At 31.8% G+C, this 144,179-nt stretch overlaps 6 protein-coding genes, 2 long non-coding RNA genes and 3 pseudogenes across 13 annotated transcripts in view; 6 read left to right on the top strand and 5 right to left on the bottom strand.

The window, feature by feature from the left end:
* Window positions 1-10,159, bottom strand: part of LOC137806577 (anthranilate phosphoribosyltransferase) — a 16,766-nt gene extending 6,607 nt beyond the window's left edge. Inside the window, exons 1-5 of one of the 2 annotated variants that reach the window (XR_016519438.1) lie at window positions 9,615-10,135; window positions 8,015-8,497; window positions 7,764-7,921; window positions 7,459-7,542; window positions 6,849-7,341 (exon numbers count right to left, since the gene is read on the bottom strand). Coding sequence is in view for 1 of the 2 variants with exons in the window: in XM_068606778.2 (XP_068462879.1) it covers window positions 7,289-7,341; window positions 7,459-7,542; window positions 7,764-7,921; window positions 8,015-8,497; window positions 9,615-9,987 (1,151 nt within the window). In the remaining variant the exon portion in view is untranslated. Of the gene's footprint in view, window positions 1-6,848; window positions 7,342-7,458; window positions 7,543-7,763; window positions 7,922-8,014; window positions 8,498-9,614 lie in introns of both variants that reach the window. The other variant, XM_068606778.2, reaches the window with a different exon arrangement.
* Window positions 10,160-10,988: 829 nt separating this feature from the next.
* Window positions 10,989-14,987, bottom strand: LOC137805802 (uncharacterized). 2 transcript variants are annotated; one of them, XR_011080239.2, is made up of 3 exons: window positions 14,417-14,977; window positions 14,217-14,307; window positions 10,989-13,817 (listed from the first exon to the last, which is right to left on the bottom strand). It is a non-coding gene; the product is annotated as an uncharacterized LOC137805802 (long non-coding RNA). The 2 variants fall into 2 exon arrangements; XR_016519563.1 differs by lacking the exon at window positions 10,989-13,817 and having other exon boundaries at window positions 14,087-14,307; window positions 14,417-14,987.
* Window positions 14,988-18,434: 3,447 nt separating this feature from the next.
* On the top strand, window positions 18,435-21,744 carry LOC137806576 (poor homologous synapsis 1). The gene is made up of 8 exons (XM_068606777.2): window positions 18,435-18,760; window positions 18,918-19,034; window positions 19,696-19,761; window positions 19,853-19,959; window positions 20,433-20,632; window positions 20,718-20,764; window positions 20,930-20,957; window positions 21,252-21,744. Exons 1-8 carry the CDS (start codon window positions 18,503-18,505, stop codon window positions 21,308-21,310), a joined length of 882 nt encoding a protein of 293 aa, XP_068462878.1. The 5' UTR covers window positions 18,435-18,502; the 3' UTR covers window positions 21,311-21,744.
* Window positions 21,745-39,740: 17,996 nt separating this feature from the next.
* On the top strand, window positions 39,741-44,543 carry LOC137805801 (lysM domain receptor-like kinase 3). The gene is made up of 10 exons (XM_068605723.2): window positions 39,741-40,421; window positions 40,876-41,079; window positions 41,190-41,329; window positions 41,425-41,514; window positions 41,772-41,877; window positions 42,049-42,200; window positions 42,677-42,774; window positions 42,886-43,024; window positions 43,169-43,267; window positions 44,235-44,543. Exons 1-10 carry the CDS (start codon window positions 39,767-39,769, stop codon window positions 44,397-44,399), a joined length of 1,848 nt encoding a protein of 615 aa, XP_068461824.1. The 5' UTR covers window positions 39,741-39,766; the 3' UTR covers window positions 44,400-44,543.
* Window positions 44,544-54,530: 9,987 nt separating this feature from the next.
* LOC137839064 (uncharacterized) lies at window positions 54,531-55,863 on the top strand (annotated as a pseudogene).
* Window positions 55,864-57,006: 1,143 nt separating this feature from the next.
* LOC137839063 (uncharacterized) lies at window positions 57,007-69,174 on the top strand (annotated as a pseudogene).
* On the bottom strand, window positions 61,824-65,572 carry LOC137806575 (uncharacterized; annotated as a pseudogene). The gene is made up of 7 exons (XR_016519680.1): window positions 65,287-65,572; window positions 63,633-63,894; window positions 63,424-63,550; window positions 63,055-63,333; window positions 62,874-62,975; window positions 62,321-62,794; window positions 61,824-62,105 (listed from the first exon to the last, which is right to left on the bottom strand). The product of XR_016519680.1 is annotated as an uncharacterized LOC137806575 (transcript).
* LOC137834686 (uncharacterized) lies at window positions 66,254-67,213 on the bottom strand. Its single transcript, XR_011084932.2, has 2 exons — window positions 67,096-67,213; window positions 66,254-67,028 (listed from the first exon to the last, which is right to left on the bottom strand). It is a non-coding gene; the product is annotated as an uncharacterized LOC137834686 (long non-coding RNA).
* A 3,705-nt stretch (window positions 69,175-72,879) lies between the features above and the next one.
* Window positions 72,880-83,895, top strand: LOC137806574 (AP-1 complex subunit mu-2). Its single transcript, XM_068606776.2, has 11 exons — window positions 72,880-73,479; window positions 73,716-73,862; window positions 73,958-74,020; window positions 74,114-74,290; window positions 74,363-74,466; window positions 80,994-81,101; window positions 81,236-81,332; window positions 81,451-81,548; window positions 81,683-81,824; window positions 81,932-82,054; window positions 83,348-83,895. Exons 1-11 carry the CDS (start codon window positions 73,351-73,353, stop codon window positions 83,444-83,446), a joined length of 1,287 nt encoding a protein of 428 aa, XP_068462877.1. The 5' UTR covers window positions 72,880-73,350; the 3' UTR covers window positions 83,447-83,895.
* Window positions 83,896-87,910: 4,015 nt separating this feature from the next.
* Window positions 87,911-90,717, top strand: LOC137806573 (Tetratricopeptide repeat (TPR)-like superfamily protein). Of its 2 annotated transcripts, none has more exons than XM_068606774.1 (2): window positions 87,911-88,299; window positions 89,307-90,717. In XM_068606774.1, exons 1-2 carry the CDS (start codon window positions 88,072-88,074, stop codon window positions 90,546-90,548), a joined length of 1,470 nt encoding a protein of 489 aa, XP_068462875.1. In that variant the 5' UTR covers window positions 87,911-88,071; the 3' UTR covers window positions 90,549-90,717. The 2 variants fall into 2 exon arrangements, with proteins under 2 accessions (XP_068462875.1, XP_068462876.1); XM_068606775.1 differs by having other exon boundaries at window positions 88,005-88,842.
* An 11,477-nt stretch (window positions 90,718-102,194) lies between these two features.
* Window positions 102,195-106,196, bottom strand: LOC137806572 (protein neprosin). Of its 2 annotated transcripts, XM_068606773.2 has the most exons (8): window positions 105,634-106,196; window positions 105,466-105,552; window positions 105,165-105,380; window positions 104,424-104,588; window positions 104,156-104,209; window positions 103,892-104,038; window positions 102,417-102,819; window positions 102,195-102,276 (listed from the first exon to the last, which is right to left on the bottom strand). In XM_068606773.2, the coding sequence occupies exons 1-7, from the start codon at window positions 105,985-105,987 to the stop codon at window positions 102,442-102,444; spliced, it is 1,401 nt and encodes a 466-aa protein (XP_068462874.1). In that variant the 5' UTR covers window positions 105,988-106,196; the 3' UTR covers window positions 102,195-102,276; window positions 102,417-102,441. The 2 variants fall into 2 exon arrangements, with proteins under 2 accessions (XP_068462874.1, XP_068462873.1); XM_068606772.2 differs by having other exon boundaries at window positions 102,195-102,819.
* Between the last annotated feature and the right edge of the window lie 37,983 nt (window positions 106,197-144,179).

The following is a 144,179-nucleotide window of genomic DNA, read 5'->3' as shown; positions in this document are numbered from 1 at the left end:
CTTTAAGAAGAAGTACAATCCAGATGGATCCATAGAAAAATATAAGGCAAGATTAGTTGCTAAAGGTTTTACTCAAAAACATAACATAGATTACTTTGATACTTTTGCACCTTTACTAGGATTTCCTCTATCCGTGTGTTGCTAGCATTAGCATCAATCCGTAAGTTAGTAATTCATCAAATGGATGTTAAAACAGCCTTTTTGAATGGTGAATTAGAAGAGGAAATTTATATGACTCAACCTTAAGGTTGTGTAGTCCCAGGTCAAAAGGAAAAAGTATGCAAACTTTTAAAATCTTTGTATGGTTTGAAACAAGCACCAAAACAATGGCATGAAAAACTTGATAATGTTTTACTTTGTGAAGGTTTTTCTACCAATGATACTGATAAATGTGTGTATTCTAGATCTGAAAATGGTGAATATGTCATTATATGTTTGTATGTAGATGACATGCTAATTTTTTGTACATGCAATGATATAGTTTTTCAAACAAAATTGTTTCTTGGATCTAAGTTTGAGATGAAAGACATGGGTGAAGCAAGTGTGATTCTAGGAGTTAAAATCATAAGGAAGGGAGATAGTATATTATTATCCCAAGAAAAATACACTGGGAAACTTCTTAAGAAGTTTGGTTACTATGACTTTAAGTCAGTGAGTACCCCTTATGATGCTAATTCTAAATTAAAGAAGAACCGAGGAGAATCTATTTCTCAAACTCAGTATGCCCAGATAATTGGGAGCTTATTGCATTTAATGAGCTTTTATAGACCAGATATTGCTTATGCAGTAGGTAGATTGAGTAGATACACTCAATATCCTAGTCAGGATCATTAGGATGCTCTAGCGAGACTCATGAAATACTTAAAGAGGTACAATGGATTATGCCATTGAATATAGTGGATTTCCCGTTCTGCTAGAAGGGTACAGTGATGCTAATTGGATCTCTGATTCAGATGAGACAAAATCCACTGGTGGTTATGTATTTACACTTGGGGGTGGTGCAGTTACATGGAGATCAGCCAAGCAAACTATTATTGCAAGATCAACGATGGAATCTGAGTTTGTTGCTCTAGAAATGGCTGGTAGTGAAGCTGAGTGGTTGAAAAACTTCTTAGCAAACATTCCTTTAGGAATGAAACCAACCCCATTTGTATCAATGCATTGTGATTGCCAATCGGCAATAGCTATAGCTAAAAATAAAAGCTACAATGGAAAGAATAGACATATACAATTGAGACATAATTTGGTGAAACAGCTGTTAAAGAGTGGAACGATTTCTATTGACTATGTCAAGTCAGAACGGAATCTGGCAGATCCTCTGACAAAACCCCTACGGAGAAAAATGATTTTAGAAACATCAAGGGGAATGGGACTTAAGCCACTTGCAAACAAACAAGTGATGGAAACCTAACCTTTGTGATTGGAAATCCCATGAATAAGGTTCATATGGGTAAAAACAAATCACTTGTTAGTTCTGCTAGCACTAATATTGATTTTAAATCAATTTTGTCCATTCCTATGGTGTGTGTGAAAGTGCTAGATACTGCATAATCAAGAGGATAAACTTTGTGGTTAAAATTCAGAGGTTAAAGAGTTTTAATGATTTACAAAGTTTTAATGATTTTCATATCCCTTATGGGTGGTGTATGATTTGCAGCATACACTTGATGAAATCACCTATATGAGTGTCAAGTGGGGCCGCTTGCAGGAGATCTTGGCAAGATCTCTATAGCACTCATGAATATCAGGCACGCGCATGGCCTAGTAGCGCAACACAGCGATAACAGCAAGTATTGTGGGAGTGTATTGTGATTGATAAACTTCTAACACATACTAAGTGTCTTGGTTTATATAGCTTGTTATACCAACTACACTATGTGTTAAGTTCATCAATCTAAGACTGGTTCATATAGCTTGCTATACCAGCTCTGATGCATTACATCTTAGATGAACCCAATTTTTTTTCTTCTTTTTCTTTCTTTATCTTTATCTTTTGCAATATGTGGGGGATTGTTGTAAACAGAAAGTATATATTGCAAAGAAACATAAAGCAGATATTGCAAACCCACGGTGCCTGGTCATGCAGAAGTTGTTGGAGAACGTGGATTGAAAAAAATGTCAAATAGAGTTGTGAACGTGGATTGAAAAAAATGTCAAATAGAGTTGTGAACGTGCAACAAAAACAAATTAGGTGCAACAGCAATTGAAATCAGTTATGGAGATGGAAAAAATCTTTGATTCCTCTCCCTATATAAAGAGGGGTTCCATCCTCTCCAAATTCACATCTCTCTCATTCACTCTCTTCATCTTCTTCACCCACCACCGTGAAGCTTCTTTTCTCCTCTCATTTTTTCACTTTCTCTCTCCTCACTTATTTTATTTTATTTTAAGTTTTATATTGGGTTCCATTGGGTATTACTCTTTTAAAGAGTAACTTGCTAGTTCTGATCCTCGGAAATCTCCTGGAAGTTCCTGTTGTATCCTGGGGGACTTGCGCAATACACCGCAGGTAAATCCTTACGGACAGTGATTACTCACGCCTCGGGAAACCAATTTTGTTCGTTTTAAAGCCTATTTTTGTTTAAAGTGGGGTTAGTTCCACTAGGACGAGAGAATTTTTTATTAGGTTTCTTTTTGTGATCAAATTTTTTCTCATACCTTTTTGGAGCTGGTTTGTCTTCTATCACGTTTGCTTTGGCAGACAAAGCTTTGGCCTTTGCAGCAGTGCACTCCTTCCTATTTGTGTCTTCGATGATGATGTGGGTGATCAAATCTGATAGTGACATCTGTTTGTGTCTGTGCTTCAGTTGTTGTTTGTAATCCGTCCAAGATTGCGGAAGCTTTTCGATCAAGAGTTCGGACATGAATTCATCCGGCAAGGTTATGCTTTCAGTTTTGATATCTTCAATCAGCTTGTGATATTCATTTATCTGGATTTTGATTTCTTTGCCTTCGATCATCTCCCAGCTGTAGTAGTTTGCAATTACGAACCTTTGTCTGACGATGTCTTCGGTAGTATATTTAAGGATAAGAGAATCCCAAATATCTTTCGCATTCTTATAAGAAGCATAAACATCGAACAGATCGTTAGATAACACACTGAGTAAAGTGTGACGATATACCTTATTTGCATGGGTCCAATCGTCAACTTGTTTCGCAGGCGTGGTTGAGTCGGGTTTGGAAGTTGTAAGCAACTTCGTACATGTCCAATAAGGTGGACACGCGTTCCTGCCAACGTCGGAAACTCTGACCGGTGAAGACTTCAATTTTGGAGACATCCGGAAATGGTTTCGCAAAAATGGTTTGCGTTGTGGAAACAACATTTGACGGTCCTGTAGCAATGTTGTTGTTGTCCGTATTTTCAGCCATAAGTCCTTACGATTGTAGCAAAAATAGGCTTTAAAACGAACAAAATTGGTTTCCCGAGGCGTGAGTAATCACTGTCCGTAAGGACTTATCCGCAGTGTATTGCGCAAGTCCCCCAGGATACAACAGGAACTTCCCAGAGATTTCCAAGGATCAAAACTAACAAGTTACTCTTTAAAAGAGTAATACCCAATGGAACCCAATATAAAACTTAAAATAAAATAAAATAAATGAGGAGAGAGAAAGTGGAAAAATGAGAGGAGAAAAGAAGCTTCACGGTGGTGGGTGAAGAAGATGAAAAGAGTGAATGAGAGAGATGTGATTTTGGAGAGGATGGAACCCCTCTTTATAGAGAGAGGAATCAAAGATTTTTTCCATCTCCATAACTGATTTCAATTGCTATTGCACCTAATTTGTTTTTGTTGCACGTTCACAACTCCATTTGACATTTTCTTCAATCCACGTTCGCCAACAACTTCTGCATGACCAGGCACCGTGGGTTTGCAATATCTGCTTTCTGTTTCTTTGAAATATATACTTTCTGTTTACAACAGGTTTCACGTACCACCCATTTCCAAAGCTAGATAGCAATTCTGACTGTCATTCTTGTTACCGCTTGCTTTGCCATAATCAAACTTGAGGTGGTTGTTCCAGACCTGCCCTTGTTTACCACTTTCGCCTTGGGTGCGTATCTCCTTTGAAAACGGCAATATTGTTCACTCTTTCTCTAAATAAAAAGGGGATAAGCCATCTCTCTCCTTTGAAAAGGGCACTATTGTTCACATTTCTCTGGAAGAAAAAGAGGGGTAGGGGCCTTAAGGCATCTTTATGTTTAGCATGGCAACTCATCTAAGCAATGTTGATCTTCCACATTCTTCCACATTTGTCTAATGATAGTCTATTAAGTCATTCAAGTGTGATGTATGTCAATTTGTAAAGCACCATCATGTCACATGTTTGGTTTGGTTCATGCTGATATCTACGGGTTTGCATAAACCTCTAGTATATTTGTTGCTAAACGGTTTGTCATTTTTATTGATAATTGTACTCATGCCATGGATTTTCCTCGTGAAAGGAAAATCTGAAGTTTTTACTTTATTCGTCAAATTTTTCAGTATGATAAACACACAATTTGGAAAGTCTGTTAAACGTTTGCATTCTGATAATGGAGGGGAATATGTAAATCATGACATGTCTAAATTCCTTTTGAAAAATGGTATTGTTCATAAACTCACATCAATAGATACAACCACAACAAAAATGACATCATTGAAAAGAGAAAGCAAGCATTTTCTTAAAGTGACACGAACCCTTCTCTTTGAAATATCTATCCCTAAATCTTATTAGGGAGAGACGGTCCCTACTACTACCTACTTATTAAATTATTAGCCTCTCGAGTTTTAGATGACCTTAGTTTTGTTGAGTCTACGTCTTCCTTTTTTCCATTTGTTCCCTTTCTCTCTAGCCTTCACAGTCGGATTTTTGGATGTGTTGTGTTTGTCCATATTCATAGTTAATTCCATGGAAAGTTAAATCCTAGAACTATTAAAAACATATCCATTGGTTATGCCTCTGATAAAAAGGGTTATCATTGTTACCATCATTCGAGTCAAAATATTTTTTACTTTTATGGATGTCACTTTAGATGAAACTAAATCCTTTTACATGTGCCCTCATCTTCCAGGGAAGAGATCTATAGAAATTGAGTCTCTTAAGTCATCATTTCTCCCTTTTGGTACTCCTAGTACTTTGCCTGGCACATCTCATATGGATGCTTCTAAACCTGCTTCCTAACAAGGGCAACTTTTGTCCTCGAATCATAATCAACTTAGGAAAATAGTTGTCTAGAGAATTTCTTCCATATAATATATTAGAGGAGACAAAAGCTACCCAACTTGATCCAAGAATAGGTCCAATTGTCTAAGCCAGGGGTAAGTGTTCACTCTTCTAACGCCTTAGAACCTTTGCAAAATTCTTTCAATAACCTTGATGATCTACCTATTGCTTTGAGTAAAGGAACTCGATCTTATACCGAGTATGTTATTTCTCATTTTGTGTCCACAAAACACCTTTTTGTGCAGCACTAAAGTTTCCTCTCTACCATTGATGCAATTAGAGTGCCTACTCAGCAGTTCAAGAGCACCGTGAGAGTTGTGTACATGCCATGAATGAAGATATGAGTGCCTTAAAAAGTAACCAAACTTGGGAGATTGTTAACAGACTACAAGATAAAATGGCAATAGGACGCAAGTGGATTTACAATATAAACTATAGATCTGATGGCACATTGGATCGTTACCAAGCAAGGTTAGTTGCTAAAAGGTTTAGACTTATGGTGTTGATTGTAAGGAGACACACGCTCCAGTAGCAAAGATGATTATTGTTAGAACCATTCTCTCATTAACAGCTTATTTTGATTGAGAATTGCAGCAATTTGATGCAAAAATTGTTTTCTTGCATAGACATTTAGAGGAAGAAGTTTACATGGAGATTCCACTAGGTTTTAGGTTTATTGAAGGGAATAAAGTGTGCAATTGAAGAAAGTCTTGTATGGACTCAAACGGTCACCCCATAAATGGTTTGGTAGACTCACTCAGGTTATGATCTCCATGTAGTATGGATAGGGTGAAGGTAACCATACTCAGTTCATGAAGCCTTCCTTAGAAGGGAAACTTATTCTACTTTTGATCTATGTGGATGACATGATTGTTTCAGAAGATGATGAACATGAGAAACGGAGCTTGAAAGAAAATCTTATTACTCAATTCGAGATGAAGGATCTAGGAAAATTAAAAAACATCATTAAGATAAAAGTAGCTTACTCAAAGAAAGGCATTTTTATCTCCCAAAGAAAGTATCATCTTGATCTTCTCAAAGAAATTGGTAAGATTGATTGCAAGACCACTAGAATTCCCATAGTACAAAACCATAGAATTGGGTGTGATGAAGTTTTGTTGTGAGTAAGGGCCAATATCAAAGATTTGTGGGGAAGCACATTTACTTAGCCCACACCAGACCTAACATAACTTATGTTGTGAGTGTAGTTAATCAGCTCATGAATGATCCAAAAGAACGACATTTACAGGATGTGAACATAAATTGTTGTTCAAGAGGAATGGAAAATTAATAATGGAGGTGCATGCTAATGAAGATTATGTAGAATCTACTACATAGGAGATCCACCACAGATATTACATGTTCTTGGGTGGAAATTTGGTGACTTAGAGAAGTAAAAGACAAAATATTGTTGCAAGGTCTAGTGCAGAGGATGAATTTCGAGTTATGGAACATGGGGTGTGTGAATTGTTATGGCAGAGAATTATTCTAAACAATCTTAAAGTGACATGTGAAGAGCCTATAAATCTGTATAGTAATAATAAATCAGCTTTTACCATTGCTCACAATCCAGATCAACATGATAGAACCAAGCACATAGAGATAGATCAACACTTTATTAAAGAAAAACTAGATAGTGGTCTTACGTCGCTTCTTATGCCACATCTCGCCTTCAGTTAGCACAGATCTGTCTACAAAAGGTCTTCCTACAAAATGATTTCATGAACTCATATGCAAGCTGGGAATCTTAGATATCCATTCACCAGCTTAAGGGGGACTATTGAGTCAGGAGAAAATATTTTGTGAGTTAGAAGATATTGTAAAAATTTATAAGTGTGTTGTAGTAAGATACTAGAGATCTCTTTGTAAGCATTACTTTAGGGATAGAGTTCTCTATATATGGATGCTAATGTATTGTTTCCTTCATTAATTCAATAAAATTGTTTCTCTCATTCAGCTGAATTCTTTTCCATTAGTATAATATTCCCCATGTCTATAAGTAGAAGGCTATACCATACATAACTTCTATACATAAGTTAATCTTTAAAAAATTTAGAATTCAAAATGTTTAGTGAGATGCTCATACAGAGACGGGCGAGCTTCACGCTGACTTACATAAGCAAACCCAACTTCATCATCCTGGAAAGACAAAGATCACAAATAAATTTCAACAAGATAGTGAGGATAGAAGCTAAACGAGGATAATGAGAAAAACACTATGATGGTCTAACATTATTTTCTGGAAAAAAAAAATACCTCAAGAAGTTTTTTGGCCTTGGAAGGGGATAAGTTTACATTTGCCCCCATAAATTTCAACATCTGCTCTTCAGTTACACCACCCTAAAAAATAAACAATAGTTTGTTCAAGAAATAGAACATGGTTTTGTATGAAATATCAGCAGATAAAATATCAAAGAATAGAAATTCAGAAGTAAAAATTGACTTTGAAAATGCACTTCGTCGGCTCCAAGGATAGAATTTCAGAAAACTTCATGATCAGTAAGCATCTTAGTTTCTGCTTAAAGAAACAAAACACCCAACACTTGGAAAACAATTCACACCTTAGGTGCCATCCAATCTACACCATGAAGTAAGCAAGACTCCCCATAGCAAGATCTAACCGCAGCAACAAATAATGTACTCCTGAAGAAGCGTGTATTACCATCATAAGGTTCACCGTAATGAGTCAATGATCTAACATCAGCAATAGGAGGAGGGCCTGAGAATCAACTCACAATAATATTAACAAAAAAGATTCTTATTTGCGACAATTAAAAAGAACAAAATGGAATAATCGGGTTAAAATTCATACCAATTTCATCATCAAATGCAAGGCAGTATGCTTTTAATTCGCGGTCAGTTTCACGGTTCATGCGTTGACCTATTAAAAATGCAGAAAGCAAAGCCTCACTTACTTTCTTGGGCTCTTCATCTCCCTCTTGGAAGGGAAGGACATCCTTTAACACACCTTGCACTTCCTCGAATCCAAGATGGCCACCAGCCAACACCTCCCTAAGAGCACCAACCAATCGCATCTCGCTGGTGCCATTGCCAACATATTGCGGCCCAATGGAACTTCCCATACCCATCATCAACCCTTCTGGGTCTGCAATGAATATCACCTCAGGTGGAAGCACTCTAACCAGAAGTGGCCAGAATGTCTTCATTGCACGCATTTCCCCTTCACTCCATTGTGTTGCCTCAGGAAATGCATTTCCGCGGATTGTCATCCCCGCAAAAAATGCCCCAAGTTGTGCTTTAGAAACTTCATCTTCATCTTTCATTTCTCCCCTAGCTAAGATTAAATACAAAGTAATAAAATCTCAAAACAATTTATTTTTTTATTTTCAATGACTCTAATATAGCTAGTAAAGAAAAGCATCATTTCAACAAAAACCACCTATTCGATATGATTGTAGGGCTTCATTCAAATTTGATTATGATTATTGATTACTAACACTTGACCTCTTATGCACAGATACTCCAAAATCAGTGACAGTCCATATTGTACACCTACCAAATACTGGTAAGCGTGTCATACAGAGGCTTAAGTATCAGAACCTAGATGTTTCATATTGTGATCCCTTATATTATAGAGAAAGATTTATTTTCATAACTGAATCTATCAGTTTTATTTAAATTTGACTACATAAACGCTTAATACTACTAGTAATATGATACCAATGCCAAATCAAAATAAATATTGATTATATTATATTAAGCAAAATAAATTAATTAATTGAATATCAGAAATATATAAATATAGTAATGACTTATTTAACATATATAATGTATTTTAATTCATTGAAATTTTAAATATTCAGTAATGGTATTGTTCTGGTATCAATGCAACATAGCACTTGACTAATACTAGAGTCCTATGAGCTGATATACATACTTTGGAGGACAGAGTGTAGCCATAATAATTGGGGTAAAACACCATTTTGGTTCCTAAAAAATATAAAACGATATCATATTAATTCCTCGAACTAAAGAAATTTAAATAAATCTCTAGGATCACATCAGTCCCTAAACTTAACTCTGATGCATAAAAAATGTCAATATTTTCACTTCAGTCACTTGACTTCTTTGAATTTTGAACTAAAATAATTAACAAATTGTAACTTCAAGGTTACAAACTGTCTCAGAAAATGCAATACGAGGAACGCAGTGGATTCACAAACAAACACTAAACTGATGATTTGCCCAAATAACCGATGAGAAAGTTCTCAAACATTTGAGATTGTGATAACATAAGTATGGCAAATTGTTAAATCTCAAACCGTCCATTTTCTAATAAAACAGTATCAATTTGCTCTTGTATTGTTCTCCGATTCTACTCTCACTTTAGAAAAGTAAAAACCAAAACCACGAACAATAACACATCAATGTGACGTGAAAGAAAGAGGAACCTGATCTGAGGATTGTGTCGAAGACCTTGAAGGCTTGTTGCTCGTCGAGGGGGCGAGTCTGGGTTGGGCCAGTGCAAACCCTAGCTTGGGCCTCCATCACAGTCTGGTTGGGCCTCGGGAGTGCCGAACTGCGATACGAGGAAGACAGCGCCGGGTTCCGAACGTCGAACTCCGGAATCCCGAATTGCTCGATGGTAGTGGAATCCAACGTGGCCCTCGGCTGCAGCGTCGAAGAGAGCCTTCGGCTGATCCAGCGGTGGCGATGGAGGTTTGGGAGGGGGCGAAGCTGAAAGCGAGTGTTGCATGGAGGCTTGCTGGGGAAAATGGAGTTTGGTAGGGAAAGAAACGGTTCGGGATTAATCACAACTTTCATCGCTTACAAGTATTCGTTATTAACGATGCTTTTTTTTTCTCTCTCTCTCTCTGCCTCTCTGGGCGAGGTGGTTGACAAGCTCGGAAGACCAGCCTTGTGAAGAGAATGCTGAATGATAAGCTCAAACCTCGGCGCTGATCTCAGTTTTTAATAAACAAAGAGTTCCCCACTCAAATATAAAAATAAAAATAAATAAATAAAAAATCAAAAGTCAAGATTTCATTTACAAGCCCGTGTACTTTTCCAGATTTATCCCTCTGCATAACGTTTTTTTTTGTCAGACGTGGCACGGTTCCAGTTATTATTTACCCCAATAGCACACAAAAAGCACAACATTTCTCTGACTTTAATTTTTTAGGTAGAATTTTGTATAAGGAAAATCCAATCCTAACCGTTGTTTTATTTGGCCCTTTTTGGAAAGAGTCGAGATTCTACTGAGGAATCCAATGGTCACTTGATTTCTCTTTTTTTTTTAGAAAATACAAGAAAAACATTAGAATTAAAAAATATATATTTTTATCTTAAAAATATTAATTTTAATAATTAATTTATGGAAGATATATTTTAATCAATATTTAAATTAAGGAAATAAATGTTATGATATATTTTGATGACAATTGTAACTTTAATTGTTTTTAAAATTAAAATTTTGTTAAATATAACCAATTTATTAAGTAATTATGTTGTGAGGAAATCATTAATAGCAAAAACAGAAATTTTATTATTATTTTTTCATTTCTGTCTTATGACATTTGTCTTATTCAAATTTAAAATTTAGTGTATTATCGTTAAAATAATTAAGAAGTAACTGAGGCATAACGCGTGAAGGAGTTTGTCACTCATGCGTATTAAATGAAGACATCTACTTCTTAGTTGTTACGTGTTTTAATCACTTGTTTTAATATTTTTTATATTTTCAGGTTGAATTATTTATTTGAATCATCTCCTCCAAGATGATAACATGTGCATGTGTAGAAAAGACTTTGACATTAATACGAATGATTAAATAAATGAAATAGATTTAAAATATGAACGATGTATCTCATAAAGGTTAAAGATGTTAAACGATTCAATATCTTATACGTTTAATATTTATTAGATATATCATGATAAGAAAATTTGTGAGTTTTAATTATTATAAGATGTAATCAGATTTCTAACAAAGTTGTTATAAGTCTAGAATTAAAAAAAAATATTAGACAGTTTATTAAGGTTAAATATGTTAGACGATACTGTAATATTAAAATAGTTAAACAGTATCTCAGAGTTAAACTCGTTAGGTAGTTTCTGTGTTCAAAAAGTAAAGTCAAACTATACAATATTAACACATTAGACAATTCAATTATGCATAGACTCGTTAGATGTTCTCACAATACAAGGACAATTTAGACGGTCTCACAATACAAGGACACGTTAGACAGTCTTTGGATGCTCAATATGTTAGATGATTCCAAAGGATAATATGATTTGGATGAAACAACTATCATGAACCCACTAGACATTCACTTCGTTGTCTGTATGTTAGTCAGTCACTTCATCTTCTACGCGTTAGACAGTCTAACACATCAAGGAGTATCTAAACTCGATTTTATGTTCTTAGAATGTTTTCTAACATTATTTGATTATTTCGAACATCATTTGATAACATCTGATCATACAAATCAACATTTGATTCAAAATAACTAATAAATTATTTATAGATAGTTTTCATATATTGAACATAAAAGAGAGCAATTCAGAAAGTATATATCTTGATTTGTCTTAATGATTTTTTTTTATTGAAATATTTCTTCTAAGGTGGCTAATTCTATCATTTGGGATTGGGAGTAATTAGTTTGAACTCTTATGTATTTAGGTGATATTTAAATATGATATAATATTATGTTCTTGATTAATTATTGGTATTGTTGTTTTGTTTCTACTAACTCTTGATTTAGAATCTTAAATCTGACTGAAAAGTATTTTTAGGGTTCTAACCTAAACAACAATATTTAACATATTTGAATGCTAGAAATAGACTTGAAATGTTAATTGATATCAACGTTTGAGCGCGACTCTAAGTTGTTTTTATAAATATGAGAGGAATCGATATTTAGGAAACATTCTTAATAATTTTATATGCGAGAAATCGATATAAATGAATTTTATACAGGCATCAATTTCAACCAAAGAACTTAACACATGAGAGTGAAAAGATGAAACCTAATATCTATTTTTCCAACTTGAAGCAACTAATTCTCTTCTTGTTTTCTTATTAATCATCGCCAACACAACCATTTTCAACACACTTTTAATTGTTCTGTTATATATTTAGTGAGCATTGTACTTGATAATGAAATTGTTCCTTGTGGGATCGATATCCGTCCTTAGGGACAAATTATTACTTCTGACAATGCGATGCACTTGCCGTAAAAAGTCATCAACGGTGAAGTGCAGATTGCAAGCCTCAATCGGTCATATTCGATGGGCTATATAAATACCTAGAAGACAAAGATGAAAAAGAACAAGAACAACACAAAAAAACATTTTCAAAGTGAAATAAAAGTTTGTGTGAATGAGAAAGAAAGTTTTGCATTGTACAAATTATATTTGTTATATAAAAGCGTCTAGTGAATTGGATTGTCTGCTAAACCTTGTAAATTCTTCACACAGTGAAATGTACCTAGTGACCTCTTAAGATATAGGAAATACGTGTACGTGGAGAGGTGTAAAATACTTGTACTTGGAGAGATATAGAATATTTGTATTTGGAGAGGTGTATAATGCTTGTACCTAGAGAGATGGAGAATACTTGTACTTAGATAGATGTAGAATACTTGTTCCTTGAGAGGTGTTGAAACTCATTAGTGAAAGCTCTTAAGTGGTTTGCTTATTGGATGTAGCCCAAGTGGTAGGATGAACCAATATAAATTTGTGTATATTTGCTTCTTAAATGTTGTTTGTATTGTCTTTCAATTTCGCAATTTAAGTTTAGGCTCTATTCCCCCCTCTCCTTTTGAGTCAATTGCACCTTCATTAAATAGGTATGGAGATCTTATATTTATTTTCAAGTAAGATAGCTAACATGTAATAAGATTATAGTTGTTTACTTTCTAGCCTTTTAAGGTTGGTTGTTATGGCTTGGTAGATAGTCATAAAATATGAAATTATGCAATATTCACACTCTTCTACGGTAGATTTTGGATTACATGGGAGGTTTCATTATTAAGTTTATATGGTCAAATTAAATTATTTCTTATGCAAGTTGAATTTCTCTATCCATAGAGAAGTTGGTATGTTCATATATTATTGTCAATGGACCAATACATGCTCTCAAAATTTGAGCTTGGAATAAGAGTAGGAGTCATATGAGATTTTTACTTGATTAGACTCAGATAATACTTTTAACCATAACATTTAGCTTCACGTTTTTCATTAATAGAAATTGAATTTCAAAACTAGCAAAATAGGTGTAGAATCACATGAGTCCCTCAACTATTACATATTCTTACACAAGATGTCATTGATGCAAATGGCATGACATTTCAAGTCATATAGTTCATTTAAGAACCAAAGGTTGCCTTTTTTCCCTATAAATACCATGTCTTGTCATTTTCCCATCATGTACTTCATTATTGGTGGTGGTCTCTCCTTTTCACAAAGTCTTTCCATTTCAATACAGGAGATTTTGGAAAAAATGTGACATTTTACTCTTGAACTTCTATAGGATCTTTGATTAATCCCTCGATTTTTTTTGTTAGAAAGGATGAATCCATTACAATTTCAAGTCACCTAGGACCATGAACAAGTCACCTATCTTGAGAGTAAGAACCTTGCCAACAAGGATAACACTGGTACAAAAAGATAAATTAACAACGATTAAAAAGGACCTATAAAGTCGGTTTCTGAACTGTCGTTATTCTGAGTATCGTTATAAATGAATTATAACGACACATATAACCAAACATCGTTACTTTAGCTACTAAATAACTAAATTTTAATATATATATATATATAAAAGACAATTCCTCTTGGAACCGTCGTTATAAGTTATCTCTTTAAAAAATGGATGAAAGGTAGTCATCACCAGTCTAATGAGTTAAGCGAGGAACATGGAAACTCAATAATAAAAGTTGATAAATTAGAACATAAGGGGTTTTATTAACAAAACAATAAAAGAAGTACCAAATAAGGATTTCGTTAGGTTAAGACAAAAAAACAATAAAAAATGCAGTGAAAGAGAGGAGCACCTTGAGCACCGTCTTCCTTGTCATTGTTGTCGTTTTCTTCATCGTCGTCAGCTTCGTCCTTCACGTCTTCTACAACGAGAGTGTCGTCATCCTAACAACATGCTCAGAAATTATACACCAAACGTCAATAAGAGAAAGAAGTGGAATCGCGTTTTGCGAATTAAAACAAGAAAAAAAACAGAGAATTAGTGAGGGGGAACCTGGGGTTGGGGTTTCTTCCTCTATGTTGCGTCGTCAACGAAAGGAACCATGGTTGGGTGTGTCGGAGAGGGTGGGATTGGGATTTCGCAGTTTCACTCGGTGCGTGGGTTTTGATGGGCGGTGAGGGGGAGCACTGGCGCAAGGCTCCGGAAGCAGCACCGGTGGGGTTTGAGGCGCGACACGGTTGTCCACACAGGGTTGTAGTGCGGCGCAGTGGAAGGGTCTTGAGTCGCGGTGGACGTGGGGGAGTGGGGTGCAGCAACGCGTTGGTACGGGGCGTGGTGGTTGCAGGGGCGCGAGGCAAGTGACGTAGGTAGAGGGGTGCGGTGGCAGCTTAGGGTTGTGACGGCAGTGCGGGAGATTGGTGGCGTGGGGAGGTGGTTGCGCGGCGCAGGGAAGAATAAGGGGGGGCTTTTGAGAGTGAAGAGTGGGTAGCGAAGAAGCTTAAGTGCGAGGTTTTAAAATTCTGTAAATATCCCCTACACTGACAATCAAAGACAGTTCTTTATAAAACCGTCTATACGACCCTGTTTGTTTCTGGGCGGCAAGGAAAAGCAAAGTTTTACTGTGCAAAAGAAAACTCGAAAATCAATGTAAAAAGGCACGAAAGCCCAAAAAATTCGCATTCTAAACTTTTTTCGCTGAGTTAGGAAGAAAGTTGAATATATATATATTTTAATTAATTATTTATAATTTACTATTTTACCCTTTTTATTTTAAATAAAATATTACTATTTTATTTAAAATAGAATTATAATTTAAATATAAAAAATATAATTAAGATTATAAAAAAGTAATTCTTCTAAAATAACATAATTAATACTTTTTAATAATAAAGAAATAAATTTATATAATAATTATATTAATTAAAAAAATTAAAAATTAAAATAATAATGTTATTTAATATAAAAATAAGTTTTTATCAAATATTTATAATTATAAATATTTAAATAATATTTTAAATAAAAAATAATTATAATTTATAAATAAATAAATTAAATTATTTTTAATAATTTTTAAATGTAAGGACAAATATGTAAAGTTACATTTTTATTAATTAAAAACAATACAATTTCAATCACACCCATCATCATAAACTTTCCTCACACTTTCCACTCTATTTATCTTAATCCAAACCCCTAACTTTCTTTACATTTTTTATTCAAGTCATCTCAAATCCACTCTCTAATCCAGAAAAAAGCATATAAGTGTCTAAAAGTGATTTATAAAGACGGTTCTACAGAGTGATTTGACGATGGTTTTGGTTTAACCGTCTTTTATAGTGTTGTGGTATTAATATTTTGTACTAGTGTAGAAATGAAAAATCACCAAAAAAACAAAGGTGAAAATCTTAAAGAAGGATTCTCATCTCATTATTACTCTTGAAGTTATTCTTAAGCTTGAGACAATATAGTTGACTTCTACAATAACATTATTATTAACTTGGAAAGAATGACTATCTTTGATAAGAAAGTATGACTAACTTTGATAAGAAAGTGCATAGTTTCTTCTTCTACTCTTCCAACCTTTTTATCATTAAGCCTTATGACAAAAATGAATGTGCTTGAGATTTTTTTTACTCATATATACATGCATAAATGTCTATTTCAATACATAGGTGTTATTTTCCTTTTTCTCCATAACAGTGTAACTTCAAATCATAAATTCTAAATTTCCTTGAAAGATTAATATTTTCCCTTCATAACTTCACTCTAATAACTGAAAGTTCCTTAATTTTTCTGAAGAGAAAATATATAGAGAATCCTTAATTCATCAAAGAAAAGAAATAAAATTAATTGAGTAAAGATCTAAAAGTGTCATATAAGAAAAAAAATTATTTAAGATTAAGGGTGGTCAAAAAAATATAATTGAGTCAAACTACTAAAAATTCATTTACTAAAATTTAATTTTTGTATATACATGCAAACAATAACAGTTTGTTTAATATTATATTTAAGACACATAAATTAGACTATAAATCGGTTATAGGTTACTAGCGGTTATAGTTACTATTATAAAATCCATTTATATCTCATGATAACCATTCATTCAATGTTTTTTTTAATGGTATGAGTCCAACAAGACCTATAAATAAGTGATGACTCTCTTAGTAAGAGGACATACTAAACTCTATTATATACTCTTACTCTTAGCTCTTTGTTAAGAATTTATCATCATCTTTGTGCTCCTACTGAATTAAGCATCGGAGAGCCTTTTGTAGGTGGACATCCCTCTCTCATCAGAGACGAACTGAAAGCTCATCCCCCGAGGACACACGTAGCCCTCACCGAGTTGCACTCCCAGAATTCATTTCCGGTAGAAACATTTGGCGCCCACCGTGGGGCATGTTAAAACTTTTTCTATGATCACTACAAAAATATGGACAAACACTCTCAATATGAGTATCCAACAGGAAAACACAAAGCAATTGATAGGGGATCGCCTAAAAAAAACAACGAGGAATACCTACCTAGAACTGTGAGAGACGTCCTGGGCCAAATGCAGGGGAAAATGGAACGATATTTGGCATCCCTAAGAGAGCAACAGAGGGCAGAATTGTTGGTACTACATGATCAAATAGCTCGTAGGGACAATAACAACTCGCTCAACCAAGAGCACAACAACTCACTCAACCAAGAACAAAACAAAAATACAAGTCCAATCAAGAACTAGAAATGCTCAACCAAGAGCACGACAACACGCTCAACTAAGAGCAAAGTAAAATAATGCAAGTTCAATCAAGAACTAGAAACACTCAACCAAGAGCACAACAACACGTTCAATCAAGAGCAAAGCAAAATAATGCAAGTTCAATAAAAAAAACGAAGCATGTTTAACCACGAGTATAACTAAAAACCAAATCCAAATGGGTCCAAGCTAAACTCGTTCATCCTTCAAATTGAGCCACCTTTACATCTTCTCGAATTCTGAGTTGGGGGACTTATGTACATACTCCCAATTACGACCGGTACATTTAGACTATAATTGTTTGTTTAATATTATATTTAAGACACATAAATCAGATCATAAATCAGTTATATGTTACTAGCGGTTATAGTTACTATTATAAAATTCATTTATATCCCATGATAATCATTCAATGTTTTTCTTAATAGTCTGGGTCCAACAAGACTTATAAATAGGTGATGACTCTCTCATTAAGAAGACACACTAAACTCTATTATATACTCTTAGCTCTTTGTTAAGAGAATTTATCATCATCTTTGTGCTCCTAATGACTTAAACATTAGTGAGTCTTTTGCAGATAGACCTCCCTCGCTCTTCGAGGAACATGCAATCCTCACTGAGTTGCACTCCCCGAGTTCATTTACGGTAGAAACAATTTTTATTTTGATTCATATTTTATAATTTTTCAGATAAATTTTTTTTATTTTGTTTAAGATTAAAAAAATTAAAAATATGAATTTTCAATCTTAAAATTTATAAGATGCGCACAACGATAAAAAGAGGCGTTAGTCTCTCGCGGCACCAGGCACAGTCTTTGTTGCGAGTTTCATTTTTCCAAACCATTATCTGAATTGTTTATGTTCCTTGTATTTAATAATATACACACACATTTTTTCATATTTAATTAATTAATTTGATTTTTTGTTATATCTTAAAGATATATGTTGAATCTAAAATTCAATTAAATCAAAATAAAATATATGCCAAATTGAAAACAGGACAAAATTCATTAGTTTTTTTTATATTACGAAGAAATGAAATCACTTGCAAATATAAAATATTAAAATTATAATTTAACCCTTTTTTAACATATAAATGTATGTTATCTGGCTCATTAAAGAAAAACATTTCATTAAAGATATCATTAATGCATCTTTACTGTAAATTTTAGTGTATTTGGCATGTGAATTTGATTATTTTTTTTAAGTCTAATAGTACTTTTAAGAGTCCGTTAATGAGATTTTTTTTAAATTTTATATCAGAAAGGAAGGAATAATGAATTAGCATGCAGTTTGTTAATAAGCAATAATAATACATCCTCCGAGAAGCGTATATATATAAATGAACATAAATTAAAATAAACAAAAAAATCGAGAGAGAGAATTTGAAAAGGGAAAATGGCGGGCACGGTGGCAGTGATGGAGCAATCGGTGAAGGTGAGAGACCAATGGGAGATATGCTTCGCTCGCTTCATCCCCTATCCCTCTCTCCCTTCCTCTTCCGATCTCCTTCCTCTCCCTCCTCGCCTCCGCACCCTCCCTCCTCGCGGCAGCTGGATCTCCTCCTCCTCCGTCGCCTTCCTCCGCCTCTCCTCTCGCCTCTCCTCTCACCTCTCCCACCTTCTCCTCACCATCTCCTTCAACGCCGATCTCCTCGTCAGTTCCTCCACTCCAACCTTCTTATACATCCAACTCTTCAATGTTGCCATTGCTTTTTCTTCATTAATAATAACCTTATTTGTTTCGTTCCTTTTTCGGACGACAACGCCTTCAATTTGAATTGTGAGCTCGGTGTGTTTGAATAATGTGGCAGGAAGAGCACTACGTCTCCAAGCTGCATTTCACGTGGCCTCAGGTGTCGTGCGTTTCTGGATACCCTGCCAGGGGCATCAGAACCGTGCTAGTTAGCTACAGAGATCCCCTAGGCGAGGCATGATTCTTTTTATCTTTTGCAAATTGGTTGTATATCATATTTTTATCCAACATGACAACTACTGAAATTGCTCAATTCAAAATGAGTTTTGGATTCAGAATCAATTCTTCAATGTGAGAAACGTATGAACATTTACCTAAAATCGCATGCCCCTGTTGCAGTGTAAATGACGCATGTTAGGAGTGAAGCTGCACAGAGTAGCATATAAGATTTTGTTAATTGGACGTGGAATTTAGTTGGAAACTCAAGTCAGTGATGAAAATTCAAACGCACTATTAGTTGATATTTGAACGTGATTTTGGATAACTGAATATGAAATATGCACTTAATTAAATTACGCTTGTCTGATAGAAATAGAATGCTTTTTCTTTGGATTGCATAGCAGGAGACTTGTTAATTCCCTCTGTGACTTGTGTAAACTTTGTAGATACGATAACTCAATGATGGCTCCTTCAGTATTGTTGATTTGTCATTTATGTGAGATCAGTAGCAAACTGGAGATACAATGTTGATTCTTGATCTTCTAATTGTAACATCTCGTGGTGGTTGGGTTGGTAGGGTGTGAGTGAATGTGACACTATTATGTGGAGTTTTACCTGGCTAAATTGATTAATGGACACTTGATGCAAGTTTTACACAGCTAATTTTCCTCTGGCAGATTCAAAAGTTTGCTATGCGGTTTCCATCAATCTATGAAGCAGAGTCATTTATCGATGTTTTAAAGGTAATTGACAAAAATATGCGCAACCTTGGGGCTGAACTTCTAAGACCACATTCTCCTTTGTCAATTCTTGATGATTTGTGTTGCTTCGTAGGAGATTCTGAAAGGTGACAAGAACCCAGAACCTTTGAATACCGACTTTGGTTCTGAAATTTCATCGCAGTCAGAGTTCATGTCAACAAACGAACACTCCTATAGCAGGTACAAAGGAGTTTGCGGGATTGAATAAATAGGAGGATGTAACTGAGTTCTTAGGCCTGGATAGATTGTTAAATAAGCTTCACTGATCTATTGTCTGTTTTTCCACATTTATCTAGAGTAGATATATGTTTTTATTACTCATATTGAGGTATTATAATTGACTTAACATGTTTGGAGGAAACATCTCCATAAACGCTTTTAGGAGAGAAAAATCAAAAGCTAAAATGAAATTAACTTGTTCATAAATTAAATTTAGCTTATGCATCAGTTAAAAGTCAAATTTTGAAGAAGCTAACAGAAAACAACTTTTACAAATTAACTTATTCATAAGTTAATTTTTACTTATTGAGAAACTGATTTCATTTTTTCTTTTTATTTTTTTCTCTTAGAAATAATTATGGAGACGTTTCTTCAAACAAACCCTGAATTATGTCGGAGACTTGGAATGAATACTGACTTTGTTGTATTTGTAGGGCTTGTGAAGAACTGAGCTTTATGACTCCGGTTGACAATTACATTCCACAATTGCCACTATTTGTGAATAATGAGGTGGGGCAACCTTCAGAATCCGAAGCAAAGGGAGCAACACCCAGTCACAACTTTGAAGGCATGCTCCCAGCCTTGCCACCCAGTTTTTCCTCATTACTAATGGATTGCTCTCAGAACAAGCATGGTTTGTTAGCCTTTTTCTTTTAACCTAATATTTGCTATGATTTCTATCACAACCTATTTCATTTGAATAAAATCATATGTTGCAGAACAACCAACTGTTTCAGAGGAAATTGAGCTCAAATCCCAAATTGTGGTACATATTTTTGAATTTTGGCAAAGATATCACTGGTTGATGCTTTGATTAACACAATCACATTGATATGATGCTCATTATAATATAAGTTTTCTCTAAGATGCAAATATTTTGAGAGTGCAACTTCTCTACCATTAACATAATGTTTCTTTCTCTTTGATGTAGAGGTATATGGAAGATTCTTCCTTCCAAGGTAGCAATCCTTTTTTTTATTGCATATTAGTCTCTTACATCGTATAACCAAGATGTGCCGTTTTATTTATTAAGATCATTGTTTCCCTTTCCCCAGTCCTAGGGCAGAATACTAATGGAAAATTCAGAAAGTTTTTATTTTGTTTGGTTTGAATATGAATTTATGCACCTCGTATCACCGGTAGTTTTAGTTATGCTATTAAAGCTTAGGTATTAGTAGAGGTCATGTGCTAGATCCATGTACAGTCTTCCAAATTGTGTCCAAGAGATTCCTGATCCATTTTCTTATCATTAGATATGTTGATTAAGGTGGAGAAAGTTATCAGCGAATTGGGGGGTGATATGTCCCTTTAGTTGTCCACTCCAGGGAATTGAAAATGACTAACAGGCAGCTTAGCATCTCTCCCCGCTTACTGCACCTGAAGCACGAGACCTTCACCGCATATTTCCCAACAAATGTACAGCGGACTTCTTTCTTCACTGTGAGGCTAAATTTTTTCTTGGTATCTTTTGTTGGTCAGCAAAACAGCAATGTCAGAAGAAAGGCAATGCATGATAGATCAGTGTTTCGCTAGTGAAAACATATAAAGTGGTTTCTGTTTAAGAAACCTTAGTTAAAACAATGATCTCAGAATAATTGTAATCTGGTATAGTACAAAAATATTAACAATGTGCTTCTCTCCATTTTGGCACATAATGTGGAGTCTAGCAAAATCGAGTCATTACACCCCAGTTTTCAATTATGGCCTAAATTCATTTAGAAATTCACCAGTACAAAAATTTCAAGTTATTCTCATCTTATTGTTACTCTAACCATGTGTTTGGTTGCTCATTCCATTGCTTAAAAGTTAAAACGTAGAACCAACCATGCACCAAGTGGACGAGTTGAATATTGATTTTAGGACAAAAGTAAAGGGCTACCTAACCATCTTCTGCTACAGATTTTGCTTAGGATTAGGAGACTGAAGAGGCAGAAAACTAATTACGTGGAAAGTCCAACTCGAGTAAACAGAGAATAACAGATAATTTCTTTTATTGTTTAACAGGTAACAAAAGAAGGTATTGTGACCATCAAATCAGTTAGTCCACGTAGTAAACAGATAAAATTTAGATGCAGAATCTTCCGTGGTGCTTTTTTTTATCATTAGAATCAAAGTTTTAATTCAATAAGCAATTTTCTATCATGCTAGATAGTGAAGTAAAATTATAATTTTGATTGAAAAATAGTATAAATAACGTCTAAAGTATTTTACCTAAGTTTTTTTTCATTAAAAGGTCATGTATAGACACTTTAAGTACCAATTGATACTGAGAAAGAAAAAGAATACAGATATAACAGGTGATACGAGGAAAAATTGTAAGTGTTATTTAGGTGTGTGATATACATACAAGAGGTGTTTATTATGTATAGCTACTAACACAACAATAAAAAAGTTATATGAAAAAAAGTTCATGAATGAAAGTATTATTTTAATATAGATTTTATATACATGAGTGGTTTAAATAATTTTCTTCAATTCTAAATGATTCATAGATATGAGATCAATTAAAATGAATAAATCTCTTTAATTTTAAATAATTTACTTGTTAAGATTATAAACGTTAGATTGTTAGATTTTTATCATTCAGTCAACCATAAATACATATTATTATAGAATTTAATTCAATTTTAAAATTTGATTAGTGATGAGTAGTTTGATTACTGTTATTAGTGACTAGTTATAATATTGTTTAAGTTATTTTATAAAGGATGTATAATAGTTTTTTATTATTTAATAAAGATATCACTTTTTCTTATTATATCCACTTATAAAAAAGGGCTTATGTAATATTCATATTAAAAAATATTTTTATTTACAACTTTTATTAGAAATTTTCTGTAAGGTTAAATGAAAAACTGGAGTAGGAAAAATGAAAAATGAGGAATCTGTACTAGGATTCTTTTCTTGAAATTCCTCACCTTGTTTGAATCCGCTTATGGGGAGGGAGGAGCGTCTAATGCTTTGTTTGCTTTGTTTTATAATATTTAAAATAAAAAAAATGCTTAAATGACTTTAGCTATTTTATAAGGTGATTTGTTCAATGCAATAATATAGGTGATTCATAGGAGTGTGTTTTACAGTTTCCAAGTAATAGAACAGATGAGATGCCCAAATACAACCAACAAGACCAAAACAAAATAAAACAGATAATAAGTTGCAGCATAGTATGCATCTTACGTAGCATGGGATGACTTTTTTCCACGTTGGTCTTTTCAGAGTTGATTGTGAGAGATTTTTGGTTGGGTTTGTCTGTAACTTAGGCATTTACTCCTTGTCAACAAGGCATTGCTCAAATATTATTGTCTTACTAATGACTTAGCTTGTGGTACACTTACTATGCTACATTATATATATATATATATATATATATATATATAGATATATATAAAAGAGAGGGGAAGATTAATCTTTTTCATTGTTATTAATTTTATATAAAAACTAAATTTTATTAATTGAATATAATTTTATTTTATAATGATATTTTGGTCAAATTTTGTTAACTTTTTTACATTAATGTCACGAATAATGAAAATCCACAATAAAACCTATCAATGATTAAAAGTTATTTATGAAAGGACTTAGTTAATTTGTTTAAATTTTTACAGTAAAAATAGTTTAACTGGGATAAAATATGAATTTTATTATTTAATTTAAAACGTTTATGAATATTAAAATTTCATTTAAAAAAACAATTATCTTTTAAAACATTTCACAAAACTATTATTTCTTAAAACATTTCACAAAAACTATTATTTTTTAAAACATTTCACAAAAACTATTATTTTTTAAAACATTTCACGAAAATTATTATCTCTTTAAAACATTTTTCCTTGTCTCCTACGATCATTATTACAGTAAACGAAGATGATGAAATATTCCTTGCCTGATGTGATGCTTTAATGTAGTGTACGTAATTGTACGTAGTCGTAATGAAAAAAAAAAAGGTTTTGATAAACCCTAGTTGTAGAGAAAACTAAATATAAAATAAACTTTTATTCACTTGTGTATTAAAGAGTAAAATACATGGTGTATATATAAGAGAAAGATTAAGACCTAACTAAAATAGAAAAGGAAAGTTGGGCCAAAGAAACAAAGCCCAATAATTTACAATAGAAAATTAAATATGTTAACACCCCTCAAGCTGGGGAGTAAATATTTGTTAGACCCAGCTTGGATTTGAGAGTAGAGAACTGTGCGGAAGCAAGGAGTTTGGTGAATATGTCAGCAACTTGCATTGCAGAGGTAATGGACAGCAGTTTGAGGAGACCAGAGTTAAGTTTTTCACGAACTAGGTGACAATCAATTTCGACGTGCTTGGTTCGTTCATGAAAAACTTGATTGGAAGCTATTTGAAGGGCAGATTTGTTGTCACAATACAGGGTTGCAGGCTGGGAGAGAGGAAGATGTAAATCCCGAAGGAGGTAAGACAACCATTGTAGCTCACATGTGGTGGTGGCAAGTGCTCTATACTCGGCTAGGAGCTGCGAGAGATAGTTGGCTGCTTTTTTTATTTCCATGATATTAGGGAGTCTCCTAAGTAGATGGAATATCCAGTGACAGATTTGCGTGTGGTAAGGCATGTTGCCCAGTTAGAGTCACTAAAACCACAAAGGTGAAGTGAACTAGTGTGAGAAAAATATAGTCCTTCACCAGGGGTGCCTTTGAGGTAACGCAAAAGACGGGAGACGATGAGTTGTGGGTGCAGATATGAATTGGCTTAAATTGTGGACAACGAAGGCGATGTCTGGTCGCGTGTTGGTTAAGTAAATTAGACATCCAATGAGTCTTCTGTACTGGGAAGTGGCATCAGCATCGAGAGGTGAGCCTTGGTCGGGAGAGAGACGGGAGGTGTGAGTCATAGGAGTGGCCACAAGTGCAGAGTCAAGCATGCTAGTTTCTTGAAGGAGATCAAGAGTATACTTGCGTTGACTTAAATGAAGACCAGTACTGTTGCGAGCAATTTCCAGTCCCAAAAAGTAGGTGAGATTACCTAAATTTTTTATCTTGAAGTGATGGTGAAGGGATGCAGTAATTGTATTGATTTCCTCCGTGTCATCACCAGTTAAGACCAAGTCATCAACATAAACAAGAATAACAGTGAGTTTATCATTATTATATTTAAGAAAAAGAGAGTGGTCAGCAACAGAGATAAAGTACTTATTTGATAAAAGAAAAGTATAAAGTTTTGCGTACCATTGACGACCAGCTTGACGAAGACCATACAAAGACCGTTGAAGCTTGCAGACATGCTGGGGAGAAGGAAGAGAGAGGCCAGGTGGGGGGTCATGTATACCTCTTCATGGAGATCACCGTGAAGAAAGGCATTATTGACATCAAGTTGTTTTAAAACCCAATTTTTGGTAGTGGCAACAACAAGGAGAAGGCGAACGGTAGTGAGTTTAGCAACAAGTGCAAAAGTGTCTAAGAAATCAAGTCCTTCAACTTGGGTGAACCCTTTGGCAACAACTGTAGCTTTGTGGCGCTCAACAGTGCCATCAGAATGATATTTGATTTTATATACCCATTTACAACCAATAGTTTTCTTTCCTGGAGGGAGAGGGGTAAGTTGCCAAGTATTGTTAGCAGAAAGAGCTTGAAGCTCAACTTGCATGGCAGATTGCCAAGAAGCATGTTTGGAGGCTTCGGTATAAGTGCGAGGTTTAGGATGAGAATTGATAGAGGAAATAATATTTCTAAAATTAGAAGATAAGGAATTGTAAGACAAGTAATTATGAATAGGATATCTACTACTTACAGTGTTGGTTGCTGTGTGGAAATCAACAAGATAGGCAGGTTGTCGGTGAGGACGAGTTGATCTTCTTGGAAATTGGGGTGAGGTGCTTCCTGGAGGTGCAGGAGGTGATGATGCTGGTAGAGGTGCAGTGTTGGATGCAGGAGCAGAGACATTATTTGCTGGAAGATCAAAGGATAATAAGGCTGGTGGAGGGCCAGTATTGGGTGCAGGAGTAGAGGCACACGACTCGGCAAGAGATGCAGGAGTAGAGGCACACGGCTCAGCAGGAGGTGCAGTATCAGAAAAAAAAATCAAGAGCAGAATTATATGCGTTAGAAATAGGGAGAGATAAAGTGTTGGGGTCCCTAGGCAAGCCACCATCCAATTTATATGGAAAATGGGTTTCATGAAAGATTACATGTCTTGATATCTCTATGCGATGAAACTTTAAATTTAAGACAATATAACCTTTTGTATTTTGCGGGAAACCAAGAAAAATACCTTTGATAGATCTATCATCTAATTTCTTCCTATGTGCAGTAATGGTACTAGCATAACATAGGCAACCAAACACTTTTAAAAAAGAAATGTCATACGGTTTTCCAAACAATTGTTCATGAGGAGTGATGTTATTAAGTAATGGAGTAGGAATATAATTTATTAAGAAAACAACATGATTTACAGCAAATTCCCAAAAAATAGGAGGAAGATTTGCTTGAAAAAGTAAGGCCCTGGTTACATTTAGTTTGTGTTGATGTTTACATTCCACAATGCCATTTTGTTGTGGTGTTTCAACACAAGATGTTTGATGTATAATTCCCTTTGAAGCATAAAAACTGGACATAGCAAACTCAACACCATTGTCAGTACGAATCGTTTTGATATTAGTTTGGAAATGATTTTGAACAAAAACAGTGAAGTTAATGATGTGCGAACGCACTTCAGATTTATTATGCAACAAAATAACCCAAGTATAACGCGAGTAATCATCAACAATAGTTAAGAAATAACGAAAACCTTGCATAGAAGTTATGGAACAGGGTCCCCAAATATCAAAGTGTACAAGATCAAAAATAGCAGAGGTAGCAGTAGTACTTAAAGTGAAAGGAAGTTTTCTCTGTTTTGCACGACTACAAGTGTCACATACATGATGAGTATCAATAGTAATAAAAGGGTATTGTTTACGTACGACATGTAATCTTTCATGTGAAGGGTGCCCCAGTCTATAGTGCCACAGTGTTTTGTCCGTGATATTACAATTAATAAGAAGAGCAAAGTTATGTGGTTTAGAGCGACTAGAAGCAGGCAAGGTAGTGACAGGGTACAAGCCACCAGTGGCTTCAACTGTACCAATTCTCTCTTGGGTGAGATTGTCCTGTATAATGCAGTGAGTTAAAGTGAAAGTTAAAGTGCATTTAAGTTGGTGTGTGAGTTTAGAAACAGATATTAAGTTTAATTGAAAATGAGGCACATATAACACATCAGACAAATAAAACTTGGCCGAAAAGTGTACTAAACCAGAATATGTGGCATAAACAGTTTGACCATTTGGGAGACTAATTAAGACAGGTTTGATTTTAGTCAAAGTAGTAAAAGCGCTCAAATTGTGGCAAACATGATCAGTGGCACTAGAATCAACAAGCCAAGATTCTTTTATAGCAGATAGTGAAGAGAAAAACTTACCCGTTGAAGATTGCTCAGTATTGGTGATTTTGTTCGTCGAGAAGGTTCCGACTTGATTAATTTGAGCGTGAGGGGCAGGATCCTCAAGGTTTTGCTGACGCAAAATGTTGGTTAGGAATTGACACTGTTGTGATGTAAGTTGAATCCCCTTTACATTCTGTCCTTTAGAAAAAGACTCAGAAGAAGAGTTAGTAGTAAACATATTGTTGGCTTGGGATGTCCTATTGATGGATTTGTAGCCAGGAGGAAACCCATGCTTTTTATAACAGGTGTCGACAGTGTGGCCAAGACGATTACAAAAAGTGCAATTTTTTCTAGTAGAAGAAAACTTTGAAGTTTTAGCATCACCAGAAGGAAAACCCACTTTTCGAAAACAAACAGCTTCAGTATGACCGTATTTACCACAGAAATTGCATGTAGTAGTGCAACTACTGTTAAGACTATGAAGACTAAGGGCATGAACAACAGTGGATAATTGTCTCTCTTGTTGAACAACCAAGGAAATTTTTTGGATATGGCAGGAATGGGATCCATGAGCAAAACATGAGAACAGATATTTTTATACTGATCATTTAATCCTCTTAAAAATTGCATAGCACGATCCTCACATTTTCTTTGATTTATAATAGAAATGACAGAACAAGAACATTTTACTGGGCATGTGCACACATGATTAGGTCTAAAATTCTCTAATTCGTCCCAAATAATACGCAATTTTGTAAAATACTCTGTGACAGACATATCCCTGGTTTAAAGAAATAGCTTCAAATTGCAAATCAGAAATGCGAGATAAATCCCCTTGTGAATATCTAACTTTTAAATCATTCCAGATGTCAAAGGCTATGTCCATCCAAACAATGCTTTGCCTAATAGGGATTGAAATAGAGTGTACTAACCAAGAGACAACCATGTTGTTACAGCGTGTCCAAGACGAGAAAGTGGGATCATCCCTTTGTGGGCACGGGTGTGAGCCAAGTATGAACTCCACTTTGTTCTTGGCACTAAGAGCAGTGATGAAGGACCGACTCCACGAATGGTAGTTTGTTGAATCAAGAACAGGCGACACCAACGAGGCTGCGAGATTCTCGCTTGGGTGTAAGTATAGGAAATTGTTCATCGGCTGTTCCAAAAGGGGCATCAGTGTAGGGTTTCCATTTGAAGAGGAAGTCGGTGTGGGATTTGCATTAGCCATCGTCTACAAGGATTTAAAGAAAGAAAAAAAAACAAAACAAAAAAAATAACCAAGAACAGCAAAGAGGGAAATAAAAATCAGAGAGAAGCGCAGCAGAGCTCTTGAAGAGCTCTGATACCATATTACAGTAAATGAAGATGATGAATATTCCTTGTCTGATGTGATGCTTTAATGTAGTGTACGTAATTGTACGTAATCATAATGAAAAAAAAAAGGTTTTGATAAACCCTACTTGTAGAGAAAACTAAATATAAAATAAACTTTTATTCACTTGTGTATTAAAGAGTAAAATACATGGTGTATATATAAGAGAAATATTAAGACCTAACTAAAATAGAAAAGGAAAGTTGGGCCAAAGAAACAAAGCCCAATAATTTACAATAGAAAATTAAATATGTTAACAATCATGTCTAGAGTTTTGAAATATCTAGAGTTTTGTAATATCTAGTCATTTTTTTCTTATATCAGAGTCTACTTTATAGATTTTGGTGGAGACTAAAATATTTATGTCTAATTAGAATTTATTTTTAAGTAATTTTTACTCTACCCTCTTCTTCAGTTGATTTTTGAAAAAGTTTACATGCCTAAGATTTCATGTCTTGTTTTTACGGTAAAGATGAATATTTGCTAGTTCAGAAATGTGAGTATATGTTTATATGTTTAGATTTTTAATTGAAGTCTTTTATATACGTGTTTAACTTATGAGATAGAGAAATTAGGAGCTTAATTGATTTGATAAGTCTGTATAAGGAAAATTAGCTATATTTTTTTTATAGGACTTTAGGATAAATTATTTGAATGTTAAAGTGACGTGGTCATAATATCTTGATTTTTATGCAAGAATTGTGTGTTGTTTGAATATATTCTAATCGTTTGAATCTAGATATAAATGTTATATGAAATAATGAATGTTTAGAGATATGGTGAAGAAGTTAATGTTGCAAGATGATTACTTAAAAAACAAATTGGTTAGCTATGTATGGTATGTTTGAGATATTAAAGGGCTGAAAGTGATTGAGATAAAAGTTGTATAATTTAAGTGAATAGATTTTAATGTGATATGTCATATATGTTTTAGTAGTGAAAAGTTAGAATATTTCAATTGAGTCAAATTGATTCAAGTTGTTGTTATTTTGGAACAAAATATTTCATGTTAAGTATAGGAAATGAAGAAAAAACTCAACTTGAACCAATTAGGTCACTTGTTATATTTTGTAAAATTTATGAATTAAGAAGAATGGTTGGGTGAGCAAAACTCTTACTAGAAAAAAAAATCAATTAACTGAAAGTTTGAGAGTTTTGGTCACTGGGCACACTAAAAAATCTTTAGATAGAAACAAATTTTAGGGGTAAAAAATAATTAGTTGCTATATTGATTAAATTATATATTATTTTAGAGACTAAAACAATTATTGGTATCTAAATTAGTTTCTATTATTAATAAATAGTTTATAAATTGATATTTAATTAGCTACAAATTATTTAGATTCTAAAGTTGGTAGCTAATTATATATCAATTTAGAAACTATTTATTAATAATAGAAACTAATTTAGATATCAATACTTCTTTTAGTCTCTAAAACAATATCTAATTTAGTCAATATAACAAGTAATTATTTTTTGTCTCTAAAATTGATTTCTATTTAATGATTTTCTTGTAATGACAAGTTAAATTTATTAAGTGAATTGTTTAAATAAAAACTCCAAGTGATTTGGTCGTTGAACGAGCCAACTGTCATTTGGTGAAATTCAATTAATTTAAAACTCGAGAGTTTGGTCACTAGGTGAGTAAATTCTTGTTAAACAAGTTGTTTTATGAAAACTCAATGGTGTAGTCGTTAGGTGAATACTTTGGTCACTGGGCAAGTAGAGTTTTCGTATGGACGAATTGCAACATGTGTTTAATTCGGCAAACAAACAAAGTGTTGGGTGAGTGAGAGAGTGTTTTCTAAATTTTGAAATAACATGCTTTTAAATGTTTCTAAATGATAATTGTTTGTTATCTTTCACTATATTATTTGATTAATATATTGTATTTGAATATTGTTATAATGTAATGGATGATGAGTTGCAATTTATTAGTATTTAAATTGAATTGGGTGTATATGTATGAAATAAAATCTATGATATTATGGTTGTGATATGAAATATGGTGTGTTGTGAACATAATATTTTCAAGTAGGAAATAATTTGTTAGAGATGAATTAAGCTATGTATTGAATTTGAGATTATGTATGAGATATTCCGATTCTATTTGATATTAAACTCACATAGAGAAAAAGATTAAGTGATGAGGTTTGAAGGCAGCTCCTATGATTTAATATGCACGTAAGAAAGAAATGTTTCTAGCATGCCATAGGGATTCATTTTATCATATGATTGCGTTCCTATTATGTAGCTTTGTTGTAATGACAACTTAATGAAGGTGGTATGACAAGTGTAAATTTTTTATACTAATTCAATGCATGACTTTTCATAAGTAAATTCAAGTGTTTGTGAGTAGTCCATGATATGAGATGTGACCTGTGACTTTTTTTCTGAGAAATAGATATTTGATTTTTTTTATAGAGATTTATTCAATGAACTGAGAATTATATTCCTGAGAATATATGAATGAGAAGTGGATGAAATGTATGAATTTTTCCCCTTCAATATACGTATAAGATTTAAATAAATGCATGGATATAAGTTTTGCTTTTAAACTCTAACGTATTCTGTTTTGTGTCTTTGTTTATTTTTTTATCAATTTTAATTATAGTGTGTTACACAATAGTAACATAGGATAATCTCATAAAAAATATTATATGTTTATATTTTGTTTTCTTTTTTCTGAATTTATGTATATATAATATGATTTGAGGAGGAAAATTTATTTTTGAAAGATTTATAAAATGGTAATGTAAATATTATGTGAATGGTTATTTATCTTATATTGATTAGTAGTAATGTATAGTGGGATGTTTGTAAACCCACTTAAATATATGTTAAGAATGATTTTAAAGTATTTAGAACGGTAAAAAAATCATCTATAAAACAAAATAGTATTTAAACGTGTATAGTTAAAATTATTGATTTAAAGAAGTTAAGATGTAAAAGTTGAAGTAAAATTCGAATTGTGTAGTAAAAAAAGATTATATAAAAAATGGTATAAGGCAAATCACAAATAGTAAATTTCAAAAGGTTTATAGCTCAAAACATTTATGATTAATCGTATGGATTTCGTAGATAATATAGGGACCGATCGAACAAGAAGTAGAACGTGAGAATAAATTTTTTTTTTGATAATTTTAAAGTGAAAGACCTTACTTTATAATTTTTGACGTGGAGTTCAATTTCAATAAAAAAAAATTCTCTATAAAATTATAATCTGATATAAATTTGGCATTATATAAACATTTAAAAAAAAAATACATGTTATACCATACAGGTCATTAAGTCAACTAACAAAATATTTAAAAAATAAATTAAAAATATTTATAAGATTGCACCAGAAAAAGAATATATTATTTTTAGCATTCCAACCAACTACCCAAAATGTTAATTTTTTTATATTAAAAGTAAAGAAAACAAGAATGTAAATTATTAACCACAAGAAATTATCATGAAAACATCAAGCTTTACATAATTGTGGTAGAAAACAATTATTATTACACGAATTACAAAGAGCAGTTGCCGTTATATGATATGAAACTTAGACACTTCTCTTAAATGATGTGTTGGTATCGGATACTCATATTGGACACCGATATTCGTATGACACTTGTAGGACACGTATTCGTGAAGTGTCCAATTCAAAAAGTATTTGTTGGATTTCTGACAATTCTAGTACGATTCTAACATAATTTTAAAAAGGAAAAATACATTAATTTTCTAAATGCTCAAACTTATTGTATAAATATTTATTATGATTATAAAAATAAAAAACAAATTCTTTTAAAACAGTCATGAAAAATATTTTTCTGCTAAAAAAAAAAAATCTGCAACATACTTGTGCACATAAATCTTTATCGTCAATTTATATAATTCATAATTATATAATATATAAATTTGTATTCTCGTGTCCTACATTTTAGATATTATACATGTCTTCTTGTCCATATTCGTGTTGTATCAATGTCCGTATAATGTGCCGAAAGAAATAGTCACCATTATTTGAACATGCAAAATATCATAAGATTTAATAAGTGCGATAGTTTAAAATTCCATGTAAAATTCTTCTATAAATAGAAAATTTGAAAATTTTTAGGTAGCTTAAAACATCTAAACAACTATTGGACACCTACTACGATTATTATTATGATTTTATAGAAAATTGTATGTTTTTTCATCTTATTTTTATTATATTTTCTCTAACTTTTTATACTTTCTATAACTTCTTTTATTGTTTATAATATGTTTTTCTTTCTATAACTATATTATTCATAATTCCATCCTTTTTCTATAACTCCTTCATCTTATGATCTCTTTCATTTATAGTATTTTTTATGTTATTTATAAAATTATGTCACGCATGTATTTATCATTACAAGATTTATAATAAGATATTAAATTATACATAAGAATATCATATCCAAATACACACTATAAGAAAATCATCAAATAAAAATCAATTTTTAAAGACTAAAATAATTAGTTGCAATAGTAACTAAATTAGAGACCATTTTAGAAACTAAAAAAAAATGATTTCTAAATTAGTTTCTATCATTGTGAAGTAGTTTCTAAATGGGTATCTAATTTTAACTACCAATTATTTAGAATCTAAATTTGGTAGAAAAAACTTCAGTTGCTAATTAGATACCAATTTAATAATAATAGAAACTAATTTAAAAACCAAAAATTTATTTAGTCCCTAGAATGTCTCTAATTTAATTACTATATCAACTAATTATTTTTAGTCTCTAAAATTTGTTTCTATTTCATGATTTTCTTGTAGTCACATCTACCTTCACTCAATTGAAAATATGAATATATGGTTAGTTAAGAATACAAATCTCTTAAATATTATGGCTTAGTATAATCTCATATTAAACTCTTATTTGTTAATAAAATATTTCGATTTGTGTTCGAAAAGTATTTTTTTAATTAATTGTCAAATTCCTCTATCAACAAATCACAAATAATAAAATCATAAATAATGAAAATGCTTACCGAGAGATGAATTACAACAATGTTCTCAATTATTTTATTTTCATTATTTATTTGAACGTTTTAACTGTTTCTTTTACTTTTACATACTTTTCTTTGCTGCAATAATTTCATTTCCTTTATACTTCTTATCTTTTTCATTTAGTACATTCTTGCACTTTTTTCTTTGATATTTCTTATCTTTAATTTGGACATATCTACATTATATCTCTCAAATAAGTTATGTTTGTAATAATATATTTATTCATGAAGATATTTTTATAAACATTAATTGATGAAAATTTAACGATAGATCATGACAAATGATTTGCCATAGAGAATGAAATGCCTGTAAATGAAATACATGTTCCTTTCCTCAAAATACTTATGTAATTATTGATAAAAATTATTTTTAATAAATATATTTTGAAAGATTTATATTACATTGATTTTAACATACATGAATGAAATATAAAATAATTTTGGATCAATATTTTTTTTATACAATTTATGTAAAAGTAAATCTAAATGTGGATTTAAAAATATTATTTAATTAAAATTTATTGATGATTGTTAAGGCTATTTGAATATTCAAACAACTTACAATGTTCAAACAAATAACATACCGATGCAAAATCTTATTAAAAGTAAACTTCGAATTAAAGTTGAAGTAGAATGTGAGACTATCAATATGGATAAACGACTTTAAAATAAAAGTAATTCGAAATTATTAGGTTGTGAAGTGAAATTGTTTTTTAGTTAAAATATTTATTATTAGATGATACTAGACTCAAACCAAAAAATTTAAAAAAGAAAGTCAAGATGTTATACTAATATTATTCTAAATAATTAAACAAAACAATAAAAATTATTTGGACGTGATATTGTGCAATATCCACACAAAAGAATTGTTACAAAATGCAACACACATCATAGTCTAAAGGTCATTTATATACATTGAGCATTTAGATTTTGATGTCTATCTTATATGAGCAACTCAAACTTATTAGTGGTGAATCTTCCCAATCTCTCCCCTATAGAAAATTTCCAATCGTGGTATCAAAATGGTTTGTCTTGTTAATCAACTCAAACATAGATAAATATATTCTGTTATGGTAAAAAAAATCCAGTAGTAATTAGGATTATAAGAAGTCTTTTGAGATAAATGAGTGAGACAAACAAATCTTATTATGGTAGAAACTTGTGAAAAAACTTAATTCACACTTAAGGGAACACTATTCGGAATATAAGTATTTAAAAGTTTCACATTAATTAGAAATCAAAAAATTGAGTAAGAAAGAAGACTTACAAACATTGAACCTTAAACTTTTAGATTAGAGACTTTCTCATACTATTTTATACGGGCAACTCGTATCTCATTCATGGTAAATTTTTCTAATATATCCCCTAAACATGGATACATGGGTAGTCTAGTTAGAGACTTAATGTAAAAATTTTCTTTATAGATAGACGAACTTACATTATTGGAAACATCTATAGAAAATTTGTGTATACTTTTACACTATTAATAACCAATCAAATAACTCTTAAATTTTATGAAAAACTATATATTTTTGCCCATTCTATTTCGTGCAACTTTGTATAACTCTTTCTTTTATCTACAACCATTGTTTCTATCTATGCTCATTTATGCTTTTAGTAACCCCACGAGTTACTCTAAGTTTCGAATATTGCAAATATCTTTATGTTGTTTGCTCATAAACACGTTGGGTGTATTAGTTTGGCTTTAGATTCTCAAAATAACATTAAATCACAAGTAAAAGTGGTTTGTTTGAATGCATGTTTCAATTTAAATTCACTTTATATGGCAATCTATTCAAAATATTAATCTTGATATTTTAGTTGATGATACACCCTTTTATCCCAATTAAAAATAATAATTTATTGGTAGTTAAAATTAAAAATGTCTTCAAATATTTTGACTTTGTGTGTGATTCTATAATTAAAAGTCTTAAACTGCTTGAATTAACCTTTTTTTTTAAAATAATATTGTATTTTTGAATAATTTTTCAGTTTTTTTTATCAACGATATAGCAGTCGATAAAATGTATGTCAGTGTAATTTAATCTCTCCTCAATAATATATTAAAGATAAAGGAAAGTTAATTCTCATGGTCTTCATTATTTTTTTAATCTAATATTTAAATGTGAGTTATTCGAGAGTTGATTTCTGTGATACATAAACAAGAAGATCGGCTACACATGCTTAAGGAACATCTCCACACGGTATCTTTGGTGTTAGTTTTAAATAAGGGAAGCCTTGTCCGAATTAGCTCAAACTAAGACTAAATTAAGAGCGGTTAAAAAATCTAAGTTGACAAATTCAATTCATTATTATTTAAATTAATATTATTTTTAATCTATTTAAATGAATTTATTTTAAATTTAAATCTTTATTTTTGGATTTTAACTTCAATCCATTTAATTGGATATGAACTAGATATAGATTGGATACATTTTTGGATTATCTAAATTGGATTTTGGGTTGCATTTTGACTTGGTCCAAGCCTAGGTTGAGTAGAGTCAATCCAGACTCATGTTAAGCTAAGTTGACCTAAACTCATGTCGAGTCGAGTCGACTCAAGAAGTCGAGTCGAGTCAACCGGGTCCATGTCGAGTCGAATTGACTCGAGCCAATGTCTAGCCAAGTCGGCCCTGGTCAAGTCGAGTCAGTCTGAGTCCGTGTCGAGTCGACTCCACTCGAATGATGCCGAGCCAGACCAGGTCGATGTCGAGTTGTGTCAGTATGGGCCAATTGAGATGAGACAACCCGACCCGATGTCGAGCAGAGTCGGCCCGTGACGATGTTGAGCAGAGTCGGCCAAGGCCGGTGTCGAGTCGAGTCGACCCGGGTCAATGTTGAGCCGAGTCGACCCGGGCCCATGTCGAGTCGATTTGGCCCAAACCCATGTCGTGTCGAGTCAGTTCGGGCTGATATCGAGCAAAATTGGTCCTGGCCCATGTCGAGCCGAATTGATCCAGGATGATGTCGAGTCATGTCGGCCTAGGCCCATGTTGAGTCGTGTTGACTTGGGCCCATGTCAAGCCGAGTCGAGCCTTGCCAATGTAGAGTCGAGCCGGTCTGGGATGATGCCAAGCTGAGTCGGCCCAAGCAGATTTTGAGACGAGTCTTCCTAGGTCGATTTTGAGCTGAGTCGACCCAGGCTGATATCAAGCCGAGTGAGCTCGAATTAATGGCGAGCCGAGTTGGCTCGGATTGATGGCGACCCGAGTCAACATGTGCCAATGTCCAGCCGAGTCATCCCGAGCTGACGTCGAGTGGAGTCAGCCTAGATAGATGTCGAGCGAATTTGGCCCGGGTCGATCTGGAGTTGAGTCGTTCTGGATCTATGTCCAGTGGAGTCGGCTCAAGTGGATGTCAAACGAAGTCGGCCTAAATCGATGTCAAGAGGAATAGATTTGGGCCATAGTTGAGTGGAGTCGACCTGGACCGTAGTCGAGCGAACATATTTTTTGGGACAAATTTTATAAATTTATATTTATAAAATTCTTAAGAGGTCATTTATTATAAAATATTTTACTTAAACTTAACATGAAATTAAATTCTTTAAAGTGATGCAAGTGAATGCCAAAGATAAAATTGAATATATAGTTGTTGTTATAAAATTTCTACATTACTATAAGTTATAAGCATTAGTCCATACAACCAACAATTGTAAAACTTGCTTAATATTCAATTGCGATAAGTTCACTGCTCACATTTTTTTTACATAACACATTATAATTCATAATACTATTATTTTAATATTTTTTCATATTATTTAATTTTAAATTTATTTTTTATTATATATATTTATTTTTAAATTTATCATTATTATATAAAACTCTAAATGTTCTCAAAGTATGATTTTTGTTCCGGCCGGTTGACTCGCGGATGTCTTTGTGCGCAACCTTGCCCGTCAGCTAAGGACGCCTTCCCTCTAACAATCTGTGAACACCTGCAAAGAAGGACAAATGGGCGCCCTAGCGGCCGTTTGCACTTCGACGCTCAAGTCAGCTAACAATAAACACCAAAACTCTGCACCTCCGTATCGGAACACTGTGGATGGTGCTCTGAAGGTGGTAAAAAGAACTGTGTATTGTGTATATTTTTTCCCTCTGGCAAACAACCTTTCTCTAGTCCCTTGTGCGTAAAGACTCGAGCAAGCAACTAGAGTGTATTCTGGGAAAATTTGCCAAAAGTTCCAACTCCGTTTCCAACATAACAGGTTCTATTTAAACGCCTCTAGCATTTAAAGCGTCTTAAAGCGCATTTAATTATGAAACGTTCAGCGCCTTTAAGACATTTAAACCGCCTGAAGCATTTAAAGTACCTTAAAACGCTCGAAACGTAAACTTTAATTACCTTTAAATAGCTTTAATTACCTTATACCTGACAAATGGATGTTGCTATCCTGACTTGGCTGTTATTACACGTGGAGGGCCTCACAGCACCGTGACCCCACTTGGGGGTATTTCGTCGTGTGAGTCCTCCTTCCTTGGAGTGCATCTGGCGCAAGGGGTGACTTTTTGGGTGCCAACTCATGCCCCCAACCCTCTAGTCACTCGCTTTGAGAGCGTATCTACCTTCCTCTCGTACCCTGCACCTGGTTACCCTTGGGCGTGACCCTCTCATGAGTCGTATCTATCCCAAAGGCCTCTCTGGGGTGACATGGGCACTTCGCGAGTCAGATTGCTCTCCACTGACGCTAGTACTATGGCCTTGAAGCCACCCTTCTCTTTACTTTATCATTGTTTCTGCACTTGGCGGGCCCGAAGCCTCCGTGGCGTCACTCCCTCCATGGTCTTTCCTACCCACGGGTATTGGGGAGCGACACTACCGGTGGCTTGTTTGGCGACGCCGTATCTTGGCGGCACCTTGTCTAGGCGACGCCTTATCTCGGCGACACCCTTCTTTGGCGACACCTTGTATAATTATTCTGTTGACTTCCTCTTTGACCCCTTCGCATGGTCTAACCACATGTTGACCTTGGCCCCGACGTTGACTTTGACTTTGGTCAACACCCGGAGGTGGGACGGTACAATTTTCATATTCAATTTGATGATGCATACGAATTTTTAGCCATCTCCTCCACCTAGTTGTATCAAATTTCAAACCACATATCAATTTAATTAGTTGTCACTTCTACATCGCAAACTTGTCGTCATATAAAAATAATTAAATAATAAAGTATAATACTTAGTGTTTAAAGTACTGTAATAGAAAGAAGGGACAAGGAATAACGAGAAAGAGAAGAGAGAGAAAAATGTGTATTTTAAATTTAAAGATTTAAAAGTAAGTTAAATTTAATCTTAAAGTAGAAGAAGATGAAGGAAGAAGAAAAGTTGATTAATATTAAAAAAATCACTTTAATTATATCTAAGTTTGATATATGTATAGGTGAAAAGCAAGTGAAAAAAGAAATACAGGGGTTGACATTTCACATAACATAGCATGAGCCAACAAAGTTTTTGGGAAGTAAATATAAGGACTTATATAATTTTTAATACTCACCAATATATTATTTAAAAATTGGATTTAGTAACTTTTCAGAGTTCAAACAACTGGAAATAAGTTTCATTCCGACCTAAAATCCGAGATATACATCGTTAGGATCAATCACCACATTCAAGGTATTTTCTGTTTTGAAAGTCGGTATTCTATTACAATTTTATCCTAAAAAGATATTTTGGTGGATAGAACGGATGAAGGAACAGGAATATGTAAACGATCATTGATCTCGCCTCTGAGAAGACTATACTAGTGTATTGAAACATTTTAAATTATAATTATCAATATATTAATACTCGATTAATAATTAACTTTTTGTTTGACAACTGTTTCTAAACTTACAAGAAAAAGGTCCCAGATTATATCAACATAGGGACTAAAAGGTTTATTTCTTGAAAGAATCAACAAGCATGTGATGACAAGGGCAAGCGATGCACTTTAAAACAAGTTCCATGTATTCCTCCTTCTCTCTCCTTCACCAGGGGAGTTTGTAGATCACAGCTATGGCTTCTTTCACTCCTCTGCTTGCATTTGTTTTCCCTTTGCTGACAACTTTTCCTACAGTTTTTGCCTTTGAGGTCTCAATCAAAGCTACTAATTTGTCTCCTTTATATTGCTCTGCTAAGATCACAACATGTAATGCCTCACTCTACCACACATCCCATAATCTCACCATTCACCAAATTTCCTCCTTTTACTCGGTTACTTCTTCCCATATCACACCCATAAAGCATGGCACCAAACAAGACTACCTCCTCAGAGTACCCTGTTCTTGCAAACATACAAGTGACCTTAGCGGATATTTCTATGACACCACCTACAAAGTAAGGCCACATGACACTTTTTCCAATATTTCAAACCTGGTTTTCAGTGGCCAAGCTTGGCCAGTTAATGGTACATTGCACCCAGATGAGAATTTAGCAATACACATTCCATGTGGGTGCTCAGAAAGTGACTCTCAAATAGTTGTCACCTATACAGTTCAGCCAAATGATACACCAACACTGATCGCGAATCTGCTAAATGCTTCACTGGCTGACATGCTGAGCATGAACAAGATTCTGGATCCGAACTTTAAATTCATAGATGTTGGTTGGGTGCTATTTGTTCCCAAAGGATCCAAAGGGCTATTACCTAGTACTGCTGCTGGCAATGAAGGTTGGCTCTCTGCCTCTTCCTCTGCACGATTCTTCTTATATAAATTGTTTGCAAAATTTGTGTCAGAAATTACCATTTAGCTACATGCTGCTGTTTGTAAAGAAATTAGATCAGTACTATACTTTAAGGTCAGTAACAGAATTTCATCAGGAAACAACATTTTAGATGAACTCTTACTTTATCAGCATTGATCAACCTCAATAATAGTTTTTCATTTTTTTGGATTTCATTCAACTATTTCCACTTCATATGATAATGTTTCCTCATAATTTAAATTCAATTCTGCAAAGTGCTTTAGATGGGTGGCGCACTAGTATTTTTTACCAGATGATGTTCACTGACCAAGTGAAGTTTGACAACAACACAGTTTTGATCCAAACAAACTAAATAGATACATTTTTTTTTCAGTGGCTCTTGAAAGTCAATTTCTTTTTGATTTTTACCTTGTTTGCAGAAAAGAAACTTAAGTGGGCAACAACAATAATTGGTATCTTAGCGGGAGTGACATTCCTTTCAGTTATTACAACTATCATTCTCATTGTCAGAGTAAATAAAGAGAATCAAAAGAACAGTGAAGATTCACGCCTTATCTCTAGAAGATCAATTGCCAATAGAACTATTTCCTCAAAGTATAACTTTCAAAAAGAATATATAGAAGGTAATTAAAAGACAGTTTTCGTTACTTATGATTCAAATAAAAACTTTTTAGTGATAGTATCAGTGAATGCACTGAAAGAGAAAGAGTATTCATGCTAAATGTTAGTGCAGATGTTGTTTCATTAGAATCAGAAAGACCAATAGCATATAATCTTGAGGTGATTGAAGAGGCTACGAATAACTTTGATGAAAGTCGAAGAATAGGAAGTGGTGGATATGGAACTGTTTATTATGGAGTGTTAGGGAACAAGGTATGCAAATACCAACTACATTCTTTAATGATCCTCAGCAGTGCAAGCACATCCTTTGATGTGTTGACTATAAGCAAGAGATCATTTGACTGCAGGAGGTGGCTGTGAAGAAAATGAGGTCCAATAAATCTAAAGAGTTCTATGCAGAACTCAAGGTCTTATGCAAGATCCACCATATCAACATTGTAAGTAACACTTCTGCTGATATTTTCTTTGACCTACTGTTAAGAGTTTTTATGTTTGAATATAACACTGGTATATCAAAGAGCCAAAATTGTGGTCCAAGGCTAAGTTTAACCATTTTTTTTACATTTTATCATCTCATTTTTATCAATAATTGTTTAAATTTCATGAAAACACATGAAAGCATATAAAACAGTGCAATAAATAAAAAGTATATGTTATTTGTTTCGAGAAATGCTTTTGATAATGACCATTACAGGTGGAGCTGTTGGGATATGCCAACGGAGAAGATGACCTCTATTTGGTGTATGAGTACGTTCCAAATGGATCTCTCAGTGATCATCTTCATGACCCATTACTGAAAGGTACTTTTTTTCTTTTCCTAGCCAAACTAAAAGCAAAAATTGTTTCAAAGAAAAGCCACAGAAACAGAAGAATTATAAGAGTTTGTCCTTGACAAATCTATTGATTAGTTCAGGAAAAAATGTAAACAGTTATAAGATATATTTGGTGAAATGAGCATGATACTGGAACAGGGAACCAGCCTCTTTCTTGGAGTGTTAGGGTTCAAATTGCACTGGATGCTGCAAAAGGTCTTGAATATATACATGACTATACAAAAGCACGCTATGTGCACCGTGACATAAAGAGTAGCAACATTCTACTTAATGACAAGTTCAGAGCAAAGGTACTTGTCACTACTTCTCTCTCAAAATGCTTCTCATTAATTCTTTTAGTTATTGGTACAAACAAATGAAGAAAATTGGATTTCATATAAGAAATATACCTAACCATAGATTCAGGATTAATTTGGTGAAGCAGTAAGTGTTGGAGATCTCACACCGACTAGAGATTAGAGTCTTTCATAGTATATAACTGAGTGCAAACCTCACCTCATTGAGCCGGTTTTATGGGGTTGAGTTAGACTTAAAGTCCACTTCGTAATATGGTATCAGAGTCATTTTGGGTCTATCCTAGCGAATGTTTATGTTGGGCCTATCGTGCCTATAGTCTCACGTATGAATTGACAGTTTCGATTTTATGGGATTGAGTTAGGCTTAAAGTCCATAATAGTAATTTCAGTTGTTTGTCAAATTACATCGCTACAATCAATTCTGTGTACTAAATATGGTTCTAATCATTGAGTTGACATTTGATTCAAAGGTGGGAGATTTTGGACTTGCAAAGCTAGTAGATCGAACCGATGATGAAAATTTTATAGCAACCAGGCTTGTAGGAACACCAGGCTACCTTCCACCAGAGTAAGGTTTTATGCATTTCAATCATAAAGAATGTTTCTGCTATCAAAAACCTTGAGGAAAAAATATTACTTTTATTTTATTTTCACTCACTTTCTTTTTTTACCTTCTAAGATCTCTGAAGGAACTTCAAGTGACCCCAAAAACCGATGTGTTTGCGTTTGGAGTGGTGCTTTCAGAGCTGTTAACAGGGAAACGAGCATTATTTCGAGAAAGCCAAGAAGAGATTAAAATGAAATCACTCATCAGTGTTGTAAGTGTTAAGAAAATTAAAAAAAAAAATGATTGAGTCATGTTTGAAATTTCCTTGCTGAAAGCTGAGAGTGAAAACAATTAATTTCGTTCACTGAAACTTTTTATATAACAGAAGATTGAGATCTCTTTTCGTCACATTCAGGTTAATAAAATATTCCAAGATGATGACCCAGAGATTGCCTTAGAAGATGCCATAGATAAGAATCTTGAAGCAAGCTATCGGATGGAAGATGTCTACAAGGTAATAAAATTCATCTATGATGGTAAAAGATAAAGAGATTTAATTATTATTCATCCATAAGTTACAAAAGTAAGTCTTCAACTTCCCATACTTTCCTTTTCCTTTAAAACATTAAAACAATAATAAACCATATTCATTACAAAAAATAATAATCTTTTGTCATTTTCATTAATTTCAATATTGTATATTTATTTTTGTGTATGTTTATATACTACTTGAAAATCATTAAATAGAAACTGATTTTAGAGAAAAAAAATTAATTAATTATTATATTGACTAAATTAAATATTATTTTAAAGACTAAAAAAATTATTAGTATCTTAATTAGTTTTTATTATTAATAAATAATTTTTAAATTGGTATCTAATTAACTACAAAACTTTTAGATATTAATTTTAGAATCTAAATAATTGATAGTTAAAATCTAGGTAGCTAATTAGATACCAATTTATAAATTATTTATTAATAATAAAAATTAATTTAGATATAAATAATTTTGTTAATCTTTAAAATAATATTTAATTTAGTCACTATAACAACTAATTATTTTTTAATTTTAAAATTAATTTTTATTTAATAATTTTTTCAAAAGCTTGAGAAAAAATAATCATAAATATTAAGTTATGATATATTTACAATCAAATGTTCTATGTAACAATTCTAAAAAAATAGAAGAAGAAATGATCCTTTTACTCAAATTTAGACTCATGATGAGATGAATTTTTTTTTTGAAAAGTTGTAAACTGATATTTTTAACTGTACAATTATCAAAGTAATATTTTTTAATATTTAAATATCTTGATATATGTGATATGTGTAAACATTTTATCAATATATTTTAAAAAAAATTATAAAACAAACTAGTAAGCAGTAACATACAATTAGCTTAAAAAAAATAGAATTAGCATTAGTACCACGTATATCACTTATTATAATGTATATTATTTGTGTATATATAATGTTGCAGATGGCAGAAATAGCTGAGTGGTGCTTGCAAGAAGATCCAATAGAAAGGCCTGAAATGAGGGATATAATTGGGGCACTGTCACAGATTGTGATGTCCTCAACAGAGTGGGAAGCATCCCTATGTGGAAATAGCCAGGTCTTCAGCGGGCTGTACAGTGGAAGATGAAAATTAGGGTTTGTAATAAGTCTTTGTTAATTACTAGTTAAGTGAATGTACATTTATTGACCATTTATCTTTGCTCCATATGATTTTCATTACTACTTGGACCCAAATGAGAATATATATATATATATATACATGTTTTGATTTTATAGGAAAATAAAGTTTGGTTGGATATGTTCTAAGAGAGAAAGAGACTTTTGTGTAAGTTATAAATATTAAGAGAAATGAATTCTCAAAGTGGTTGGCAAAGTATTGTAAAGACTTTTCCATGTTAAAGTTAGTGAAAACATAAATTATTTTAATAATGTAAAAACAAAGTATCAATAAAATAAAAAAATCCACACATAATAAGATGAAGATCATAAAATAAGAAATAAGAAGTGAGTGTTAGAAAGGAAAAAAAAAGTTAAACCAAACTTTTCAGAATAATTAGTCTCTTAGACATTGTATGAGAGGGCTTTAATAATTTTAGAGAAAAAGTTTATAAATATTTTCACAAATGTTTATAAAAAATGTTAAGAAAGTTTATACATGCAAAATAGAAATAATAATGAATATTTTTGTTTTTTATTAATTTATTCCTACCTAAATTAGATTTGGTTTAATATGTGCATCAATGTCAATCAAGATTTGTTTGACGAAAAATAACTCAACTTTATTTGAGTGAACTCGCTTAAGCGAGCCTTTGACGAGTTTCTCTGGAGTGATCTTACTTGAGCGAGTTTTCAATGTTCCAACTTTGTCTTTGCAACTTATCTTTAACTTTTCCATTCTCCTTTAACCCTTTTATTTCCATTTTCCCGTAGAATCATGAAACTAACACAAATTTGGAAATAAATCATCACATTCATCTTATAATCCAAAAATATGTAAAAAAAGTTCAAATTCATAAATTAGGGATTGAATTATAACTATTTTATTAATTATAATTCATAAGTGCATATATTTTTTATATGAAATATTACTGAATTATGACACTTATCAAATATGCACACACCTTTTTTGTGTCAAATTATTGATTTGATTACTCATAATTAAATTGAGCCTAAGTAAGAATTTTCATCTCGTCTTTCACTCTTGATATAATTGATATTGATAGTGGTACACTAGTGCAAATAACGCATATTACATCAGTTCTAGGAGACCTATTAAATCGGTTATACCACCGATGTATATCTCATCAATGTAAAATGTCCATCACATATTACATCAGTTGTAAACACCAATGTAAAATACCAAAATTGGTTTTTCAAAAAAATAGCATCGATAAGGGACATATTACATCGGTTATAGGTCATAACAATGTAATATGTGCTCCATAGTCACATATTTTAATGTACATATTACACCGATTGTTCACATAATCGATGTAATATGTAACCTGTTTTTTACAAATTAATGGATCCCAGTTGATTGTCTTCTTAATCCACTTTACCTTATCTGAGGTGATAATGTGTATCTCTATATAAACATAAATTTAAGGTGTGTGTGACCGAAAAATTACTGATTAAGCACATATAACTACAATTTTCACTATATGAAAAAAAGTTAATAAAATTTAGTGTTACTTGATGTTATGACAATCCATAACTATATGAAACCATTTTTCTTGTGATGTATGTTCATTTGTAGAACTATTTCATTGAGGGTTATTTACTTATCTATTGTTTTGTAAAATGCATTCCAAATAGCCTTGGAAACAACCCATCAGAGAGGCTTCATACTTGTTTATGTTTTAGTTAACTTAGGAGATTCTCACAACGATAATGTAAGTTTATTTACCTTCTAATATCTAATTTTAATGGTCTTTTATTGTTTTAACACTACAAAAAAAACGTGTATGTGGTGACGATTATTTTCGTATAACCTGGCGTTTATAACCGCCACATTTTACATTTGTGGCGATACCACATACCGCTAGCATTCTTGTCGCCACAAAGTTTAATGCGGCGGTCAAGTGAGAACCGTTGTAGCAGACGCCATATAATGCATTGTATAAAGTGGTGATTTTAAGCTTGTCATTTACGTCAGTTATAAATGTCGTAATTTTCAAACTGGTAAACTAATTCCAACATAAATTGTGACAATTATAAACGCCACTTAATACGGTATAGTATGACATTTGTGATAACCTTTATGACGGTCATAATTCAAATATTAAATATTTAATTTTATTTTTAATATTTATAATAATTTATTTAATTTTGTTTTATAATTTAATTTCATATTTTAATTAAATTTCATATTATAATTAAATTTCATATTATAATTAAATTTCATAATATTATTTAATTTCATATTATAATTAAATTTCAATACACAATTACGTTTCATAATATAATTAAATTATAATATAAATTAATTTCATAATATAATTACTTCATAATATAATTAAAATTGAGAAATATAATAATCAAAAGATGACTTCATTCATTCATTTAAAGAACAAAGTTGAAAATGTTAAACTAATCCAAACAACAAGTAAATTAAATTGTCAAAATATAAATTGTTTCACTTTCTAAACATATTACAACTAAAACTCCAATCCGAATTTGTCTTACTGCTTCCACTTGATCTTATATTCTGGTTTGGTGATGGAGCACCACTTCCAACATTCGGTGCCTGAAATAAGTTAAAATATGTTTACAAATGACAACTTTTAACAAAGAAATGAAAACAATATTAGAATAAAATTTATATAATTTATACCTCATTAATAGATGGTTGTACCAAATTTGTTGCCATTGCAGCTAAATGTTCCGACACGTCTGGTCTATAAGCAATGTAGCTTAGTAGAGTATGCATTTGGCTCTTTACAGTTGCAAGTTCAGTTGCCATCTGATCTACCTTTTCTTCAACATTTGTTGAAGACCCACCACTAAAGGAACCATGATTCATATTGCTTAACCTTGTTGTGGATTTCCTGAAAGCAAGGGTTGGATAAGCTCCATATGAAAGTCCTCTGACCCTCCCTGGATGCTCCTTTCCAAAAATGACACCAACTGGATCATTTGGAGATATATTTGATGCAGTGTATGGATTTTGCAGAATTAGCTCATCAATTTTTTCCTACATAAAAATGGAAGCAACCAACATTAACAAAGAAACACGATCCATGTAGAAAAACAATAACAATAATAAAGAAAATACTATTTATCAAATCCAAAACTCCGTGCACATATAGTCCAAGGAACTAGGAATTCTTCAAATCTTTTATAAAGAAAATATGTTCCCAAAACAGTCCAAAACAATGTCAAAAATAGTCCAAGACAGCATCCAAAATAGCCCACAACAATCCAAAATAGTCCAAAACAATATATACCCATGACAGAGACAATATGGTCCCAAAACAGTCCAAAACAATGTAAAAAATAGTTCAAGACAGTATCCAAAATAGCCCAGAACAATATATACCCATGGCAAAGACAATATGTTCCCAAAACAATGTCAAAAATAGTCCAAGATAGCATCCAAAATAGCCTAAAACAATCCAAAACAGTACAAACCCATGGCAGAGATAATATGTTCCTAAAACGGTGTCCAAAATAGTCTAAGACAGTATACAAAATAGTCCAAAACAATATATACCCATGACACAAACAAATGTTCCCAAAATAGTCCAAAACAACATCCAAAATAGCCCAAAACAATTCTTCATTTCCGTTACCATCATTTGCTCTGCCCTTTCACAAATTACACACCTTTTTCATTCTAGTAAAACTTAATGTTATTGTCATACATTTCTCCTAACCCATTAAAGCAAACACTAATCACCTTCTATTTCTTAAAAATAAATGAAAATAGTATTACAATAAAATGAGAAGCAGTGACTACAAAATGATTAAATTAGAAAACATTATACAAACAAATCATGGGAGAAGAATCCGAGAACCTGTAGGTAATAACGTGTTGAATTTGAGGTAAACTTCATAACTCAGTTCAATCTACAAAGCAAAAACACATCAAAATTCAGAACTCGGTTCACTTTACAAAACAAAAGCACAATCAATGAACAAGAATCAAAAGTTAGATTTTGAACAATTTCAACCAATAACGATTTCGAACAATAGATTTCCAAGACAGAGGTTTAGGGCGTGCGAGCACAAACCTGAAACAACCTTGCGTGGAGGCGGCAATAGCGAACAAATGAGTGAGCGTTAGAGTTTCGTGAATGTCTGAGGAAGGGTTTCGTGAAGGTCGTGTAAGGGTGTCGTGAAGGTCGCGAGTGTGTGTTGTACAATCAATGAACAAAAATCAGAAGTTAGATTCCGAAAAATTTCAACCTATAACGATTTCAAACAATAGATTTCCAAGATAGAGGTTTAAGGCACGCAAGCACAAACCTAAAACAACCTTGCGCGGAGGCGGCAATGGCAGACAGAGGAGTGGGCGTTAGGATTTTGTGAACATCGTGTGAGGGTTTCGTCAAGGTTATGTAAGGGTTTTTAAATGTCACGTTAGTAGAGAGAGGGAAGAGAGTTAGCATTGAGGGGGAAGAGAGTGGGAGGAAACACTGGTTTCCAAAGAGTGAAAGCACGTTTTCAACAAGTTTTAGAAAAAAAAATTAGAATAAAGAGGAATGGTGTAGGGAGGGAAACCAAACACGGGAATTTTATTATGAAGGACAATTGTGACAGTTAAAAATGACATATTTTAAAGAAAAATTTTGGCGGATAGTAAAATGTCGTATTATACGGCAAATTGTGGCGGATATTAGTAACCACCATATTAAAACTGTCACTTTATACATAATTTTTTGTAGTGTAATCTTATTAATAGTTATACAATAATCATTTCTTAAGTTGAACTTTGTCCATAAATTTATATTTCATAGTTTTCTATGCAAACAAATGTTACGCAGAGATACAAAAATTACTAGATAAATACTAGATTAAGTTATTATATTTGAAAACTGCAAGGATTTGTCAGCCCTTATTTATATGAAGTAAATGGATTGGAGACAACCTGCTAGAAAGCGGGGGAATACTTAATTTTGTATCAGAATGATATGAAAAAAATATGATTTTAGGGATCTAAAGAGAATGTTTTCTTTTTCAGGAAAGTTACTTGAGATACATCATGACAATGTCATATTTTGTATACTGTATTTATGCTTATGGGTTCTATTAGCATGATAATAATTTCTTACTTTTCCAAAAAACTAATATTATTATTTTCATGCATATTTATGCTTATGGATTTTCTTAGCATGATAATAATGCCTTACTTTTCTAAACAACTAATATTATTGTTTCCATGTGTAGTATTTATAATTTTTTATCTTTCACTGCATCATAACAGTGTCTGTGATTCACTAGCAATTGATTTTTTGTTAGCACTAAGTAATGTATGAATAATTAATGATTATAGAATTTAGAAACATAAAAAAAATTACGTATATAATATGTGTAATGTTACATTTCATATAATACCAAAATGTTGCACATCTCATAATTAGACAATTGCATGTATTTACTCTTCATTTAAATTTGAGAAAAATTATTTGCATTTAGGTTATATTTGTACAAACTTGTTCATAAACACATTTTTAGGAGAGAAAAAAATAAAACATACTTTTTCAAACATCATGACAATGTCATCTTTTGTATAGTGTATTTATGCTTATAGTTTCTCTTAGCATGATAATAATGTCTTACTTTTTTAAACAACTAATATTATTGTTTCCATGCATATATATATGCTAATGTGTTATCTTAGCATGATAATAATGTCTTACTTTTTTTAAACAATTAATATTATTGTTTCATGGGTAGTATTTAAAATTTTTGTCATTCACTGCATCATAACAGTGTCCGTGGTTCACTAGTTATTGATTTTTTGTTAGCACTAAGTAATGTATGAATAATTCATGAGAATAGAATTTAGTAACATAAAAAAAGTTACGTATATAATATGTGTAATGTTACATTTCATATAATACCAAAATGTTGCACATCACATAAATAGGCAATTGCATGTATTTATTCTTCATTTAAATTTGAGAAAATTTATTTGCATTTAGGTTATATTTATACAAACTTATTCATAAACAAACTTTTAGGAGAGAAAAAAATAAAACATATTTTTTCAAACATCACGATGATGTCATCTTTTATATACTATATTTATGCTTATGGGTTCTCTTAGCATGATAATAATGTCTTACTTTTCTAAACAACAAATATTATTGTTTTCCTACATAATATTTATAATTTTTGTCATTCACTCCATCATAACAGTGTCCGTGATTCACTAGCAATTCATTTTTTGTTAGCATTAAGTAATGTATGAATAATTCATGATTATAAAATTTAGTAACATAAAAAAAAATTACGTATATAATATGTGTAATGTTACATTTCATATAATATCAAAATGTTGCGGATGTCATAATTAGGCAATTGCATGTATTTATTCTTCATTTAAATCTGAGAAAAATTATTTGCATTTAAGTTATATTTGTACAAACTTCTTCATATACAAACTTGAGAGAAAAAAAATAAATATAATTTTTCAAACATCATTACAATGTCATCTTTTGTATATTGTGTTATGCTTATGGGTTCTCTTAGTATGATAATAATGTCTTACTTTTCTAAACAACTAATATTATTGTGTTCATACATAATATTTATAATTTTTGTCATTCACTGCATCATAATAGTGTTTGTGATTCACTAACAATTGATTTTTTGTTAGCATTAAGTAATGTATGAATAATTCATGATTATAGAATTTAGAAACATAAAAAAAGTTACGTATAAAATATGTGTAATGTTACATTTCATATAATACCAAAATGTTGCACATCTCATAATTAGACAAAATAAGTTCCTATACTTTTATCAAAATAATAGTTTTGTTTTTCTTTATTTTTCATTTTGTGTATTTTGTTGGTGGCACACTTCTCATTTTTACACATTCTTCAATCTTCGAACGTTCAACCCTCTCACCTTTCACGTTTTTACAGATCCTTCGGTCCTAGAAATTCCAGTTCAACTCTCTCACGTTTCAGCCCTAAAAAATCATCTGCCACCTCTTTGTTCTTCCATCTGAAGCTTCATTTCTCACTGTGATTTTGCCCTAGAAAGTCATCTTCAACTTCTTCGTTCTTCCCTCTGAATTGAATGTTAATTTCTCACTTTGCTTTTTTTATATTTGGTATTCATTTCCGTTTTCCCCTATTTGATTTTTCAAATTTGGTTTTCATCTTCTCCATTTCTCATTTTCAGAGTTGCGGTGCGTTTTGCACGTTCCTGCCTCAGGTTTCTGCTCAAGGATCTCTTGGAACACTGTCTTTGATTAGTCTCAGGTAGGCTCTTCTCTTATTGTAATGATTTTTAGTTTTTTGGTTTGATGACGTGTTCTTCATCTCCGAGCTTTATTTTTTTAGAATTGTTTTGAATATTTTTTTAAAATGTATGCATTTTGTTTTTAAGGATATAAATGGAGGGAGACTGTTTTGTGTGGTGGAGTATAGGGATACTGTTTTTTGCAAGTTGCTACACGGTTGTGTCTCCTGCACTATCACTACCTTCATCCCTTTCTTTATCTTTACAAAGTGAAAACTGTGAACAACTTCTGCTTGGACCCTATGATACTTGTTTCTCATCCCTAGTCTAATTGTTTTCTCTTATTAACTAATTTTGAATTTTTTGTTTGTTTTGTATTGTATTTAGATCTTATTACTAGTGGTTTTTCAATTTAAGTTTCTTAGAAGTTATCATTAGTTACGAAGCTATTGGTGAGCAAATGTGGTGTTCTCATTGAACACCATAAAATACTAGTTAGAATGAGAATTATGGTCTAAGGTAACCTAGAGAAACTCTCAACCATAGCTTTGGAAAAAAGAAGTTGAGTAGCCACAGTGAGGTAGCACTTTTTCAAGAGCTTGAGAGCATTGTCTGAGGCATAGTACATTATGATTTCAAGTCAACTTATATCCAACGGTTCCAATGGACCAAGTTGTACTACCTAGAAAATTGACAAAACTCCTAGACTCTAGCTAGATAAAACTCCTTGACCAAATGGTACTGGACCGCTGTATAGTTCTGCATAATTATGCAGAAAACATGTCCTAGTTTTTCACTAATGCACTCTGTTTTTTTTTCTGCTTGTTCTATCTCTGTTGCACCCTGTTTTAATGTACAGTTTTTGGCCTTAGAAAAAGTATGATGTACTCAAAATAAGGTTGGAAAAGAAAAGAAGCACATAAACTATTCACCTAATTAACTAACTTAGAATAATGTGTGTGCAGTTTTTGTGTTGCTGTTGCTATTACTATTATTATGATTAGATTGTTAGTTTTGGCCCAAAATAGTATTAATCAACTAGTTTCTAAAGTTGTAATATTGAAGCTTTTTACAACTTTTTCTAACTACTGGACTTGCAAGAAGATACGTTTGGACATACTTTAAAAATAATTATTATATAAAACTCAACAAATTTATCTTACACCGTAATTAAATAAAAATTTAATTTTTACATAACGAGGGCATACATGTACTAACGGAGTATTGATTTATCTGTATTTATTTCTTGATTGACATGTTGATTTGGTTGAGATGGTACATATTATATGTTTAAAAATTCAAGTGACATCAAAACAATATTTTTTTTATGTGGATTAATTCAAAAACTGATTTAGAATATACTTTTTTAAGTTTAGAATATATCTTTATATCTATACTATTATATAAAAAAGGATATATTATTTGATAACTTTCTTTATAGCATCTTCATCCTTTGTTATCTAACATGACACAAAATTCATCCTCACATGTTTGGTTTTGTGTTAATAAAGAATTAAGATCATTGAATATATTTTTATTGAAATAGTTAAATGATGTATCAATCGTTGTTTGAGCAGACCTCATTTCAATGGATAAATCTTGGATGGACATGCCAAGAAATACACCAAAATATATGGAATGCTTGAATAAGTTTTTGGACTTTGCATTTGCTAATAATGGTGTGAGGGGGAAGATAATATGCCCATGTCAAAAGTGCAACTTTAACAAATGGGAGTGTCGTGAAGTAGTGTATGACCACTTGATTGTTAAACCTTTTCCAAGTGGATATAGAGTCTGGCTTCTACATGGGGAGAGAACAGGAGTAAATGTGACAAATGAAGCAGATGTAATGCCGTAAGAAGATAATGAAAGAATTGTTGCTAATAATCTGATGTGTGATATGGTTAACGAGGCATTTGGGCATCATCAATATAGAAATGACATGGTGAATGATAGGGAAACGAGTGCACATTCAAGCCATACTGTTAATGATGATATTGAAGATTTTTTTGAGTTAATACAAGATGGTCAAGAGAGTCTATATGAAGGGTGTGATAAATATTCTAAACTTTCTTTCTTGATCAAGTTGTACCACATCAAATGTCTATGCAAAAAAAGTGACAAGGCAATGTCCATGATACTAGAGTTGTTAGCAGATGCCTTTGAACATGCTAAAATTACACACTCATTTTATGAGGTGAAGAAAACCATTAACAAGCTTGGTCTTCATTACACCAAAATTGATGCTTGTCCGAATGATTGCATGTTGTACTTAGGAGAAGACGTAAATAAGGATTTTCGTAAGAAATGTAAAACATCTAGATGGAAGGAAAAAAAGAGTACAATTGCTTGTGCTACAAGTAACAAACGGAAAAAGATTCCTGCAAAGGTTTTAAGGTATTTCCCTTTGAAGCCACGCTAACAAAGGATGTTTATGTCTTCTAAAATAGCCGAGCATATGTGATGGCATGCATCGGGAAGTACAGATGAAGGCATCTTAAGGCATCCAAGAGATTCTGAAGCATGGAAGTCATTTGACTTTAAACATCCTGAATTTTCCTCATACCCTCGAAATGTGCGACTTGGTTTGGCTACTGATGGGTTTAATCCATATGGAAATATAAGCACTAGTCAAAGTATTTGGCCAGTTGTACTCATACCGTACAACCTTCCTCCTTGGATGTGTATGAAACAAAGTTCATTCATTCTCTCTATGATCATTCCTGGGAAGCGAGCTCCAGGAAATGATATTGATGTATATTTACAGCCATTAATAGAAGAGTTGAAAGAGTTATGGAACACTGGTGTGAAAACTTTTGATTCATATGGAAATGAAGTGTTTGATATGCATGCAACCATATTGTGGACTATTAGTGATTTTCCAGGTCTTGGAACACTATCTGGATGGAACACACATACTGGGTTGGCATGTCCTAGATGTAATTTTGACACCATTCCTAGGAAGCTTCTTAAAGGTGGTAAATTTTGTTTCATGAGTCATCGTCATTGGTTAGATGGAAGGCATAAATTTAGACTAGCTCGCATGAGATTTGATGGAACTAGAGAAGATAGAAGTCCACCTTTGGCAATCTCAGGATATGATGTCTTACAACAAGTTCAGAATCTTAATGTTGAATTTGGGAAGAACCAATACTTGAAGAGCGGGCAAAAAGACAGCGGGGAGTTAATCATGCAAAGTTAGACACTCAACAATGGCAAAAAAAAGTATATTTTTTGAACTTCCTTATTGGGTAGACAACTTATTGCCCCACAATTTGGATGTTATGCACATTGAAAAAAAATGTATGTGATAATGTGGTGTTTACATTGTTGAATGATAGTTCAAATAAATGTAAAGACAATATAAAGGCACGAAAGGATTTACAGCTTTGGGGTATTAGACCTGATCTTTGGCCTGATGAAAATGGTAGATATCTCCCTGCTATATATACATTGACAAATGTAAATAAAGATGTCTTTCTCAAAACTTTGAAGAACATAACTGTTCCAGATGGTTACTCTAGTAACATTAGCAGATGCATTGATGTCAAACAACGTAAGCTTGGAGGATTGAAAAGTCATGACTCACATATTTTGATGGAGCAGCTTCTACCTTTGGCAATGAGAAATACACTTCCTAAGGAAGTCTGCTCTGTTTTGATTGATTTATGTTTGTTTTTTAGAAAATTGTTTAATAAAGTTTTAAAAATGGATGAACTTGACGAGCTACAAAGTAGAGTGGTCCTCACATTGTGTCACATGGAGATGTTATTTCCTCCTTCTTTTTTACAGTCATGGTTCATTTAGTTGTGCATCTAGTAAAAGATGCCAAGCTTGGAGGACCCGTCCAATATCGATGGATGCATCCCATTGAGAGGTATCTAGGAAAATTAAAGTCTTATGTTCGTAATAAAGCACAAGCAGAAGGGTCAATAGCTGAAGAGGCTTTAACTTTTTGTTCGAGATATTTAGATGGAATTGAGACTGGCTTCAATCGATTGCATCGTGTTAATGATGAGCCTGCTATTGTGCCTTCTAATGAAAATACATTGTTCCCACCAGTCGAAAAACCAGTTGGGGGTTTTACTTATTTCACTTTATCTACAAAGGAAAAGTTGCAAGCACATCGTCATCTGTTAACTAACTGCACCATAGTTGACCCATTTCTGCAGTAAGCTTATGAACCATAGTGTTTTTTTATAATTGATTTTCTCTTTCGTATTAACTTATATATTTTATATGTTTAATATAGGGAATTTAGAGATACTTTACGAAGAAAACTAAGAAGTCGCACATGATCATCCTCTGTGATAGACAAGAGGGTTCATAGAGAATTTGCAAAGTGGTTTTCACGTCGTGTATGTATATTTACACCAATAGTATTTGATTCATATATATATATTTATATTACATTTCATATGATATTTTTTTTTCTTTTAGGTAAGGAATGATCAATTGGTATCCATTCAAATGATTTAAAATTCTTAGTTATGGGTCTGATTGATTGTGCAAAGCGGTATAGTGCCTACAATGTTAATGGGTTCAAATTTCGTATATTGGAGCGTGACCTTTGGCTTAAAACACAAAACAGTGGAGTGTTTGGTACATTTGGGACAAGGAGTTATGCAAGTAGTAGTGATACTCAAATGCGGTTTGGAGGTGTACCGTATTATGGTCGATTGATAGACATAATTGAGATAAACTACCATGGTCGATTCTCAATTGTTTTATTCAAATGTATGTGGACTAATACATCTAAAGGGATTATGAGTGATGAGTATGGATTTACATTACTAAATTTTTCACACTTGATCCACACTAGTGATAACGATGATGACGAGCCATACATCCAGGCATCAGAAGCTCAAATGGTATATTATGTAGAAGATGAATTTGATAAAAATTTGTGCATACCTGTACATTTAAAGCCTAGAGACTTGTACAACATGGTTGACGATGATGTTGACAATTTTCATGAATCTGAGCCATTTGAACAACAAAACGTAGAAACATTATTTCTAGATGTGGAAGAAAATATACAACTAACAAGGTTTTTTTTACTATTTCATTTTAATTTATTATCCTACAACATTGAATTTATGTAATTATTATCCTATTGCATAAATTTATGTGTTTATCTTATTTTTTGTAGACCACCTGAAGATGAAGAAAATACCAACCAACAAGAATAATTTATCTATAGCTTATCCTTCATCTCATCCAGGTAATATGTTCAATTTAAAATTTTGAGTTTTAATTTTCATTAATACGTAATGTTACATCTTCAAGCGTTTTATTGATTGTTAGGAATCTTGAAGATGAAATTTGCAAACTCAAGTAAGTCTAAGTCAGAAAATCAAGTGAATAGTCATCCTTCAAGGCCTAATACTCACCCTTATAAACCTGGTTAGATGTCTAAACTTTCATACAATTTATTTGTTATCTATAAATTACATTCTTCAATATATTGATTCATTTGTAATTCACTTGTAATTTTGTGATTGATGCAGGACTTGAAACAAGTAATCCTAAAGGTATTCCATCTCCATTTCCCCATCCACCTCTATTTGCACCTCAACCAAGTATTAAACGTGCTCCCCTTCCACCTTCAATCGCATCTCAGCCAAGTAATTTGTGTTCACTTCTTTTTCAAATTTATTAATAATCACATCATTAATTGTTTTTTTTCATTGAGTTGATTTATTTTCAGGAACCTTGAAAGTTAGGATATGTTCAAAAAGTTAGACTAACTCTGCTCTTACATTCATTGTTCAACCACAAATAACACCTCAATCTGATTCTCAGCCACCACCACATCAATATGTACATGTACTTGTACCAACAATACCTGGTATATCAGATGTATATTCAAATAATGAAGAGGAAGAAAACGATGAAGTTGAGATGCAAGCACATCAATAAAGGCCTATAGCCTGCAAAAGAGCATGGCTCGTTGATATCATTGGTAAGTCACTATATATCAAGTTCAAAATGGAAATTTGTATAAAGCCACTATCATTTGTTAAAATCATACAATGTTATATATAGTTATGTAGTATTAATTTTTCCATTTAGTCTTATATCCCTTAAACACAGATGTTTTTATATTTCACAGATGAGCAAGGAAAGAGAAACACAAAACAGCTAAGAACCAATGATGTTTGGCATCTACGTCCTAATGAAAGGATTCTTGTGAAATGGAATAATGAGGGTCAACCTATTGCAGACGGTGGAGCATTATTGAATAGGTTCTTAGGTAGTATTGCAAGAAACCATAATTCCTTTCCTATTAGTTATTCTAGTTGGAGGAAGATTCCTAAAGTTTATAAAGAAGATATACTTAAAAACACTATTCAGGTAAATCATGTCTAAAGTTATACTATAATTAATTTTTTTTAAAATTAAATATGTTATAATTATTGTTAATTTTATTTGTTGATTGTTTTGAAGGCTAAATTTGATATCCATTCTGATGTTCATATAAATCATGTCCTTAAATCACTTAACACAAAATGGAGAGACCACCGACAAGAATTGTGGCAACAAATGAATGATGGAACACGTACTAGAGATGAATTGATTGCAATGGCTCCAAAAGGAATAAATAGAGATCATTGGGCTTCGTTTGTGGATTACCGTCTAAATTAAAAAACGAAGGTATAAATAAAACATTTTTTAGGCATTTACATTCAGATTATTAATTTTTACATGTTGATGATTAGGAAAATGCTCTAAAAAATAAAGAGAATAGGACAAAGCAAATCATTGCTCACACGGGTGGATCTAAGACCATTGCAAGGAAAAGAAATGGTGACAATAATACATATGTTCATGTCAAATTTATGTTTTAATCTCTCTTAGAATGTGTCATATAATTTTTCTTCATTTTAATAGGAAAAAGAGTGTGGCCACAAGGTTAGTAGAGGAGATATATGGATAGCTACACATAAGCATGCTAATGGAGCATTTGTGAGTGATGAAGCGAAGGAAATTGGTGTAAGTTTAATTATGATAAAGTCTATAATTGTCAATCACACTTAATGTAAGTTTAATTTATTTCTTCTTGTGTTCTTTGTAGGAAAAAATTCAAGCATATGAATTAACTTCATCACCATTCATATCTAAAGAAATATCAACAACTGATTCCTTAGCTTATGTTTTCGGAAGTCAAGAACATTGTGGACGTGTTAGGGGTTTAGGTTTGGTTCCTTGTCCATCTAATGTATTTGGCTGCAATGCTCATTCGTATAGTGGGACATCTTCCAATACAGATTTACAAAATCAGGTTCATTATTTATTACTTTTGATCATATTTTTTTATTTGGGATGTGAAGTGCAGCAGTGGAAATGTGGCAACATTTTTTTCTGTTGTATATTTGCACACTAGTTCCTTCATCTTCATTCTTAATATTAAGCTAGGCACTAACCTTTTTTAATAGATGGGAAACCTTGATTGAAATATCATATTAGAGACTTGTTCGATTTTTGGAGTTGGCCATAGGGATAGAGTTGGTCAGTAGGAATTAGGAAAACTAAAAGTTTTGATACTCAAAAAAGAGTATTGCTGGAGTCCATCACTAATGAATGTAGTTTTAATAGTGGATGGAAGCATTATTGTAGTGATTGACCTGCTAAAAAGAAAGAATTAGGTTAACAACTTTGTGAACTTGGCACGGTTTTAAATGTTGATAAACAGTTTGTCCAAAACATAGTGTATAATATATTTTCCAAAAAACTAGGAAAAATGTCAATATAATTCTATCAAAAACTTAATAAACCTAAGACCTAAATACACTTGACTTGGGCTGACGATAATTCATGGTCATTTTCATCACTTTTCACACATGCAATCTCCAAAGGACTTAGTGGTTTGTCAGCAATCAAGATGGCACAAAGCAACTACACACCTGATTAGTTTACTAGCTTTATGCATCACTGAGTATATTTTTGATTTTTAATATTTATTTGTACATAATATTTTCTTTTAATATTTATTTATAGGGTATTAATTAGTGTGGTGTTTTGGCATGACTTAAGTATGCTAGATACAATCATGAAATAAAGCCTATTAATGGTAAGTTCTGTTTTTTAGGAAGTGGTGATTTTGGATATTGGCCTAAATGATGAAATAGTGGTTAGTGCTGGAACCAGTTTGTAGCCATTTAGTTTAATTAGAGTAACATCATATTGCTTTCCTTTGTTTTTGTTGCTAACATGTACATATTACCTTTTATTACTCAATTATTTACTTTTCTTGTTCTCAATTGTACATTATTATATTATTCACTACAAAAAAAAAAATTTATTAGATTGGACCAAAGGCGGACACTAATCACAAAAAGCCCACGCAAAGATGCAATTAGCGTGGGCTTTGCCTTCACACAACTTTGAAGCTAATATCCCCATCGCAAAAAAAAAGTGTCGGGTGAGTGGCGTCGCAATAAGTTGGCTTGCGTGGGTTTTGCCTACAAGTTGGCAACAAAAAAAAATTACTAATGTTAACTTAAGTGGGGGCTTAGCCTTGGGCAGAAAGTGAGGGCTTAGGCTTAACTAGGGGGACAATAAAATTAGCGTGTGCTTAGCCTTGGATAAGGGGACAATAAAATTAAAAATAAAGCTTGGGCTTAGCCTTGGATAGTGGCACAATAAAATTAGAATAAAGCGAGGGCTTGACCTTGGTAAAGTGACAATGAAATTAGAATGGGCTTAACCTTGGATATGTGGACACATAATTTTTTTTTTGTATGCACTATTTTTAGCATTGAACTCCACTTTTGAATAAAAGTTTAGATTTTAAATATTAAATATTAATTTTTTTTAATTTTTTTTTTGCAATAGCATTAAAAAGAAAAAAAAATATCAATAAATTGATAAATTAAAAACTAAAAAACAGCAGCTATTGAACTCCACTTTTAAATAAAAGTTTAGATTTTAAATATTAAATATTAATATTTTTTAATTTGTTTTTTTTAATAAGTTAAAAACTAAAAAAACAAAAGAAGATGTTTGTATTATTTGGTGTCTTTGTATGAGATGTTATAAAGGATAATAAGAATTAAGTTTAATTAGTTATAGCATACATTTCACTGTTATCTAAATTCATAATGAATAAAGAAGATTAAAAATACAATGCACAAAATCTAAAATTGATGGTCTTTCATATAAGAATTAAAATGTAAAATTTGTTAAACTACAGGGACTACCAAGATATTTAACCAAATAATGATTTATGTAGAATTTTCATTGTCTTTTTACTGGTAGAAATTTGCAGAAATTAAGGGTTTCAAAATAAGCCCCTTTTAGTATTTTCTTCCAAACAAGCTAATATACATGTACAGTGATATCTTGGTGGCTGCAAAAGAACAGTTGTTTTTTAAGGCATTCCATTGAAAATTGTCTATGGTTTTGATGCGGTGTAGGGCCAACATAGGTAACAATTAATTTGTTACATTATTATCCTTGCAAAGGAATCGTAACACTAATGGACCATCACAGTTCAATGCTTGTCATGACATAACTAAGCACTAACCCAATCAATCGGTAGGGTCATGTATATATAAATCCATCATTGATTGTAAAGCTGTATTCCATCATGGAATTCAACCTTAACAAAACATGCATAATATAAGAGTCTATAGCACTCACAGATAAAAAAAATAATGATGAATAAATTAATAGAATGAAGTTTTCTATTCCAATTGTATTGTACTGAGAAGTTCCTCCACATGTTAGTGTTCAGAGGCAAGGCAACAAACTAACTAATGCAAGTCAGTAAAAATTATTTGTCAGATACATATGTGGCCGTGCAGTTAACTTTTCTTTGTAATATGAATTATTAAGCAAGCCATCTACTACAGGGCTCACTCATCATATAAGCCCCATAAAGATGCTGAGGAGAATAAAACAAGTTTTCGCCAAAAATAAAAGGAAAAAAGAAAAGGATAAAGGGGGTTTATAATGGCCAACAACAAATTGTAAAAGTCAATTCAAGCAAGCCACTCTTCACATTTTTCTTAGGGTGGCGTTAAGAGTTTGATCACCATAATCAAAATGCAATTATTTGGCCTTAGAAACAGTACCATTCCAGTACCATGAAATCCCATGAGTTACTCAACTCTGTACCATGATTCAAAACTGAGGAGAATCGACCCGAATTTACAGATCCATGCATAATCCAAATATAAAACAATACCATCTCTAATTTTTGGATTGATTTCCACAGTTAATCTAATTACACCAAAATGAAGAAGTTTGTGATTGAACATTGAAAGGCAATGACACTTGCCAAATGTTTTAAGCAAAGATAGATGTCACAACCCAAAACAGAAAAATGAGAGTTACTGCATGAACACACTGCCAATAAGATACTTACCCAAAATTGCAATCCTTTTTCCCTTTCTTATATCACGAACTTTTACTGCATGAACACACTCACTCATCACAACACTACCAAGAAGATAAAAACATGCTCATCACAAGACTGCCAAGAAGATAAAAACATGCAAAGAGTCATGCATGCAATGTGAGTAATACATAAATGACTCAACCTCTCCATGTCTTTCTGTAGCATTGCATAAATTCTTGTCAAGGAAACTACAAACCAAACTTAAGAAAGGTTTTAAGAAAACTTACAAAATGATGAACTCAAGGCAGGGGTTGATCATCAAGGTTCCGAGCATAGTGAGGGTGAACCTGACTTGTGCATGTTGAGGTGTCAACTTGTTGCCGCTCCATCATCATGGTTAATTTTTGCTCCATGAACTTTATTTTATCCTCTAACATTGCACACTTTTGATTTGCTTGAGCAGCTATTTGAGTTGCTTAATCGGCTCTTTCATTTGCTTGCATCACTTGTTGATGAAATTGTTCATTAAGAGAAAAGTAATCACTAGAAGGAGCAAATATTGAAGGTTGGGTTAGGAAAGACACTCCATGGCGAATGTTGGAAGCCAAGTCTGCAGTGCCATAACATCGACCTCTACTCTTGCCTCCAGCAACATCCTTCCAGCATTGAAGTTTTGTTGTTAGATTGATCGGTTGGCAGTTGGAAGATGATCCTTCAGAGTTGTCTGATTGGAGGGCTTTCAATCGCTCATGGTAGGTTTCCTAGTTCATTGTGAAAATTGTAAGTGGGGCAATACTAAGGAATATAAATCATGTATAGAAAAGTAGAGCAATAACTTATATAAGTCTGTTTGGCACGACTATCTACCCAAAGTCCATCCTTCTTAGTGTGTGTGGCCATGAATAATTCATCAGGTTCAACCGGCCGACCAAAATTTCGTTCCTGAAATAAATGAAAAGGTTACCAACATTAGATATTATCTACTAAATTTAAGCTTATGCAACGAAATATAGATACTTACTAGGCTCAATGCAATGTCGAGGTGTGATTTACGACCAGTAGAGTGCAATGCCCCACCTCGAGTTGATGACCTATTCAATTTATTTTGGATTGATTATTCTTTGAACTTTTTTGAATCCCAATAGTCCAAGAGACCAATCCATGCTTGTTCACTAATCCAGTTAGGTCTAGTCGCTTTCATCCTAGCTTTAGCAAGCATATCAGAAAGGCGCTTTCTCATCTTTGACTCGTACACTTTTCTAATTTGCCATTCATCATGAGGGGCCCAAGTCACTCGAGTCTATAAAAAGAACAACAAATTTAAATAGAAGTTGATGAATATAAATAAATACTTAAATCGAAATGATCGAAAATGCTATGTTATGATCACCTTAAATTCAGTCCACCATTTAAGTTGGACTTCCTCTGGTGTTTCGTCATAATGATAGTAAGGACCCCTAAATTGTGACCTAATTGCATGCCCAATTGCCTTAGTAGCACAATGATTAGGTGTCCATCTACAAAACATGCAAACCAAAATGTTAAACATGAAGTATAGGAAACAATTCATAATAAAGTTCAATGTGATCATAAACTTACCCTTTACCCACTGGTCGAATGATGACTCTTCCACTACCATCATGTTCTTCATCAGGGATATCATGGTGCGTAGTAGGCGTGGGTTGTACTGGCGTATCAGAGGGTTGCACTGATGCCTGAGTGGGCTGAACTGATGTATGAGTGGGCTGAACTAATGTATAAGTGGGTTGAACTAGAATTTGAGGAGTCACAAGAACGGATGGAGCACTAGAGAAATGAAATGATGAGGGAGTAGGTGTGGACTGTAATGGGGGACCCCAACCTTATCCCTCCTTCTAAAGTATAAAAAGTTTGATCCATTGCCTTTGAAACAAATTCACTCACTCCAGTAATGAATTGTTTGCTAAGTCTCCTTGAAGGATCAAGTCGTTCATACATCCAACTTCGATCCATTTTTCTGCATGGAATATATGTATATAGTAGTGATGAAATTATTAGTCAATATAACACTGTGAGAGTACATGCCAAAGAAAAGCATGCCAAGTACTAGAATATTAAATTCATTCGTTTCAGGTATAGGGTAGTTTGATTTTTTGCAAAGTGCAAAACAATTGTTAGAATAGAATAGATGAATCCAAATTTCAGGACCTCTAAACCCACAAGAACTGCCAGACTGTCAGTCACACTACAAGGTTAACAATGAATCCAACCAAAACTTAGAATCCAAAATTGAAGTTTAGTCAATCACAAATAAAGACACAAGAAATGTAAGGGTAACAAAACCTAAAGCTTCACAAATCCCCTGGCAAGTGTTTCCACATCCTACCTCACATATCAGTCTGGATATTGGTAATAAAGACAAAGAATCTAAGAAAGCATAATTTAAATTCAAATGGATATTGGTAATAAAGACAAAGAATCTAAGAAAGCATAAGATGAATTAATGAATTGAAGGAATTCAAAAACCAGAGAAATTCAAATAGCTAGCCAGTCCCAGTTAAAGACAAAAATATGTGTGAATACCAGAACCTAGAGCTTCAAAGATCTCCTGCCAGTATTCAAGCTTCAAGGATACTCACATCTGTCCTACCTAACATTTATTAGTTTCTACAAATACATATAACTATCTTTGCTTAATTAAATGTTAGAATATTTTTTCTTAACTATTTTTAATTCTAAATAAATTTCCTATCAGCTAATCATATATAATTACTTCATAAGATTAATTTGTCTAACACAACATAACACCTCGTAGGCACTGGAAAGGGCCAATACACACTTGTATGGTACTAAAGTATTTACAAACAAATCAACTAATAATAATACATATTAGACACATAAAAAAAAAGCTTATATAATTTTTATTCAAGTTCTTTCTCACATAATTACAAGAGGTAACAACTTAAATCAATCTGCAGCAGAAAGAAATTGGCAAAACACTGCTGCAAATTTGCTTGAAATTGGTATACAACACTTCTTTATCTTTTCCTTCTGTTTTTTTTTAAATCAGAAAAAAAGGGAGGAAAAAAGAACATAGATAGAACAACATAGTATAAAGTAGCAGAACATGAAAAGCTAAAGAAGCATGTAGATTGAGAATTTGGATTAAAATCATGAAGAACATCAACCTTAGCAGAGCAGGGTAGAAATGTTTGAAAGATTGAGAAGGCAGCAAAAGGAACATCCTTGGCTCTCCCTAGAACCCTATTCTTACCCTTCAGTTTTAGTTTATTACTCACACAAGCCACCCCTTCCTTTAGTTTATTGAAACACTTGAGGGTCTTCTCTGTGACACCAACTTTCTTCTTTGAGAATTTGTAGCTCCTCAGGTACATTTGCCTACAGGAGAAGCTATCAACTCCTTTTGTTTGCACATTAGAACCTACACGGATGCTAGAATCCACACTCTTCACAAATTCTACATCAGATTCTGGCCACTTGTAGAGGTTTACATAGGTTGGCCTAAGGGGAAGAGCTGTTTTGTTGACAGAATCAACCATAGGTTTTAGGAATGGTTCCACAACATAGCATTATAGCATAATAATAGTAACCTGAAGCTTATGTAGTGAAAATTTGAGTTACCCTAGAAACAACATGGTGCAATGGTTTTGTATAAGATAAGTGCGAGGGGATGTGACAGAATGAGTTTTTTAATTATCCAACCAGATATATTGTTGTTCCTTTTCAATCTCTCATTTGAAATCATCCTTTGACATTATGAATGGCTTTATATCCTATACCTTATACTCACACATTCAAGGCTTCATAATCGCTTTTCTGATTTTTAGAAACCTAATGCTCTCATCAATTCTTCACTCTTAATTTGATCCTAAAACACTCTTAATAACTAGTAAAAACGTAGTATCCATACTTAGTAGCACAGCACCAAATCAAATCCAAGTATACCAAAACTGTTTGTTCTTGAACTAGACTGTCTTCTGTACTTCACATAAATGTTGATTCTGGTAGATTATTATAAGTTATCATATTTGCATCACTTATAATAAAAATATATATCATCTCTACTTTTTGTAATTATTTGTTTAAAAAAATCTCTCTACTAATTTGCATAATTTATTTAAAAATAATAAGTTTAGAGCTTAGTTTTCGGAAAACATTTTAAGATAATTACATATATAAGAAAAGAAGAACAAAGAAATGAAAAATTGTTACAAAGAAAGATATGTTCTGGTTTATGTCTCCCTAATGTTCAACTGTTACTGTCCCTGCTGCTACTTGGTTCGACCATTTCAGTGCTTTAGTTAGTCTCTTATGTTGTCTTTTATTTTTTGTTGTTGAATCACTTTTTTTTTATATGTTCTCATGCGAATGCAGTGCTGGAATTCTGGTGTTATATTGCTGTAAAGGCATGGTAATGCTTGTAAAGCCATGTTGCTACTTGTATTGCTAATGCTGGAAATTATGCAGATTTTTACTGCATAATTATTCTATATTTTTTTATTAATAAGAGAGCCAAACTTCTTATAAACTTAGGCTTCTTAATTTATACCTTCCACACATTCAACAAAACATAACAACCTAACCTAAGTCCATTAGAGCAATCCAAATTGCATAGGTACAAAGATTCCATGACTGCAGCATCAAAAGAACACATTCTAAGCAACTGGAAGACTAACCATAAATCAAAACCATGCCATATAAAACACTGGAGGTTAGCTTAGCTTAAGCTTATGTTTGTCCCAACGCTTCTTCTTCCACTACCTTTCAAAACCATTCCACTACCTAAGCATCCACCTAGGTATTAGTGATCCAGAAGACGCTGTTATACCCATGGCTCCTCACTCTAATGAAAAAAATCAAGATAGAAACGAAGCGAGAAAACTCACAGTAGAATGAGGCACAACTCTGTTGCGGAAGCAAAAACGAGGGTTCGCCAACGCCGAAAGCGTGGTCGCGAGGCTTGTTCCTCCGCAATCCCAATCCGCCACAAAGAGCCTTGAGCCACGAAACACAAATTAGCTACTGTAGATGGATTGAAAACGAAAGGAAATGTGAAACTTACAGTATTAGGACACAATGCTTGAATGCTCTCCGTCGTCGCAATGCTTGAATGCCTCCGTCGTCGCAATGCTTGAATGCCTTTGTCAATGCTTGAATGCTTGAATGCTCTCAAATGTTGTGGGTTTAATAAGGATGTATTGTCTTTGTAAAAGTTTACATTATTAACATGAAAAGTTAATAATACTAATTTATAATTCAAAAAATGACGAAAAACAATATTATAATCTTAAAAAGGGATGATTACAAACTACATCATCCTATATCATAAATATTAAAAAACTAGAAATATACACACATATATAAAATTCATGTACCTGTAAAATTCGAAATCCAATTAGTAATCAATTTTAAAATTCAAGATAATAGTCAAATATGGTGTAGAGTAAATATTATATATTTTTAGATCTCTTATTGTAATATGATAATTATTATTATTTTACCGTGTAATGATAAAAATAAATATTTGAAACAAATATGGTTATTACTACGTAACATGTTTAAAAATAAATATCTAATTTTCATCAAATAAAAGTATTATTTTATTGTTTTAACAGTTGTTAAGTTATGATATTATTGTTTTATCATTACTTCTATCATTCATTTGACATTGATTTAATCCTCTAATTTTAATATCAAGTTTCCTAAATAGTAAAAAAATAGTCTTTAAAATATTTATTTCATATATAACAAATCTTAAAATGATAAATTTAATACCAGTTGCTAGACTGATGTTTTGTTCTGTTCTTGCACTTTCAGGGAACATCAAATGCATCAGAACATAATATGGACGAGGATTTTTCTCCAGTAGATGTGGATGTAAATTTAGTAAAAAGCTTTCTTGATTCCTTTTCTTCCCAACAAGGCCTTCCTGGTCCGGCTTCTAATTTGACTACAAGATACAAAGAAGGGCAATTGAAGATACTGAAATATATGTGAGAATGTTGCTGATGCCTAATGAGGAAAAGTGGAGTGAAGTGAGTAGGAGAGAATTCTTCAGAATTGAAAAATGAAAGAAAAATTAAAATTAATTATTTGTGTGTAATTTGTGAGGGCTTAACTTTCATATTATTTAAATTTAATTTTAAAACTTTTAGCGTGGGCTTAACCTTCAAATATTTAAATTTTAATTATTTTTATAATTTTAGTAGCTGCCCTTTCAGCAACGCAACCATTATTTTTATTTTTATTTTTTATTTTTTTTAAGTTTACGTGGGAATAACTCACGCTTTCCTCACACCTTATTTAATTTATTTTAATAATGAAGGTTTAGTGAAGGTTTAATGGACACTATTTAGTGTCCACTTATGGCCTTCAATATTTGTTTGCAGCTAAATTAAGATTTTCTTATAGTGATTGTACATTATTATATTTTAATTTTTACTGTGGTGTTGACCGATTTGATTTGGCAATAGTATTTTGATGGCAAGTGATTGATTTCATTCATTTTGTGTTATAAATTAGGTTTCTATATTGACATCACAAGTCAATGAAATGAAAGCAATGATGACTTTTTTTGTGCAAAACTATTTCGAAGAGTTGCCTCATGATTTTGCTATGTTTCATGCATCACCGGTAATCTTTATTAAATTAATATATATTTTATATTGTAATTGGAATGCTACTTATTATAACTATTTTTATATATTAGGCATCCAATCGAGGAAGTGTTCCTAATGATGAAACAAATGATCAACATCAGCAATCATAGCCAAAGAATGTAATAGGAATTGTTTTAACTTTCTAAGATTTCATATGTTTTAGTTATCTGTGGATTTTGTTTTGATTGTATCGAAGATAAAAATGGTACTTTACTTTCTCTTCCATTTTGCAGATTTCCCTAAGAGAAAAATGGGATAAAAATTTCTTGAAGGTGGAATGCAGTTATATAAAGAACTTTAAGGTTTTTTTTGGAATTGTTCCTATTTGTTTTTTTTTATTGTATTCGAATGGCGTTAGAGCTCCTAAGCTATTGGAATTATGCTTTGCAATTGCGATTTTGAATGCTGGGAATTTGAAGAATGAACAAATCAGGGAACGTGATATGGGAACGAAATTGTCTCAGGGCATTGATTTGGAGTAAAATGTAAAAAACTTGAATTATTTTTGTTTTTCTAAAATTTAACGTAATTTTGTATATCTTTTTAACTTTTAAATATTAAAAAACAACTATAAGTAAATTTTAAGATTAAATGTGATTTTATTTAGATGTATAATTAACCTTATGGGAATAAATATATTTCAGGTTTCAAAAAATACATTCCAAAATTGTTTCTATTTAAAAATATACATTTACAATTTCAAGTAGAAATATGTATTGTATGATGCAAAATACAAAATATAGATTTTAAATTATACATATTTTATATTTTGGATTATAATTTTAGAAAAAAAAAGTTTAACTTCAAACGTTTGGGAATTTAGAATACAGAGATAATTTATTTTGACGGGTAAAATTGGAATTTCAAAATATGAGAGTGGAGAAAATGCAGAATTAAATAAGGGTTTCATCTTTCACCTGCTTCTTCCTTTTTTTCAATTCCAGTTTTGAATTTAGTGGGGGTTTTCAAATCGTCGGAAATAGTGGAGGTTCCCCAAACTGTCGGGAATACGTTCAAAACCGGTAATAGCGGGGGTTTTCAAACCGTCGGAAAGTGATTATTTTCCAGGGGTTCTTAGAAACCGCCGGTAATCAGTTAGCAACGCTAGTTCCAGGAGAAAAGCAAACCGCAGGTAACACACTTAACGGAGGTTAAAATCGTCGGTAATGTCAAATATAACCCCCACTAAAAATATCTTTTTTTGTAGTGAATGTAGTGAACTTCATTTTTTTTAAGTGTATATGATAAGATGTAAAAATTTATTTGTTTATTTAAATATACAATGAATGTTATATTTATCTTTTTTGTACAATATTTATCAATTAATGGCTTTGTCTAGAAATTGTATGCAATGGATAACATTGATATGCAGTTGATCATTATTAATGAATGGCGAAAAATTGATCAAAGTAAACATTTTTAATAAAAAAACAAACTTAGTATGACAATTATTGCAATATGTCCAATTTGATTTATCATGACGGGTGGTAGAAATATTTGTCATAGAAAATCACTTACTATTACAGTTCTGATGAGAACCATCATAATAAGCCATATTTTCTAGATTGTTCTAGAGATACTAATCATAAAAAGTTTCATCCGAACATACTATGACAGATAGTTTGCATATTTTATGACAATTTATATACAACAGTTACTATGCTAGCTTTTCAACCGACATAAAAAGTGCAAATTTCTATATCACTTGAATATATATCGTCATTAAAACCATCATAAAAATTCTTGTACAACTATCTTAATAAGTCATTTTTACACTAGTGGAATCACTTATGTTCAAAGTATCCAAATGGCTAAGAATCACTCATCAACCAATGTGATAAGATTGACATTTTTCTAAAACTTGGTAATGAATGTCTCCTCGACGAGCCTGTTAAAATGAAACTCAATTTTCTCAATATTTGACAAGCTCAATCCTTATTTAATAAAAAGATGCTTACCCCTACTTAGAATGCAGATTTATCATATCATTCACATCAACATGTTTTCATTTTCTCTATGGAATGACATTGTTTCTTTATTTTTTTCTAGCTCAAGGCATTTAAAACTCATTTATTTGATCAAGTGGTTTAAACAAAGATAAAGAATTTAAAACTCATTTATTTGATCAAGTGGTTTAAACAAAGATAAAGAATTTAAAACTCATTTATTTGATCAAGTGGTTTAAACAAAGATAAAGAATTTGTTAGGGTAGCTTTCTCCTTAGTGGTTAGAATTCTCAACAAAAATGAAACAAATTACCTTGATCGCATTTATCTTCACATGTGCAATTTATGATAAAAAGAGATTTAATCAAAATCAATTGAATGCGTTCCAATGGTGATACTCAATAATATTTATGTCAGCTTGCCCTTTTTTATTTTTTTTTTTGCACTTTTTTAAAGAGGGATCTCATGCTTTTGGAATAAAAACTGACGATGGTTAATGTTTTATATATAAATTTATTTACATTAATTTCGTTATATATCATTTCATTCATTAAAGTATTATTGATATTTACTTTATTTTGTTAGATATTAGCTTTCTTTTATATTAAAATTTGATTTAATTTTACTACTCTTTCTTGTATTTTTATTGTTCAAAAAATGATATCAATTATTATAACCAAGTAAATAAATCTAAAACTAAAAAATTACAAAAAAAGTAAAAAAATTAAAATTATTGAAACGTTGTTGTCAACCCGCCAATCCAAAATTAAGACGGGACGAGTTACTATTTCTAGCCCGCACAACCTTAACGAGCCAATCCGCCCTACCCCACTTTTGATAAGTCACCAACGAATCGAGTCGAAATTGACCTGTTTTACCATACTTACGTACACTTAATGCTTAGTTTGTAAATTCTTTGCTAGCAATACTTGTTGCTTAATTCCAACTTTTAAAAAATTAATAAAAAAATTTGTCGATGAATTAACCAAAGCATAAGTTAATAAAACAAAAAGTGGATAGTTTAAAAAAAAATATTTAGTTATCATGTTCATGTTTAGAACTTTCTTTTCACTACACTTTCTTTCTTTCAAATTAATTATGTCCTTTGAATAAAATTAATAACATAAAATAGACTTATAAAAAAATGTAATACAACAAAGCAACTAAATAAATGTTTAATAATCTAATTGTTTTAGTAGATCAAGAAACATTAGGTTGTATAAGAACATTTACAATGAAAGAAGTTTTTATCAATTTAATATCTAATATGTGAACTATTGGTTCACACGATATTAAATTAATTTTTTAAGGGAGAGGATCAACTGCAATGACTTGCTACCGAGGCTTTGAAGTATTGTCCTTGTTTTGCACTACAATAAAGACTGCATCCCAGTGGAGAAAAAAGAGATTTTATAAGTCTTTTATATGAAGTTTTACTGTATTATATATCTTTTAAGACCTTCTATAATGTTTATACATTTTATATATATTTTTTAATTCACACTTCTTTACAACTTTAAATATTAATTTTATTATTATAATATTTTTTTTATTTTATTTTCAAGACTTAGGTCTCATATAATACCCATATCTTAAATTTAAGGCTCGTATAGACACATGTACATAAAATACATGATTCAAATAATTATTATAAACTTATAATAAACTTTAAACGTAATTTAAGAGAATTGAATTGTATAATAATTTTGAATGAGTTGAATTCAACTATATTATAAGTAGACAAAATACATTATTGAAATAATTATTATAAACTTATACTAAAGTTTAAAAGTAATTTAAGAGAATTGAATTATATAATAATTTTGAACGTGTTGTACAGAATTACATAAATTAAACTAAATTGAATTTTTTATATAATTGTTTAACTATATAAATTGTTTAGATTATTATATATTGATATTTTATTTTAAAATGTGTTTTTGAATATTATAAATTATAGTCCAATTCAGTTGAAATAACTTTATTTAGAATTAAGTCAATTTTTAAAAATTAAATTTATAGAACAATTTAGTGTAATTTTTTTAAATAATTCAGTTTTTTTCATGTAACTCAATTTAATATTAATTTGATTGAATTTATTTTTTAACCACCCTAATAAAAGATATTTTCACTAATAATGTCTTGCATATTATAATTAAGTGATTTAAAATTAAAATAGTGAATTTGAGATTTTGAATTGAAATAAAATGGTTTTTAACTTTTTACGAAAAAATTGATTAGAAAATTGGAAAATTCATTCTAAATTAGGCGTCACAAGTTTTTCAATTTATGTACGTAATCAATTTACTGTTTTTTTTTTCATGTTGCTGAAAATAATGCTTATAATTGTTGAAAACTTACAATAACACAAACAAATCTAAAAAGAAAAATTAATAGGAGGAAATATTTGGTGGACTAAATTGTTATTTAATTTTTATTGTTTATTGGCGGAACGTCGTCGTATGATCATACTTCGTAGTCGCGGTTTGGAGTTTCAACCCACCCCCACCTTGAATGGAATCCGACATTACATTGCAGCGATAGATAGAAGAAACAAAATCGAAAGGTTCAATTCCTACACGCAGTGTGCGAAACCCAATTACTCTACCATGGTTTAGCTTCTGACATGGCTCGCTGAACCCTAGCGTTTCTCCCTCTTTGCAACGCTTGTCCGATCCCGATCCCTTTCTGATTCCGATCTGATCCAATCCAATGTCAGGGGCAGTCTCTGCTCTGTTCCTTCTCGACATCAAAGGCCGCGTCCTCATTTGGCGCGACTACCGCGGCGATGTCACCGCCGTCGAAGCCGAACGCTTCTTCACCAAACTAATTGAAAAAGAGGTTCATTCCTTCTTTTGACCAATCTATGATATGATTATTTGTTTAACTCAGCACCAAGTAACGTATCAATTATATTCTCGTTTCAGCTCCTGTTTTGAGAAATTTGTTCTGCTGTTTCTGATGCAGTTTATAATGTTTTTGTCGAAGCTAGGCTAGATTTTATGTTAATAGGAGTGGAATTGGAATGGAGAATTTTGATTTTTGTATAGTGAAGCTTGTTTTTCAAATTGTTGCAGGGAGATCCGCAGTCTCAAGATCCGGTTGTGTATGATAATGGCGTGACCTACTTGTTTATACAGCATAGCAATATTTTCCTCATGACGGCTACCAGACAAAACTGCAATGCTGCTAGCCTTCTTTTCTTCCTACATCGTATTGTTGATGTAAGTGTGTTATTTCTAATTGTGGTTTTGAATTGAAGGCTTGGTTTTGTCATAGCGATAATGATTCATAGGAATGGTTCGTGTCTTTGAGGCAGGTGTTTAAGCATTATTTTGAAGAATTGGAAGAGGAATCTCTTAGGGACAACTTTGTTGTTGTGGTAAAATGCTAGTGTCCCTTTGAACACCAGTTTCTTTAACAGCTGAATTAGTCTTTCTGGGCAAAATGTTTATTACGGATATGTCCTTTACAGTATGAACTGCTTGATGAAATAATGGACTTTGGCTACCCCCAATATACTGAGGCAAAGATTCTTAGTGAGTTTATCAAGACGGATGCTTATAAAATGGAAGTTACACAGAGACCTCCCATGGCTGTGACAAATGCTGTATCCTGGCGCAGTGAAGGAGTGAGCTACAAGAAAAATGAGGTGGGCATTAGAATTTATCTTGACTTGTAATTTCACGGTCTAGACTACCAATTAATATTCTTCTTTTTCCAGGTTTTCTTGGATGTGGTGGAGAGTGTTAACATGCTTGTCAATAGCAATGGGCAAATAATTAGGTCTGATGTGGTTGGGGCATTGAAGATGAGAACATATCTGAGGTTTGCTTTATACTTTCTTTGAAAACTAGAGTTTCAAGCCATTATCATGGGCTATTAGTTAATTGGGTTAGCACTTAGCGCTATGGTTTTCATTTTCTTAAATCTTCAGGGGATTAGGGTAGGGTAAGATTAGATTTTATGAGTAGTGAAAGGTGAAGAAGAATGCAGCATATGAGGATCAGGAATTCCTTTAACCAGAAAAAAATGAAAAAAGAAACTCAAAAGAGCATTCTGATTTCTCTGAATATCTCAAAAGGAACTCCATTAAAAAACCACACACATGAACCAACATGTAAGCAGGGAAAACTATTGGTATGAAAGAAGATTCAATGGTGAAGAGGTTTCAAGTATTTTTTTTGGCGACCTGTTCTAGCAAGTTGTCACTGCGAGTGACCATTTTAACAAGCTTGTAGAAATTTTTTTTTGACAATGTTTTAGGCGAGCTTCAACTCCCAGTTACTTTCCCAGCAACTGCTGAAAAACTTTCGACTAGTTATTTCTGGCATCTGTCAAGCGCTGTTGAATTTCTTCAGAGAAGTTATTCTTCATTACCTCTATTGTTTGACCACTTCATGTCAATCTCCAATTGCCTATCCTTGCTTAGTTGTGTCAACTCCAGCAGTGTGGACATGTGTTTGGTGTATTTGATCTTATTCGTACCTTTGTTATCAAATTCTCTGATTCTGTTTAGATACTCTCAGCTACATTTTTCCATTTATACTAAGATCTGATTTGTTATCACCTTGAAATATTTGATGTGTTTCCAGTTTTCTGTGATTTTGGATAAGTTTTCTATTCGGTTACTTTTAACCATCTATCCATAACTATAATCACTCTAGCCATTTTGTTGTGCTGTTTCTCCAGCAATGCTCATTTTTCCATTGTTGTATCCCATGCTATATTTTATCTATTTTAAAGGGGTTTATTTGTGAGAAGCTTAAAGCTTAGTAAGCTTGAGGGGGATAGTCATTGCATTCACATGTGACTCATGTGTCTCTCACATGTTAATTGCATTTATTGTTCATAAAAAATAGTGTATAGCATGTAGCAGTCCACTTATTCATAGCCTAGGAAACAGTGCTACTTAGTCTGTATATATGGACGTTTTTCATGAAGGATATACTGCTATTCACTTAAGTTATTCCATCCTATCATCCTTTGTTTCCCTAAAAATTTACAAGCACTGCACATTTTCCATCCTATCATCCTTCAGCAAAATGCTATAATGATTTGACATCCCCTGCTTCTCCCAGCTCAATTTGCATCTTTGCATGCTTCTATTTGCAAGTTCCCATGCTTCTTACAGCCTCTTCCTTGTGACCCTTTTTGATAAATCAAAATTATATAAACAGCTACAAAGTGTTAAAGTCCTGGTGATTAGGGTACTTCAGTTTAACATCTAGCTGACTTGCTAGTTGTGGCAAACCTCTTGTACATAATTTATATATATACGACAGGGTTGAGAGGCTCTTTCATACACAAGTTTTGTGTTATATATTTGTTCCTAGTCTCTGTTTAGTAGGAGTTTCTACTGCTTTACAGTTTCACAACCCAGTCTCTTTAGCAAATCTAATACATATTTTTTGTGGTTTATGAATATACCTCATTTAGTTCTAGGAAATTCTATGCTCAAAATGTTTCAGTGGTCCCAAATCCTTAATTCAAAATGTTTCCATTGGCGAAGGTGTTTGAATTGAAGAAATTGGACTGGCCACATGAATACGTATGTAGGGAGGATATTTTAGTGGGGTCATTGCTAAGGTTGAGTTAGGCCTAAACCATTTTGTAAAACAAAAAATGAGGACAATTTTGGTAGAACAATTCTATCAGCCCAGAAAGTGGCCCCTTAAATGAGAGAAGATTTTCGGTGATCCTCTCTCTCCTCTTAGTAATTCTATCATCCGTCTTTTCTCTCCCTTGAGTCCTTATATAATTAACTAAACCTCATGTCATTTCTCTCACTCCATTGCCAATGCCAACTCAGAGCATCCCTATTCTTTTTGAAACTTTTCCTATGACATAAAGTTTAGTCCACCCTCACTATTTGGCTCTAATTGGCCCATTTCTTCCTCACTGTTCCTTTCATAATCATAACAAAAAGTATAGTTTCTGTGCATATCATAATCAGTTTTGGTTAACTCAAAACAATTATTGACTTGACTCTATGCAATAACGTGTAATTTATTGTATCCGAGTTTAACAATCAGATGCGTCATACGACTTTTTTAAAATTCAAATACTTCTTGAACTGGTAGTCGGGGGTATCAGTACTCGACACAAGTAGGATATCAATATTTTTCCATTTTTTGGAGTATCTAGGCTTCATTGGTGTGATGAATCTGGATGTTCTTCCTCCCATATTGGTTTTGATTCTCTTCTCTCGTAATTGTATCCAACATTTTTTAAAAATGTTGTAAAGGTTTGCTAAAATCTAAGAAGTGCAAATGAAAATAGTATTTTGGAGTATGTCGTTTTCTTTTGCTGATTAGACATTGGATTGCTTCACTCATTTAGTATAGTTAAAATTTTTTAAGAGTTGGTGCTAACAATACATGATTAGGGAATAGTTACTGTTAGATTAGGTATTAAATATAGGTAGTAAGTAGTTGTATTGGAAAACTGCTATATAAGTTGTTTACTTATTAACATTAATTTCTTGTACCTTTTGATTTCCTTATGTAATTTTCTTGTATAAATAGCAAAGATCAGTTGAGAGATAATCTATCTCTTAAGCTCTTTTTATCATATTTTTAGTCTAAAGTTGGTATCAGAGCGAGTCGATCCCTCTATGCTAGTTTTACGATTCTCCACCACTGTCCACCATCATCCTCCACTGGCACCATCTCTACCTAGTCATTGTTTTGTCAACGTTTTCCACCTTTTGTCACTGTGTCTACTGCTGGTGACCACCTTTTTTTCGTCAACCGTCGAATTTGGTGTCTCGTCGTGCGATGTCCAACCCAACTCGTCACACATGCCATCTCCATTTGCTGCAGATTGACACGTAAAGGTCACATGCCACCTTCCCATCACCAAATCTACTCTGCGTCTTCTCCACAAGGCTCGCTAGACCTCCTTGTTCTTGTTTTGGTCCTTGTTCCTCTAGTTTCAGCTTTGGAAGAGATGCTCCTCTCTCCTACTCTCTCATACTCTTCCTCCACAATTATTTGTAAAGTTTAATAGTTATCACTAGTTGTGGAGTGTAGATTGTTGGCAAATTCTTCCTTCAATATGCCTTCCTTTTCTCAAGTGGATACAAACATTCTCAATGTTCCTTTTTGTCCCAAATTGTCCTTTTAACCTAATTTCCTTAAGTCAATTAACTAAAAATTCAAATTTCTCTATAATTGTTGATGCAAATTCTTTTGTTATACAAGAGCGTAGTATAGGTCGACTGATTGGTGAAAGACATGAGTCTAGGGGACTCTACTATCTAAGGCACTAGATCGTCAAAATCTTGTTTAGCATCCCCATCATCTAAGCTTCTACACGATCACTTTGGTCATCCACATTTATCAAAATTAAAAAGGATAATTCCCAATTAGCAAACTCCAAGTCTTAGAATGAGTCATGTCAATTAGGAAAACATATTTGGTCTTCTTTTGCAAAAAGAACTGAATTAGGATGCAACTTTGTCTTTTCTATAATTCATTATGCTATTTGGGTCCAAGTCGAGTTTTATCCTTTGAGTTTCGTTATTTTGTCACTTTTATTGATGAATATTCTCGTTGTACTTGGGTTGGGTTTACTTAATGAATGATCGTTTTGAACTTTCGAATATCTTTGTGTCTTTCTTTAATGAAATCGAGAACCAATTTGGCCAAGTGATCAATATTTTAAGGAGTGATAATGCCAAAGATTACTTTTCATCTGGGGTTTTTTCACCCTTTTAAATTCACATGGCATTTTGCACCAGTCCACCTGTCCTCATGCACCTAAACAAAATGGTATTGTAGAGAGAAAGAATAGACACTTAGTTGATACTAGTCATACCTTGAGGCTTGGTGCCAATGTATCTGTCCATCACTAGGGTGATGCCATTCTTACTGCCTATTATCTTATTAATAAAATGCCATCTTCTTTGTACAATAAAGTTCCATATTCCATTGTGTTTCCAAATGAACCTTTGTTTCCCATTTCTCCTCAAGTCTTTAGTTGTGTGTCTTTTGTACATAATGTGCCTCTAGGTTTGGATAAACTTTCAGTATGAGTTATAAAATGCTTTTTTAGGATATTCTCGTATTCAAGAACGGTATCGATTTCACTTGTCTATAAGTGTCACCTTTTATTGAAGAAACTCCTCTCTTCTCTTCCTCCCCACAAGATGTTAACTATGTCCAATTGGTCTTACCTATGGCCTTAGTTGAGCCCTTTGTGTATCCTATTCCTAACATTTTTCCAACATCTCCCAATAATTAGCCCAGTTCACCTGGACCATCTTCTCATCTTATCACCTTCCAACAACTGTCTCCAGTGATTGCTCCAATACCACATGGTGAGTCCTCTTCATCAAGTCCTTCACCATCATTGTTCCATACTATGTCTCCTGATAGTGAAGATTCTAGTCGGCCTACATGCCATTTGAAAAGGTACTCGCTCTTCATGCAATCCCCATCCTATTTACAATTTTATAAGCTATCATTGTTTCTCCTCTTCTTATTGTTCTTTTATCTCCTCTGTATCTTCTGTTACCATTCCTAAAAGTGTGAAAGAGACACTTGATCATCCTAGATGGCAACAAGCCATGATTGATGAAATGCAAATTCTTGAATGTAATGGTACATGGGACTTAGTTTCTTTTCCACCTAGACAAAAGGTTGTTGGTTGTCGTTGGGTTTACACCATTATTTGGGCCAAATGGTGAAGTTGATGGCCTCAAAGCTAGATTGGTGGCCAAAGGATATACTCATATCTATGACCTTGATTATGGTGATACATTTTTTGCCGCAGCCAAAATGACCAATGTGTCTCTGGTTTGCCATGACAACTATACGTCATTGACCTCTCCATCAATTAGATATAAAAAAATGTTTTCCTTCGTGAGTGATCTAGAAGAGGAGATTTACATGGAGCAACCTCTTGGTTTTGTTGTGAGGGGGAGTCTGACTTGGTTTGTGAATTACATTCTGGAAAATTCATTCATATTGTTCAAACTTATAGAATGAAACGCAGTGAGGCAGATCATTCAGTTTTTTATCATCATACCTCTCCTGGAAAAGGTGTTTATTTAATTGTGTATGTTGATGACATAGTTATTACATAAAATGATGCTACTAGAATCTTGTAGCTAAAGGAACACTTATGTATTCACTTTTAGACCAAAGCCCTTTGAAAATCTTAAATACTTTCTATCTAGGCATTGCAGTGGGTCAATCAAAGGAAGGTGTTGTAGTTTCTCAAAAGAAATATGCTTTAGATATCTTGGAAGAAACATGCATGACTGACGATAGACTAGTAGATAGCCATATGGATCCAAATAAAATATTAATGGTTGATAAAGATGAACCCTTCTTTGACCCAGAGAGATTTAGAAGACTTGTTGGGAAACTTATTTATCTCACTATTACTAGACCTGATCTATCTTTTGCAGTGGGTGTTGTTAGTCAATTTATGCAAAATCCTTGTTTTGATAGTTGGAATGCTAGCATCCACATCTTAAGATACTTATAAAAAGGCTTCGGGGCAAGGTCTGTTGTACAAAGATAAAGAGAAATACCCGAATTTCGGAATATTATGATGCTGATTGAACATAATCTCCTATGGATAGATGTTCCATTACAGGTATTGTGTTCTCATTAGAGGAAACATTATTTCTTGAAAAATCAAGAAACAAAATGTGATTGCTTGATCTAGTGTTGAAGTTGAATATAGGGCAATGATGTCTCTTGTGAAATTGTATATAGGTGAAACAATTCCTTCAAGCATTAAAATTATGTGAGATCCAACAAATGAAGATGTATTGTGATAATCAAGTTGCTCTCCACATTGCTTCCATCTAGTATTCCATGAGAGGACTAAACACATAGAACTTGGCTGTCATTTTATTCGGGAAAAGTTGCTATCCAAGGAAATTTGTATTTTATTGAGACCTCAGATTGAATTTATTTGTTTCAAACTTGGTACATACAATTTGTATGCTTGAGCTTGACGGGGAGTGTCAGAATAGGTATTGAATATAGGTAGTGAGTAATTGTATTGGAAAACTACTATGAGATGTTTACTTATTAGCATTAATTTCTTGTACCTTTTGGTGTTCGTGATGTAACTTTCTTCTATAAGTAACAAAGATCAGCTGCAATATAACAAATAAATCTTTTATGCTCTTTTTATCGTATTTTCAGTCTTAAGTGTACATTGAACATAGATTCTACTACTTGGTTCATTTTAGAGTCTACTTTAACAGTTGATAGTGGTTTGGATTAAGAAGACTGTACATTTATTTTGAAGTATCTATTAGTATAATTAAATTCTGTGCTCGAGTGTTCATCTAAATCATGAATATTCAATCCATGGCTTGTATAATGCAGTGGTATGCCTGAGTGTAAACTTGGGTTAAATGATAGAGTATTATTAGAGGCACAAGGTAGAACAACCAAGGGAAAAGCAATTGACTTGGAGGACATCAAATTTCATCAGTATGTATGCATGATTCTCTTCCTTATATTCTCTGATTGATAACTGTGAGTGCAAATTTAAATATATACTTTCTACAAGATGTCTATGTCTATTCTTGACTAATTCTCAAATTATGTGCTGACACTTGACAAAGGTGTGTGCGTTTGGCCCGATTTGAGAATGACCGAACGATTTCCTTTATCCCTCCTGATGGGTCATTTGATTTAATGACATATAGGCTCAGTACACAGGTACATTTTCTCTATATGAGATAAAATTCTGACTTTGCGGTGACATAGTAAATAGTTTACACTCATACTGGAGAAAAAACTATTCCAAGTTTGTTGATTATCTGATCTCTGTTTCCAGGTTAAGCCTTTAATTTGGGTGGAAGCACAAGTTGAAAACCATTCAAAAAGTCGGATCGAGATTATGGTAAAAACTAGGAGTCAATTTAAGGAACGCAGGTATTTTCTTCCTTCATATCTCTTCCTTTTTAATCTGATTAATATTGTGTACTGACTGCACGAGTGGTTTGCTCTAGATTTATACTACTATATGTATTTACTTCCCCGGCTACTCAGATAATTGAATTTTACAGTACTGCCACAAATGTTGAGATCGAGTTGCCTGTCCCTGCTGACGCAACCAATCCAAATGTTCGGACTTCAATGGGATCTGCGTCATATGCACCTGAAAAAGATGCATTAATCTGGAAAATAAGATCATTTCCCGGAGGCAAGGTATTAATTCACTAGGAAGTTGCATTGTACCCATGAATAACGCCCATAATTGATGGCACAATTTGATTGAGAGCTAATGGATCTGGTTCTGTTGTTTGATACGTCAGGAGTACATGTTAAGGGCAGAGTTTCGTCTTCCCAGTATAATAGACGAGGAAGCAACTCCCGAGAGAAAAGCTCCCATACGCGTAAAATTTGAGATACCCTATTTTACTGTGTCTGGGATTCAGGTATTGCTACGCGTACAACACTTTTCATATATTCTGAAAATTGCTATTCCTATATGCATCTCTATATCTTATTAAAAGATGAATATTTCCTCTGTTATATATCTCCTATTCTGAATCACAGTCTCTGACAGTAATGGATACAACATTGACAAAGATAATCGAACACGGTTAAGATCCACAATATAGGATACTGGAACATTGCACACTACTTAAATAAGAGAGAGAGAAAAAACTCAAATGGAATGAAATATGAACATACTAATGGTCTAATTAATAATCTATATTTCTATATTATTACAAGTTCATCTTTTTCCTACGCTAGCAAGCCTCTCTAAAAAATATTCAGAAACATTATTTTGCAATCACTACTTGGTTTCTTTACAAAAGAATTCCAACAAATGAATGTTTTTTTTAATGGTACTAGTGACATGTCCATTCATAGGGTCTTAGCTAGTGTCTGAACTGACATTTTTTTTATCGGACGCCTAATGATTGTATAAGAGTGTCCATTATAGGAGTGTCTGGCATGTATAAGAGTTAGTGTCAGGAGCATGTTCAACACTCACTTAGAACTAGATAGGTGTCCACGCTACATCGTATTGCTCACACTTTCCCTGTCTTTATTTGTCTGTTGGTGTCTCACTTATCATTTTGATTACTTCTCGATGCATGAAGCAACGATTGTATTTTTAAGTCGATGGGTCTTCTGAAATTCATTTGTTTTCACGGTTGCATTGATATTCCGGTCAGAAAGAGTGTTTATAGATGATATTAAATTTTAAAATAACTACTAATGACTAATGGGAAGAAAGAACTTGACATCATAAATGGATGATATACTATTATACATAATTTTCCAACTTTTCTATGATTAATAGTTTTGTCTAGTAGTAATGAAACGGATGGGACTAGGTAATCTGAACGAAACATCAACATCCACATGACATTGTGTGAAAATTATGTTTAAGTTTACCATACATTTTCTTTAAATTCAAATACAAACAAAAAAAACAGGCTTAGTAAGTTTAAATACAAACAAATTTCTACTAACTCTATTTAATGTTATTGTTTCAAAAATACGTTTATGTTTACACAATTTTGAGAATGTACTTTTTGTTTTATTTTATGAAATTAAGAATATTAAATAAACTTAGCTAACATTAATATGAACTTAGGTAATTTTCCTTTATATTTGAGTCTAGAGATATTAGGTGTTTAAATTCAATTAATATAGGTAATGATTGATTAATTAATCAAGGAGTTATTCAACCGTGTAAATGTTTTGATTTGTAGGTAAGATATTTGAAGATTATTGAGAAAAGTGGGTATCAGGCTCTTCCATGGGTGAGATACATAACAATGGCTGGAGAGTATGAACTGAGGCTCATTTGAGATTTGTATCTTTGTTTTGTATTCCCGAAATATTTGTCGCATTCAATGATCGTGGATGGAAAAGGGAATCTCAGGTCAAATGAGGTTTTGGCCGACCGCATCAAATTAGAAGTTACTCATAGTCTTGAAAGCTGAAAATCATGAGTTGTCAAGTGTAAGCCAGAAACTCTTATCAAGCCCCTCGCTCAAATCTGTTGTGATTGGGAAAATGGTTGGTTCTCCCTCTTCTCTTTTTAGGCCTTTTCTGTAATCACATTCTGTCCATCTTTTTCCAACTTCTCCTTGTAATTTCATCTTCTTTTTAAAGAGAATTCTAGGGTTTTGTTTTACCAAGTAAATTACTCCTATAGACCAATTATAGACAAGGGAGATAATTGTCCCTCAGCTATGTATGAACGATAAATACAAATGCATTTTTTAAATATTTATTCACAAAGTTTTACAGATTACTTGGTCCAAACAAATGATTAATAGTTTTTACGATAGAATACTATAATTAAAAGAATTTGTACTCTACATTATATGTTCTTGTTTAATAAATCGATTCTTAATCCTACAATACATGTTTGAATTCGAAAACGTATAAGTTAATGAAGTTGCATAGCATATATAAGATTATATAGTTTGGACAAAATTTTAAATAAGTAAAAGAAAAGAAAAAAAAAATGAATTGATTTTTCTGAAACTTAAAATTTATTTATGCACAATATATTCTTTTTTATAAATTTTCTTAGTTTAACTTCTCCAAAAGTTGAAGTTCGTAGCTTTAACTTATTTACCCAAAAATATAATCATTTTCTCTATTTCTTTTCCCACAAGTTTCAATAGATTTTTTTAGAAATCGAGCCTATACAACCTTGAAATTTGGTGCCTAAACTCACTTGTAAGAATAGCTCTTATTGCATTTTTATGGCATACTAGATATGGTCAATGCATAGGTAAATAATTAAAATGTTAGAATTTATTTTATTAAAAAGGATGTGGTGATTATGTTTTTACCTACACTTAACCTTTAATCATAGTTGTTTTAGACGAAAATAATGTATAAATCTACTGTTTTAAATAATATTTTTTTAACTGAGTTTGTTTGGATTTTAATTATTATTTCTTCCAATCTTGCGTTTTAGTCATGGTAGATGCTTTAATATTTCTTAGAAGTTGATCAAACCATGTAAAAATTCAAGATGTTTCTCTGAATGAAAATAGAAAACGAGATTTGAGTTAAAGTATTAGAAAATAAAATCTATAGTATTTCATAAACATAATTGGAAGCCATGAAGCTCGGTCACTCCTCTTAAATAGCGTGTCGGTGTTCGATACGAGTATCGGACACCGACACTCGTATGACACCTGTAGGACACGTATTCGTGAAGTGTCCAATTCAAAAAATATTTTGTTAGATTTTTGACAATTCTAGTACACTTCTAACACAATTTTAAAATGGAAAAATACATTAATTTTCTAAAAATTTAAACTTTATTGTATAAATTGTTATTATGGTTATAAAAAATAAGAAACAAATCCTTGTGAATCAGTCATAAAAAACATCTTTCTGCTCCAAAAAATAATCTGGAACATACTTGGGCACATAAATCTTTATTGTCAATTTATATAATTCATAATTATATAATATATAGATTCGTGTCCTCGTGTCCTACATTTTAGAGATTTTACGTATCTCCGTGTTTGTGTTAGTGTTTGTGCTACATAGATTAAAAGTAAATCATCTGCAAAAAAAAAAAATACAAAGATGCATAATCGCGACAAAAATGGAAACATAATTTGAATTCTCTAGAAATTTGGAAATTAAGAAAATTATAAACAATATATGAGATAAAAATATATTTTTGAGATCCTTGGAACATAAAAACTTATAAAAGATACAAGATTCAAGGAGAAAGAAGAAGCTACATAGTGAGATACAAGTTTCAAGGAGAAAGAAGAAGCTAGACAATCACGTTCGAACAACAAAGCATTAACGTTTTCTTATTTTCTTCTTTGTAATTTTTTGTCTGTTTTGCCTCTACGTGAAATATTAAACTTCTTTGGGTTGATTATCTTGTGATTTTGAAATGAATTTTATAGTTTTTTAGTAAAGTTTTATTTTTTTTAAAATTCTCTGTGCCAGTTTGTGTCAGACTATATGAGTTTTTAATTCGTTTTTGTTAAGGATTTTTTTTAACGCTAGTTTAGAATTCGATTCTTTTCTTTAATTGAAGTTCTTGGTTAGTTTGCTTAATTCTAATAAATCTTTTGTTTTGCTTAATTCAAGAGGTAGAAATAAATATCTCACAAGTAGACGTTAGACGAGTGAAATACGAAATGTGTTTTAGAGTTGAAAAAAATGAAAATCTTAAGACAATCAATGACGAATTCACTTTTGAATGAACTTGAGAGTCAACCTCATTTTTTTTTACTGTTTTATAATCATTTATCTTAATTTTTTGCATAATCATCCCAACCCCCTTTTTATCTTTATTATTATTTCTAAGGCTTATCGTTTGTAAATAAGTTTTAAACTCTGGTTGACTGGATTTACTATTAGATTCGTTAAGAGATAACTTGAGGTCATCTGACCTTAGCTCTTTGATGTTAGACAATCTAGTATTGCATTAAACGATCTCCATTAAAATTACTTTAATTTTACGGTTACATAAAAGTATCAAGATGTTTAAACCAACTAAATTTTATATAACTAATAAATTGTTAAACACTTAAAAAGTACATTGATAGGAGTTTTATATTGACGATGAATACCATGGAAAATAATTTATTAAAAGAGATAATGAAATATATTGATAATACTATTATTCAAAGTATTTGGTTTCTATTTATCAGCTAGAGAAACCTTAGTACACACAAGAAAAGAAAGGAAGTTGGGGAAAAAAATTCTTCATAACTATATATGCTTTGTTTAGACTGTGAAATGCAACGTAGTTCCTATAATCTTTACATTGAAACAATATTTATAGTATCAATGAAAGAGTAAACAAATTTTATGATTAAAAAGAGAGAAATATGAGACTAATAAATATTATAATGGAGAAAGATAAACAGAAACTTTTTTTTATATACTACTGTACGAGTAATTACACAACTCTGAAATTTTTTATACCATTTAATGGAATCTTACTTTCACATGTTATTTCTAATTAAGCTTGAATAGGCAATATTTTCTTAGCACAAGAGTTAAACTCTTGTTCTTAATGTCTTGCACAGAAACCTCTGGAAGAGTCATCGTAATTTCAATTTTACTCTTTTAAAATTTGTATTTTGCATATCACAATTCAAAATACCATTTTGTATTTCAAAATATATAATATAATATACATTTTGAAATATTTTTTGATTTTGTATTTGAATTTTAGATTCTGAAATATATATTTTATTTTGTATTTCAGATTGTCTATTACTAAATATAAATTTTTGTATTTTGAGACGTGTATTCTGGAATACAAAATAAAAAATACATTCTAAAAGTTTATTACAATCTAAAAAATTTATTATCCTAATAAAAAAAATATTATAGATTTAGAAATATATATAGGAACATGAAATCTAAAATGGATTAATAAATTTAAAATATATATATATATATATATTTTGGAAGGTATTTTTAATTTCATAAAAATATACAGAATATAATCCATAATGTATTAATATATTTTGGATTGTATATTTTAGTAGGTATTTTTCAGATTAGAAATTCATACCGAAATGTAAAGTATATAATGTCTTTTTTAATAGATAGTTTAGCCCAAATAGACAAAATTTTCCTTTATGTGGAAAATTGGTTTTAACATTTTTAAAAAAATTAAATAACTCTGAATGAAACATAACTTTACATTTTAAATAACATCAGTTGTACCCTTTATACCTTTCTTTTAGTCACAACACTTTTCATTCTTCTCTAGTCACAATTTTTGAGAGAATAATTTCATCATTTGACATGTTTTAATTTGTTTCATAAGATAAATAAATCCACATTTACCTAGGGTTTTGATCTCTTATAGTTAGAAGTTGTTTCTCATACAACATTGCAAAGATTCTACAAAACAAATAACTATTGTTGCACTTCCAGTGGTTTCATGAAGCGGATTGTTATTGCAACCTGAAACAAATTGTCAATTATTGGAACCAAAAGTTTCTTCTGCACTGCAAAGATAATTATTTATTTACTTTTTGTACTCAATTTTTGCATCTTATTAGTTTTTTTTTTCCTAGGTTTATAGCTTCTGGATTGTACAAGAAGTGAATGAAAACACATCCATCACTAGTAAAAATACCACAAAATTTATCTTAACTACTAATGTTCACCACCAACCACCACAAGCAACTACCACCAATTGAAAATAAAATAAAGAAGAAGACACCATACTCAAAAAGACATTATTGAAATTAAAAAATAATATAGAAGAGGATGGGGAAGGTATGGAGGTGTAGGAAGAATTTACCTTGGAAATATGGGCAGAAAGCCCATTTAATACAATTTGGGCTTCGTATTTGTGAGCCCAATCATTTCTTCTTGTTGGTGGTGGGTTGGAGCAGTTAGGGTTTTGGGTTTGGTTTCTCCGACCGCGAACATTTCCGATCTTTGGCATCAGCAAGTATCACCAATCTGAGAAATGTCGATGATGCAACGTAACGGACGCAACAAGAGCGTGGTGAAGCGGTCGAAGAAGTACTTGGAGGAAGCACTGTACGTGAAGCTCTTCAAAGATGGCAGTTCCCAACTCAGCGTTCGTCAGAGCCTCAACAACTTTATCAAGACCGGAAAGCGCGTCTACAAATGGGAGGTTGGCGACACTCTCAAGAAGCTTCGCGATCGCAAGCTCTATCAACCTGCTCTCAAGGTCACTCGTTCATTTTCATTTTTCGCTTTTTTAGGTTCTATGTTTAAACCATTTCTACGTAATGTTAACGTTTAGAAACAGATCATGTTAGTGATTCTACTCATTTCAATATCCATTTCTTCTTATTAAACATTTTTTAGGTTGAATGTGATTTTGGTTACTTTATATACTGAATTGTTGGTTATTAGCTTCTCGAAGTGAAATTTGTCTCTTGCTAGTCCCTCGGTTATGATAATGTATTCAGCTTAGTATCTGTCTTTCGCAAAAAAATTCGTATCATTTTGTTATCTCATTTATGAAAATAGGTCTTTCACTTTGATTTCGGTGGCAACAAGGTTTTTGTGGCTGCATTTCGCTGCTGTTTCTTGCAACACCAAGGATCATGATGAGAATATACAACCTTAAGAATCACATATAACATATTTTCAGAAATGGAAAACTAAGAAGAGAGTATTTTATTTTGGGGAAAAGAAGACGTTGTCCTATTTGAAGGGAATGAAAATATAGTCAGTCCTTGTTTTCCATAGTAAGATTTCGGATCTGGTACGTAATGTTGTAGGAATTATTGTATTATTGTTGTTATTCAACTTTTAACCAATTGACATAGGTCTTGAATTTTTAATTAATATTGTTTTCTTAGTTTATGGATGTGAATGCACCAAAGGCAATCAAAGGGTTAGTAACTTAGTAGTGAATTAATGATAGTATGTGCTGTCAACTTATTAACACAGACAAAAAATGCTGATGCACAGAAGAATGGGAAATTTTGCATCCTACATACTTTTAAAGAAAAGAAGAGTATAGAATTTTCTTTAAGAAAAGAACTTGATGTTTCTCTTTTTATTAGTTCTTTCAAATTTGAGTGATGAATTGTCTTGTGTGATCACTTTTTCTTTGTGCATGCAAGTTGGGAACAAAACTATGCTATCTTTAAATCTAGAGATTGTTGTTGGCAGACTATAGTTTTTCATAACTTTTATTGATGGGAAATGTATTTTTTGTTATAGCTATCGGAAACTATGGCTAAGAGGAACATGATCAAGACAGTCAGTGACAATGCTATACATCTCGACCTGCTTGCCAAGGCTCGAGGAACTACTGCTGCTGAAAATTATTTTGTTAATCTCCCAGAATCGGCTAAGAATCATCTATGTTATGGAGCCCTTCTGAACTGCTACTGCAAGGAACTGATGACTGAAAAGGCAGAAGGTCTTATGGATAAGATGAAGGAGCTTAGCCTTCCTTTAAGTTCCATGCCTTACAACAGTCTTATGACTCTTTATACAAAAGTAGGGCAGCCAGAAAAAGTTCCATCCATCATACGAGAAATGAAGGCTAGCAATATCACGCTGGATTCTTTCACGTACAATGTCTGGATGAGGGCTCTCGCTGCTGTTAATGATATTTCTGGTGTTGAAAGGGTTCATGATGAAATGAAGAGGGATGGAGTCACTGGAGACTGGACAACATATAGCAACTTAGCATCTATTTTTGTTGATGCTGGCTTTTTAGATAAGGCGGAAGTGGCGCTTAAGGAATTGGAGAAGAGAAACGCTTTCAAAGATCTTTCTGCTTACCAGTTTCTAATTACGTTGTATGGGCGAACTGGTAACTTATATGAGGTTTATCGGGTCTGGCGATCACTTAGGCTGGCATTTCCTAAAACTGCAAACATAAGCTATTTGAATATGATTCAGGTGTTGGTTAACTTGAAAGATCTCCCAGGAGCAGAAAAATGTTTCCGGGAGTGGGAATCTGGCTCTCCTAAGTATGATATTCGAGTTGCAAATGTTCTGATTGGAGCATATGCAAAATTAGATATGCTGGAGAAGGCTGAAGAGCTCAAGGAGCGCGCTCGGAGGAGCGGTGCCAAGCCGAATGCAAAATCCTGGGAAATATTTTTGGATTACCATTTGCAGAAGGGAGACTTTAAGTTGGCAGTGGATTGTCTAGACAAAGCAATATCAATTGGTAGAGGGAATGGTGAGAAGTGGATTCCATCGTCAAAGATCATGGTTATCATGATGAGGCATTTTGAACAAGAGAAGGATGTTGATGGTGCAGAAGAATTTCTAGAGATTGTGAAGAAATCTATGGATTCTCTAGGGGCGGAGGTGTTTGAATCCTTGATCAGAACTTATGCAGCTGCTGGTAGGACCAGTTCGGCCATGCAACGGAGGTTGAAGATGGAGAATGTGGAGGTGAGTGAAGACACCCAGAAATTGCTTGAGGCAATATCTGTGGAGTGACTCACTATGCTCTAATCCTTCAAGTTTTGATTGTTGTAAATTGAGATGATGCGGTCATTCTACCCTAAATTTTGCCATTTCGATTTATACATTTTGGAATGGCGCATGCTTTAGAACATTAAGGGCCTCTTATTTGATTATTGAAAAATAAAATACATGTCATACTGAATCTTGTGTGATAGTAAACATTTATTGTGTGTTTGGTTTTATGGAAAGAGACAGAGAGGATGGAAGTAGAGAAGAAAAATAATTAGAAACTAAAATTGAATGTTTAGTGAAGAATACAAATATGTGAGAAATAAAGATAAAATATTTTAAAAATTGTGTAGTATTAGATAGAAAATAAAGAGATCTACAGAGATGAGTAGAAATAGTAGAGTTTTATTGTTCTCTAAATTAATTTTCTTCCTCTTCTCGCAAATAAATCAATTAAATTAATTGTTTGGCCCCTCCTATCTTCTCTCTGTCGAATCATCATTTTAGCATTGAAGATTGATTACATCTCTGTCGAGGAAAGGACGTAGGTAAATCAATTCTCGAAATACTTCCCCGAGTCCCAACAATATAATTTATTTTTACAGCATTCAAACTATAAAATGTTGTTACATGATATTATGGATATCCAAAAATTACTTGCGCGTGATTTTTGTAAATTATAATTGCAATGCATTTTAAGTTAAACGAAGGAAAAAATATGTTTTCACTCAAACTTTAGGACCAAACATATTGTTAAATCACATTTCTAGTTTCTATCATGCGTATGGCCGATTAAGTATTTTGGGGTTGCTTAAGGCTAATACTTAATAAACTTTTTTTTATTAAAATTAGTATCACTTCACAACTACATCAACAATTTCAGGTGAACCTGAGTCAATTATTGGACTGGGGTTCAATATTTCAATTTCAACCTACATTAAATGGAATAAAATAAATTAACATAAGTGGCAAAGTATAACTATTTATTATTAACAAAGAAAAAGAAAACTTAAGGAATGATAGTTAATGTGATTGAATTTCATCAACGTCAATAAAATGCATACGTTAACCTAACATATTTCGCGTAATACTATCTACATCAATAATGTATAATAAAATATGTGTTAACCTCACATATTTCACCTAGTATCATCTACACAATAATGTAGAAGACCTCTCAGTATAATTAAGAGAAAGATGTTCAAGAACGATCATTTTAAATTTATTATAATAAATATATTTCATCAAATTACGAGAAATAAATGTTTTTTATTTTTATTTTTACACAGATTTGAAGATTTAATGGGAATAATTTGAATTTTTAAGGTTAATTTCAAAAAATGAAGTTGTGCTCTTATGAAGATTATGGTTAAGCGGAACTTTGAACAAACTATGTGTTTCTTCAGAGCTATCCGAGATATATATGTTACTCTCGAGACTTAAAACCTCTTCTTAACAACGACCAAGTGTTCTTACCAAGTGTTCTTTCTTTTCCTCCAACAGTAAAGGTAATTAAGTGGTAATGGTCTCATTCATGTTAAGTGTAACATCACTTTTTTTAAAAACAGAAATAGAACCTCTGCATGCATTTTTCTTCCTTATCTCCATTTCTCTCTCTCCATATTCTCTTCTCTCCCTCTCTCTTAATTTTCTCTCCCAATCTTCATCTATTTTAGAATCTGATCGGACCACGTTGTAGCTAGCGAGTTAAGGAATATTTCTACCCGATCAGATTTTTAAACAGAGTAAGTTCATTTTTATTCTAAATATCCTTTGTTCTATGTTTTTCCTTAGGATTTAGTCATCAATCTTGGTGGGTCAGTTGAGAAGTTTAACCCTCTCAACTTATTCTACTATATACTGAATTTTTGTTCTGTTTGGATAATTTGCATTAGACCCGTAAATCTTGAAGCTTATCCAGACTGTAGGAAATAAAATTTTAGAAGTTGCTTGGAAAGCAAGCAATTAAGGTAAGGGAAGCTAAATTTAATTTTTAATAGAACCCTAGGCTAGAAGATCTGGACGTGGTCCCAATATTCAATTTCTATTACAGGGATGTTGAGTGTTTATATATATTGGGTTGTTTGTTTATATATTATTTAAATTTGTGGAAATATTAGGTTTTGATGATTTAGTATTAAAGTGTTATTTTTTTTATGTCAAATAGACTTTTAAATATTGTGGATCACTTTTTTGAATGATATTGTATTATGAAAATTGTATGAAATTGATGTCATACATTTGAAATAATGTATGAGTTGTTATTTGATGGTACATTAAGTATGAAAAGCCTATGTTTAACGGAGATCCTCTGGCTTCACTAATGATCTAAGTCATGTAGACTAAGATATCAGATGGTGAGAAGCTGAGAGGGAGTTCATACACACCGGGTCCCGCTGTAGACACTCGGTATTGGATGTTTGAACTTACCCTGATCCTTTCTATTGGATTCACTAGTAATCTTTGGATTAGGTGTTAGTCTCTGGTAGGGGCATAGTTAGTAAGTCTTCCGGAAGACGAAGTGGGATTGAAATGAAATCCAATGATTATGATTGAAAATAGATCCATGTGTGGTCTATATGAATGACAAAATTAGTATTGAAATTTTACATGAAATCATTTAAATAAATGTTTATAAATTATTAGTCTAAATTGGTTCTATTTTCATGAATTATGTTATGGATTTTCTTTGCACTAGCTTACCCTTGCTTTTCGTGTTGTGTTTGAACTGCGATGATTGTACTATGTACACGAGCATATGACCATACAGGTGCGGGAGAGCCTTAGAGGTTTCAGAGTTTTATTTTGAGCTATGTATATGTAAATATTTGTATTTCTATAAATCCTAATAATGTATTAGGAATGTTTTGAAAAACTCCAAGTTTGTATAGAATCTGATATAACTTTTATTGTAATAGTTATATGTAAATTATGGGATGTTACATTAAGGATCTGGTTAACACAAAAAAATTGGAGATGTCATAATAGAGGAAATACAAATGGACGGAATAGTTAAAGAAGAGGAAGAGTTCAATATTCCAACTATTATATAAATAATTGTTATTTAATTAAAAATGTGAGTAATTTTTTTCGTGCAACAAGATTTTCTTAGATGGAACATTATATGTTTTGTACAATAATAAGAGTTCTACAACATAATAGAAGGATATATATATATATATATATATATTTCTTTGTGTAGAGGCTGTGCGAACGTTGGCCTCCACTACCACAAATTTTGATGTAGACTCTGTCACTTGGAAAAACATTAAAACAACACCCCTTCCAAGTGTGATGAAGGTTATTGCTCCACGGGCATTTATAATATATTTAATATCTCTTAAGGATATCAAAACTATGTTCTCCATGAGTCAACATTCTCCAAAAAATCTCCTGAAACTTTTTTTAACAACTCTTATTAAGCAAATTTTGCTTCTACTTGTATCACATGTGTATATAAAAGAAAAATACGAAAATGAATGAGATTTTTGTAAGCCTTAATTATAAATCTTATTAAACTTAACATACAAGATAAATAATGAGGCCTAAGATTTTACCTACAACTATAAAACTCAATATCATTTTATCAAACATATGGATCCATATGATTTTGACTAAGTGTCGAAAACACCTAAGTTCAAACATGATCATGCATCGTTTGAAGAACAATTGATGTTCAACCAAGTAGATCATGTAAGACGCGAGTGTTTCGTCTAATAGGAAAAACAACATTGTGCAACCTTTCCTTACGTTTGACATAATGCTTATATGATAAGAACATACATTTATAGGATCAAACGATACACTTAAATGACACTATATCTCTTGAGTATACATATATGCGTGTGTGTACTACTTGGATGCAAGAAATATCCATCGTTTGTAAAAGAGATTCGTAAAAGATGTAAACTAAAGTCAACATCAAATGATCTTTTGGGAAAATAGCTAAAGTTGTCTTTATCACTAACCTCCTAACACCATAACATTTCAACTCTGAAAAGGATATGCTACATAGGGAGATAAGCATTGTCAATTATCAAAGACATTGTGTAAGGAAAAAATGCATTAAATACACCAAGTATCTTTAAGCTCGATAGACAAAGAAAAATCATCAAAAGAACTGAATTTCCTTAATGAATATGAATGATTTGTCAACGATTACCTTCTTCTAGTGCATATCTAAAACTTACCATCAAGAAGAATAAAACACACACACACAAAGAGAGAGAGATATCATGCCAAATTGTTACTAAGATAAAGAGCATTCCTCAAAACTTCAGAAGAATGATCCTAAAGCCAAAGCATGAACACTACTATCATCATGGATTGAAAGAGATAACAAGAAAAAGATTAAAAATGTTCATTCAAACATTTAGGAGAGAGAGTGCTTACCTATTGCACACGTTGAAAGACGCAACCCCTTCCTAGAATGAAAGAACATATGAACTAGGAGAGAAAACATAAATCTTATACTTGTCATCAAACGCAATCATTCCTAGTGATCAAACCTAATGTTTTATTGATTATTGAAAGACCCAACTTTTAGACTTTAGCCAAGAGTGGTTGTTTGTCAAACAATACTCAAAGTAGTAGTCAGTAGTGTCTAAGTACCCAAATAGTACTTGTTAAGTCATGACTGGCTAGGTGCCAAAAGAATACTAATTAAGCCATGACTGTGAAAAAAATTCTTATTAAGCTAGGAGTGATTCGGGAAAAAAATACTCGTTGAGCTAGGTGTGACTTGGGAAAGAATACTCAAGAGATTATTCAAGAGTGGTTACAAGTCCAAGGAATAATCTAATGTATTTTACAACATTAGTTTACCTAGTTGAACTTGACTTGTTGGAGAAGAATTGGATGTAGATTGTTGTGACAGATGAACCAATATAAATTTATGAGTATTTTCTCTCTTCCTTATCTTCATTATTTTGCATGTTATTACACTTGCACTAATCCAAGAAGGAGTGTTATTGTCAGAATGCGAATCTAAGTGTTTTGTTTTACCAAAGTGTGTTTAAAATTAAGTATTTGATATGCATTTATATTGATTTGTTAGAGAAAGAACTATAATATGATTACTTGGTAAAGCAAACACGCAAATGTGTTATAATCAAGTGATTTGATTGAGTTAGAAAACTCAAGTGATTTGATAAAATAACCTTTCAAATATATATATTTGACCATAATTACTATGAGATGTTGATGGTACACCTTTTGTATTTATATCAGGCAAAACTTGTTGAAAATATCTAAGAATACTTACATACACACACACACACACACACACACATATATATATATATATATATATATATATATATATATATATCTTTTCAACAAATTGGCTTAATCTAGACATTCATCAATTGTAATCTATGAGATGCTAGAATAACAACCCCATCACTAGTAAGTAAATATTACAAATAAGTAATTCAATGAAATTAACTAGTTGTGTCTGACATGATATTTTAGACAATGGGTTATATTTTGATTGTTTGATAATATAAATCATCGTCAGAATGCTCTCATTTAGACAATACTCGTGAAAAGTTTTTAAATTTAAATTAAATCACAATTTAACCATCCATTCTTGTGATTTTATTTTTTCCACAAATGACGTGTTTAAAATAATACAAATCAAATCAAATAAAAATCCTTAAATAAGTAGTTAAATATAATTCAATAAATCATAGAAAAATAAAATATAAATTAACACAAAATAATAGTGCATAACTCAAGATAAATTAAATAAACATAATCATAAATTTAATAAAGAAAAGATAAACTAATGATATAATTATAAATTTAATGAAAGGAACTAACACCTTAATTGTAGATTAAATAATATAAATATAAATTTAATAAAAAGAAATTTTTAACTGAAGCGTAACTTAATTATAAAGTAATAAACAAGTAGCTGAAGATAAATTAATATTTACTATCGATATATGAAAAACAAATTCATTCAACTTACTTTTTGACATAGTTATTATAAAAAAATAGATTAATTTTAATGTTGAGAAATCACGTTAACTAAAAATAAATAATTACTTGCAAAAAGTAAGATACTGCTTTTAGAAGAAGACTATATTTTAAAAAAAAATTATATAAAATATCACTACTAATATTTTCACAAATACATCTAATAAAACTAATTATTTCACCACATCACCCTACTTATTAATATAATATTGTTATACAATGAATTACTATAGAATATACATAAACTCTTTTTTGTTTATACTTCTTATTAATTATATATATCATTTGTTTTAAAAAATACATTAAGCTGATTAACATTATAATAATGACAAAAAACATATATTTTCAATATATTATTAATAAACTAGTAGAGTAAGTCACTCTTAAAAAAGAAAAGAAAAGCAAAGCCAACTTTAGAAAAAAAAGCCTATAATAAATAACATACTAAATTTAAATCTAAACATCTTTTAAATTAAAAAAACTTATTCAAAATTAAACCATATTGATCCCAAAACTTTTCGATCCTAATAATCTCATGTCTCCCTTTCTGTCCATGCCTATCTTCATATCCTTTATCTAGCACTCAATAAATAAATATATATATATATATATATATATATATATAAATAAAAGTCAATGACCTTTAGGTTCATGGTTCGTAATTAATAATTGTTCTTCTAGTCAATTTCTTCTTTACTCATTCTAGCTAAAATCAATTGGTAGGGTATTTTTCTTCACTATCACATAAATAATATAGAGTAAATATTTAAATTGGTTTGTGAAAGATGAGTAAGTTGATTAATAGATCTTCGATTAAAATTTTCATATAAATATAAATGAGTTATTAAAAAATATATCTATTTATATACAAGTTATTTTCATCAAATATAACAAAACATGAATTACGTATCAAAAACCTATAAATATTTTACATGCAAATTGAAAAAATCGATTTATATAAATTTATTAGGTAACATACTTTTCTTTTAGGAATTGATTTGAGTATTTCCTTTATATGATAGTGAATGATACATCTTTAAGCACGTTACACACCAAATCTTTAATGGATGGCAATGAATAAGGAGTGTTAGTGCAAGATTTAATTAAGGATACAATTGTTTATTTAAATAAAGTTAATTATGTTTTACATCCATTTTATAAAGTGAAATTAGATTTTTTTCATAGTTAAAACTAAAGATGCGAAATTAATTTTGGTTCATAATCTAAATTTAAGAGTTCTTAAACACTTAATAAGAAAAAACTATTAGAACGTATTTTGTACGTAACAAAACGAATTAATCAATATTATAATATTATAACATCTACGTTAATTATGAATTATTATAAAATATTTTAATATTTTAGTTTACAATATAAATTTGTTTCACATATAATAATTTTAACATCATAAGCCACTTAACGATTTATTTTAATAATTTTTTATTATAAATATAAGAAAAGTTTAAAATTTATACTAAAGACAAAAATCATCTTCACATAAATATCTAGGAACTGAAATTATATTTAATCATTTTAAATATTATAGTGTTGTTTTGAGTAATGGGTTGAAAGAAGATGATTGGTTGTGAGGGTGATGGGAGTGATTATGTTGAGTAAAAGGGGAGTAGTATGAAGGCACTTAAAAGGTGTTTTTCCATGAATTGTTATGAATGATAGCTGCTCCTATTCCTATTCCTATAGTAACGTAAGCTTTAAGGAGAAGATAGGTGGTAAATTAAATGCGAGAAAAGCTACATATGAAGTTGGACATATTCACGTGGAAGCATTATAATTCTACTCCCAAATACCAAGCCAGTGTGCATTAAAATGCCTTTTCTTTCTCTCACACTCGAACAATCTTAATATACTTTATATAAAAGTTATAATGACCAGAACAAATAAGTCAATTCTCATACTATAAGTTTATGAATAGGGTTTAGAAATTAACAATTTGTGGTGGTTGGTGATTAAAACAACACCTTATTGCTAGTACATATATTAATGTTTGCGTCTTCTGCTATCACAAAATAGTCAACATTTATTAATGCTACATTGTGAGATATACACTTATATGTTTTAGGATAATTAATGTTTATTTGGACACCACTCTCTACTTGTACATGTGATTCAAATTCGACAATATACGAACTGTAAACCTTTTGCCTCTAAATTTTTTGTGGTTTTGTGTTTTGAGACACTTAATATACGTACCCTTGTCTAGATTCACTACCATATTTAATTTGCAAAAGACAAATATTTTTTTGGTTGTAATATTTTATAATTGAAGGTTAACTTCAAGTTAAAAGTTTTGATTTCATTCTCTATAAAATTTGAAATAATTTTTTATTCCTTATTAACCGTGAGAATTTTGATTTTGACTCTTGTAATATTTAAAAAAAAATATAACTTTGCCTCTTGGTATCACTCCAATAAGGTGTAATCAAGTGTATCGCTTACTTAATTACTTAATTTAAAGCAGACAAATATGTCTAGCATGAAAGCTTAAAAAAAATAGATGTTATGAAAAGCTCATTTTTTTCTACTACCATTGATTTCATTATGTTCAAAGCTTATAGCTCATTCTTCATCAGGAACACCAAAACATTCTTTATCATTTTTCTTGTATATGTTGATGACATCTTATTAGCAAGAAGTTGTATAAAAGATATTGAATTTGTTAATATCACTATAAATAATACTTGTAAGATTAAAGAGCTTGATTAGGTGAAGTTCTTCTTTGGTTTAGAGATTGCTAAGTCATGAAGGTATACACATTTGTCAAAAAAAATATGTATTGGATACATGAATGTTGAATGTTAAACCAGTTGTTACACCCATAATTAAGAAGAATGAAAGCTTATTTGATTAGAATGTGGCTATTTATGATGTTTCAATGTATTGAAGAACCTTAAGGTATTTGCTATATTTGGCTAACATTAGGCTCGATATAAGATTTTTTTTTGTACAATTTCTCATTTTGTTCAAACCTCTACGAGGCATCATCATTAAGCGATACAACGTCTTCTCAACTATACATTTAAAAGCTTTAAGTGAGTCTAACTGGATCTCATATGTGATTACACATCATTCCACTATTGAATTTTGGATTTATCTTGTAGAACATTTGAAATCTTGGAGAACCAAGAAACAAAACACGATATTCAAGTCTTCATATGAAGTTGAATACCACGCCTTAGCCTCCACTTATTGCAAGATACAATTATTGGTTTACTTACTTGAATATTTATGCATCACTTCGTATAATATTGCTAACCTATTCTACGATAGTCAGTCAGCTAAACACATAACTCATAATAATAACTTTCATAAACGTACTTGATTGACATATGGTTAGAGAAAAGTTCTAGAAACATCTTTTAAATCTCATTTCAATAAACTCCTCAAAACAACTTACAAACATGTTTACCAAGCCTTTGGATTATTTCATAAGTTTGTCTCCGCTCTTAGAGTGCTAAATGTTAACACTCAAACGTTTTGTGTGCTTTTAACTTCTACTTTATGTATTTTGTTGTTTTTTTATGTGTTTGGGTCTTTATTAGCCAATCTATTATGTTTGAGTCTCTTCTATTTTTATATCTATATTAGAATATATTTTCTACATATGGATTTATATAAATAATAAATAAATATTTTTTTTTCTTGTTTTCCTCTTTCGTTTATGTGCCTACTTCTCGTTTTCTTCCTCAACATGCTAGTTGGTAAAATCTCAAGAGAGCCAATCAACATATTTCCATAAACTTTTTAAAATAACTTAAGAAAAGTACTCCCAACTTATATTGGTATATGAAAAGTGTATCATTTTAAGCTATCTAAGTAACAAACCTCCATCAAAGTTTGATTATAAAAAAATTAATCCGTATTATACTTATATATACTGTACATCTTTAGAAGCATGTATTTTTTTTTTTACAATTATTTATTAAAAAATATTTTATAACCTATTATGGTAATTTTGTTAGTGACTTATTGTAATTGATATATTCAATAAAACCACTAGAAAATGGTGTTTTATGTCAAACACCATTTGACGTGACCTGATACAGCTATTCGTATTTAAACTATAGGGGAGAGTTTGGTAGAAAGACAATTTTAGCTTTTCATGAATCTAATACGTTTGGTTTAACTTTTAAAAACTAACATTATCAGGAAACTGGACTTTTAGGAAATGATTTTTAAACATGTGTTCAACAATAGGAACGTCATATCTAATTTTTCCAATTTAAAATAAAAAAGATCATATTACTTATCATTTAATATACTAATAAATTAAAGTTTTTTTATAAAAATAATGTATACTTTTTTATTTTTAGAAAATTTATGTGAATATATTTATGAATAATTTTACTAGTAAAAAAGATTTTAGTGATTCTTAAAAATTATAAATTCCTATATTCGTGAATTTCAGATGTGAAAAAATATCTCGAGGTAAACCATCATAAGCGAAGTTTATGAAAAAATAATCAACCATAAGAAATGATATTTTACAAAATGTTTATTTAAAATTATTATGACATGTGATTATAACATGCATGTGTTCAACTACAAGTTATGCTTATGGAACTGTTAAAAGGGATGTGATTTTATTTTTGGTTCAATACGTAAGATCAATAAATAACTTGACACAATTTAGAAAAAATAAAAATAAAAACATTAAAAATAAAATATATATTTTTAAAATTTAAGCCATAATAAATTTTAATTTTAGATATATAAATTGTATGACAACTTGATATGTAAATTATAATATATATATATATATATATATTATATTTTGATAAAGTAATATTAAATTTAATTTAAAAGAATATAATTATTATTATGAAACAGGTTAACTGGATCGATCTAACCTAAACTTAGAGTTAAATCACAAACTACATAGACTAAAAAAATGGTTGAATTTAATTTATGTTACAACTTTTATAATTTTACCTATTTTATGAAATTTTAAATCAATTTTTCGGAACAAACTTATTTTTTCTCATAAAAACATATTATTTTATTTGTTGAAAATACAAATATTGATGTAATTATTTAAAGTCAAATTAGGAATAAAATTGTTTTTTGTTAAAAACTAAAATATAATTTGTTTAATTTTTTAAAAAATCTAAATACACATTCAGTTGGGACGCAAGTAATAATATAAGTAGAAGTCGTAAGAAATTTTTTCCTGCTTTATAAGTAAAAGAATACAAGAATGTAAATACTAATAAATATATTAATTTGCATAAAAAATTATTTGTCGACTATACATGAAACTTGATCTTTTCTTGATAAAAACAACTTTTTTTGTACTCAAAGTTATTAATACCACTTTTCTGCACAAATTTTTCATATTAATACTAATTTTAATATGCCATCTCCATCATTTTCTTAGTTCTTGACGTAGTAATGGCTTCCTTTATTTATGAACGAAAACAAATTTAACATTAGTTTCTCGGGTACTGATAAGTTGAAAATTCTGTACTAAATTATAGCAAGATTTTTTTTTTATTGAAATAAAATAAGTCTAAAATTATATTGATGAAATTAGTGTTATAAACGTGTATTTTAATGTGTAATTGTAACATTTTTCTAAACTTATGGCTAAATGGTGTTTGCTAGTATCATTATGAGCAATAGAAGTATATGCAGAAAAAAGGAATGTGAGAAAGAAGCATAGAAGGAAGTATATATATGTGTGTATTATTTCTCTATGAAGATATACAAAGAGTCGAGGTGCAAATGTTGTGTTTGAATGGATAAGGTGTTACTGAAAAAGAAAAGAAAATAAGAATAAATAAGAAGCATAATTTATTATAAGAACAAATGAGGCTGAGAAGAAGAAAACCTATGAGGAAAACCCAGAAATGGGAAAAAGAAATGAAAGTAAAGTAAAGGGTTTATCTCTACCTATAATTGTGTATGATTGATTCCCTTAGGGACACTTTACATTTCTTCCAGGTCCACCATAGTAAAAATAATTTCCCCATGCATTATTAACCCCTCCTTGGATGTCATAGCAATTGGGGTGATCTGCTAGAACCTTTAGATTTGACAAGGGAATCAAGTTGTTGTCCCAATCCACAACTTGCATATTCCTGAAATATGAAGCTTTTCCAAAACCCTCTTCTGCAAAATGCCCACTACCCATTTGAGTGGAAGTGTGAGACCCTGATGAGGCTGAATTCACTATTTCTCCACCAAAGTGAATCATGCTTGCATGATCCCCTAAGTGGGTGAACAAGAACGATGGCCAGTACCCAACTAGGATCCCTGCTCCAAATTCAAGCCACCAGTTCCCATGCTTTGGATCCTGCTCAATAAACCAAACCTTCAATCAACACATACACATAATCATTCATACCAACATGTTGTTGCCCAGCATCAGAACACAAATTGCTCAAAAACAGGTGCATGAAATATGCAAAAATGTTGTGATTTTTTCCTCAAATGTTAGAAAATTGAAGGAAAACCAAAAACAAAGGTGAGGTGCGTGCGCTGAAATATTTAGGCTCCTTAGTTCGAAAAGGAAAAAGAATCTTAAAGCATATGGGAGTTACAGTACATTATTCGTAGGCACTCACTGCACGCGTGTGATGTTCCAAACAATTTTCTTTCGCTTTTTCTCTGTCATTGTTTTATATTTTTCAAATATATCATTACCCTGCCAATTTTTGTAATCACCTTGTCTTTACTTATTTTACAAGTCTTTAATTTATACGCCTAATAATTACAAATTAATTTTACACACATTTAATAAAATTTAATCATTTTATCACATCATGTTGTAATACTATGATGACTTCGCGATAGAATGGAATGTTATTAAATAAAATGGTGTATGTAAATTAGATTCTTTTAAGATAAAATGTATTTTTTTTGTCGTTTTATATATTGTGAAGTTCGGCTTTAATTTTTTAAAAGCTCTTGCCCATATTTACTTTCTTTAGATTTGAAATACACAATTTTTTTCGCTCAAACTCTGTCTATGTATTTATTTTAAAGTGAAAACTGTGTATTTTAAAATTAGAGAGACTAAGAATTAATAAAATAAGTGAGTTGTGAAAATTTCAGAGAAAAATATATTTTTCGCATTTCTTTTATGAACTATGTAATGACATAATTCAAAGGTAATAAGAAACTTCCGAAATTTTTCGCATTAACCATCTTTTCAGTTTAGATTTTCTTTTAGTTTTTGGCACCTTTGACTATGAGATTTGCCTGAAAAAAAAAGTATTGAGATCCAATGGTAGACGTCACTCTTCTATCATCAAAATCCAATGCTTTATTTTACAGAAGGGACCCAAAACTGATGTTGTGCAAATTATCCATTATCTTACAGCATTAACTTAAAGTGAATTTGGGTAATATGAACAGAAAATTACCTTCCAAATGAGTAAGCTAATATCAAATTGGCCACCAGAGTATGAAGAAGTTGGAGAGATTGCTGCTCCAATTGCAATTTTACTGTTTGTTTGAACAAATCCTGAGCAGAGTAAATTGTAACACCCAGTTGCTTGATATGCATCAGTCTGCAAAAAATGACAGTTATTAGTGGTTTTGAATAAAAAATTTGTTGGTAGGTATCTTAGAATTGAAGGAAAAATAATTATACGTAGTATAGTTTTTCCTTCAATAAATTTACTTACCGTCCAATAAGTAAAGAATCTAGGGTACCTGTCCCCATATAGCCCCGGGCTGACCTGCATAGAAAATTACTTGAAATTAGCTTGATTGGCTAAAGTACAAAATTGAATACATGGATGAAAAGGAGAGGTAGGTGGTTGAATATGCTAACTGCCTTTTGAATGCGTAACCAAATGGAATGCATTTAAGAAAAAATTTGAAAGATAAAGAAAATAAATAGTACAAAGTAAATGAAGAATTCATTAAGATGAAGTAATGATAGCAACATGCCTGCCAACCAGCTTCAATGGTGTTGAGATCATCCCCAAATGAACCAGAAATGACCCACATTTGAGACAGGCTGAATTCAGATGGGTTTTCCACAAGGGGTGCCCACACGTTTATGCTAGCCTTTGCTCCATAGTACTCATCCCCTGTCACATACCCAATTGCATGCTGTGCAGTGTGAACCATCCACAAACTTTTGTCAGACCAATTTCAAGATAGCATAATTAAGGTTTCTATAACAAATTAACTTCCAACTTCATTTTTGCTTCTCAAGTTTTTACATAAGATAGAGATAGTTGTATTGTAGCTCAGACATGAATGGATGAATGAAAAGAGGCTTCAAAACACCCCCACTTACTTTGGAGCTTAACTGCTGTAGTATAAATACAAAAAATATATATTTTATATTTCAGAGCCAACCCATTTTATATGTTAATAAAAAATAGATTAGGAGAAGTTCACTGCTATGTTCAGTTCCATAGCAAGAGGACTGACAAAATGGTAAAATTGGGTGGAATACAGCCTCTGATGTGGTTTCATTTACTTAACTTTTAAAAGGGTGTGATAAAAAAGATGGAACATTCATCTTCCATATGCTTACTTCTATACCAATTACTGTAATCGGTTTCTGTTAAAACTATTAGTTTATTCTTACTTCACTTTCTTTGAGAAAAAGAGAAAAGGGAAAGACAGAAAAGAATATCAGAGTTTGTGTTGCTTTCTATGATTGCTCTCAAGTTATACCTCATGTCCATTGCCGCTGGTGTCTCTTCTGACACGGTTTAGTATTTTTTTCCTTCCAAATCTGCGAACAGAGCTTGCTCTTAAAATATCCTCCTCCCTTGTTCTTCTTATCGGAACTGTCCCTTCCGGACACGACTCACCAGACAAGCTCCACAACTGAAAGTTCTCACTCAAATCATCCATTTGGTTATGCCCTCTCGGTCTTTCTGGGGGATCCTACACACACATACAAAGATGCACAAAAATTACAATTTTTTTTAGTTAAACTGAAATTGTGAAACACAGTAACAACAATAAATACCAATGGTTTGTGTCCTTTCTGTAGAGGATGATCAAAAGCTGGTTGCTTATGAGACAAAACACAGTCTATTATATCTCCATCAGGACCCTGCACAAAAGAAACACAAAAACACATATAGCAGGGTCTAGAAAAGAAGACAAGGTGAATAGAATAATAATTTGCACAAACCTGAATTGTCTTAACAGGAGGTTTGTTGATTTGCTGAAGCCGATTTCTGATGGCGTTCAATTTGCGTAACTCTTCCTTAGGCCGAAAAGTTTGATTGGCAACTGAGTGGTTGCCAAATTGTGATGAATGAACAGGACAAAGGGTAAATACGATAAGGAGGAAATGTACAAGGAGATAAATGACCGGGGAGCGTAGACATGGGCTAAAAGCCATGTTTGGGAAACTTCCTTGGTTCGTGCGTGTTGACAAATTTGTGTGTGCTTGTCCACATTTGTGTTTTCTTGTTCCAGCAACGAAACGAGGTTGTGTTTTGCTGGGTTTTGATTTTTTCCATGGAAACACATCTACCGCCATGTCAAAATAACGTAGGACGAGGACTCTGAGAAACTTTAGTTGCACTCTTTCACTGTTTTCGAACAACCTTTTATTCTCTCACTTTGTGTGTGTGGCGCTACAAACAACTAAACCTTGGACCAAACTTGAACCCCCAGGATCCTCTTCCGGTCCTGCTTCTCTTCTGGTTTTGACCATGCGCGTTGGGACCTCTCGAGTACTATCTATTTATATGGTATGGGAAACGCTGTTTTCTTTTTCTACAATCAAGCAAATTCAGATCATTTTTTTATTTTTTTTATGTGTATAAATATAGAATTTGTTATTTTCTCAAACTTGTATATGATTGGTGATATGTTAATATCATAAATACAGTAAAAAAAAATCAATTCACAAACTAATAAAATAATATTTTAATTATTTAATTTATTTTTTAATTTTAAATATTATTATAATGTGATGGTAAATATATATTTTTACTTTATGTATGATGTAAAAAATTATTTCCTTACAAAAGATATGAGTTGACTTGCAGGTTAAGAAAATTGTTATTATATAAAATACTGCTTTGAGTTTTTTATAGACTATATAAAGAAACTTAGTGTATGTTGAAAAAAAATTAGTTACTGTTATCTCTTTGACGCTCAATTCACACATAAATGCTTGAGAACGGTTTAAATTTTAAAGTTAATACAGACATTTGAAGTATTGTATTCTCTATCTTCATTATAAAATTAAAAAAACCATCTACCACTAAGAAAAGTAATTGTATAATTTCTTTCATAGTTCATTTAAGGAATAGATCGAATCATGCTAAATTTTGAAACATTTATATATGACCAGTGAGAATTCATGGCCTATTAAGGATGTGTCGGTCGTCTAGTAGTTAGTATTTATTATTAAAGTCAATTTGATCTCATTGTATAAAAAAATATATTTGAAACTGTGAAAATATACATGAAAAGAGATTATGTAAAGTGTTAGCACTCTAAAATAATTCAACATATGTACCTTGATAAAACTGATACAATATTAATTTAATTATGTTCTCTTTTACTTGTAATAATATTTATATAGACGATGCCTTTCAAAGATGATAATTTTTCAAGTTGTACAACAGTGTATTTAAAATCGTTGTCTATAAAATCGTCATCAAAACATATACTTTATAGATGATAGTTTATAGATGACGGTTCTAGAAGATACATGTTGTCTATTTTTGTACTTATAAGTGATGTTTTCAAGAAATTTGTAGTTTATATTTTTAAACAGTTGAAATCAAAACACACAAGTAGTAGACGATGATTTTGGTACGAATTTTCGTCTAATGTGACAAAAAAAATAGGAGATTGTATAAATATAGTGATATAGACAACAATTTTTATATGAAAAAAAAATAGTTCAATTTAGTTAGTTCATTTCCTCTTTTTGTTAACCTGTAATTAATTAAACCCTAGTCAAATTCAAGAATGTGACACTAAAACATATAAATACTATAAAGTACTCATAAAACAATAAAATATTAACCGCATCAAATGAAATTATAAATTAATTATTTAAAATGAAAATTTTCATAGACTAAAAAATCAAATGAAAATGTTTATACTCTAAAAAGCAATAAACTTAAACTAACACTAAACAACCTAAGATTTAACTAATTAAATATCATCATCTATCCTAGAGTGGTAGAAGTTATAAAATATGTTCTCCAAGCGTTCCTCACATAATTCATGGATTCAGAATAGAGTGCTAATGCAACATAGAATAAGTTGATATTAGTTCATAAAGTAGACAATATTTAATATAAAGAATTAGTTAAACATGATTATTTGATCCCAATATTTGTCAATGTCTGCTTGTACATGATCATCATCAATTGCATTATATAATAGCCACACTCATACCCTCCCGATTGTTTATTGCACTATATGTTATATCCACTATATGATCTAATTAATAAAAAAACACAAGTTAAGAAACATTTAAGTAATAAAGTGATGTAAGTTGATAACTTAATTACCAATTGACTATTTGCTCGAGATATGCAGGTGACTTCTTGTGTAAAACTACGCAACAATGTGATCATTTAGGATATCACAAGTAACTGCTAGTGACGAAAGCATTGAAAAAACCATTAGTATAAATACAATTGATGAAGTACTAGTAATTAATGACTTAAAAATTGTTCTTATTAATATAAGGGACAAAATATATATGTATCTCCCTGTTACGAAGTAGTTAGTGATGTATGTATGAGTTTCAACTTTCTTATTTTCCAAAGGATGAATTAGTTGGGGATCCATGAATCTATAGACATCATGTTCCCCTCATTAATACATACTCTAGAGATATACCTATAGGTATAATTAGTATATAGACTTTTGAAATGTCAACGTTGTGGCATTAAGTTTTTTCAATCTTCATGTAGCTATTAGACGCTTGATAAGGAAACTATTACTATGATTGATCTTTGTTTTTCAAAAACTTTCTTTATCTTTCTCTAATATGAACGTTGACACTTAAATCTTCAGTACTTCGAGTATCAACTCAATCTGCCACGTTGCTCTCTTTCTTTAATGCACTAGACGTTGGATGTGGAAACTTCTGCTATGGAGTGATCTGTACATTCTGGAGTCTTCATAAACATTTCAAAATGTTTCTTTATCAATATTTGATTGGAATGTTGAACCTATAATTAATTCTAACTCAATTTCTTCATCTGCATTGTTTCACATTCTTCCACGTGCTAGATGCTCAATATAAAAATGTTGACTTTGATGGGATCTTTGCGTCTTTGACATGTATTTGATTTTCAAATACTTTTTCCATATATATGAACTTTTTCCATTGAGACTTGATCATATTTGAATTTGAATCTTTCCAATTTTGCATTGTTCATCTTCTCTTATGTATTAAACGCTAAAATAGGAAAATTTAGATGTGCATCTTTAATGTGGTTTCTTCTTTTGTAAAATCTTCAGAGTATTTTCGCTCGCTTGATGTATTCCTTCATTTAAATACTTTTGATGTTGTTTTACTCTTCATTGGTGCAAATCTTGCTTATCAGTTACATTGTTTTCCTATCAGACACTGTGAAATGAAACTTTGACTTTTGGCTCTATACGCGTCTTTAAGTCCCTTCATTAATTTTCGGGAACAAAATAAGTATCATTGAACATTATAATTTATAATTTAATTCATGGGTATCACTAAAAAATATCTTAGAATATTTGTGATTTATCAATGTTTTCTATTCTTAGATATTTCACATTTAAAACATTTTCAAATTTTTTTCAAATTAATAATAAATCAGAAAGTTGAAACATAATTATATATAACTTGGAGATTATTTCACTAAAACATATTTCGAAAAAATCTTTGATATAGAAAATATCCATGCTTTGTTTTTTGAAAACTGTTACAATGTAATATTGTTTAAATTCTTTCCAAACTCATTTAATCCCAATAATCTTATTTGGAAAATATAATTCAAGAATAACAAATATGATTTATAATTGAATAAGAATTATCATAATCATTCAAATGATAAGAAGGTTAATATGGACATTTCTTTAACACAGTGGTTCGTTTGACGCGTTGATAATGCTTGTATCTTCTTATCTGGATAATCTCTAATGTGCGTATTATGCTTGTAAATGTGTGCATATGCTCTATGTTGTCCAAGGAGTTCGAATGATATGATCTTTTATTGAGTTCATCAACACTAGGATCGTCTGATGTGATCTTTGTTAATTGTATCATCTAACTCATCATATGATGTGAGCTTTTCATATTCGTCTTATATGTCCTTTGTCTAACAAAAGTTTCATCTGATGTGAACTTTTCTGATCTGATCTTCTTATATGCACAACTTCTTTATTTTTAATGTTCTCTTTGTATATCTCAGTCATTTACACTATAAGAAAAATCATTAAATATAAACCAATTTTAGAGAAAAAAAAAACAATTAGTCACTATATTGACTAAATTAGATACTAGAAAAATTATTGACATCTAAAGTAGTTTCTATTATTAATAAAATTTATAAAGTAGTCTCTAAATTGGTATCTAATTAACTACCAAGGTTTTAGCTACCAACTAATTTATATTCTAAAGTTGGTAGTTAAAACATTGGTAGTTAATTAGATACCAATATAGAAACTAGTTTATAAATTTTATTGATAATAAAAACTATTTTAAATACCAAATTTTTTTCAAGTCTCTAAAATAGTATCTATTTTAGTCAATATAATGAATAATTATTTTTTGTCTCTAAAACTAATTTAATGATTTTCTTGTAGTATTAGAAATTTTTTGTAACATAGACACGAGGGTTGGACGATGTTGTGAGCATGTGCTATTGTTTTGTCTTATAGCTTTTTCTGTTGTGGTATCATCTAGCGAGTCTTGTTTGCTTGCTCTTCTTGTTTTTCATGTAGTGAGTCTTACTCGGCTTTATATTTTTGTCTTTACTTATATAGTATGTATAAGTAAGTTCTGTCATACCACAACACACCTTATAATATTTTATTATCATCAAAACATATAGATGCTCATATCATGAGATCATCTTGGATATTGGTTCGTCTAGTGACTTAACAATAATGTGTTGGTAGCTTTGTTTGGATAAAGATACATGATGATATCGTTCAAATTTTTACCAATTTAAGATATGTCTCCGAATTGATGAAAAACCTTATATCCATTGGGACTTTGAATATGAAGGGCTATGGGTGTGTATTGAGTATGGAGTAATACTTTGGGCACTCCTCAGTTCAAGTTCCAATTGATGAGAAATGGAGATGACTTTCTACAGCAATTCACCTAGAAACCGATGTAGAAAGTTCTTATAATAGGACACTATGTTCCCCTCACTTTTCACCTTTCTCGACTCCTCCTCCATGACAATGACAATTATTCTTCTCCTCCTCTCTTCTTTCTCCTCGCACCTTGCCACAACATTGTGAACCATTCTCCTTTCCATCACCACTGCTTGTGAACCTTTGTTGCGAGTTGTTCTCTTTCGCCAACTCACTTCTTCACGCACCTTCATAACATGGAAAATCATGTTCCTCCCTTAGCATTGTCACTTGTTTTCTTCTTGTCACTCTCCTCGTACCACGCACTTCTCTCGTTAGGTTATATATTTAATTAATTTTATATTACAATATAAGAATATATATTAGTTGACTTAGTTTTAGTAATTAAAAGTAAATTTTTAATATATATCACATTCATTCTAAATTAAAGAGCTTAGGTTTCCGAAATCATTTGATAGTATAAATTATATTATTTTACTACATTACATTTCATTGCATTATGAGCTCATATATATGTATAGCATATAAGTGATGCAAAAATAGAAATAATCAGTTTTTTTATAAAAATAGCATATACTATCTTAGTTTATAGTTCTAACCAATTTAGTATATGTAATTTTCAGTTTCTACATCACTTATATATTTATATCGATAGCACAAGTAATATAAAATGTTAAGAAAATAATTAATATTAAAAGTATTTATATCATTGATATAAATATAAATAGAGGGATCTCCTTTTTAATTTTAAATATAATAAATTGTATATTATATATACACACACATACTACTTATAATCATTCGGTTTTATCCACACTTTTAGATGTGAATTGAATATTTGGTTGAAAATGTAAAATTGAAGTTTTGATTCTTGTGAAATGCTTTTGAGAATGCAGATAGTTTCTGAACCACTCCTAGTAAGATTGCTAGATGAAAAGAAGTGGTCTAGAGTATCCTCATGTTGTCTCTTTCAAGAATATTTGAAAAACAAAAGTTGAGAAAGAGTTAACAGTCTTGGTATGCTTAGAGTTCTATATTATAATTGCTAAAAAATTGTTAAGAAGTGGGTTTTAAGCCTAACTCAACCTCATAAAATTGACTCGATAAGGTGAGGTTTGCACCCACTTATATGTGGAGATATATGTTATAGGTGGTCCGATAACGACCCGATAGCGGGTGGCCTGATAAACCCAACAAATACTCACTAGGATAGACTCGAAATGACTATGATACCATGTTAAGAAGTGAGTTTTAAGCCTAACTCAATCTCATAAAACCGGCTCGATAAGGTGAGGTTTGCACCCACTTATATACTATGAAAGGCTATAATCTCTAGTCGAGATCTCAAAAAAAATAGAAGAAAAAATATTTTTTTATTGAAATATGAATATGAGTTCACGTGAAAAAGATAAAAATTATAAACTGATATATTTTACTATATAAATATTATAGTAATATTTTTTTTCCGAAAACTGATAATAGCACTTTATAGTAATAATGGATTGACGTGGTTGATTTGATTTGAGGAAGGGCACATTAAAAGGTTGAGCTCCGAAAGCAAAAATGCTTAGACAAGGTATGATAGTTAATCATGCATGGAAGTGCTTGAGCATGACATAAACATGCATGGCAATGTGCTGGTGGCGCTCATCAATGCCTCAAAAACCATTCAAATTCATTTTCAAAGATGCATCCCCAACTCAGTCAACATTCACTCAACGCTTACGTATTCATAATTGGGGAATAAAATAAAACAAAAAACAAAAGTGAAGTACGATAAAGAGTAGAGTTCAAGATTTTTTTTTTTCTTCAATTTTACCGTCACAATTGCCTTCCCCATACACATTAAGATATGTACTACAGTACAAAGCTTATCACTTAACACTTGTCTTTTTTCTAATTTTTCCTTTTCATCATTTTATCTGTAAACATTCCTTCAAGTCTCCAAAAAAATGAGAACATTATATATATATATATAATTTCTTACTTTTTTTTTTGAAATTTTGAGTTTTAGAATACTTTATTAGTCCAAAAATGTGTTACATTTATTTTATTTGTACATAATAAAACAACTTATGCGTAAGGCCTTCAAACAAATTAATACCATAGAATAAGCAAAACATGTATTAATTTTATCTAGCATTTAGGATGTAATAAAGACCAAATTTTAATATATTATAGTGGTATGTGGTGAATTTTAATAGATAATAATAATGATAATAACGATAGGAATTCACAAATTGAGGGGAGGTAAGTGGATGAGAATGCATAGGATGAAATCCATATGAGAACATGTAAAATAGAAAACCTTGAACCTAAGGTTTAAGGAATGTGTGTTTAGAAAATTAAATGTGAGTCACACATTGAATCAACATTAAGATTCGAATTATGTTTAATAGAAGATTATCCTTTTTTATTAATTTTATCTGTAACATCCCTAAATTTTATTTTATCCATATATAATAAAATAAAAATAAAATAAACAATATGTATTAACATATGAATATGTACAACTATCTCAAAAAGATATCCCTTTCAATAGGGATTTTAAATATACTAAAAGTTTTCAAAATAAAACAAAGCAATGAAAGGTATCTCATCCTCCAGCTGTTCACCGAAGAGCTCTATTACCTGCAATCTCATTTGCTCCCGTGTAAAAATTGATCATCATAGATTAAGAAATAAACACAAACAAATAACAGGGTAAGCTAGCTATATAACTATTTCTATATAATTTCAATTTCAATTTAATAAACATAATTCATCAAGTCTCATACAATATCTCAAACCATCAAGTGTCTATTAAAATTCAAAAAATCATCTTTTCACATGTCAGGCTTCTACTGACTCACAACACATAGACACTCCACTCTACTTCCATAAGATTCATGTATTGAAATTAACATTCTGAGACCTGCACCGGTCATACTACTCGTTGTGAAATCCACACAGTCATGCACATAACATTTCAATATCTCATCATCTAGTATAACAGGGTAAATTCATATGACCTGAAAAACCTGATTATATTTCAAACCGCAGATAAAGTCATATGAACCTCTATTGACTCTCACTAACTGAATAACTTCCTCAATGTGATTCCATTATATCAGTAGAGTCAGGATGTCTCATTACGGGCCTGACAAATCAATACACCCTAACAAAATCTCCACACAGTATTCCCTCTCTTGAAAATACTATGTCTTGATCACATTGTCACACCATTCCATATCTCATGTAACACATCAATGCACCATTTAATCACATCATAGTTTAAACTTTCTAAAGAATCCAAAATCACACAATTAAATCATACCAAAGGTTAGAATTTCATTTAACTCATAATTTTATAAAACTACACATTGCATTGACCGTTCCTGTTTAGCATTATACAAGCACTCTCATTAAGTCAATTAGTTATTATGTCAATATATATACACACACACACACACATATATATATATATTTGATTTCTAAACCAAAATCATTTAAAATCAAACAACCAATTCTCATCAAACATTTCATTTGAATTAATTCAACAAACTATTCAAATACATTCAATTCCAAATTCATATACATTCTACAACATCTATTATATCTATCAGATACATTGGAACTAGATTGAGAATGAGCTCTGCATATCACCCTCAAATAGATGGGTAGTCTGAGAGAACGATACACTCCTTAGAAGATCTGTTGAGGACATGTGTATTGAATCATCTAGAAAGTTGTGATGAGATGTTATCTCTGGTGGAGTTCACTTGTAATAATAGTTATCATACTAGTATTGGTTGGGCCAGAGTTACTTCAATAGACCACTGAGAAGGTGAAGCAGATACAAGACAAAATGAAAGCTTCTCAGAGTAGGCAGAAATCATATGCAAATCAAAGGAAGAAGCCTTTGGAGTTTACAGTTGGAGACCATATGTTACCGAGAGTATCACCTACCAAGGGTGTAGGACGAACTATCAGGAAGAAGTTATTCCTGAAGTTTGTTGGACCTTATCAGATCCTAAACCTGCATAATGTATTTTTTGTGTCTAAGCTAAGGAACTATATCCAAGAACCTAGTCACGCATTGGAAATGCATAATGTGCAAATCAAGGATAACATGTTTTTTTAAAAGTAAAACCAGTTAAGATTGAAGATCGTCAGAGTACATAGCTCAGAGGCAAGACCATCAATATGGTGAAGGAAGTACGGGTTGATAGGTTTGGTGATTCAACTTGGGAAATAGAAGAAACCATGAGAGAAACCTATCACTATCTCTTTATCGCAAGTCAATTTTCGAGGACAAAAATTTTTCTTGTTGGGGAGAATGTAAGGACGGAGAAAAATAGCTTTAGAGTATAAGTGGTATAATTAAAATGACACCTGGATATTTTATTATTAAATTTAAAAGAACATATAAATAAAAATTTAGTTATTCAGGTTTCATTTTAAAAGAACCATCATCTCTCTAAAAACTCTGTTTTCTTTTCCTCTACCTTCTCTCTAAGATTCTGACCTCTTCGATCATCAGTTTGACGATGAGTATGCCATTAAACTCCTGATAGCAAAGACTACAAAATTGCCCGATCAAAATCTCAAATAGATAAAGTTCATTCTTGGTTCTTTTTCCTTTGAGTTAGTTTTGATCTGGTTTAGGTTTGTTTTTAGTTTAAGTTTGCATGTGATGTTTTTATCTTTAGAAGTAGTCTTTGTTAGTTTAGGATCCTAATGGTATAGTTAGATTTTTTATCAGGACTCTATGGTGCAGGTTAGGCTACCCTTGAGCTTTTGGTAGTTTGGAGCTCTTTGGGAGCATTTGCTCAATTTCAGGTAAGGGAAGCTAGTTTAAATTGCCAATAGAACCCTAGGCTAGAAGATCTGGATGTGGGGGTGACGTGATCACCAGTCTCAAATTTTGTTGCAGGATTTCTTGTTTTTGAGTATATTGGGATTTGTTTGAAATTGAAATGTGAAAGTGTAGATATAATAGATGTTGTAGAATGTATATGAGTTTGAAATTGAATGAGTTATTGAATGTATTTGAATAGTTTGTTGAATTAATTCAAATGAAATGTTTGATGAGAATTGGTTGTTTGATTTAAAATGATTTTGGTTTAGAAATTAGATATATATGTATAGATTGACATAATAGCTAATTGACTCAATGAGAGTGCTTGTATAATGCTTAACATGAACTATCAATGTAATTTGTAGTTTTATAAAATTATGAGTTAAAGGAAATTCTAAGCTTTGATATGATTTAATTGTGTGATTTTGGATTGTTTAGAAAGTTTAAAATATGATGTGATTAAAAGGTGCATTGATGTGTTACATGAGATGTGGAATGATGTGAAAGTGTGATCAAGACATATTATTTTCAAGAAATAAAATATTGTGTTGAGATTTTGTTAGGGTGTATTGATTTGTCGGGCCCGTAATGAGACATTCTGACTCTACTGATATAATGAAATCACATAGAGGAAGTTATTAAGTTGGTGAGAGTCGATGAAGGTTCATATGACTTAGTCTGCAGTTTGAAATATAATCAGGTCTTTCAGGTCATATGAATTTACCTTGTCATATTAGATGATGAGATGATGAGATATTGCGATGTTATGAACATGGCTGTGTGGATTTCACAATGAGTAGTATGACAGGTGCAGGTCTCAGGATACTAATTTCAATACACGAGTCTTCCGGAAGTAGAGTCAAGTGTCTATGTGTTATGAGTCAGTAGAAGTCTGACATGTGAAAGATGAATTTATGAATTTCAATAGACACTTGATGGTTTGAGAAATTGTATGAGACTTGATGAATTATGTTTATTAAATTGAAATTGAAATTATATAGAAATATTTATATAGCTAGTTTACCCCGTTTTATGTTTATGTTTGTTTCTTTACCTTGATGATCGTATTTTACATGGGAGCAGGTGAGGTGGTAGGTAATAAAGCTCCTCAGTGAACAACTGGAGGATGAGATAACTTTCATTTGAATGCTTTGTTTTGTTTTGAAAACTTTTAGTGTATATATTAAAATCCCTATAAAAAATGATATATTTTTCATATGTTAATTACATATTGCTTGTTTTACTTTTATTTTATTATATATGGGTAAAAGAAATTAGGGATGTTACATATTTGATCCATTATCATCTTTTTTTTTTATCCCATTTCATCCAAATAAACATGACATTATTATATTAATATATATATGTTATAATTTTTATATCTAAAAATAAAATTATTTTTTATTATATATGTTTATTTTCTTTAGATTTAAATAATATTTCATTAGAATAATATTTGAAAAAAATATTTGTGTTAAAAAATAAAAGTAATATTATTTTATTGAAATATATATGTATACACATCTCAGTTCATATATCTAAAATTAAAGTTAGTTAATATCTAAAATGACTTTTTAGGATTAGAATAATATTTTTATGAATAATAGTTATGTTAAAAAAAATTAAAAGTGATATATATATATATATATATATATATATATAAACTGATTTGTGATCACACTACAAGATAATACTCTAGTCAATTTGGGAAGGATTTACAAATGAACTGCGAGACAAAGTTTTGATAATTTGTGACAAGTCAATTAGTGACAAATTCCTCACTCTGCAACAAATTTAATTTGATAAATGGTATAAATTTTGGCAGGGAGTTTGCAAGGATTTAATGAACCACTAAATGTCATAGCTAAATATGGATTCACTTTTGCAAGGGATTGGCGATATAGTTGGATGATAGCTATTTAACCTTGAAATAATGAACAAAATGTTCTTCTCATATATTCTTTACTAAGATATGACAAAATAACCAAAAATATATGTCTTACGTTAATATTTCGCAAGCTAGTGACAGCATAATGATCAAAATATTCTTTCATTAAATATTATCACAAATTCACAATTTTCTTATAGTGTTATATTGTTTGCTCACTCAATTTGAGAGATACTTAAAGATATTATTTTAAAAATTATTTATAAAAAAGTATAAGATCATACATGTTACTGATTTTCAAACTCAATGTCTTACTTCGTACAATAGTTTTTAGTTTTGCAACATTTACTTTCTGAGCCAAACCTTCATGGTGAAATAAAAAGCTTAAATGTGTTTTTATATTCTCAATTTAACACACTTGAGTTTTTAGTTTTTTTTTTAATTCTACAGAAATAAATACAAAAAAATATAACTAATTTTTAGTTCTTTGAATTTTTTTTTACAGAAATTATTGTCGAAAAAAAGTGTTAATATCTTTTTATCTACTCCATTAATATTGTTGTTTAAGTGAAAAATGGAAAAAAAAAATCAAATTAATAAATCTACTGTAAAATAATAAGACATCTAAAATGGATATCTCAGTTTTTATAAATTATTATTAAATCTCTAATATTGATAGGAAAGTGAAATATTTAACTGTTTCCCCAAATCAATAAAATTGGTTGGATGGGTGGAGAGTGCAAAAATATTATTATCCCTTAATTAATTAGGTTGTATTTGTGCAGAGTCTATGAATTTTATTTCCTCATCAAACCAATTTCATTAATTCGCCATAGGTGCACTCTAGATAAATGTTTATTTTATACAACTATTTTTTAATACATAAATTATATTGCAACAAAGAGTAGTTAACTTTTCTAATTATCTTGAAATATTTTTTAATGCATTTTAAATTAAAAATACTTTCCCCTCTGGAAAACAAACGAGTGCAATTAATCAAACGGAAATTCACATATGCAAGGTTTGTTCGCATCCTTCTGCATTCCCCAATTTCCAAGTCAAACCCCAAAGATTCCAAAGTCAAACTATCAACTTCCACATTCTTCTGCATAATTATATCCGATCCCACTTGAAAAAGAAAATGCCTTTTGATTAAGGATATATAAATATAGGTTAAGAAGAGGAGTTTTGAATAAGTATCACAGATTTCAATGTAATTTTTTCTTCAATCCTTCACTTGGGCAGTAAGATTAGACCATAATATCAGCTCCTTAATTGGCACATTTTTCTCCACATTCTAACAAATCAAGAAGCCTAAAATGGAGGGTGACTTATCTTAAAGATAAGTCATAGATGTAACTCCAGATTCTATTCTATGTCCATCACCCCTTTCTAGAGAATTATATTCTATCCTGGGATAAGGCACCTAACTAGCAGAATATTTGTGTGCAAAAAGGGCCATATGAAAAAGAAGAGAATAGAATCATGAGAAGGAGTGGTAGGTACTTGGGTTCAAATGATGAACATAAATTACTTACTTTACCTTCCATCAATCTCAACTGCACCAAGTACTTCAAGTTTATCTACACATTTTTAATTTCTAATTTCAGTTCGTACCATAGTTATATAAAATAATTCAAATTACTTTTTTACTAAACTATTTGTTAAGATGCAAAAATGGTATAATATATATTAAGATGCAAAATGGGTTTTGGAAAGTGTTGAGACAGAAATACATAGCATTGAACAGTGGTTTTAAGCAATAATTTTGTCTACAGAGCCTAAGAGCCATGACCTAGTTTCCAAGTTCAAAGTGTTCATACCAGGAAGTTGAAAGGGTTTGGGAAGAGACAGCAATTAAAAGATGCAGGAAAGCATCTGATGGGTGGAAAAGATTGTTTGCATAAAACATGATTTGGGAGAGTGGGATTGTAAGAAAATAGTGTTAAAAGTTGTCCATTTCTTCACTTATGGTGCACTGCATGCTAACATCATCTCTTGGGCCTAATGCATCATCTTCATCAACAATTCAGCAGCATCATGTTGCACCAACCAAACTTTAATTTACATTTTTAAATGGGAGAGTGTTTGTGTTGTTACAGTTAAGGGGACAAACAATGATAGTCAATCATGCCCATGGATGTAAAAAACTCCTCACATAAACCTCTTTCTCTCACTTCCAACATGCTGTTGATTAAAGAGAAATGCTGGTTTCTTCTATATATCATTTTTTTTTAATATTTTTTCATACACAAAAATCAAATTGAAAAAAAGTTTTGAATCTAATTCTACTTTAGTAAATATGTTGATAATGAGAATAATATTTTTATGTTTATGAAAAAATATACCTTATATTATTAACTAATATCTCTTTCTATAAGGAGTTTGATCATTCTCAAGTAACTTTTTTAGATGAGTTTGATGATGATTTTGTTAAAGAAATAACTTTTTAGTTTTAAATTTTAAAAATTTCTTTTCAAATAAAAAAAATCATTCTATTTTAATAAATTGTGGGCTTAGTTTCAATATCCAAATAATTGATTTAAAGTTTGGGATATATCTTGTTTCATGATCATAATTTCTTTTTTCACATTTATAGGGTAGGTAAAAGATAAAAATATCCTCAGTTTTTGTTATCTTCTTTATTGTCGTGAGTCCATCTTTGTTTTCTTTCACTGCTGTCCCTTTCATCATATCTTCTTTCGAAATTATATTTTTTTATCTTTCACTATTTGTCCACGTAGAAGAAGAAAAAAAATCACATAATATTATGATAAAAGTCTTTATATTCCTCAACAATATTTTTTATTACACATTTGAAAGATTTTTTTATGAAAAAATAACTTCTTGATGGTGTAATTTGAAAAAAAAAATTTATTAAAAAAAATACTTATGAATTGTAAAATCCAAAAGCTTTTTTTAAGTAAAAAATATTTCTAAATTGTGTAAATCGAAAGTTATAGTACCTTCTTATTAGATAATTTAGGAATATTTTATGCAAAAATAATTAATTTTATATTGTGTAATCTGAAAGATACTTTTAAATCTTCAATTTCACAATCTAAAAAGTTTTTGGATTAAAAAATTTAAAAAGAAATTAAATAAAAAAAGGTTAAAAAAAAGGGATTTTTCATGTTTATGAGGCTGCAAAAGAAAAGTATGGTGTGCAAAAAGAAATCTCATAACATTTATTGTATAAGTGCAGGCAAGTCTTATATTGGATCATATGGTCTATAATAAGACTCTTTCTTCCTACACCTCCATACCTTCTTATGCCACCCCCATACTAAATATGAAAATACCATTTTATCCTTTTTTTTCACCCCCTTAGATTTGAAATAATTAGCCTATAGATTATGTAATTCGGATAGATTCCGGATTACATAATTCGGAAGTCAATTTCATATTTAGAAAAGACTTCCAGATTATGTAATCCGGAAGCTAATAACACATCTGAAAAAAAGACTTCCAGATTACATAATCCGGAAGCTAATCTTATGTATAGAAAAGACTTCCAGATTATGTAATCCGGAAGCTAATCACAAAAGACTTCCGGATTACATAATCCGGAAGCTAATTTTGAATCTAAAAAAAGACTTCCGGATTATGTAATCCAGAATATTGAAAAGGGTATTTTTGGAATAAGAAAAATTTATGGGGGTGGCACAAGAAGGTATGGAGGTGCAGGAAGAAGCAGCCCTATAATAAGAGTATGGTTAAAATTTGTTAGCCCAATAAATTATTTACTTAGGCAAATTCTCCCTCCACCCATTGGTTCTTCCTACACCTTCATAATAAATATGAAATCCCCTTTTTGTCCTTTCTTAAAAATTTAAATACCCTAATTCTCTCCTAACATTACACTGCACCCCTTCATCTCCTTCCCCTTGTAGAGTCTGTACAACTATGAGTAGTAAATGTGTATTTTTGTTACCAAAAGTGGTTTGAACTTTATTCATAAAAGTATAGTTTCTCTTTTTAGACGGGGTTGCCAACCAACATGAAGGACTTTCATTATTGTGAAAGTTAGTTTAATTTGTCTATTATGTGAATCTTCCTCAACCATTTTTGGACTTTTTTTTTACTGTTTTATCAAATTATACAATTTAATTTTCTTTTTTTTATTAACATTTTGGATTTGACTATCTATTATTTATATATACCAGATTCTACAATTCAATATATTATTAGAAAAATTAATATCGGATTGTATAATCCAGTATATATCCACAATTCGATTTTCAATATAAATAAAATGTATATACTTGATTGAACAATATAGAAATTAAAATTGGATATGAGATTGTCTATAGAATTGTACAATCCAATATATAAATTAAATTCACAAAAAACAGATTCTACAATTCGATATGCAATCTCATATATGATTTTAAGTTCTGATTGTTCAATTCGGTGTGTACATTTCAAATAGGAAGTATTATGGATTGCTCAATCCAATACAAACAAATGGGTACATTTGGAATTTTAAACTTATAAGAACCAATGGAGGTGCGGGGAGAATTTGCCTTTACTTATGAGGAAGGATGTTATATAATCCAACTACTCCCACAAAATAAATCCAACTAATAAGAAAGGTTAGGCCCAACTCATTTTTGACTACCAATCTAGCAAAATAATTGGGTCCTCACAAAAAAAAAAAAACAGAAGTGCTAAAATAGTTAACATGCATGAATAAAAGTTTATTTTTACAAAAGAATACACGAAGTTCTCAACATCTGTGATTTCAATTTCTTCCCTTTTTAAGCAGTGGAAAATAGAGAATAATAATTAAAATTATATATAGACATTATTAAATAAATATAATAATATCATAATTCTATAATACAAAATAAAAACATCATTACATTTTATTATTAGCATTCAAAAATAAATATGAAATTCTAAATCAAACTTGACATAGTAATTATATTAGGTTAATAAAATATAAGAATGTCTATTAACAATAATAAGTTTACATAAACATCGGTAAAAATATAATATGTAATTAATTTTAACTAAAATAGGCTAAAATATTTAGAACAAAACATCGTACGAGAAAGGACATTTGATAAATTGAAAATTCTAACAAGAACACCAAGTAACAAGTTAAAAAACCATCAAATAAATATGATTTATTTAAATATATAATATTTTTAGCGCATAGATTTGCCGTATATATAGTCTAAAGGTATAATTCTCTAGAATTTAAACAAAATATCATCATCATTTGATAGAAAAACCAAGTTAAAAGTATTTTGTTTTTTCTATAAATTTGTGATTTTGAATATGATTCTTAATCATTTTTCTATTTTTATCTTTTGGTCTTTGATAAAATTTTTATTTCTATTATGATCTCTATTGTTTATTGACATAGGTTAAGTGACACGCCAACACTTATTGGTTCTCAATAAAAAAATTCATTTTGCTTTTAATTCTTCAGAAAAAAAAAATTTGGGTTAATCTTGTAATTTATTGAAATTCTTTAAATAATGAGTTGTTCATTAAATGATTATGCCAGTGGTTAAATAGGATGGCTTTTAAAATTATTTTATTTAAAGAAAAAATTTAATTAATGTCACTCCATTTCATTTAAAGTTTATCCTTGCTTATATTGCATTGATTACTTTTTCTCCTTCAAACAAAATAATTTTAAAAAAATACGCATGTCAATTCCACTTATCCATTTATCAAACCACTTAATATCACTTAAAATATATTAATAAACTAAAATATAAATAAAAGATGTATGGGAGACAAAAATGAGATTTTTTTTTATTGAAGAGCAAAAGCAAAACGTGAACAATTATATTGTGTACTAACTCAATATCTAATGTGTTACTTAACAAACATGTTATCACTAGACAAATATCAACAAATGATAGAAACGAAACATACATAAAAGTTTTATTGAGGTTAAAAGGGAGAATAATTACCAAGGACCATCACTATAAAAAAAATTGTAGTGGAAGGATTTGAAAGAAACTTTAATCATTATCTCATACAAGTTTTATTATAATGGTATGAATATTATTATATTTATTAATATGATTATTAATATTAATATTATTAATATTATAAAAATTATTATTATCATTATTAATAATATAAATAATAATATTATTTATATTATTATTATTATAAATATTATTAACATTACTAAATTAATATTATTAATTCTATAATGGTAATAGTATGCGCACTTATCAACTCTAATCCTACTTCAGTTTGTAGGTAATATCACTAATTCTAGTTCTTAGGTAATATTACCAACTTCACTGTGTAGGTATTATCTACTAACTGGGTCTGTAGGTAATAACCAACAACTACCGTCCGTCAGTAAATATGAAAATAATCTTGCATATTTTTTTTTTAATTTTTTTCATTATTTTTTTTATCTTTTCTTGTTATTTACTATTATTTTCTCCTCTCTTTGTTCTTTTGTGTATAACTTGTTTTATTATCTAAACTCCTTCATCTTTCTATATTTATTTTTCTCTTCTTCTATTTTTAAGATTAAGAAGTTACACTAAAAAAATTATTAAATAAAAAATAATTTTAAAAATTTGAGAATTTGAGAGATAGATTGATTTTTTTAATTAATAAAGAATAAATATAATAAAAATAAGTATTTTAAGGATATTCTAATATTTTTTTTTAAAATAAAAAAATCTAGTGAGCCATTAGCGTATAAGAGATATTTGTCCCATGTGAAATTCATTCTAAGAAAATTTGGAACAGATTCCATACCGATTTCAAAATCACTTATTTTGTAATGGGGCATGCAATACTTTGTAGTATTTTTGGTAGTGCATTCCTTTGTTCCTCTTTTTCTTTCTTTGTTTTTTTCACGAGTAGATGCATAAAGCTTGCCCAGACACAATAGAATATGAATGATGTATTAAGTTTTACAACATACCAAAGCACTTGTGTTTGATCTCATTAATTAATTTCTTTAGATATATGTTTTTGATTTACGATGAATGCTAATGGAGGTACTATGAACAACACAAACCATTTATAATGTCTCACTTTAAAGAAGTGGGAGACAACGCAATCATTTTGTGAAGGAATAAAATCACTACTAAATATCATAATCTAATCCCAACTGTGTTCAACTATTAACGCAAAGGACCAAAAGTTAGCTACTTCCAACACCTACCAAACTTTATACAAGCATCTAACCCTAATATTTATTTTTATGGAAGTTTAAATAAATCTATATGAAATATTTTTATTAAAAATATTCACAAGCTTAATGGGACTTTGTGTTATGTGTTAGGATTAAATTGGTTAGTTTTGAATATGTCAAATTCATTGTAAGAGTGAGTTTTATAATGAATCATCAAGGTTGAAAATGAAATAATTTAACCAACTCTATTTTGCTTCTCTATTCCCATGAGAACATAAATATTAAAGGATATAAAGTCATTGAGTTTATAAAATTTTTTGAAAAAATTGAAAGAATGGATAGTGATGTAAAAATTTGTCCATGTCATAAAGATCTTTCACACTATGATTCTCACATTCCATATATTCAGTTATAATAGAGACATGCATTTATCTTGATACAAGAGAGTATGTGAACAATTTCTTCAATAATCTTTTCTCAATTTATCTCTTGGCAATTCTTTACTTATCACACTATTTTTTTATAGTCAACATTGAGACAATATTTTTTGCAAAGATAGAACCTTATCTTCTTAATGTTTTCATATCTCCATCGGATTAGGTATCATAATATATATATATATATATATATATATATATATATATATATATATACTCTCACATTAATCAATCGATTCTTTTTATATTATTAAATCATATTTAGACCCAAGATCCAAAATTTATTTCACCCGAGTCATATAATAAAATTAATTACATAATTTTCTAACATTGTTCTACTTACTCACGTGGAGTTATAATTCTTCCTGATTTAACAATTACATTAATCATAATGCGCATTAAAAGCCTCGCATAAATTGGTTTTATCATTAATCAAAATTAAGGATACATAAATAATAAGATTCATGACCATATATTACTATATTACCCTTTTTCCTTAACATGACATTTACAATGAGAAGTTCATGATGTGTTCAAATATAATGTCATTTTCACCAACAATAACATAATTCGTTTTCCACATCATAATTTGCATGCATATACATAAAGTGAAAAACATAGATTTCAGAAACGTGTATATCAATGAGCTCAGAGTGTCAAATAACGATTAATAACAATATTCAACCTACACTAGTAGACATAATGCTCATATTCTCAACATAGCTAGTAAATGTTTTCTTAAAGGATCAACAGTCATAAGTGCTAATATGTTCTATTGACACTTTATGTTTATGAAATTCTTCTTTTATAGCAAAGTATTTTAATTCCATATGCTTAGAACCTTTGGAATAATTGTCGTTCTTAGAAAAGAAAACAATTGTAGAATTATCAGAATAAATTCTTGGCAGCTTGATAATACTATCAACTAGTCCAAGTCTTGAAATAAAATTCTGCAACCAATTAGCCTGAACTGTGGCCTCAAAGTATGCCACAAATTCAGCCTCCATGGTGGATGCAACAATGACTAACTGCTTCACACTTTTCCATGAAATTGCTCCTCTAGATAAAAGATACACATAACTAAATGTAGACTTTCTTGTATCCATACAACCAACAAACTCTGAATTTGTATATCTAATCAACTCAAGATGATCAAATCTCCTATAAGAAAGCATGTGATCCTTTGTCCCTTGTAAGTCTCTTAGGACTTTCTTTCCAGCTTTTTAATGATCCAATGTAGGATTACTTTGATATCTACCAAGCATACCAACTACAAAACAAATATTTGGCCTTGTACATGTTTGGCATAGTCTAACACACCCTTTAAGGAAAACATGGTGAAAGAATTATATGTTAACCCTTATCATGAGAGGAAAACAAGAGATGTAGAGTCAGAGACACTATTGTAAATGATCTTTATTGATGAATATAATGTTCAATGTGATGCATTAATCATTAATAGATATTTGGATACTACCAAGTATCCTCTAGTATGTATATTAGAGATTATGAGTGCTCTCTTTGTCCTTGTTCAATTTTGCATTTTATGTGTGAGGTGTCTGATAAGTGTCATAATTCAGTAGCATTACAAATAAAAAGATAGACACTTATGAATTTTAATTGATAAAATAGTTATAATTCAACCCCTAATTTAGGAATTTGAACCTTTTTACATATTTTTTATTATAAGATAAATAAGAATGATTTATTCCCAAATTTGTGTTGATTTCAGGATTCTTGGGGAAAATGAATATAAAAAGGGTTAAAGGAGAATGAACAAGTTAAAGATAAAGTTGAAAATATAAAGTTAGAATATTTGAAACTCACCCAAACTCGCTTAAGCAAGATCACTTTAGAGGAACTCGCCCAAGCGAGTTCACTATAGTGAAGTTGAGCTTTTTCTCGTAAAACTTGCCTAAGCAAGTAAAATTTTGCATAAGCGAGATGTCACTTAGCCCAAGTCCAATTAGGTTAAATAAAAGGCGTGAGACATAACCGTAAAGATCATTGGGAGAATAAAGAGAGATAGAACACCCTAGAGGAGGCAACCGTAAAGGAGAAACATCTTGGATCTTCTTTTCTTGCTTTCCATGCTTGTAATGGCCAACATGAGTGGCTAATTATTCCCTTTGGGATTGAGAGTAATCTATTCAAACTCATATGTATTGAAGTGATATTTATCTATAATATTAAGTTCTTGATTCATGATTGTGTTGAACAAGATGCTTTGATGTCTCCAAATCCATGTGGAAAGCTTTAAGACCTTGTTGCTGGGTGTGTGTGTTAGTTGTTTGAAACTTGTTAATTCACTCCTTAAGATGATCAAAGTTCATCTGAATCTTTACCTTTATGAAAAGATGGGTTTTCTAAAATGGTGTGAAATTTCAACCTGTTGAAATGTCGAATCAACCTGTTATTTGACACTTAGTTTTTAAAATGGTTTGGAAAAACTTAGCTTTATTTTGTCTTTGTTGTCAAACAGAATCAATCAGTTATTTCGATAAATCAACTAGTTGTTTTTATGAAAACCTTAATAAAAACATTATTTCAATCAATTGATTTGGAAAACAACTTGTTGTTTTTATAACATAATTATGTTAAGTGTTTTAAACTGTTTTAAATGATTCCAACTGCTTTTGGTTTTTGATTTAACTGCTTTGACCACTTGATTGAGGTTATATACAAGTTGTTTAACGCTCCTTTATATTAACTAAGAAAGAGAGATTATCAAAAACGACTTTCAAGATTTCAAAAGCTTTGGATCATCTCAAGTGTGTGGAATAGGATTGAGTTTTGTATTCTTCTGAACTATAAGCTTTGTATACCCAGGTATATTCTATTCTCTTTTCCTTGAACATTGTATTTCTGTGTGTTCTTATGTAGGGCATTTTCAGAAAGGTGTTTCTGGAAACTGTTGTTTTGCCAAAGAGTGGTGTGTGTTATTGAGGGGTTCAAGATCATCACTTTTGGTGTGTGTTTTATAATCTAAGGTTGATTACAAAGTGAATTCTCAGTGGTTAGTTGAGGACTAGATGTAACCCTTGATTAAGAGTGAACCAATATAAACATCTTGTGTGATTCTCTTTATCTCTACTCTTATAATTTGTTTTAACTTGATTTCATATTTTGCTGGTATAAACAACCAATTGTTTCGTGAAAACAACAAGTTGATTTTCTGGAAATAAACTTAAAATAGAAATTTTATTGAGTTGAATAGAAAATCAATTGGTTGATTTTTCAGAGCTTTTCACTCTACCTTCATACTTTGCGAAAATCTTTCAAAAATAATTCACCCGCCCTCCCTCTTGTTTAGGCCTCTAGTTCTAACAATTGGCATCAGGAGGTGAGTTCTTGAAAGTTACTCAAGTTTCGATCCTAAAACCTTTTCTAGAATGACTGAAAAACTACCCTTTGGGGAGGGTGCTTTTATAAACAGGTCACCTTTGTTTTGTGGATTGAAGTATCAATTTTGGAATGTTAGAATGAAAGTTTTTGTTAAATCAATTGATAGAAGAATCCGGGATGCTATCACAAATGCCCCTTTTGTACCTAAGTTTGAAAAAGATGATGTTTTCATTGAAAAACTTTGGTCCCAATGGACTGAGATTGAAAATAAAAAAGGCTCAATATGATTGCATTACCAAGAACATGATGAGAATCAAAAAGATGTTATAAATAGAAGAAATGGACAAGGGCCAAAGCATTTAAAGTTCTTCTTATTAGTCTTTGCAAAAGATGAGGCCCAAGCCCAAAGCCCAAAGCCCAAGCCCAAGAAGGCCCAAGCCCAAGAAGCCCAAGTCCAAACCATGAGGGGCAAGGCCAAGCATTAAATAAAAGAGCATCATTTGAATGACTCTTGTAGGAGGTGCAGATATTAAATAAATAGGTGTGCATGTATTAGGGAGAGTCACTTTGTCCATGTGACTTAGTAGGGGGGTGTAGGTGTAGTTTTTAGGAGGTGTCATAGTAGAAAAAGGTCACACCTCCCATGTGACTTGTTTTTGGTGGGAATTTCAAATGAGTTTTATTTGAAAATTCCCACCTATTTTTCAGCACCTCTAGACTATAAATAAAGGTGCTTAGCTTGTACAATTCAGATTGGAATTTTATAGTAGAGAGACTATACTCAAATTTGGAGAGAAATTGTGAGTCTTGAGTCTTCTTCTTCCTTTGCCTTATCTTGTGAGCTATGGTGAGCTTCAAGTGGCGGCACTCCATCACTTATCTTGGATCAAGGAACCAAGTGGCGTGAAGTGTTCTTCCAATTCTCAAAATCCAGCAAACTCCTTCTATAAGTGTTCTTCCTTCATGTTCTTTCAATTCGGTAGATTAGCTTTGTTTGTTGTTTCTTTTCATTTCTACCGTTTGAATTTCTGTTTTCCAGCTTTGCTTCTAGTTTCTGTTCGGTGCAGTAGTTTATTATTTCAATTCTGTCCAGCTTTCAATTCTTGTTCTTCATTTCTTGTGTTTTGATTCCATTTGACAATATATGGACTTCCATATGAGTCTTGGTTGGTGCTAAGTTTTGGTGAGTTCTTGAATTAGAACATTGATCCAATTCTAAAGTAAAGTGCCTTTTCAAATCCAGCTCAAGTTGCTCCTAAGAATGTCAAAGAATCATGTATTCTTGTAGTTACATTCTCATCAGAACATTATCACTTATGCCTTGAATTTAAATGATTTTTTCAGGGTCTTTCAATGTGGATCTGCAAAAGAAGATGTGTGGGACATCCTTGAAGTAACCCATGAAGGGACAACGAATGTGAAGATGGCAAGGAAGCATGCCTTGACCCAAGAATATGAAATGTTTAGGATGCTGAAAGAAGAAACCATCTTGGACGTGCAGAAGAGATTTACTCATATAGTAAATCACCTTATTGGTCTTGGCAAAATCTTTGAAAGAGAGAAGTTGAACATCAAGATCCTCAAATTCTTGGATAGATCTTGGAAACCAAAGGTTACAACTATTTCAGAATCCAAGGATTTCACTACATTGACCACTGCCTCCTTGTTTGGAAAGCTAAGAGAGCATGAGCTTGAGATGAACCGACTTAAAGATCAAGAAAATGAAGAAAAACATGTGAATAACATTGCCTTTAAAGTTACTAGTCAAAAGGGTGATCAAGACTCAAGTGAGTGCAGTGATAATGAGACTCTCAACTTGCTCACAAGGAAGTTTGACAAGTTCTTGAAGAAGAACAATAGGGACAAAAACCAGCCATCAAACATGTACAATAGCAACAATGTTAATGAATTTAATTCTACAAACTACACTTATTTTGGATGTGGCAAACAGGAACACATCAAGGCTGAATGTCCAAGCAATGTGAGCAAAGAGAAAAGGGGTTATAAGTGTTGAAGATGGATGAAGTCTCTTCTCTACCTAGTGTTGTGTGTGTTTGATGTAGAAAAATAGCTAGTTTGCTTTGAAGTTTGTAATAGGTTTAGATGATCTTGTATGTAGGCTTGTAATTGTGTAAGGTTGCCTTTTGCTGTATGACCCATCCTAGATGCCTAACCAAGTCTAGATCAAGCACATGATGTGGTTAAAGGGTTTTTGAAAAGCTTTTAAAAGTGCTCTTAAAAGTTTTAAATCAGTACAAAAAATAAATCTTTTTTATGGAGAAAGAATCGGTTTATTTCTTCTCTGTTAAAAAGGCTTTTCTAAAATTTTGTTAGGGCACCACAGGTAAAGCTTAGTTAGTTATTTCAGTTAAAGCTGAGCTGGCCTGTTTGCTATATTTTAATCTGTTTCACTGTGAAAGAACAGGTTTATTCTTTGGTCAGCTGAAAGGTTTTTCACAAGTTAGTTAGGGCACCAAAGGTACAACTCAGACAGTTATTTCAGTTAGCTGAGTTGGCGATTTTCACAAAATAAATCTGTTAAGTTCAAAAATGAATATGTTGTTTTCATAACTGCTTTTCAACTGTTTTTTGAAAAGAAGTTAGAAACTGTTTTCTATATAAAGAAAAGTCTCTCTCACATGAAAAGGTGCTGAGCAACTACGTTTTTGACAGAGATCAAACAATTTCCATGTGAGAAGAAGGTTTGAAAGATTTTTTGAAAGGTTTTCCAAAGAGATTTTCAAGTGTGCTTGTTCTAGGAAACCTTTGATCTTGGTGAAGGTGCTGGTGCAGTTCTGCAGCAAATTGAACTACTGGTTTTGAGTTCTTGCATCTTCTTTTCAGGTGTAATCTTTCCTTTATTCTGGTTTGTAAAGGTGTAAGTGTTAGTCACTCCTTGATAGGGTTTCTTGGAGTGCAAGGTGTGCTGAAATAGGGTTTTTCAGCATTGATTGTGTTGTTCTTGTAGTGTTCAAGAACTGTTGTGTTTGTAAGTAATTGGTACTGTTTTTTGTGGATTCCACCTTGGGGTAAGGTGAGACTGGACGTAGCTCTGTATGAGTGAACCGGTATAAAAACTTGTGTGCCTTTTCTTTTCATCCTTGCACTCATTTCTGGTTTTGCTTAATTCTGTCAAGAACTAAATCTGTTCTTTTGAAATTGAATCTGTTAATTCTGGGTTTAAGTAAAAATTGTTCTTCCTGATTTGTTAAAGTTCTCTAATCACAAACAAGACAGTTGTATATGATGGTTTAAGTGATCTGTGAACAAACAGTCTAATCATTAAAATCTGAGAAAGAATCATTCTCCTTAAAACCTTGTGTTGAGTAAATTTGTTTGATTTCTAAGCATAGTTGTATCCTTCATCCTCATAATATTAAGCAAATCTGATTCTGGTATAATTCTCTGTTGATCACAATTTTATTTTGAACAAATTCAAATTGTGCTAGACTGCTCTGAAGAATCAATTTGTTTCATGTAAAAACAATCTGTTCTATTTTGCCTCTGGTATACTGAAAATTGTGTGTTCTTGCGAAAATTTATAAGCTCAATTCACCCCTCCCCTCTTGAACTTAGACACTAATAGACCCAACAATAAGAAGCATGAGAAAAAAGGAAAATCAAGAAGAGCATACAATGATGATTCATCCTCTAGCTCATCATCAAAGGAAGATGAAAAAGCCAATCTATTTTGATGGAAAAGGAAGAATCAAAATCAAGTAGTGTAAGTTCAAGCGCTTATTTTAATTTTGAAAATTATATCCAACTTCTTGATGCCTTCAAAGAAACTCACGAAGAAGCTAACAGGCTAGCCCTATTGAATAACCAGTTGAAAGAGTTAAACAACTGGATGGAAAATAAAGTCAAGACCTTGGAAGAAGAGTTGAGTCATTCAAAAACTGATTTTCTGGAAATGATTTATCAAAACTCTTCTTGCAAGTGTGTCAATTCTAGCTTTTTTGAAAACTATGAATCTCTTCAAAAGAAAGTTCATTATCTTTTAAAAACCGTGGACAAGTTTTCGAAAGGATAATCAAACCTTGAAATTGTTCTTTTAAAAGTTTCTCGCAGAATCAGTGTTTATCACAGTTTACACAAAATAAATCGATTTGTTTGGAAATGAACAAATTTATTTTGCACTGTTTGTGTTTGAAAAACGTTTATACAGCCAGGTTAATCACAAGATTATGCAGATTGATTTTCCAGATACACACACTGATATTAGAAAGAAAACAATGAATCACAAAACAGCAAGCTTCTATTTTAGGCAAGTGATTAAGGTTCAATTGACAGCTTGACAATTAATTGAGTAGCCTATCACAATCAATCTGGTCCAGTGGCTTTTAACAGATTATATATGTTCTTTTTAGAATCAAACAGTTTTTCCAGAAACTAAGAACATTATATAACAAGCCCATAAAGAACATATTTATTATTAATTGAACAAATTTATTTCTTGACAGTTTAACAGTTATGCAGAAATTTAAGTGCAGAGATTAAGGGAGAATGATCACAAGGCAATTATACTGGTTCACTCAACTGAGCTACATCCAGTCTTCACCTAAACCAAGGTGAAATTCACTAAAACACAATTCAAACAAACACAAATCCCACTGTTCTTGAACCCTACAAGAACTTAGGTACACTTGCTGAAAAACCCTATTTTAGCATACACACCCTTCAAGAAACCCTATCAAGAAGAGTTTACAACCACACTTTTACAGAAAATGAAATGTGAAACGAATACACCTGATAGAGGATGCATAAATCTGCCTTAAACCAGTAGAACAGATCGCTAAAACTGTAGCATCACCTCTCACCAAGCTTTGGAACCAAACAAGAACAAGCACACTTATGATTTTTGAAATCTTTCAAGAACAAATGCTAATTCTTTGTAAAACCTTAATTCTCTTATGCAAAACTTGTTTTCTCAATTGTATGATCGATGATTAAACTTAGAAACAAGTTTTCTTTTTATAGAAAACCAACTTATAAAAGATTTTTGAAAAACAGTTAAAGCTGTTATAAAAAGAACAGATTGAAAATAAAATGAACAGATTTATTTTCAAAAACAGTTAGAGAATTTGTTATGTAAGGAGACTTAGTCAGCCATTCTGGTGCAGGGACAAAACTGAAAGCCGTTTAAGATAGCCATGGCACCAGAGTAAAAAAGAATCTATTCATTTACAGATGAACAGATTTATTTTTCAAAATGATAACAGAAAAGCTTAACTATTAGAACACAGTTGTTTTGAAAGGTAGAAGACTTAGTCAAAATACTTGATGCACAAAATCTAATTTTCACAAGACTTAGCCAAGGCATCAGTTTAAAAATGAATCTGTTTATTTAGAAAAGAACAGATTTATTTTTATGCAGTAAATGTGATTTTTGTAAAACATGTGAAAAACAGTTTAAGAAATTTTGTGCTTGCTCTTATCACATGGCCAGTGGTTAAGAGGTGAGTTAGCCAGCAAAAAGCATACTCTTAAACAACCTCTAAACACAATCTATGACAAACTTAAATCAAAAGGAAATATACATGAATTGTACATAAAAGTCTTCATCAAACACATGTCTTGAAGGGGCAGCAACCGTGTTCAACAATCTCCCCCTGTTTGATGGAGACAAATCCCCATAGCTCTGTTGCTTTAAGAACCTGTACTGCACCAAATACTAAACCAGAAAGTTGAAACATTGCATAACATGTAAACCAGTTTTAAGGTGCAGAAAGTAACTTCCTGTTTCAGCTAGCTTCACCTAGCATGGTGAGCTATTTTTCTCCCCCTTTGGATTCATCAAACAGCATTTAAGCATAAGGGAAGATAAACCAGAAATATAACCATAATAGTCCAGAAAATAAAGAGAAATTGGTCAGCATTACAAAATTTAAAACTGATAAAAGAAAGCATGGAAATCAAGATACTTCTAATCCTTGTAGTATAGCTCTGCAAGCTGCGCCTGAACCCCTTCAATTTGATCATCAAGGTGCTGAAACCTTGCTTGAGTAGTCTCAAAGTACGCCCTATGATCTGCAGTCATGACATCAAGGTGATACAAAACTTGCCTTTCAATATGGACAATGGTTTACCTCAGTATTCTGGAGTTTGATAGGCAACAATGGCATTCTGATGAGTTGCAGCAACTTCTTCATGCACAGATTGGGGAGCAGGTGAGTCTCCTTTGATTTCTACAGATAGAGAACTTATCCTTTGATTTCTAGCATGTTTAGCAGATTGTTCTGCTGCTTGAATTGTGTCATCCTCCATTGGAACAACTTCATCCTCATCCTCATTGTTGAGGTTTGAGGCTCCATGTTCTGCTTGAGGGTTCTTGCCTTTGAGAACCACCCAATTTTCCTATATTTTGTGAAATCCCATCTTTGTGAGAGTTGAATTGTCAATCTCACTTACAGCCTTGATGAGGTCGTTTCTCTCATTTGAAGCATCAACACCAAAGAAATCAATCAATTTTGAAACAAGTATAGCATAAGGAAAGCGATAATCAACCAAACTTTTGGATTTTAGCATGTGTTCATTGATAATGAAAACCCAATTTACCTTAATCTGGTTCATGATGCAATATAGAAGGATTAAATCCTCTTCATGTAAAACAACATGATTTGTACCTCTTGGGATGAGCTGCCATGCTATAATGTAGGCTACAAGACGTGGTGTTAGGTTCAAATGTCCTGCATGGAACCTGCTTATGCTCTGGGTAGGGTTCCTCATACAGCTCTTGTAATATTGCAGTTTATTGAATTCTTGAATCCCACTGGTGTTTCCTTTTCCTACTTTCGGTCCAGCATACTTGATTCCAGCCACAGAATTCCAAACATCACTTGTGATCTTCATTTTGATCCCTTTCACATACGAGACAATGTTCTTTCCATCCAAGGTTAGATTAGTGTAAAATACCTTAACTAAATTAGGATATACATTACCCGTTAATTCCAACAGCTTTTTCAGTTTCTGGTGCTTCAATACAACCCTTGTTTCTGCCAATTTTTCTGATTTCAGCCAGTTGAAATCCAGCACCTTGGGTATATTAATCTGCTTTCTACTTGTCTCGTGGATGTAGGCATTGATACCTTCTTCATTTTCAGCGAACCAACCTTCTAGCACACCTTGAAAGGTGCTTTGCTTGCCCTTATTTTTCTGTTTCTATCTTGAAGAAGAAGCCATGGTTGAACCAGAATTTTCTCTTGTTTCAAATGGTGAGAACCGAAAATAGGTAGCCAATGTGGGTAGCAGATTTTCACACAGATTTATATTGAGAAATGAATAGGTTGATATGGCAGTTATGAATGGATATGCATAAAGATTTTATGCTCTGAAATTGTGCAGAGAATCTTTGAAAATATGCAGCAAATATTTAGGGTCACGATGCACACAACTCATACCTTGATTGAGCACCCAAACCATCAAATCGGTTACATAACCATGACCAAAACCGTCAAAGGTACAGAGGTTAATGCCCACTAAGTCAGTCAAGCAGTCAAAGATCATAATTTCTATTTCCTAGTCATTCAATTAAAAATAAACAGATTTAATTTTTCACTGCTAGGCACAATTGACATTTATAATACCCAATTCATTAACCAAAAAATTAAACCTATCTTTAGCCATTGGTTTTGTGAACAAATCAACAAGCTGTAAATCTGTACCAATGAACTTAATCTCACATGTTCCATTTGAAATGTTTTCTCTTAGGAAATGATGCCTAATTTCAATGTGTTTGGTTCTTGAATGCATGACAGGATTTTTGGTTAAGTTGATTGCACTTGTGTTATCACACAACAGAGGTATATGGTTAAGTAAGATACCAAAGTCATTCAATTGTTGTCTTAGCCATATGGTTTGAGCACAACAACTCCCTGCTGCAATGTACTCTGCTTCAGCAGTGGAGAGAGCAACACACGCCTGTTTTTTTGCATTGCCATGAGATCAAGTTTGATCCAAGCAAGTGACAGGTTCCACTTGTGCTCTTCCTATCAATTTTGCAACCTGCAAAATCTGAGTCAGAATATCCAGTTAAAATTAATGAGATGTTACCTGGATACCACAAGCCAACTTCTTTAGTTCCTTGCAAATACTTCAAAATCCTTTTGGCAGCATTGTAGTGTGATTCTTTAGGAGCATATTGAAACCGAGCACACATGCACACTGCAAACATTATGTCAGGCCTGCTGATGTGAGATACAGTAGTGATCCTATGAGTCCTCTGTATTTGGTTTCATCAACAACAATTCCAGCTTCATCATGATCCAAGTGACAACTAGTTGAGAAGGGTGTGCTGATTGGTTTGCACTTGTCCATTTCAAAATTTTTCAGCAGATCCTTGCAGTACTTAGCTTGATTCAAGAAAATGCCATCCTTGAGTTGTTTGACCTGCAAGCCTAGAAAATAGTTCAACCCACCCATCATTGACATTTCAAACTCACTCTTCATGACTTTCACAAAAGTTTCACAGAATTCTCCATTGTTTGATCCAAAAATGATGTCATCCACATATACTTGTACTAGAATTGTGTCATCTCCTTTCTTCTTAATGAAGAGGGTCTTATCAGATGTGCCTCTATCATAGCCTTGTGAGGTGAGGAAGTCACTTAGCCTCTCATACCATTGCCTAGGAGCTTGCTTGAGCCCATAGAGAGCCTTTTTGAGTTTGAACACGTATTCTGGATGTTGATGGTCTTCAAAACCTGGTGGTTGTGAAACAAATACCTCTTCATTTATATAACCATTCAAGAAGGCACTCTTCACATCCATTTGAAATAGCTTGAACCCTTTGATGCAGGAGAAGGCAAGTAGCAATCTGACCTCATAGTTTATTCCTTCTTCTTGATTATACCCTTTAGCCACTAGCCTAGCCTTATTTCTGGTAATCACCCCGTGCTCATCCATTTTGTTTCTGAATACCCATTTTGTTCCAATTATATTCATCTCAGATATTCTAGGAACAAGAGTCCAGACCTCATTAAGAGCAAATTGATTCAGTTCCTCTTGCATGGCTAAAATCCAGTTGTTGTCCTTGAGAGCTTCATTCAGATTCTTGGGTTCCACTTGAGATACAAAGGCCATTGCTTTACAGAAGTTGTTCAAGGATTTCCTAGTTGATACTCCTTTCTCAATGTTCCCAATGACATTATCAAGGGTTAGGTCTCTAGGGGTTTTCCACTCTTTTGGCAAATCTGCAGGCACAGTAGATTCTTGCATAACATGTGTATCAGCAGTATCAAAATGAATCGATTCATTTTGATTTAAAACAAATTTAAATTCATTACTGTCAAGGTCATCAGCAGCAGTTTTAGATATGCTATGATCAGTTTCATCAAATACAACATGCATTGATTCTTCTACTATGAGCAACCTTTTATTGAAGACTCTATATGCATGACCATTCAAAGCATAACCAATGTGCACACCTTCATCAAATTTAGCATCAAACTTACCAAGATATTCTTTGCCATTATTCAATACAAAGCATTTACACCCAAATACCCTAAGGTGGCTCACACTAGGTTTCCTGCCCTTATACAATTCATATGGAGTTTTCTTAAGAATGGGTCTAATTAAGGTTCTGTTTAACACATAAGCTACAGTATAGACTGCATCTGCCCAAAAATACTTAGAGAGCTTAGATTCATTTAACATGGTTCTAGCTAGTTCCTCTAATGATCTGTTTTTCCTTTCAACTACACCATTTTGTTGGGGTGTCCTAGGGGCTAAAAAGGTGTGTGATATCCCATGCTTCTCACAGAACCTCTCAAATCTAGCATTCTGAAACTCTCCCCCATGATCACTTTGAATTGATTTAATGCAGCAACCATTTTCATTTTGCAGAACCTTTGCCAATTTCTTAAAAGCAGTGTAAGCATCATGTTTATGTGCAAGAAACAAAGTCCATGTAAATCTAGAGTAATCATCCACAACAACTAAAGCATACAAATTTCCAGCCAAGCTAGCAACTCTAGATGGTCCAAATAAGTCCATATGTAATACATCCAATGGATTTTTTTGTAGAAACAAAATCTTTTGAATTGAAAGAGGATCTGATTTGTTTACTTTTCACACAAGCATCATAGAGCCTGTTATCCTGAAATTTAATGTTAGGTAAACCAGAAACTAGATCTTTAGATTTCAGTTTATTTAAGTGATTAGTGTGTATGTGAGCTAACCTCCTGTGCCACAACCAAGACTCATCACTTCTAGACAACAAACACTCATTTGAAGAGTTAATTTCCATGATATTCAAAAGATATATGTTATTCACTCTCTTACCAGTAAACAATACTTTACCAGATGAATCACTTGAGATTGTGCAGCCCTTTGACTTGAAGTTCACCTTGTATCCTTTGTCACAAAGTTGAATTATGATGAGAAGGCTATGTTTGAGTCCTTCTACATAAAGCACATTATCAATAGTGGTTGAATTTCCTGTTCCAACAGTGCCTCTGCCCAAAATTCTTCCTCGGTTATTATCACCATAGGTTACATGTCCCTCTGCTTTGAGCTTCAAGCTAGTGAATTTTGTAAGATCTCCAGTCATATGCTTGGAGCAGCCACTGTCCAAGTACCACTGATTTTTCTTGTTGCTCATATGCAAAACAGAATAAAAATGATACAAATGGTACCCTTTTCAGTATAGGGTCCAACACAGATTAAAACCTTCTCTTTGGTAGCCATTTTGCTAAATTCTTAGGAACAAGATGCTTTCTAGCAATGCATGACCTAGAGGTATGACTAGATTTCATGCAGTAAAAACAGGTTACATGAGAAGCCATTTTGCCACTGTTAAAAGCTGAAAAACCTGATTTTGCTTGAACAAAAAAACTTGAAAGCTTTTTGACATTGGTTACATTTCCAGGGGTATAACCAAGACCATTTTTATTGAAAACAGCATTTTGTGAGCTAAGGAGAGACTCAAGGTTCTCTCTTCCCTTGGTGAAATTGGAAAGGGTTTTTAGCAAATACTCCACTTGTTTTTCCAATTTTTTGCAATTTTCACAGGTTTTAATAGAGGCATGCAAGCATGTTAGTTCAAGGCTTACCAAATCTGTTTTGGCCTTATGCAGTTCTTCCTCAAGTGTTTTTACTTTAGGTGTAAGCACATTATTTACCTTTTGCAACTTACTGCATATTACAGCTAGCCTATTTGCTTCATCATGTGTTTCCTTGAAAGCAGCAAGCAATTGATCATAGTTATCAGAATCCACAGAAAATTCACTTACTGAATCAGAGATTGACTTCTCATCCTTCATTATGAAGCACATATTGTTTTCCTCACTCTTAGTTGAAGAGTTGCTGGTTGAAGATACTTCATTTTCTTCCCATGAGATGTAAGCTCTTCTCCCCTTGCTCCTTTCAACTTTCTTACTGGCAGATTTGTCCTTTGCTTAATTGTTTGGACAGTCCGTTTTGATGTGTCCTGTTTTGCCACAGCCAAAGCAAGTATAGGTAGAGGAATTTGAGTCATCAGGTTTAAGATACCTTCTTTTCTACTGGTTCCTATATCTGCTTTTCTTCTTCAATAATTTGCTGGATCATTTTGTAAGAAGACTGATTGTATCATCATTTTCAGCATCTTCTTTTTCTTCCCTGATCTCACTTTGTTCGCTTGCTTTCAGTGCAAGTCCTTTGGATTTTCTTTCCACTGTTTCCTGTTCTTTGAGTCTCTTGAGCTCCATCTCATGCTCCATTAGCTTTCCAAAGAGTGCACTAGTTCCCAGCTTTGACAGATCACGACTTTCTGATATGGCAGTCACCTTTGGTTGCCAGCTTCTGTCGAAGCACTTCAATATCTTTATGTTGAGTTCCTCTCTGTCAAATTCTTTTTCCAAACCAGTAAGGTGATTCACAATATGAGTGAACCTTTTCTGCACATCAGCAATGCTCTCCTCGGGTTGCATTCTAAACAATTCATATTCTTGGATGAGAGAATGTTTTCTTGATCTCTTCACATCTTCAGTACCCTCATGAGTGACTGCTAAGACTTCCCACATCTCCTTAGCTGAATTACATTGGGATATCCTGAAGAACTGATCTATTGTTAATGCAGAGGTTATGATGTTCTTGGCCACAAGATCATGTTGAGCCTTCCTCCTTTCAGTCTCATTCCATTCAGATCTTGGCTTTACCACTTCTTCGTCGTTAACAACCTGCATTGGCACATAGGGTCCATGGACCACAACTTCCCAAATTAATGCATCAATAGATTCCATGAAAAGTCGCATTCTAACTTTCCAAAATGCATAATTCATTCCATTGAACATAGGTGGTCTATTAACAGCAGATCCCTCAGCAAAAAGCACTTTAAACTCAGACATTATTGCAAACAAACTTGATTAAAATACAAATCCTAGCTCTTGAAACCAATTGTTGGGTTTAATAGTGCCAAAGTTCAAGAGGGGGGCTGACCTTTTAAAAGTTTCTCACAGAATAAGTGTTTATCACAGTTTACACAAAATAAATCGATTTGTTTGGAAATGAACAGATTTATTTTGGCATTGTTTGTGTTTGAAAAACGTTTATACAGTCAGGTTAATCACAAGATTATGCAGATTGATTTTCCAGATACACACACTGATATTAGAAAGAAAACAGTGAATCACAAAATAGCAAGCTTCTATTTTAGGCAAGTGATTAAGGTTCAATTGACAGCTCGACAATTAATTGAGTAGCCTATCACAATCAATCTGGTCCAGTGGCTTTTAACAGATTATATATGTTCTTTTCAGAATCAAACAGTTTTTCCAGAAACTAAGAATAGTATATAACAAGCCCAGAAAAAACAGATTTATTATTAATTGAACAAATTTATTTCTTGACAGTTTAACAGTTATGCAGAAATTTAAGTGCAGAGATTAAGGGAGAATGATCACAAGGCAATTATACTGGTTCACTCAACTGAGCTACATCCAGTCTTCACCTAAACCAAGGTGAAATTCACTAAAACACAATTCAAACAAACACAAATCCCACTATTCTTGAACCCTACAAGAACTTAGGTACACTTGCAGCAAAACCCTATTTCAACATACACACTCTTCAACAAACACAAACCCTATTATGCAGATTGATTTTCCAGATACACACACTGATATTAGAAAGAAAACAGTGAATCACAAAATAGCAAGCTTCTATTTTAGGCAAGTGATTAAGGTTCAATTGACAGCTCGACAATTAATTGAGTAGCCTATCACAATCAATCTGGTCCAGTGGCTTTTAACAGATTATATATGTTCTTTTCAGAATCAAACAGTTTTTCCAGAAACTAAGAATAGTATATAACAAGCTCAGAAAAAACAGAATTGAACAGATTTATTTCTTGACAGTTTAACAGTTATGCAAAAATTTAAGTGCAGAGATTAAGGGAGAATGATCACAAGGCAATTATACTGGTTCACTCAACTGAGCTACATCCAGTCTTCACCTAAACCAAGGTGAAATTCACTAAAACACAATTCAAACAAACACAAATCCCACTGTTCTTGAACCCTACCAGAAATTAGGTACACTTGCTGAAAAACCCTATTTCAACATACACACTCTTCAAGAAACCCTATCAAGAAGAGTTTACAACCACACTTTTACAGAAAATGAAATGTGAAACGAATACACCTGATAGAGGATGTAGAAATCTGCCTTAAACCAGTAGAACAGATCGCTAAAACTGTAGCAGCACCTCTCACCAAGCTTTGGAACCAAACAAGAACAAGCACACTTATGATTTTTGAAATCTTTCAAGAACAAATGCTAATTCTTTGTAAAACCTTAATTCTCTGATGCAAAACTTGTTTTCTCAATTGTATGATCGATGATTAAACTCATAAACAAGTTTTCTTTTTATAGACAACCAACTTATAACAGATTTTTGAAAAACAGTTAAAAAGCTATTATAAAAAGAACAGATTGAAAATAAAATGAACAAATTTATTTTCAAAAACAGTTAGAGAATTTGTTATGTGAGGAGACTTAGTCAGCCATTCTGGTGCAGGGACAAAACTGAAAACCGTTTAAGATAGCCATGGCACTAGAGTAAAAAAGAATCTATTCATTTACAGATGAACAAATTTATTTTTCAAAACGATAACAGAAAAAGCTTAACTATTAGAACACAATTGTTTTGAAAGGTTGAAGACTTAGTCAAAATACTTGATGCACAAAATCTAATTTTCACAAGACTTAGCCAAGGCATCAGTTTAAAAATGAATCTGTTTATTTAGAAAAGAACAAATTTATTTTTATTTAGTAAACGTGTTTTTTGTAAAACATGTGAAAAACAGTTTAAGAAATTTTGTGCTTGCTCTTATCACATGGTTAGTGGTTAAGAGGTGAGTTACCCAACAAAAAGCATACTCTTAAACAACCTCTAAACACAACCTAAAACAAACTTAAAGCAAAAGGAAATATACATGAATTGTACATAAAAGTCTTCATCAAACACATGTCTTGAAGGGGCAGCAACCATCTTCAACAGAAACGACCAGTTGAAACCTGCTTTTGTTGCATAAAAAAGGGCCATACTGATAGATTCTGTAGAGTGAAGAGGTTTTTTATTCCCAGAGGTGTTTTGAAGTGGGTTCCTAAGAATTCTAAGGTTCCTAATGTCTTGGTTAATGCCCATGGACCCAAATTTATAAGGGGACCAAATCTTGCTCCTTTATCTTGTTTCTTGTAGGGTTCTTTTGATGGCTAATCAGCACCTGTGGTACCTGGACAATGGATGTTCTAAGCACATGACTGGGAATAAATCAAGTTTTTCAATATACTCCTTAAGCAAGAAGGTCATGTGACATATGGGGACAACATCAAAGGGAAAATTCTTGGAAGAGGAACCATTGGAGACAAGAATACTTCTTGATACATGATGTGCTATTTGTGAAAGGTCTAAAGCATAGCCGCCTAAGCATAAGTCAGCTGTGTGACAAAGTTTATCAAATAACCTTCAAGCCCAACACGTGTGAGATTAGCCTGCCCAAATTACAGGAAGTTTTGTTGATTGGTAAAAGGATCAACAATGTCTATTCACTTGATATCTCACATTGTGCATCTATTGGGTGCCTTCACGAGGAATCATGGTTATGACATAGAAGGATAGCACACATCCACATGCATCATCTAAATAAGTTGATCTCAAAAGATCTTGTGATAGGTTTACCCAAACTCAAGTTTGAGAAAGACCACATATGTGAAGCATGCCAAAAGGGGAAGAAAACCAAGCACTCTTTCAAACTTAAAAATGTTGTTTCAACTTCCAAACCCTTTGAACTGCTGCACATGGATTTGTTTGGTCCTTCAAGAACCATGAGTCTTGGTGGAAACTACTATGCATTTGTAATTGTTGATGATTTCTCTAGGTTCACATGGACACTATTTTTGGAATCCAAGAGTGATGCATTTTTTGCATTTAAAAATCTTGCCAAGAGATTACAAAACAAGTGATGCAATAACATTTGTGTCATTCGTAATGATCATGGAGGAGAATTTCAAAATGAAAAATTAAGTGGTTTTAGTGAAAAACTTGGTATTTTCTATAATTTTTCTGCTCCTAGAAGTTCCCAACAAAATGGGGTTGTGGGAAAGAATATCAGGTCTGATGAAGAACTTGCTATAACCATTTTGAGTGAGTCTTCATTACCAAAATATTTTTGGGTTGATGTTGTTAGGACAACTTGTTATATGATGAATATGATCCTCATTAGACCAATTTTGAAGAAAACCCCTTATGAACTATTTAATGGGAGAAAACCCA

Source organism: Phaseolus vulgaris, chromosome 3 (genome assembly GCF_051622355.1).
Source record: "Phaseolus vulgaris cultivar YP4 chromosome 3, ASM5162235v1, whole genome shotgun sequence".
Lineage (NCBI taxonomy): Eukaryota > Viridiplantae > Streptophyta > Magnoliopsida > Fabales > Fabaceae > Phaseolus > Phaseolus vulgaris.
The sequence above is the reverse complement of the archived record's forward strand: the minus strand, read 5'-3'. Positions and strand labels throughout refer to the sequence as shown.

Bases quoted from the DNA above. Each gene is read 5' to 3' on its own strand.
- LOC137806576 (XM_068606777.2), top strand. From the start codon at position 18,503: ATGGCGGGCACGGTGGCAGTGATGGAGCAATCGGTGAAGGTGAGAGAC. The intron at 19,762-19,852 runs GTAATTGACAAA...GTTGCTTCGTAG, and splicing joins CATTTATCGATGTTTTAAAG to GAGATTCTGAAAGGTGACAA. The intron at 20,633-20,717 runs GTTTGTTAGCCT...CATATGTTGCAG, and splicing joins TTGCTCTCAGAACAAGCATG to AACAACCAACTGTTTCAGAG.
- LOC137805801 (XM_068605723.2), top strand. From the start codon at position 39,767: ATGGCTTCTTTCACTCCTCTGCTTGCATTTGTTTTCCCTTTGCTGACA. The intron at 40,422-40,875 runs GTTGGCTCTCTG...CCTTGTTTGCAG, and splicing joins TACTGCTGCTGGCAATGAAG to AAAAGAAACTTAAGTGGGCA. The intron at 41,080-41,189 runs GTAATTAAAAGA...ATGTTAGTGCAG, and splicing joins TCAAAAAGAATATATAGAAG to ATGTTGTTTCATTAGAATCA.
- LOC137806574 (XM_068606776.2), top strand. From the start codon at position 73,351: ATGTCAGGGGCAGTCTCTGCTCTGTTCCTTCTCGACATCAAAGGCCGC. The intron at 74,021-74,113 runs GTAAAATGCTAG...TGTCCTTTACAG, and splicing joins GGGACAACTTTGTTGTTGTG to TATGAACTGCTTGATGAAAT. The intron at 74,291-74,362 runs GTGGGCATTAGA...TTCTTTTTCCAG, and splicing joins TGAGCTACAAGAAAAATGAG to GTTTTCTTGGATGTGGTGGA.
- LOC137806573 (XM_068606774.1), top strand. From the start codon at position 88,072: ATGTCGATGATGCAACGTAACGGACGCAACAAGAGCGTGGTGAAGCGG. The intron at 88,300-89,306 runs GTCACTCGTTCA...TTTTTGTTATAG, and splicing joins TCTATCAACCTGCTCTCAAG to CTATCGGAAACTATGGCTAA.
- LOC137806572 (XM_068606772.2), bottom strand. From the start codon at position 105,987: ATGGCGGTAGATGTGTTTCCATGGAAAAAATCAAAACCCAGCAAAACA. The intron at 105,553-105,633 runs GTTTGTGCAAAT...TCTTTTGTGCAG, and splicing joins CTCCTGTTAAGACAATTCAG to GGTCCTGATGGAGATATAAT. The intron at 104,589-105,164 runs GTATAACTTGAG...CACACTGCACAG, and splicing joins CCAGCGGCAATGGACATGAG to CATGCAATTGGGTATGTGAC.